The sequence below is a fragment of the Ziziphus jujuba genome, chromosome 7 (assembly GCF_031755915.1).
Source record: "Ziziphus jujuba cultivar Dongzao chromosome 7, ASM3175591v1".
In the NCBI taxonomy this organism is placed as follows: domain Eukaryota; kingdom Viridiplantae; phylum Streptophyta; class Magnoliopsida; order Rosales; family Rhamnaceae; genus Ziziphus; species Ziziphus jujuba.
Window position 1 is genome coordinate 14,335,664 of NC_083385.1, and position 136,797 is coordinate 14,472,460.

The 136,797-nt window shown below is 32.7% G+C and overlaps 16 protein-coding genes and 3 long non-coding RNA genes across 33 annotated transcripts in view; 5 read left to right on the forward strand and 14 right to left on the reverse strand.

The window, feature by feature from the left end:
• Positions 1 to 584, reverse strand: part of LOC107425039 (uncharacterized) — a 4,855-nt gene extending 4,271 nt beyond the window's left edge. The window contains exon 1 of the mRNA XM_016034968.4: positions 83 to 584. Within this exon, the coding sequence (XP_015890454.1) occupies positions 83 to 487 (405 nt within the window). The 5' untranslated portion in view covers positions 488 to 584. The remainder of the gene's footprint in view (positions 1 to 82) is intronic.
• A 12,883-nt stretch (positions 585 to 13,467) lies between these two features.
• LOC107424992 (homeobox-leucine zipper protein HAT22) lies at positions 13,468 to 15,345 on the forward strand. The gene is made up of 3 exons (XM_016034908.4): positions 13,468 to 14,199; positions 14,385 to 14,464; positions 14,774 to 15,345. The coding sequence occupies exons 1-3, from the start codon at positions 13,681 to 13,683 to the stop codon at positions 15,066 to 15,068; spliced, it is 894 nt and encodes a 297-aa protein (XP_015890394.1). The 5' UTR covers positions 13,468 to 13,680; the 3' UTR covers positions 15,069 to 15,345.
• A 5,631-nt stretch (positions 15,346 to 20,976) lies between these two features.
• LOC112492643 (putative F-box/LRR-repeat protein At5g54820) lies at positions 20,977 to 23,240 on the reverse strand. The gene is made up of 3 exons (XM_025076876.3): positions 22,044 to 23,240; positions 21,726 to 21,902; positions 20,977 to 21,497 (listed from the first exon to the last, which is right to left on the reverse strand). Exons 1-3 carry the CDS (start codon positions 22,968 to 22,970, stop codon positions 21,192 to 21,194), a joined length of 1,410 nt encoding a protein of 469 aa, XP_024932644.3. The 5' UTR covers positions 22,971 to 23,240; the 3' UTR covers positions 20,977 to 21,191.
• Positions 23,241 to 28,862: 5,622 nt separating this feature from the next.
• On the forward strand, positions 28,863 to 34,684 carry LOC107424969 (uncharacterized). 9 transcript variants are annotated; one of them, XM_048479159.2, is made up of 11 exons: positions 28,869 to 29,332; positions 30,099 to 30,170; positions 31,108 to 31,144; positions 31,983 to 32,061; positions 32,137 to 32,211; positions 32,356 to 32,467; positions 32,739 to 32,796; positions 32,879 to 32,950; positions 33,245 to 33,375; positions 33,446 to 33,569; positions 34,227 to 34,684. In XM_048479159.2, exons 2-11 carry the CDS (start codon positions 30,119 to 30,121, stop codon positions 34,303 to 34,305), a joined length of 819 nt encoding a protein of 272 aa, XP_048335116.1. In that variant the 5' UTR covers positions 28,869 to 29,332; positions 30,099 to 30,118; the 3' UTR covers positions 34,306 to 34,684. The 9 variants fall into 9 exon arrangements, with proteins under 9 accessions (XP_024931867.1, XP_015890372.1, XP_048335116.1 ...); XM_016034883.4 differs by having other exon boundaries at positions 28,871 to 29,677; XM_016034881.4 differs by having other exon boundaries at positions 28,876 to 29,677; positions 31,108 to 31,178.
• Positions 34,685 to 36,141: 1,457 nt separating this feature from the next.
• Positions 36,142 to 37,909, reverse strand: LOC107425034 (probable xyloglucan endotransglucosylase/hydrolase protein 6). The gene is made up of 4 exons (XM_016034961.4): positions 37,668 to 37,909; positions 37,388 to 37,488; positions 37,036 to 37,232; positions 36,142 to 36,935 (listed from the first exon to the last, which is right to left on the reverse strand). The coding sequence occupies exons 1-4, from the start codon at positions 37,858 to 37,860 to the stop codon at positions 36,545 to 36,547; spliced, it is 882 nt and encodes a 293-aa protein (XP_015890447.3). The 5' UTR covers positions 37,861 to 37,909; the 3' UTR covers positions 36,142 to 36,544.
• An 8,697-nt stretch (positions 37,910 to 46,606) lies between these two features.
• LOC107425003 (ubiquitin-conjugating enzyme E2 1) lies at positions 46,607 to 49,719 on the reverse strand. Of its 2 annotated transcripts, XM_016034924.4 has the most exons (7): positions 49,560 to 49,717; positions 49,286 to 49,376; positions 49,094 to 49,178; positions 48,913 to 49,005; positions 47,460 to 47,548; positions 47,259 to 47,344; positions 46,607 to 47,175 (listed from the first exon to the last, which is right to left on the reverse strand). In XM_016034924.4, exons 1-7 carry the CDS (start codon positions 49,655 to 49,657, stop codon positions 47,133 to 47,135), a joined length of 585 nt encoding a protein of 194 aa, XP_015890410.1. In that variant the 5' UTR covers positions 49,658 to 49,717; the 3' UTR covers positions 46,607 to 47,132. The 2 variants fall into 2 exon arrangements, with proteins under 2 accessions (XP_015890410.1, XP_015890411.1); XM_016034925.4 differs by lacking the exon at positions 46,607 to 47,175 and having other exon boundaries at positions 47,243 to 47,357; positions 49,560 to 49,719.
• Positions 49,720 to 52,809: 3,090 nt separating this feature from the next.
• LOC132804439 (uncharacterized) lies at positions 52,810 to 58,704 on the reverse strand. Its single transcript, XR_009639578.1, has 3 exons — positions 57,946 to 58,704; positions 54,375 to 55,978; positions 52,810 to 53,411 (listed from the first exon to the last, which is right to left on the reverse strand). It is a non-coding gene; the product is annotated as an uncharacterized LOC132804439 (long non-coding RNA).
• A 475-nt stretch (positions 58,705 to 59,179) lies between these two features.
• On the forward strand, positions 59,180 to 60,940 carry LOC107425022 (EPIDERMAL PATTERNING FACTOR-like protein 2). The gene is made up of 3 exons (XM_016034950.4): positions 59,180 to 60,104; positions 60,234 to 60,271; positions 60,374 to 60,940. Exons 1-3 carry the CDS (start codon positions 59,981 to 59,983, stop codon positions 60,620 to 60,622), a joined length of 411 nt encoding a protein of 136 aa, XP_015890436.3. The 5' UTR covers positions 59,180 to 59,980; the 3' UTR covers positions 60,623 to 60,940.
• A 5,133-nt stretch (positions 60,941 to 66,073) lies between these two features.
• LOC107425027 (cysteine desulfurase, mitochondrial) lies at positions 66,074 to 68,005 on the reverse strand. Its single transcript, XM_016034954.4, has one exon. The coding sequence runs from the start codon at positions 67,840 to 67,842 to the stop codon at positions 66,460 to 66,462; it is 1,383 nt and encodes a 460-aa protein (XP_015890440.1). The 5' UTR covers positions 67,843 to 68,005; the 3' UTR covers positions 66,074 to 66,459.
• A 202-nt stretch (positions 68,006 to 68,207) lies between these two features.
• On the forward strand, positions 68,208 to 71,985 carry LOC125423920 (uncharacterized). The gene is made up of 2 exons (XM_048479803.2): positions 68,208 to 68,528; positions 69,240 to 71,985. The coding sequence occupies exon 2, from the start codon at positions 69,284 to 69,286 to the stop codon at positions 71,693 to 71,695; it is 2,412 nt and encodes an 803-aa protein (XP_048335760.2). The 5' UTR covers positions 68,208 to 68,528; positions 69,240 to 69,283; the 3' UTR covers positions 71,696 to 71,985.
• A 987-nt stretch (positions 71,986 to 72,972) lies between these two features.
• On the reverse strand, positions 72,973 to 76,035 carry LOC107424999 (cytochrome c oxidase subunit 6a, mitochondrial). The gene is made up of 4 exons (XM_016034918.4): positions 75,854 to 76,035; positions 75,016 to 75,122; positions 74,770 to 74,812; positions 72,973 to 73,227 (listed from the first exon to the last, which is right to left on the reverse strand). Exons 1-4 carry the CDS (start codon positions 75,969 to 75,971, stop codon positions 73,187 to 73,189), a joined length of 309 nt encoding a protein of 102 aa, XP_015890404.1. The 5' UTR covers positions 75,972 to 76,035; the 3' UTR covers positions 72,973 to 73,186.
• Positions 76,036 to 77,507: 1,472 nt separating this feature from the next.
• Positions 77,508 to 81,389, reverse strand: LOC107425004 (agamous-like MADS-box protein AGL29). Of its 5 annotated transcripts, none has more exons than XM_016034926.4 (4): positions 81,234 to 81,389; positions 81,044 to 81,098; positions 80,710 to 80,807; positions 77,508 to 78,260 (listed from the first exon to the last, which is right to left on the reverse strand). In XM_016034926.4, exons 2-4 carry the CDS (start codon positions 81,059 to 81,061, stop codon positions 77,666 to 77,668), a joined length of 711 nt encoding a protein of 236 aa, XP_015890412.1. In that variant the 5' UTR covers positions 81,062 to 81,098; positions 81,234 to 81,389; the 3' UTR covers positions 77,508 to 77,665. The 5 variants fall into 5 exon arrangements, with proteins under 5 accessions (XP_015890412.1, XP_015890413.1, XP_015890414.1 ...); XM_016034927.4 differs by having other exon boundaries at positions 81,238 to 81,375; XM_016034928.4 differs by lacking the exon at positions 80,710 to 80,807 and having other exon boundaries at positions 81,234 to 81,387.
• Positions 81,390 to 85,183: 3,794 nt separating this feature from the next.
• LOC107425010 (uncharacterized) lies at positions 85,184 to 87,067 on the reverse strand. The gene has a single exon (XM_016034937.4). It carries the CDS (start codon positions 86,619 to 86,621, stop codon positions 85,491 to 85,493), a length of 1,131 nt encoding a protein of 376 aa, XP_015890423.3. The 5' UTR covers positions 86,622 to 87,067; the 3' UTR covers positions 85,184 to 85,490.
• Positions 87,068 to 89,001: 1,934 nt separating this feature from the next.
• LOC107424980 (uncharacterized) lies at positions 89,002 to 92,770 on the reverse strand. Its single transcript, XM_025076276.3, has 4 exons — positions 92,017 to 92,770; positions 90,944 to 91,442; positions 90,260 to 90,468; positions 89,002 to 90,155 (listed from the first exon to the last, which is right to left on the reverse strand). Exons 1-4 carry the CDS (start codon positions 92,089 to 92,091, stop codon positions 89,208 to 89,210), a joined length of 1,731 nt encoding a protein of 576 aa, XP_024932044.1. The 5' UTR covers positions 92,092 to 92,770; the 3' UTR covers positions 89,002 to 89,207.
• A 5,163-nt stretch (positions 92,771 to 97,933) lies between these two features.
• Positions 97,934 to 100,978, reverse strand: LOC107410151 (tubulin alpha-3 chain). The gene is made up of 4 exons (XM_060819229.1): positions 100,468 to 100,978; positions 99,309 to 99,543; positions 98,850 to 99,220; positions 97,934 to 98,761 (listed from the first exon to the last, which is right to left on the reverse strand). The coding sequence occupies exons 1-4, from the start codon at positions 100,558 to 100,560 to the stop codon at positions 98,105 to 98,107; spliced, it is 1,356 nt and encodes a 451-aa protein (XP_060675212.1). The 5' UTR covers positions 100,561 to 100,978; the 3' UTR covers positions 97,934 to 98,104.
• A 1,379-nt stretch (positions 100,979 to 102,357) lies between these two features.
• LOC107425028 (LRR receptor-like serine/threonine-protein kinase HSL2) lies at positions 102,358 to 106,131 on the reverse strand. The gene is made up of 2 exons (XM_016034955.4): positions 103,099 to 106,131; positions 102,358 to 103,004 (listed from the first exon to the last, which is right to left on the reverse strand). The coding sequence occupies exons 1-2, from the start codon at positions 105,683 to 105,685 to the stop codon at positions 102,637 to 102,639; spliced, it is 2,955 nt and encodes a 984-aa protein (XP_015890441.1). The 5' UTR covers positions 105,686 to 106,131; the 3' UTR covers positions 102,358 to 102,636.
• An 8,004-nt stretch (positions 106,132 to 114,135) lies between these two features.
• On the reverse strand, positions 114,136 to 115,432 carry LOC107425024 (uncharacterized). Its single transcript, XR_001582080.4, has 2 exons — positions 114,609 to 115,432; positions 114,136 to 114,485 (listed from the first exon to the last, which is right to left on the reverse strand). It is a non-coding gene; the product is annotated as an uncharacterized LOC107425024 (long non-coding RNA).
• Positions 115,433 to 122,975: 7,543 nt separating this feature from the next.
• Positions 122,976 to 124,474, reverse strand: LOC132804548 (uncharacterized). Of its 2 annotated transcripts, none has more exons than XR_009639750.1 (3): positions 124,174 to 124,474; positions 123,818 to 124,088; positions 122,976 to 123,391 (listed from the first exon to the last, which is right to left on the reverse strand). It is a non-coding gene; the product is annotated as an uncharacterized LOC132804548 (long non-coding RNA). The 2 variants fall into 2 exon arrangements; XR_009639749.1 differs by having other exon boundaries at positions 123,486 to 124,088.
• A 718-nt stretch (positions 124,475 to 125,192) lies between these two features.
• On the forward strand, positions 125,193 to 128,673 carry LOC107424991 (malate dehydrogenase, glyoxysomal). The gene is made up of 9 exons (XM_016034907.4): positions 125,193 to 125,379; positions 125,543 to 125,758; positions 125,885 to 126,199; positions 126,820 to 126,909; positions 127,026 to 127,109; positions 127,700 to 127,735; positions 127,831 to 127,920; positions 128,094 to 128,188; positions 128,280 to 128,673. Exons 1-9 carry the CDS (start codon positions 125,203 to 125,205, stop codon positions 128,350 to 128,352), a joined length of 1,176 nt encoding a protein of 391 aa, XP_015890393.3. The 5' UTR covers positions 125,193 to 125,202; the 3' UTR covers positions 128,353 to 128,673.
• The last annotated feature ends 8,124 nt before the right edge of the window (positions 128,674 to 136,797 follow it).

The following is a 136,797-nucleotide window of genomic DNA, read 5'->3' on the forward strand; positions in this document are numbered from 1 at the left end:
TTTTTTTTCCCTTTTATGCAATTTTCTAGGTAAACAAACAGAGTAAAGAAAAAGCAAGGAAAAAAAAAAAAAAACACTTTACTTCCGGGAAAAGAACCATAGCGCCGAACCGAGGTGCGATTTCCCAAACGAAGCCGGTGTTCTCGGCGAACCACGCGATGTCACCCTCATTCCCGCAATAGAGGAATATGGGACCCATTCGCTGGGGACCCACCCAATACTCGGTGCTGATAAGGTAACGCTGTCGAAACCTCGGGAGCTCCGAGAAGCTGAAGTGATCAAGACTCTGATCGTAATATCGGGTCTCGTATCGGATTTGAGGTTGTCGGAAGTTGGGTTTGGTTAAGTGAGAGTACTTGCCAAGGAAACGCGGGGCCCATTTGGAAGATGAGGGTAAATTGGACCTTTCTGATGCGTTTGACGTTAGAGCCGAAGTGAATATTATGAGAAGAGACAGGATAACATGGATGGATTTTGGTTTCGCCATTTTTTGTGGCTGTTCTCCGGTGAAGCTTTAGACGAAGTGAAACTGATTATTTTGGACTTTGGGGTAATTGGGATAAATGTGTTCTCGTGCGTTTGAGTGCACCGAAATATCAGTGGTCCCGATAGATCCAAATCTGATCAACGAATAGAAACAAAGGATATCTGGATATGTCCATCTTTACGATGTTTTCTTGCTTACTTTCGTTTGTCTTTGGTGGTCCGCGGACCACATGAGTACGAACTGGCGGAACTAAAAACAAACAAGAACCGGGGACAATTTGGCACGTGATTTAATTCCATGTGGTTTTGGGCCGAAGCTACTATGGACTAGCATGGAGACCAAGGCCCATATAATACAAACACAGAAGCCCAATCAGATCTGGACGTCCTTAAACAGATGAAATTTTCTTGATCCAAATCGGTTTTTTTTTTTTTTTTTTTTTAAAAAAAAAAAGAAAAGAAAACACGAGTAGCCTTCATTAATGGCAAGAATTTTCCACTTCTAGAATCATTTGTTTTGGATAAGTTGCATCAAGTATCTCTTCCATTAAAATAAAATAAAAAGAAGAAGAGGTACATCAATATTTTTATTTGTTCTGTACTTTTTTGACAATTCATTTTTCTTAATTTCATAAAATTTTAACTCTGTTGTACTATTTTTATTTTTTAATTTTTTTAATAATTGATTGCATAAGGAATAAAATACAAGAAAAAACATCAGTCGCACAAAATAAATAAATAAATAAATAAAGGTGGCTTCAAGGATCAAAATTATAGATCAGGGAAAAAAGTGAGAGAGAGAGGAAAAAAAAAATTAATAAAGAATGGTATGGGACCATTGTAATTGTAATGATTGACGCAGGGTGTGCCCCAAATAAGAAGCAGATTGAATAAGGATATTCATGAAACATGCTTTGTAAAGAATATTATTAATAAAAATTTACAAACAAATACATCCCAACAGTTAAGAAAGTGAACAAATAAAAATCCTCTATCTTTTTGGAATGTACTTCCGCATTTGAAAATTATAAGCATCTATTCCCTTGCCCTTCAAAATCTCAAGCGGAAAAGCCAGCGCATGATTGCGGTTTGACTATGTACATATAATGCCTTATCTTTAACCCATTAACATCAATGTCCATTTCATAAACAATAAACCTCCATATTCCTGAAATGTTTTTTTTAGAATTGATAATATTATTGTATCTCAATTATATATACAAAAACAACAATATTATATACAACATGTGTGTACATGACCTACATTATCTTATCTATATTTTTATATATTCTCAATCATAAGGTTGATTATTCAGTCTACTTGTTTCTAGGCCTTCGGATACATATGCTTTCGTGCCCAAAGTATTTGGTACCAATACCAAAGTTAGAGGTAAAGATGTTTATGATCACCTCTCTCTTTCTTGTCCGTTTCAATCATTTTTCTCCATTAAAGGAACCGAATAACTATGTACACACACATAATACTAGAAAACACGGTTTCGAAGATATAGAGAAATCAATTTCAAACACTTGCAGAGAAAAAAGGAAATTAAATAATAAAAAAAGACTGTTCATTTTGAAAGTTGAATAATATTTTATATGTATCTCAATTTTTATTCATCAAATTTTAAGATACAATAATCATGTGGTAGTGTACAAATTAGATGTTAAGGATAAGAGGATAATTGCACTTTGGTACTATCCTCTATAATCATTGAATTTTGTTTGGGAGTTCTAAAATTAATTCGATATCTTATTTTTAAAATATTTACAAATTGATCTAATTTGATTAAAATTGATATAAATAGTCAAATAGGGGTCATGCACAGCCTATGTGACCCCAAATGTGATTTTCTGAATTTATCTTTTATATTTTCCTAAAACTCTTTATTTGAAATTTAAAAAAAAATCCAAAAGCTTGAAAAAAATAATAAATGTTAATAAAAAAAATTTAACAGCTCAAAAAAAATACCAAATGGTAAAAAAATTCTAAAGACACAATAAAAAAAATATATAGTAAAAAAATTTTTAAGAGCCCAACAAAAATATCAAGTGGTTAAAAGAGTTTCAAGACCTTAAAAAAATACTAGATGTTTAAAAAATTTCGAAAGGTAAAAAAAAAAATAATAATAATACTAGATACTTACAAATTCAAAGAATTAGAAAATTATACCAAATATGAAGAAAAAAAAATAGAAAATGTTCAACAAATTTCTAAGAATTCAAAAAAATACTAGATAGTTTAAAAAATTATGAATGCTCAGAAAAATGATTAAATAATAAAAAACAATTTAAAGATCTTGAAAAAAATACCAGACATTCAAAAAAATTTTAGAAGCCTAAATAAAATAGCAAATGATCAAAAAAAAATTTATATTGCAAAAAAAAAAAAAAATCAGATGGCCAAAAAAAATAAAAAAAAAATCAAAGAGCTGAAAACAAAATACGAGATGTTTAAAAAAAATTACAATAGCCGAAAACTCTTGGAAATTTTTTTAACTATCTGTTATTTTTTTGGACGCGCGAAATTTTTTTTTCAGGCCTTTAGAAATTTTGTTAACGTATAGAATTTTAATCATGCTTTTGGATTTTTTTTTTATTTACCATTTAGTTTTTTTTTTTTTTTTTTGAAGCTCAATTTTTTTTGATATGTGGTTATTTTTTTGGGCTTTGGCAATTTTTTTGAAAATTTGATATTTTTTGGGGCACTCTAATTTTTTTTTAACAACCTCATATTTTTTTGGATTTTTGGAATTATTTGAATATCTAATACTTTTATTGGACTCTCAATATTTTTTAAACATTGATATTTTTATCATGCTCTTGAATTTTTATTACCACCTTGTATTTTTTGTGCTCTCAATTTTTTTTTTGAACATTTAATTTTTTTATGCTGTCAAAATTGTTTACCATCTGATATTTTATTGTACTTTCAGAATTTTTTTACCATACTTTTTTTTTTCTTAACTCTTAGAATTTTCTTTTAACATCTTGTATTTTTTGGGCTTTTAGGAATTTTTCAAATATCCGATTTTTTTTTTTCACGTACTCAGAATTTTTTTAACAACCTAGTATTTTTTTGAAACTTTGACATTTTTTTTTGAACATTTAGTATTTTTTATCATGCCCCTGAAATTTTTTTACCATCTATTTTTTTTTTGGATTTTCATATTTTTTTAAATATCTAATATTTATTTGGGCTTTAAAAATTTTATATAGAAAAATTAAAGAAAATTTTGAAAAATAAATTAAAAAATCAAATACAGGGCCGCATTGCCGTATATACATATGTTAATTGAGCACTATTATTTTTAGCAAAAAAACATGAGCATTATGATATCAAATTTGTATTTTCAAAAAAAAAATCTGTTATTTCAATATTAATGTAATGAATGAAAGAAAGAAAGAAAAGTTGCAAAAGCTATATTCAAGTGGAATTAAAAGTAATATGAAGTAATCCGCATGTAGTATGAAATTTGCATGTGCGGGTCCAATCTCACGTGGGCATAGATTGTCAGTATGGTGCTTTGCGTGCCGCCCATTGCCTTTCCAATTGCTATATATTTCATAGCTACAAATCAAAACCCTAGGTTACGGAGAATGATGGGACAAGAAAACGAAAGAAAAATTCTCAACTCAAAATCAGCCAGGTATTGAATTCAATCAATTCGTTGTTATCATCATAAGTACACCGATGCAATATCCTAATCATCAATTTGTCAATTATCTGGCCTTTCTTTCAAGAAATTATGCATATATATATATATATATATATATATATATATATATATATGTATATATGCAACACATATATATTTCAATTGCCACAATCATGAATTTGATTTGTGTATTCATTTTCATTTGGGGTTGAAATTTTAAATTTATCGGAATTGAGAGTTTCTAAAATTGGATAGATGCATGTGACAAAGACTAATCAGAAGTCGATGATGGTACAGTATTTTTAAATATATATGTTCCATTAATTATTCTGATAAAAGAACTTTATCTTTAAACTTTTATATTTTTTAAGCTAGGTATTTTTATCATTTCCATATACAATTATTTCCATATACAATTAAACTAGTTTAATTATGAGTCCGTTATTCGGAGACAATTTAAGAGTGAAACGACTATATTCTTAAACAATAATTTTAATTTAATTGTTTCAATTCTGGAAAAAAAAAAATATATATATATATATATATATATATCCATTTAGGAATTGATATTTATATTTTCAATATTAAAAACTATTATCCAGTGTTTTTGTTCAGTCTCAAATAACAGTTTAACTTCTTAAAATTTGCAGTAGCGAAGTTCAATATATAGAGTATGGATGTAACCAGTTAAAACCCATTCCCGCTATCCATTAAAATTACATTTTTACATCTTAATTTTTTTGTTTGGCCACGCGGATCAATATCCTTCAAGCAATAATAGAATTTTTTTTTTTTTTTGAAAATTGTAAATTATTCCAAAATCTATATTATCTCGCTTTCATTTATAGTATAGGTAGAGATACTTAACCATTAGAACTATCCTCTTTGTTAACCAATAATAGAATTATTATTGGGCAATAATTTTCAGATGTACGCAATCATTCATATACTCTATATATATATATATATTGATATTTTTATTCATTAATTGGATGATTTTTCTGAAAATATATATATATATATATATATGATGGCAAATAATTAATTGTTGGCTCAGCTACCTACTCATCTTTCGTTAATTTGTGGGCAAAACTATAAATTAGTTAGGTAGAAACAATGAGATGACTGTGAGATGATGCTAATTAATTCTTATATAGTTTTATAAATATATATATATATATATATATTTGCAATAATAAAATGAAACTTCTAACACACACTAGAAAATGTCAACTATATAAATGGTCCCAATTAAGTTGATAAGATCTTCTTCTGTCTATAGGGCAAATTAATTTATAGAAAATCTAGATATTGGTCCCTTTAGGTATACAAATTACTTGGAAGAGTAGAGTCAGTCCAGTGGCACAAGGACATTAATATTCGATCTGGTCCAAAAAAGCTTTCTAGGTATGCAGAGAGTCTCTCAAAGCTTTTTAATATATTTTGAGATTCTAAAGTATGTAGGAATATATCGGATGTGAAAAAAGTTGGAAGAGGCCAAAATGGCATCACATGGATGAAAGCAATTAATGAGAAAAAAAAAATCTAAAAGAAATGTATATATATATATATTTATATATTGACACACACGCACATCTATATATATATATATATATATATATGCATTTGTTTCTCCCCAAAGTCCAAATAGTAAAATCAATCAAACAGTTGAGATTCTAAAGGCCATTGAATGTGCAGTAATGTGGTTAATATAATATATTAGTGTATATTTGCACCGCTCGTGGATTTTCAGCTTGTGCATGCAGGCATCTAATAGTGAGCAAAGCACATATTCTCTCGATTACCTTTTCTTTTTTCTTTTTGTGTGTGTTTATCACTTCCATCCTTTTACTAAAAACTTCTTTTTGGAAAAATAAAATAAATAAATATATGTTATCGCACTGAGTTCTTACCAATTTGTTTAATAAAGCAGCAAAATGAGGTATCTTTTTTTTATTAGCTTATATTTAATTTCATTTATTTTTTAAAATTTAATTATGCATATTAATTTTTCAACTAATAAAAATATCACACATCTATCACCTCGGTCATATAACTTGGTAGATACTTGATTTCTCTACCATTAATAAATATAAAAATACAGTTAAGAAAATTGACCATAGATGTTGGGTCTAAAATTAATCCAAGAATTAATCCCAGAAAGATTAATTATATATAGAAAACTAAGTTATTAAATTTTATAAGCCAGTTAGTTAAGGTAAGCGTGTACCCATGACATGTAATATTTTTTTAGAGAGATTCAACTTTTCATTTTTTTATTTTTATTTTTTTTAAGAGAAAGATTCACAAGAAAAAAAGTTGGTTCCAATGCTTTTATTTTTGCTTTTATTCTGTATGTCAAACACCTGAAACTAACACCAAAAGAAATAAATTAAGAGCCCATTCTAAGAATGCACCGAAGATGGTAAACATATTAAATAACATTCAAAATTTAATACCCATATATGTATATATGGTGATTTTAGTTTAATACTTACAATATAAATTGAAAATATACATTTCTTCGGTCTTCTTCCCGGGCCCTAGAAAATAAAACGCAAAAAAAAAAAAAAAAAAAAAGGCAATGCAAGATATTAGGCAACGTATTATGGGGACCCCACAGTTTGCAGAATGCTAAAATTATTACAGGTTCCATTTAGATTACATATAGATATTCATGGAATGTTTTGCATGTTGTGGGATATTGGATATATAATAGATGTACATCATGTGCTGGAGCACGTATGTGGTCTAAATGGTTGGATCCAGAGCCAGAGGCAAAGCATGTTCCTCCACCAACAACAACCATGTATGCGCATATTATATTGTATAATCTACTATAAAATCTTTATATGATAAAGACTTAAAAGAACATATGAAGAAGAATTCCTATATGCATCGTATATTTTAATTCATATCATTAAAAAAACGATACATTATTTATATATAGATATACATATTTATTTTAAGTAAATCCTAAATAGAAATTAGAGCAATCCGTATATGAGATCCATTAGCAATTATTATTAATGGTGGATTTATTAATTTTTTTTTTAACCATTCACAATAATTTTCTCCTTCATTGAATCTGCGATGTTGCATATATAAGTGTAAGTGACATATTAAACAAGTTAATTTCACTTGACATAAAAGATTTAGATTTGATTAAAAAAAAATTATATGTAGAGTTAATGGCATGTCCTTAGCTTTTTATAAGCCTTTCATGAAATTCTTACTCTATTGAAATTGTGTACATATATATATACTGAAACTGGAAACAGAGCCCTCTTTATGTGCAATGTACCATTACGGGGGGTGGGGGGGCCCTAATGCCTTAACTTTGTGCCACAATTTAGCCGGCAATGCCTCCCAACCGTTTTTGCCTCTTAACCCCAACCACCTAGTCAATTTTGGCTAATGTTACAATCTCCACCCCCAAGTGTCTCTGTGTGGGATCCACCCTCACTTTTTTTTATATTATAATTGCTATGATACATAAAATTCAAAGGCTTGGGCAGCGAGCATATATAGTGGGGGGTGGGGGTGGGGGTGGGGGGTGACATGCACATATCATATATGGGGTCTGCTTTCACAACTTTTAAACGCAAGCATGATGGTTGTCCATGAAAGCTTCACTCCAACAAGTCATATTAATAGAGAGTTCAAGTGGGGCAAGCTAAGCTCTGTTTATACCATTTCCCTTTTCCTTTTCTCTCCAAGTCGGTGCGTTTGTTTCTTTGTAATTGCTATTATAATCCTTTCCCTTCCTCATCAATAATATTTACAATAAATATCATTAACATTGACAATACCTCATCTTACTGTCCAACTCCAATATATATCATCCTTCATTTCCTTTTAACGACTAATACAAAATCTCAATGAACTTTATGGTTTTCTCCTCTTCTTTTTTCCCCCTTTCTGATACACCCATATCTTTGTGCTTTTCTATTTTTTTTTCTTAACTTTTTCACTTATATATATATAAACTTAAATTACTTTTTCATCCTCGAGGTAAAAATTCTTATGTCACTTTTCTAGAGTATATAAAATTCTTATAGTATATGTCGCTTTTGCGTGTGCGGACACACATCTATCAGACACAAAAACATATGCCCCTTTTCTGATACCGTATTAAAGGTTATGTTTTCTTTCTTTCTTTCTTTTTTTTTTTTTTTTTTTCAGTATACTTTTTCCTAAAATAATAATAGACTAATTGACGGGTAAAGATTATTGCAAATCAAAAAATAATTAGATGGACTAACCTGGAAAGTTTTACATAACTATGAGAAGTCAGAATTACTTTTTGAATTCATAGACAATTCTCTTTTTTGGCTTTCAAAATCCACCAATTTTGATCATCAATGTTATAATTACTAACTATATATAAATATATATATATAAAAATATTTACTTTTAGATGCTTTTTTTTTTATCTTATATGTATATACTTAACTAGTTTTGATTGATATTTTTTGTCAAATTGATAACCAAATTGTCAAACTAAAATCTACCGAGTTTAAAAACTATATATATATATATAATTAAGAAGCAATTAATAAAAACAAAAGCCAAAATTTTAAATTAGCACGACTTTGGATTCTATTTACGGCATAAATGGAAGTATGAGAGTGTTGTTGACTAAAGCAAGTACGTAGATGCTTTGCTGACGTGTAGCTCAGAGCATGTTATAAGGTGGTTCTCTTTCCCTCCAATAAGTTTTGCACCATTTATGTTATGTTGTGTGTGTGTATGTGTAATGTGATGGGAAAGTACAAAAGCTGAGTGGGACTCTATGCCACCTTATTGTACTGCAGTACGATGTAGACAAACACACACACACACACACACAACCAAAAAAACAATAAAAGATTAGGATCATTTGGTAATTAGGTTTAGAGAATGATTAATCAGGATAGCAAAATTAAATGACACAAACAGCGAAAAGTGCAAAAACCCAAAAAGCAAGGGGGAAAAAAAAAAAAAAAAAAGGGGTAAAACACACGCGCACACAGTCAGAAAAGACGGGTGCACATAGAGATCCATGCAACTTTTTTACTTAAATCTCTTAAAGTCACAAATCTAAAAAATCTTAGTCATAGACACGCACACGAACAGTGAGAAATACATGGTCGGCTTAATAGATTAAAAGCAAAATAAAAATAAATAAATAATAAATAAATAAAAACCAGTACCTGAGAAAACCTTATCCCAAATTCTCTTCCCTCCATCATTGCCAACTTCTACGCTCCACAATCATCACCTCCCCACGGAATCAAATGCCCATCATACTAAATCATTGGTGGGGGCCACCTGAGTAATACCCCCTTTCTATTCCTTTAATCTCCCACGTGTCACTCTTTTTTTTTTTTTTTCCCCTTGATATGTCTTACATTTTTTACTCTTCGTTTCTCTCTCTCTCTCTCTCTCTCTCTCTCTCTCTCTCTCTCTCTATATATATATATATATATATAATTCATTTGGTGAGTATCTTATTTGGCTGTTAACATCTTCTCTTTACTTCTTTTCAAAAAAAAAAAAAAAATCTTCTCTTTACTTATTATTATTATTATTATTACAATAACCAATCAAATAAAGTTAATTTGATCTTTGAATTATTATTATTTTAATTAGGGTTGATTCTCAATTTATTTTGTATTTATGCTAATTTTTTTATTTATAACTTGATAATATTGATAATTTACATGAATAGTATTTGACAATTTTTTAATAATATGAAAAATGTCAATGTGTGTGTGTGTGTAAGTATTCTTGTCCACAATCCTCAACTAAAATAAAGCCTATAGCCTAGGAACATTTTACAAGTACTTATAGACACTATAGGCACCTTTATTAGTATTTGAAGACAACTCTTAGTGCTTATAGGTTGTTTTTGTTATTTAACTATAATCTAAAATTTTGAATATTTTGAAGATGAGGAAAGAACAAAGGATAACAAGTGTTTTCACACGTGACAGTATAATACCAATAATATGTATATTTTATTTATTGGTGAATTCCACACACAGAATTCAAAGGTATAAATTAGATTAATGTTATGCAATATCAATCATCATATAAAATGCATTATCATCAAACATGTCACAAATAGTGACAAATTATTTTGCTTTTATACCCCCCCAAAAAAAAAAAAGTTGAGATATATATTATATATCTAAGGGCGGTGAGTGACATGAGAACCACCAGTTTATTTGGTTTTATGTCACTTCGGTGTATGGATATGAGATTTACAAATTATTATAATCAATTGTTTTTTTCATTTTAAAGCTTGGAGATTACTTAGTTTAAAATTAAAGAATTTTAGATTATGCCAATCATGCTTTCTAAAGTGAAAAGTTTGGAGGGTATACAGTATTACATATATGTTGTTGAGTATGATGTATAATTTGATATTCTCCAATGTGTCAAAGTCAATGTCTATCAACTTGGGTCCAAAAATAATGCCTGTCAACTTGCTTTTTGGTATTTAGCCACTCCGTGACAAAAGCTTCGGATAATCATTTTAATAAAATCTTTTTGTACATTTCTCGTATATATATTCTAATAATAATAATGATAATGGCAAACAATTATTACAACTTTGTTATTTTTCACATTTTTTCATTCTTTGTAAAAAAAACAATATATAACATCAAATGTTGTTTTTTTATACTTATATAATTGATAGCAATCTGGAAACTTGAAGCGAAATCAAAGCTAGCTGAATTTTCTCATGATGTCTTTCACTCAATAATAATTCAATAGTCAAATTAGACTTTTTCCTGGTCATCAAATATCAAATAGAAAATTATTATATGTATTTAATTTCAAATTTTGATAGAGAGCCCAGGTAGAAAATCCAGAGTTTGTACGAGCTGCTTGACTACTGTTTCTATTCTTGTTTTTTCTTTTTTCTTTTTAATACCCGGTATGTTTTTCCTTTATCCAGAACTTTTTCTCCACATTTGATAATTAAAATAACCAAAATTTCAAATAAATAATATTAAAATTCTATTCATTCTTAAATCAATATAATTACTGGCCGTCTAATACCAGCTTACAATAAATGGACAGAAGTCCATATTATTTAAATTAATTAATTAATTAATCTAATTGCCATGATAGGGGAGACAGTGCCTTCATTAATTAATTAGAAGAAAATTTCTTTTTCCTTTCCAAACCTAATTAAACTGTATTGAATAATTAAGCGCAGTACGTACAAAATTTTGGATCCCCAGTTTTCAAATCCGAACAGCCAAAAAATAGTCCAACAAAAATCTGGCCATTAATAATTATAACCTTGTGGAAAAACCGGTGCACCACACCACTCTGATCAACGACTGGTCCAGGGGGACCAACCGAACAGTACTTTTTATCTCTTTCTGAAGTTAATAATTTTTTCTCAAGCAATTAAAGATTTAAAAGTTAAATAATTATTAGATAAAAAGAATTTTGCTATTTTTCATATGTGGTGATAATCATTAGTTAGTTGAGTCCATGATAAGATGATAAATACTAATTAAATATATTTAATTATATATTAATTTTTTATGCTAAAATTTAAATTAAAAAAATCCATGATAAGATGATAAATACTAATTAAATACATTTAATTATATATTAATTTTTTATGCTAAAATTTAAATTAAAAAAATCAACATTTTTTTAGTAGTCAATCAAATTGTTAAATGGCAATTGAATACCATCGTTTATCAATGGTGGTAAATATTTTTTTTTTGAAAAAAAAAAAATTTATGGGACAATCTAATAATGGACAATGATACTAGATTTGAATCATTTCATCCTATATAATAATAATAATAATAATAATAATAATAACAGGTCATGTAATCGCTTTTACATAAATATATAAGGTTTTGATTACAAATATAGTTTTAGGTTTATCATCATCATCATGTTTTATGGGTGACCTAACTTCTCAACAGCATCGCCGACATAGCATTATTGGAAGTTCTTATTGTACATATACAGAGTAAGTAGGACCCAGACACAAACAACATCAACTTTCTAGTTAAGCAAAGATCCGGATTCTTGTTGATGAATCATATTCTGGCACCATTATAACTCATTGAATTAAACTCCAATGGTGTCTTCTACCTACTTTCCTTTTGCCCTTTTTCTTTTTTCCTTTTCTCACACAACAAACAAAGAAACAAAGAAACCAGAGTAATCATACAATGTTAGATGTTAGATATAGTGCATATCTCTTTCTAATCTCTCTCTCTCTCTCTCTCTCTCTCTCTCTCTCTCTCTCCCACATTCATAAGCAAAAAGAAAATAATATACCTCCCACCCATCTATTTATATTTCTTCATTTAATTACACACATAAAAAAAAAAAAGGTATATTAATATTGGTAAGCAAGGTGACATGGTATCCATCTTTAAGCCCAGTTGAAGCAGGCATGAAGTGGGGGACAGTTCATGTGGTCTGTTAAAAAAGGAACTTATTATTAATATCCAATCATGGCTTTCTCATTTTTTTCTTTGCTTTTTTTTTTTTTTTTTGGGGACCTCTCTTGGTAATCATCTTAAAGCAATCTTTGAATGAGTACTACTACAAAAATCAAAATCATGGGCTACTTTTGTTTATATATAGTTGTTGAAGGATAAATATTATCAAATCAAAATTAATTAAAAGAGAAATAAGAAATTACATACTACAAAAAAGAAAAAACATAGAACTTTAGAAATTAAGCAAAAGTACTCAAATAATTAATTCACGCATGAATTGATGATTCCTTTATCATATTGACTTGATAAAATATTATAGTAATAACTTCTATCATAGCTATTCAATTATCTTGGATTTATTTAAATTTAAGGGTTTATTTAATAGATGACAAACTGTATATATCCTATAAAAGAATGAAGCATATGTAGGTAATACTGTAGGTATATACATATACGTATGGATATATGTATTTTGAGAGAGAGGGGAAAGAAAGTGGCAGTAATAGTTAAATTTGGTACGTTAATGGGTAGCGAGCGGAGAGCGAATCATCCTCTTGATGTGTCTCCCACTGCCATGTGAACTGTATAGGATTCTAGCAGGAGCAGGAGAGAGAGAGAGAGAGAGAGAGAGAGAGAGAGAGATAGTCGTTGTTTGTTTGTTTGTTATTATAATGGAGATAACAGTAGTGGGGTTCAAATGGTCAACCTATGTAGAGAGAAAGAGAGGGACTTTCATAATATATATATATATATATAATATTAATTTTATTAACATCTATATATATATATATATATACACAAATGCCCAGATTCTTTTCTCTACTCATTCTTTGCTTTGATTAATAAACCCACCCACTCACCCAACCCAACCCATCCCAACGCCCCCACAAAAAGTCTCCTTCATTCTCTCTTCCCCCATCTCCTTAAGACCATTTTGCTCCCCCAACCCCCCCATATTACTTTCAACCATATATATTTATCTCCCTCTCCATCTCCTTCATTTCACACAAACAATACATCTTCTCCTTCTTCTTCTTCTTCTTCTTCTTCATCTTTGGCAAATGGGTTTTGATGATGTTTGCAATACAGGTCTTGTTCTAAGGTTAGGTTTCACAGCAGCCCAAGAAAGTTGTCCTTCATCTAAGGTTGATAGTAATATTAATGAAAGACCAAAGAAGACTTTGGTCACAAATTTTTCCTTATCATCAACTAGCAATTTTGAGCCGTCTTTAACTTTGGGTCTCTCCGGCACTGAACCTGGTCATCATCATCAACAACAACAAGTTGTAGCTAGTAGCTGCAGATCTTCAAAGATTGATGTCAACAAAGGCTGTGAGGAATCCAATAATATCGATTTGTATCGTCAACCTTCGCCTCATAGCGCCGTTTCGTCTTTCTCGAGTGGGAGGGTTAAGAGGGAGAGAGATCTTAGCAGTGAAGAGATTGAGGTAGAGAGAGTGTCTTCCAGAGTTAGTGATGAAGATGAAGATGGTTCTAATGCAAGAAAGAAACTTAGGCTTACCAAGGAACAATCCGCTCTCTTAGAAGAAAGCTTCAAACAGCATAGCACTCTCAATCCTGTAATTTCTCTCTTTCTCCCTGTCTCAATATTATATATTAAAGTAATAACTTAATTTCAATCCTCCTTTCAAAAATTTGACCTTTTTTAGAAATAATAATACCGAATTGTGATTTAATATAGCATCAGAGCTGAAACCTTTGGAGCTAATTGTATTGATCATTTTTTTCTTTTTTCGATTAACAGAAGCAAAAACAAGCTTTAGCGAGACAGCTAAATCTGCGGCCTAGACAAGTTGAAGTATGGTTCCAGAATAGAAGAGCCAGGTATATATAAACATATTATCCTTACAATACATACACAGACACACACATACACACACACCTATATATATATATGTATATATCTCAAAACCAGAAAAGCACTCTTTTATGAAAACTGTACCAGAAATCAGAAAATGTTTCTAAAAAGTCCATTAAAGAAATTTTTTTTACACCTACCTATAACTTTTTTTTGTTTCCTTTTCAAAATTCAACCCCAGTACTAAACTTTTTTACAGCCAACAGAGAAAAAAAAAAAAAAAAAACATGTAACCTTTGGGTCTGATTAATTTTTATTATCATCTTTATTTTCAGGACAAAGCTTAAGCAAACAGAAGTAGATTGCGAGCTCTTGAAGAAGTGCTGCGAAACATTAACAGATGAAAACAGGAGGCTTCAGAAAGAGCTACAAGAACTCAAAGCACTGAAACTGGCCCAACCTTTGTACATGCATATGCCGGCGGCCACCCTCACCATGTGTCCGTCTTGCGAAAGACTAGGCGGCGGTGTCGGCGTTGGTGTCGTCGACGGTGCTACCAAGAGCCCATTTTCCATGGCTCCTAAACCTCACTTCTACAATCCCTTCAACAATCCTTCAGCAGCTTGCTAGGGTTTTATTAGGAAAAAAGAAGAAGAAAAAGTTAGAAGAAGATTAAAATGAGATCAATCACCACCACCTCATGACCCCTATATTTTTTTTGGTTAAGGGCTAGTTTTGTAGTGAGGGGAAAGAAAAAAAAGATTAGTGTAATTAATTGTAGAAAAATAGTAATTACTGATCAATTACCCTCTTCCTTTTGTTTTTTTTTTGGTTGTTTCTTTTAATTATATATGTTTGTAAATCGTTAAAACAATATATCTATGAATCATTACTATTAATTAATTTATTGTTGATTTTAATATATTTACCCTTTGTTCATATCAGTTAATTCCTTTATCTCTTTCTGGATCTCTTGCTCTTGCACTTTATTTTACCTTTTTTCTTATTGAATACTTTTGTCATTGATGAATATGATGTTTTGGTGGAGAAGATAATTAAGGTGTGCAACGTTATTGTTAGTGTAATTCGCATGCATGATTTGTCTCAAACAAGATAAATATTGGGTTTTGCGCCAAAAAGAAAAAACCGTTTTGTACTAATTATGAATAATAAATTGTCAGTCTCTAAATAACCAGAATATTAAAAATATATATACATGATTCACACAAAACAATGAGTCATAACCACATTTCATGCTTTTTTTTTTTTTTTTTCATCACTTTCTTAGTATAGAAGAAAGAATAATGGATAACAGGATAAGATAAACGATATCTGAGGCTATGATTAAATTTAATCAAAGAAATAATAACAAAACAAGACTAAAAATCCAAATCCAAAAAATTAAAAATATAATATAATAATACATGGGAGGTCTATACGATAATGTAGTAGGATGAAGAAAGAGAGTGGGGCTAAGAGGTGGGACGTTAGCTCACGTGTATATGTCTGTAATTCAGTTTGCTTAGAGAGAGACAGAGACAGAGAAAGAAATAAATAAAATTAAAAAAATAAGATAATAAAATAAAAATTGGGTGGTGAGAGGCGTGTGGAGAAAGAAAGGAATGGATGGTTCAGTTGGCGCAAAACACAAAAGAAGAATAGATTAGCAAAAGGTAGTTCATGGTTATGGTCACGTGACCAGCTACACCTTTAAGGGAACCAAGTGGGTCATACCCCACGTGATGTGCCACTGGTCCTCCTTTTTTCACTCACAAGATCTTCATCATGGGATTTTCCATGAAAGTCAGACCCTTTCTTCGATTTAATGGATATGGGACCCTCACAAAAAGACCCATTCTTTTTTTTTTTTTTTTTTCCTCAATTCTGATTTGATTAAAAATTCCCTTAAAAAACCCCATCATATATATATATTCTAACTTTCACAATAATGGAACACATCTTAGGTTGAGAGAGTTACTCAAATGGACGGCGTAGATTGAATTCTGAGGGTGGGGTCCATATATAATTTTGATAGTTACATTTACAATATATATACATATATACGTTATAAGCACGCTATGATGATTGGTTCAGACAAGTGCCTGAATGATGAGAAGGTTCTCCTAAAATACTCTATAGATCACTCATATTGGTGTGGACCTATAAATCATGAGCTAGACTTTCCCGGAAAAGAGGGCACTTTCCCGGAAACTACTTTGTCTTATGGTCTAATCATCACTTTCATCATCCAATTTTCTTTTTTCTTCTTTCAGCATCATCATTATATGAAATATGAATACCGTTCAAACCTACTTTGAATTCCAAACTTCAGAAAAAAAAATATAATAATAATAAAGCATTTACTAACTAACCTTTTTTGAATGCTTTGAAAGAGTGTGAAAGCCATATACATGTGCTAATTCTTTTTCCAAAACTTTGAACCAATTTTTACAACATAATTCTCTCTTTTTATCTGTCTACGTTTGATTATAAAAGCAACAACTTTTCTTCAGAAAAGAAAAAATAAATAGTCTATGGAATAGAAAATTCTCAAAAATAATTGAAAAGAAACATAGAAAATTAAAAAATTCAAGGGTCATGTGTGTAACAAAAGAAAGCACAAATCATGTTGCTTTAATTATAAAAGTTGCAATATTATACTTTTTTAATAATTGGAGATTTGATTTCCGTGTGCAAACACGTAATAATATTCAAATTAGAGATAAAAACACCTGTCCTCCATCGACAACTTTGTCGGCTTTATCGATTTTTTATAGAGATTTTTTTTGAAAAAGAAAATAAATATAAAATCAAAATTTCAAAAGATCCTATAACTATAATATATTATTTTTCTCTTTTTAATTAAATTTTGATTAATCATTTATGATTGAAAGCAACCGAGCTTGATTTTCATATGTCAGGAAAATACCAATTTATGGGTGGGCAAGCAAACATGTAAGACGTATTCAATGGTGTCAAGCATGACTCATGATCTCATGTGGGAAATAAAAATTAAAAATGAATGGTGCCAATCATGGATAGCTTGTGACTAATACACGCGTACTTGAACACAAAATGCCACAAAAACTTTTATCAAACTTCAAAATTTGCAAATCTCCATTTTGACTAGGTAATATAAAATACAATAAAATTCTTGGTCTAAGCCTCTAAAAATAAATGTTAGAATTTTTGCTTTAAAAAATGGACTGCTGTGGAGAATTCTTGTACGTGGACTTGGCTAAGCTCCTCATATATGATATGACCAATAATATGATTGCCTTAGGATTGTAGTTTAATCTAGTTAAGTTTTCATATATTATATATATTTGTCTCACTTTGGATTCATTAATGGGTGACCAGAATTTGGCGCTGTTCTTCTAAATAGGGAAGCAGACCTAAGATTATATATATAATATATTACGCAGAGCTGTAATAATTATTGCTGCTAAAAATTGCCCGCTAGAGAACATAGCATGCTTGCTATATGTGTACGATACCGCTAAAAAGTCAAAAATGATGACTTGGGGTCCATGTTGCTTAGAAATGATGTGTTTCATTAAAAGCGGAAGGAAAATAAAATTTTTTTGAAGAATCTTGGGACACTGTTGGATAATTCTCGCCAAGCTAATGATATGTGTGTTTGACAAGTCTGTTTTTGAATTTATATATTTTTTTATTGTTACTGAGAAGTTTTTCCTTTCTTATTTTTTATTTTTTTTTTATCAAAAAAATAGATGCTTCCAAATTCTTCAAAAATCACCAGAAGCAAAGAATTATAAATTTATTTCGTTTGGTATTTGGAAGGTGTTGTACCAAATACCAATAAACATTGTTTCTCGTTGGAATTCTATTTGTTTGTGGAACTCACTTGGAACCCACAATTTGATACGGACAACATATATATGGGTCTACGGCATATATAGTACTATATTTTGTTGTATTATTTTACTGGTAGAAAATTTCTCAATAATTGCAGGAATATTGAAAGAGGAGGCTTTGAAAGAATAATTCAAACCATGGTTTCGAATGTGAAAATAGTACTTTTTTTCACTAATTGGTCAGCAGTTTTGTTCCCTGAGACAATACAGTTGACTATTTCATTTAAGAAGACAAAAGAAAAAGCTAGTGATGGCTATTTGATAATAGTCTCCAGTTCTAGATTTGTCTTCCTCATCAACTTATCAAAAAAATAAATAAATACTTAGATATCGTTTAATGAATATGGTTTTGTTTTAGTTTTAGTTTTTTTTTTTTTTTTCCTACTTGATTGTGTGCGGTTTATTTATATCAAATATTAGTTAATGATGGTTATAATTTATTAAATACTTTTTAACTATTATAAATTTGAAATAAAAAATTAACACAATTTAAAATTAGATTGGCGTTTATGTTTGATTTTCTTTTATAATTTTATAGTTAATTTAGATAATTTTATATATAAAATAAAATACATAGAGAAACATAAAAAACAAAAACAAAAAACCTATTATACTACAAAATGGCATCTCAGCGGTTTTCTTTTTTCTTTTTTCTTTTTTTTTTTTCCTACCTGGGGCAGATTTTAACTCCAATATTAGATGTAAAATATGAAAATTATGACTATTAAATATTGTCATCTAAATTATCCTACATCAATTTTATTGAATAATAAAAAAAGTTATTAATAATATTCAAGTAGGTAATTGGACTACCTATACATTTTGGCATTGTCATAAGAGAAGAGTACACCTTCATTTACATAATTATATATAAAAAAAAGAAAAAAGTTTATATATTATTAAAATTTATTTATTTATTTTTTTAAATCTTGAGATGGGAATTTATGTACGAAGAAATGGTACACTTACCACTGAATTGTGTCTGAAGACAAAAAAATTAAAGCTATTGTTCCATTTACACATAAATTCACGACTTGTGATCGATAGCTGCACTAACTTTATAGGCTGTCTCTTCCTATTTATGTAGTATAATAAATAGACTCAATCATGATAATGTGATACTTTCCCTATTTTATTTTTTTTATTTTTTATAAATTATTTACCATAGTTTGTGACTTGACTTTGTTTAAAGCCGTCAATATTGACGCTAGGCATTGCATTTGCATCACATCCCACAATAAGACGTGTGTAAAAAGTCCAATTTTTTTATTTATTTTTTTTTAGCTTTGTAATTAATCTTCTAGTAAATAATAAAATTTATTTTGTAGTGGAGTAGGACATGGGGAAAGCTAATTTGCGTTTTATACCGACATGGGTTTTTTAGGCTGTTGTATCTCTTAGATGGGCCACCTACATAACTGCTCAAAAAATAAAATAATAAAATTTAAGAAAAAACAAAAAGAATAAAAATGTCTCTTTCTTTTGATATGATAAAGATCTTGCTAAGGGTTTTACGGAGATGAACAACGCACAAGAATTTTTCTTCATAAGTTTATCATGAAATTCTTATTATATTAAAATATTATATAACATATATAATAAAATAATAATATAGATACTATTTAATCTACTAGATTATCTACAGTTTGCCATCTATATAATATGTTAAAGGGAGGGATTTTTTAGCTGTAATCTGCGTTAAATTCCAGATCTAGAATTTTACTACTGATTATTATTGTTTGGATTGTTCCAAATGTTTTTTTCCCCTTATTTTATTATTTATTATTTATTATTAATTATATTTTTAGTTCGAGGAAAGAACCTTTCTACTAACATTCATGGGAAAAAAAAAAAAAAACCTTTATACTGTTGAACATGATATGTATGTACATATATTATCAAAAAATGATATATACATATATATATATATATATATTTCTTCCAATAAGAAAAAAAAAAAAAGAGCAGCTGAACATTATATGTATATATACATATATGTTACCAAAAAAAAATGATATATATATATACATGTATATGTATTTTTTCTTTTAGAAAAAAAGAAAAGAAAAAAATGCATTATGCATATGTTTATTCATCTGTGCTAGCTAAGGGACTATGACTTTCAGATCCGTGGGCCCAAAAGAAACAACCGATAAAACAGAAGGTATAAATTTTGTCCTTTTGCAGAAAGTTTTGGCCCAAGGAATTTGGAACCCTTCACGTGAAACATCAACGCAATAAAACAGAGGAAGGGTTGATGGAGCCCAACTTGTAACATAAAAATTGGATGTTGATGGCAAAGACTGTGAGAGATTGTATTCGTTTGAATGGTGAGAACAAAAGCCCAGAGGATAAAGGATAACATATAAGTGGCCCAATCTAGACTGACCCCTACATCATAAATCAACAATTTGCAAAACTATTACTTACTGAAGGACCACAAATTCAAACTGGTCCCCATAATGTGCGGTTTTTTCGTTTTTTGAGTATAAATGGGGCCCAAGGCTCAAATTAAAGAATTGGAAAAAAAAAATAATAATAATAAATAAATATTGTGAAAAAAGCAACTTTTTCTTTGTCACCAAATTAATGTGTTTCTTAAAATTAAAAGGCTGTAATTTGATGAACATAAGTTGGCTTTAATATACCCTTCAAATTAATTAAGCTTGTTTTCAATGTAATAAATGAACAGAAAATAAAAAACCACATAGCATTCTTATACAGGCCTAATGTGATGAATGAGAATGAATTGAATTGTAATTTAATTGGTCTAAACTTATAATAGTCTAATCTAATTCAATTTAATATAACAAACAAGTCCTATATATCTAAAATATCCCAATGTGTTTTCCCAGTGTTTTGTTCCCTTCTTTTCTTAATCAAAGATGGCTATTTGCAACCTTGGTGATGTCTTTTTAAACTCGGATATCTGCTGAGCTCTTCGTAGATATACTTGTTGGCTTCCTGGGCTTCCTGTTCCACTGGCATCCACTTCCTTTGAGATATAAATATTCAGCTTTTCCATCACAAGGCCGAAACAGATCACATATCTCAGCAGATAAGCTTCATTATAAGTACCCTTGAAACCCTTTATCTCAACCCACTTTAAACTTTTGCACATACATTTGTAAACAATTAGTGGTGATTTTTCCCAAGATTCTTTAAATGGAGCAACATAGTCCTACCAAAAAAAAAAAAAAAGAAGAACTAATTAAATACAGAGAAGAGAATTAATTCCCACCTTATGTTTGGATCGTGTTAATAGAACAAATTCTCAAAGTTACCACCAATTGAAGATTTCTAATTTTGAATCATTAGTTAAAAGATTGCATAATACCCTTTTAACATTTTTTACACGTCACTGTAAACTCTCTCAATTTAATACAAGATTCACATTGAGTTTACTCACAGGAAAGATTCTGTGACGGTTGTCAATTTCGATTGTGAGTGTCTCCAACGAGGGACAACTCTTGAGCATAAATTTGATGCCATAAAATTCATTGTCATGCAATGCAGTCCTCAATGTTAAGTGTTTAACATTCAGGGGAGGGCTAATACTCAAAGGTTCCACTCCACATGGGATGACCTACAAACAAGTAAATGTTAATAGAGATGACTTCAATATATGAAAAAAAATTAAATAAAATAAAAAATTAAATAACCAAGCCAAAATGAAACAGAATATTGTCAGGAAATGAAAACTATATATTTGCAAAAAGAAAATTACCTGAAGCATGTAGCTGCAAACAGTCAACACCTTAACAGGGTAAAGATCATCTAGAAGCTTATAAAGGATTTCACCAAGTTCACCAAATTCATATTCATACCCAAAATCAAGATATGCCTCTTCCATGCAATTCTTCACCAGAATCTCAAAAATTCCAATCCACCCCACAAATTTCAAACACCTTAACTTTGGCGCTTCAATTAACAACCACTTACTAGTAATTTCACAACTGTCTATGACCAAACTTTTAAGTTGCAAACTTTGCCCTTCAATTTGAAGATAATCCAATCCATGACAACTTACAAGGCTCAAACTCTCCAACAACTTACAATTGACCAGCAAATCCTTAACATTAGATGCATTTAGCCCAATCCATCCCAATGAAAGATGTCTTAACGAATGTAAATTACACAGCCCAGATAAATTAAAATTGCACGAAAACAGCTTCAGAGATTCAAGAACCCTGTGCTCATAAACATTGCCGATCAGAGGCAAATCATAAGACCTTCCAGTATAGCAATCTAAGTTATGTTTCTCCCATTGTGGATCAGAGAAATCAAGCCCAAGTTCTTTAACATTGTGTGCCAATGCAAATCTGACGCAACTATCGAGAACCATGGGCTCATCCAAGGGCCTAGCAAATGTTAAGGAGAAATTTTTGACCACCGGTTCTTGATAGCTTTCCATCCATTGTTTTGCGAAATCGATGAAAACCCTTCTCTGAATCTCTCTGTTGCTCCCAAAATCATCGGGTTTGACAAAGAAGCGCTCGTTGAACTCCATGTTTGAAGTTGCACGCCAAATGTGACGCCAACGCTTGGATAATATGGAAGTTCTTGCGGCTTCTTTGAAGGGCAAGAAGGTGAGGATGATGAAGAGGAGAGAGTCAGACAATTTATCGAACATGTTGGGATTGATGGTTGCCATGGCTATGGAGCTTAATGATTGGGCAAAAAATCTAAGTGATCGGATTGTACATTTTTAAAAGTACATAAAAAGAACGGTTGCCAAGGACTCGAATGGTCGCAATGGTTTTGAAAGAAATTTATTAATGAAAAATCCAAATAGGTTTCTTTTGTGTCAATTAGCAAAAAGAACGGTGTTGGAACTTGAAATTGGAAGAAAGGATTTTGTGACGGTTGATTTCTTTGTTAAGAGAGAGGGTTTTGTGACTGTTTGCCGTGGAGTGTTGTGTCACTCCGATCTATTTGGGCAACAAATAAAAATAAATGGAGCTTTATTAATAATGGCGGAAAAAAACAATAGCGGCAAATGTCCAATATTTTTATTTTGATAAAATGACCCCAAAAAAAAAAATGATTCAATCTTTTTAAATCTATAAATAAATAAATTATTGACTTAAAAAAAAAACTTAAAGCATGTTTACCTGCCGAAATCGGAACTTTTTACTTTTAATTTTTCTAACCACAATTTTTACACTTATATTTATAATTAGTATAAGTCATATATATATATATATATATTTTGCAATCACATTTAAGGTTATTTAGATATTTGAATTGCGCTGTTATATGTTTTAATATAAGCAATTAATGAACTTGCAATTGGTATATTGTATATGTATATAGTTTTTTTTTTTTTTTTGGTTCTCGTATATTTATATATTATAATAAAAAAGAAAAGGTCACTAATTAATAAATAGAGTTAAAAAACTAAAACAGATCGATTAAACAAAAACTATTTTCTTTTAAGAAGAACAAAAACCAATTAAAATTAAAGTTTGCTAGATATTTATATGTATGTGTATATATTTCTATTTAATAAGGTTTAAAGTTGACTATTTTCTCAGACCTAATCTTGAATTCGAATTGTTGCGAAGACAATATATAGTTTTAATTCAGATTATTCATCCCTCAAAATTATTTGAAGGACACGAGAATACAATTACCTTACCTTTTCTTTTTTTAATAAATTGGGGAAAATATCACCAAAAAACATATATCAATTCCCCCAAAAAAAAAAAAAAAAAAAAAAAAAAAAACAGAAGAAGAAAAAGATCATATATATTTCATCACCTGCTCAGAGACTCCCTGGATCCACTGCCCCGACTTTTATTTACAGAGACGACGAATTGATTTGATTTCCCGCAGCTTTTGAATTTTGATTGAAACGTAGCTGTAGCTTCATCCAATGCACGCTGTTTTGATTTTCAAAAACAAATTGTAAACAAAAAAATACTTTTTATCCTTCTTTTACCTTTTTATGCTATTAAGATTTATAAAAGTACGATTAAAGTTGGGTGTTATTCCTTTCGTGTCTATATGTATATATATATATATATTGGAAATTAGGTAACATGTATAATCTGAGTTTAGTAGTACTGTTTATAAATTCAGATGACTTAATGGAAGGTTTGGTGTGATTTTGAGCTGGTCATTTAATTAGAACAACCATTAAATTGTTGTTCTCTAAAATTGAAACTTTTGCAAGTTGGGTTGTACAAACGAATTTATATTTATTTATTTGTTTATTTTATAAATAGTAAAAAAATAAGATCCGTTATGAATACTAATTTATAAATGATAATTAAACTCGTTCACTAAATTTTATTATATTTTATAAACTTATTTAAGGATCGAACTTATCATCAAGATACTGTTCTGATATGTTATCACCAATTAATCATTTTTCCAAATGTTATAAGCCAAATTTAAATCTTGTTTATGATAGTTTTCACTTTCTTTTCATAAGAACTCTATGAGAAGTTGTTTTTTTAAATAACTTCAATCTTTTCAAATAAATAAATAAATAAATTATTGATTGGAAAAAAAATTAAAGCATATTTTCCTGCCGAAATCGAAAATTTTTACTTTTAATTTTTTAACCATAATTTTTACACTGTTATATTTATAATTAATATAAGTCATATATATATATATATATATATATATATTGCAATCACATTTAAGGTTATTTAGATATTTGAATTACGCTGTTACATGTTTTAATATAAGCAATTGATGAACTTGCCAATGGTATATTGTATATGTATCTATATATATATATATATATATATATATATATATATATATATATATATTTTTTTTTTTTGGTTCTCATATATTTTATATATTATAATAAAAAATAAAAGATCACTAATTAATAAATAGAGTTAAAAAAACATAAACAGATCGATTAAACAAAAACTATTTTTTTTAGAAGAACAAAAAACAATTAAAATTAAAGTTTGCTAGATATATATATATATATATATATGTGTGTGTGTGTGTGTATATTTCTATTTAATAAGGTTTAAAGTAGACTATTTTCGCAGACCTAATCTTGAATTCAGATTGTGGTGAAGATAATATACAGTTTTAATTGAGATTATTCATCCCTCAAAATTGTTTGAAGGACATGAGGATGCAATTACCTTACTTTTTTTTTTTTTTTTAATAAATTGGGGAAAATATCACAAAAAAACATATATAAATTAAAAAAAGAAAAAAAAATATATATTACATCACCTGGTCAGAGACTCCCTGGATCCACTGCCCCGACTTTAATTTACAGAGACGACGAATTGATTTGATTTCCCATAGCTTTTGAATTTTGATTGAAAGGTAGCTGTAGCTTCATCCGATGCATGCTGTTTTGATTTTCAAAAACAAATCGTAAACAAAAAATGCTTTTTATCCTCCTTTTACATTTTTATGCTATTAAGTTGGGTGTTATTCCTTTCGTGCCTATATATATATATATATATATATATATCTGTATATATTGAAAATTACGTAATATGTATAATCTGAGTTAAGTAGTAATGTTTATAAATTCAGATGACTTAATGGAAAGTTTAGTGTCGTTTTGAACTGGTCATTTAATTAGAACAACCATTAAATTGTGGATTTCTAAAATTGGAAAATTTGCAAGTTAGGTTGTACAAACGAGCTTTTATTTATTTATTTTACGAATAGTAGAGAAATAAGGTTTTATACGAATACCGAGTTATAAATTATAATTAAACTTGATCACTAAGTAATTTTATCATATTTTATAAATTTATTAAGGATCGAACTTACACGTTATCACCAATTAACCATTTTTCCAAATGGTATAAGTCAAATTTAAACTTTGTTTATGATAGTTTTTGCTTTCTTTTTATAAGAACTTAATGAGAAGTTATTTTTTATTATTTTAGTTAAAAGGTTTTTGGCATGTCTAAAACACTATTAAAAAAAAAGTGTTCAAATATTTTGACAAGAAACTTTTCAAATTTATGCTAAAAAGTGCTAAATTGGGATAAAATATTTGTTTTTTGAATTTTTTTTTTAGGGATATATGTAAAATTTTATGATTGAACCCAATAACTGATATTAGACAATAGGGACTAGAATTATAAATAGGTTGAAGTAACCTATGATCAATTTAAGCTCGGCTTGATTATAACTCTCTTAAACTCGACTCATAAAGGAAACAAATCAATTTTAAATATCAAATAAACTTGGGAGCTCTTAAGTATCTTAAATTTGTTACTTATATATATATATGTGTGTGTGTGTGTATGTTCTAAAAAAAATTATGTTATGAACACATTGAATATTTATCATGGCATAGACAATATTTTTAATATTTTAAATTTATAATCTTTTTAAAATAAATAAATTTTTATAATAGTATTAATAGAATAAATGAAATTCATTAGTTATTAACATTAAAATTTTTACTTTAACAAAGTAAATATTCTAAGTTTTCAAGTATTTATTTTATAACAAATAGAGCTAAGTTAAGCTTAACCCTTTTATAAATGAGTTAAATCCTATTTGATCAAGTTATTTGAAATTTTTATAAGTTTGAATTGAGCTTAAGTACATTTAAAATTATGTACGCCGAACTTGATAATGTTAATATTTGATTTAACTCGTCTCATTTACACTTCCTGCTAAATACATATGTTTTTTTTGGATTTTGATGATAATTAATTCTCATACAATTAGATGCCAAATCTTGTTAGTAAGAGGCTTAATTAAGAAAAACATCCAATGATCAAAACAATTGTATTGTTCATGTGGAACCAAGTGCTTGAATATTAATTTCGCTTATATTTTAAGATTAATAATATGAAATAAGTATACATATTAAATCTTATTTCTTCTTGTGCTTCTATTTTGATTTTTTTTTCCCCCTTGTTGTTGCTCTAGTCTTAGCTTCCCACATAGCACCTACTAACTATATGGTAAAGAATTAAGAATTATATATTTTAGGTAGTAATCATGGTCCGTCGAATTTTTTTATTTTTAAAGAAAATCTATGTACATATGATAATAAGTTGCATGTATATAATCAAATTCTTAAACTTAGAAAGAATAAGATTAATATCATACAATAATAATTGCATATATAACATTAAACAGTATGGAATTAAACAAAATGACCAAATGTCAAACAAATTGCTAATATTAAATAAAAATGATTTCTCTCTTTAAATTAAAGTAGGCTTTTTCGCAGGAGTGTGCTGCATTGAGACAATTTTTTATTTTATTTTTTTATTTTTTTTTAATTTCATAAACAAGGAATAACTTGAAACTTTCTAAGGGTCCCCACTTGGGAAAAAAAACTACTGCACTCCATGAGCTAGCACCAGAAATTTACTCCCCCAGTTGGTCGTCTAGATATTGGTGATACCGTTGGTTGCTCAAGCACGCAAAATACCACCTGGCACTACTCAGACTGAGATATATAATATATATATATATACACACATATTCTTAATATATATATATATATATATATACGTACCTGATACCCATTGGATGCCACTAATTCACAGACTGTTGGTAGATAGCTTTATTTGGATTTTGCAGAATATCTCTGTCGTCTACAAACCAATAATCAGGTGCCCCAGAAACCAATCAAATGATTGAAGTAACAGCAGGTTCCATGCAGGTTTTTTCTTCTGCTTATAACTCTATATAAGTTTTACATATTATTAATTACCTTCCTTTCAAATTTTCACGAACAATTAGTCGTTTATCTTTTTGTTTTCAGTTAATTATTTTGCCCCCCAAATTAATGATACTTAACGGTTGCTTCTTAACTAGCTAATTACTACCTTGTTGATTGGCAACAGCGCTAGTAGAAACCAAGTCTGCTGTTTGGTTTATGAAAATATGAAGAGCTGGAATACTGTTATCGTGGTTATGGCTGCAATGGCTGTTGTACTGGTAGTTGTACTGTGTTTGGCAAATTCCGGGATTCCTAATTTGACCAATTTTGATTCTTCTTCTAACATGTCATGCAATTTCACCGAGGAAGACAAGAGAAGAGTGCCTTCAGGAGATAATCCTCTGCACAACAGGTAGAGAGAGAGAGAGAGACAGAGAGAGAGAGAGAGAGATAGAGATGAACAAGCGCGCCTCAAACCCATTTTATTTTTGATTTTTTTTAATTAAAAGTAGTTATTTATTCCTATGTTGTTTCTTTTTCAGTTGGAAGTTGGTTTTTGTAATGTTGCGTATATATATATATATATATATATGAACATCTAACATGTAATTATTAAGAAATTAATTTTGAAAAAAAAAATATTACTTTTTTGATGCACAGACATGCTTGTGCATGAGTTGTCTCTTGGTTCGGTGTGCTTGCATGTATAATTATATGATGAAATGCTATGTTTTTGTTATATTCTAAACAGTACTGACAGCTCCATATATAATGATAAAGTCATCATCATTTACCCAAAAAAATAAAAATAAAGTCATCATCATGTCCAAAACATGACTAGCTTGCTTTCTGTAGAATTGTATATTGGTGAAGCGTATATTATATATTATATAAAGAAACTAAAATATTAATGTGGATAGATCGAACACATCATGATGTATATATCCTTTGAACAAATAGCATTAATTTCCAATCGTTTCTTAATTTTAAATTTAGGCATAAATAATAATAATAATTAACTAAGTAATAAAATCATATAGAGGATCAAGAAACAACTAATGATCTTAACATAAATTAAGGGAAGGAGAGGATGAGTTTTATTAATCAAATGACAGGGCACCCAACATTTGTTTTTGTATTTGGTGAATTTGGAGTGCTCATGATTTCACCTACTCATCGCTATTTTATAAAGTTTAATAATCATGACTTTCAAAGTTAATTTTGATGATAACATACAAAAAATTTATATATTATGTACATTATATGTAGGCGTGCTATTGCATGCATGTGTATGTGTGCTGCCACGGATAAGGTTGTTTAGTTGGGCGGGAAGGAGGATAAGATTGTTAATTGTTGCGGTGTTGAGGGATTAATTTTGTTGGGTACTTATGGATACTTCTATGCTTGTCGCTTCGGTGTTGCCGTTGTGTGTGTGATATCTATGTTTTTTGTTGTATTCTTTTGCTTGTGGTTTAAATGTTAATTTAACAATTCTTTTCCATCTTATTTACCAAAAAAAAAAAAAAAAAGGACAATTCTTTTCTATCTAATCGAAGCAAAGCATCTCATAGAATAATAATAATAAATTTAATTTTATACTATAATTTAGTGATTTTTAATTATACACGGAAATTTATTTTTGTCTTTGCTTCTTGACGACTGCGATGGCGGCAACAGAGACCAAAACTCTTACTGGTCTTTTGAAGTTTTCTTTCTGAATACAAATGGTAATTCTGATTCTCTTGGCTTCGGCGTGAATTTTACTTGCTGTTTTTACTTTTTCAATTTTGTTTTGTTTGATGAATGTTTCATGGTTGTGTGCACTGATTTTAATAGAATTATGATAACCCTCTAACCGTTTGATAAAATGCCGATATGGGAAATGAGTGTTTGACTGAAACTGTTCTACTGCTAAGAAGTTCCTTTCCCATTTGAGGAAAAAAAAAAAAAAAAAAAAAAAAAGAAGAAGAAGAAGCTCGGGATACCATCAGGTGCCTGGAATGGAACTTTTTCACTTTCAGGGCAAATGGGACGCAATGGGTTTCTGTTTGCCTCCACTTTACCCAAGCTGATTCTACTGAGTGTCATTAAAGTTCAGTTATTTCGTAGGAAAAGAGGAAATTTATTAGAATTTTGCTTTAACTGCAGGAATTCACTGAGCAGACTAGATGCAGAGAGATGGCCAAATCATCTACTTTCTACCGCTCTGTCTACTCAGAGGTGAAAATAGTAATCCTAAATCCCTTATTTTGCCGTTCCTGCAGTGTCTTTTTATGAAACAACTGAATAATATTTGTTCTTCATTTTGAGATTTTTAGTGAATTTTGGCTTCTTGTTTTTTTGGATGTTATAATTATCCTGGAATGTTATTGAACTAAGTGTCTATTCAAGGCATAATTTGTAACCTTGTTGAAGAAAAAAGATATTAAGGATAAATCTTCATCATTACCTGCCTAACTCCATTATCATATATGAATGGTTAAGCCTTGTTCCCTTTCGTTTTAATTCAATTTTTCTTACATCTCCAATGAAACATTCAGGGAATATGTGCTCTTTTCATGACCTGAGAAATTTAGTTTTAATGTTGGAGATATGTGAGAGAAATTAGATCTTTAAATGCAGAATACCTCCCACTTCTCACATTTGGATATAAAATTGTTAATCTATGGACTTAGGATCCATTGACATGGAAGGAAATCATATGTTTTTCTTCTGAAGTAAAGATGAAATTGTGGAGGCTAGTCTCGCCTGTCTTGTATTCATTTGCTAAACTATTATATTTCCTACGCAACCTCATTATTCCATTTCCCATTGAAACAAGTAAAATTCATGAATACAGGGTAGAACCTTGATTTTCTTTGTAATACAATAATTAAACTGTTCCGGTAAAACAGTGGACCTTCACATTCTTAGATAGTTTAGAGACAATTCTTAAAAAGTTTGTCATATGAATCTTTACCTTGATGCTTTGATATTCCATGGTATTCCACTGGTGTACAATAGCAAATTATTATATAAATGCAAATTATGAATCTTATACTGATCTGATATCAATAACCTTGATTGATTCATTAAGAGTCGTTAGTTTGTTGAGTGTGTCAGTGCTGGTACTAGTTTTCCTATTAGGATCATTGACTTGCTGATCATGTATATGCAGATAGAAGAAGTTGGATGGGAGCATCTGGTGAAATTGGGTGAAGATCTAACTTTTCTTAGCTTTCGCATCTTGTAAGATTTATAATCTACTACTATTTCTTATATTGAAGGATGAGCCACCTCTCTCTTCTTTAAGAAAACTAGTAGTCTTTTTATTTAGATAAATTAGCGATTTCATTGGTGGTTCAAATTTGATCTGTTCCTTTATATATTAATAAATTATCTGTAATAAAAGAACATTTGGTTTTAGAAGGGCCTAAAATTATTGGCAAAAATATTGCTGCATAATTATGATGCTGTTAAACATGATTGCCTGGCATCCATCAAGATATTGATACTGCAAAAGCTATACCATTGTTGACTTATTGAAAGATGCAAAACTAAAACATGTATGCCATGAACCAATAGCAGTGATAGTATGAAGTAAATTAAGCAACTTTCTGTTGGAAACTGCTGGATGCTAGGCGCCATTAACATTGTTAAGTATTCTTCAGATTTCACAAGTGATGCACATTAGTCTTGTAGAATTTGTCTGAATGTTTGAATGAACACATGCTATTTGTGAAGTGGTAAAACTGGAAGTATGTGGGTAAAACCTTTTTTCTTCTCTTTGAAACTCAACCTTTTGTTTTAATCTTGAACTCAATCAGCAGACTTAAAATTTCATTACTTTTCAAGCAATAGATTTTTACAATTAGGCCATCTATGTTTTATGGATTTCAGGTGGTTGTTGCATTGTTTTATTTTAACTTTGATTACATGATAATGATGAAACTCTCCTTAGACATTTTATGATATTTTATTTTATTTTATTTTTGATGAATTTTTGGTCTTATTTCTTCTTATTGATGTTGTACGTTTGGGATTGATTGTCAGGGATAAGAAAGGCAGAGAGCATATTTTGGAAATTCAACTAAAAAGAACCTATCCCAAATGTCCACCTTCGATTTCAGCAGTATGTCTTTTTCAATCTTTGTGCAACTAAAATTTTCTTTCTGTATCCCAATTTCAAATGTAATTTCTTCCTCAGGATGTACCCTACATTTTTAACTTAGAATGGTCAATGCAATCAAGGTTGAAAAATGTGATCCGGCAGTTTCAAGAGGTATTTATGTGCAGGCTTTCTTAAAAAACTCTCATGATTTTTCCCATCCGATACTTCTTTTTACTGCTTGGTCAAATGGTGCATTGTGTGGTCCATGGTTCTTAGATTTACTAAAGGCTGTCAACAATTTAATTTTGTACTCAGCATCTGGAGAAGCTTCAGGAATTTTGGTCTATTTTGGAGGATATTGACAAATCTCTTTGGGTTGATGACATGAAGGCATCTTTCGCAACCTCCTATCGCCAAATCAATATAGGTGAGCTATTTCAATCATTATTGGTTCATTATATGGTAAGACGAATGATTAAATAATATTTAATTATAATTACTATAATTGAATATATTTTTAATGTAATTTAATTGTAAAATTACTTTTTGCCCGTTAGAGCTTTTCAAAATTTTATATTTTTGTGCAAACTCTTATCCCCAAATCAATATAGGCGAGTCATTTTGTTCATCATCAAGTGTTAATAGTTCATTTATCTATTTTGTTTGATTGTTGAGGCTTTTGAAATTTTATTTTACAGGAAACGATAGCTTCATCATGTTATCAATAAATGCCAGCGATCCTAGATCATTACCTGAGTGAGATTTCAGCTTAAATTAGCTACTAGCTCTGTACATCGCACTTTTTCTTTTTATATTGTCTGAATATTAAGTTGTCTAGGATTCGTTTTTTGGGTTCAGGTCCAAGTGTGAATGTGATGAGAAAGACGTGGCAAAAAAATAGCAAACGGTGGTATGCATATATACATCTCCTCCTTAATTTAGGCCTGTATTTTGATTTATTCATCATGTTCTGGAAACTCAGCCTCTAGTTGTTACAAACTTTTCATATTGATATATGTTGCCCCAAAAAAAATAAAAAAAATGAAGAAGAAAAATTTTATTATCAGTATGTGGATAAAACTAATTGTCCTGTTCCAAACATTGAATGTTATTTTAATTTAACAATCTCCTATCCTAATTATGTGTTTATAACACTTGATTTATGTACTCATATTTTCATAATTTATTGTATCATTAATTTTAGGAAAAAGGAGAAGCCATTTCTGGAAAATCTTGCAAGTCTTCTGGAGACTCATCTGCCAGGTCCCCCAGATGTTCTGAAGAGAGATCAACAAGTTGAATGTGGAATTTGTTATGCACAAAATCTTCCAATTGGTAATGCTATACAGATGTACTTATACGTTATCAAACATTACATTTTGTTGACATTATGATGTTCATGTAGATGATGAGCTTGGAAATAAGAGTGGGTGTGGCACCGACTACACATGTGATAATACCAACTGTTCCAGAGCATTCCATAGTATTTGTCTTGGAGACTGGTTACGCTCCATCACCACAACAAGGCAGTATGTGGTTTTCTGGATGTTGCTTTCTACATGAAGTTTTAGTTGTTATTTGTTATTTGTTTGATAGAAAGAAATGGGACTATTTATCCCCTTGGTCTCATTGTCTCCTCGTGACTTATTGTACATACAAATGAATAGGACTTGTCTATTAAATTAAATGACCCTGCAATTTCACTACTTTACCAATTTCGAAGAAATTGACTTGCTTTATGATGTTTTCACTTGCATTAAAAGGCACATGTTATGGCTTGAATTTCATAATTTTAGAAAAAATAGAAAATGGTTACAATCAACATTATGAATTATTGAGTAGATATCACAGAACTGATAAGGTGATCTGCTGCTTCTTTTTTTGCACCATATGTGATGGTGGATGCCATTTTCAATGGCTGTGCTTGTAGTTATGGATTTTTCCTTTCTTGCCCAGTAGATCACTATTGTAGGTGAACGTTTCTGTTGCATGTCCCGACCTGTCCCTACTCCACCATCAAGCCAAAACTCATTTACATCTCCCATACTAATTCATTCAATTAATATCCCCATAACATTTTGAGAAATGGAATGATCTGTGCTACATTAGTTATTAATGAAGTCTCAAACCTACAAACTTAGGCTTCCTTATCTATTTTATAATTTGGTTTTTTACTTGCATTACAGGTCATTTAATGTCCTATTTGGAAATTGTCCATATTGTTCAGAGCCAATTGCCGTGAAAATCAACAGTTCCAAGCAGTAAACCATGGATAGTTTCACCTTTTCATTAGACAACTTCACAGGATCTCAATTCTTGGATACATCCTTCAGAAAAAAAGGGCGGTAAATTCCTTTCTCACCTGGCACATATTCTTCTTGGTGTCATGTTTGGTCAATTCCTTAGCACTTTGTGATATGAGGACAACAGACATATAAAGTACAATGCCTGAAAGTTTTTAGTTTTTTGGCCGTGAATAGAAATGGAGCTTTCCCATTATGGTTTTCTCTTCGTTTTGTTTTCAAGTTTTTCTTTGGCAATGTGACCTGTACTCATAACCAAAGAATTAAACCTCAAATTACACTGGTATCCCATATAACTCAATACTCAAATCAATCATACTTCTTAATACTGTTTACTTTGCTCTATTATCCAAAATTGATATGTAGCTTTCCTCCCATTATGCTCTGCTCAGACCCTATCCATCATATTTTATGGTTGATGGGGACCTCCAAACCGATATCTTCTTGATTGATTGACATATCATGCATTTGTATCATCATTGACCCAAATCTTTGGCCGCATATACTTAGCTTCCGCGTAGCTTTATATCGATACCGATAGGTAAGGTAAGGCCGATTAGGATGAACCATTGCGAAGGTGGAGCCAAACATTTCATTTGTTCCCTCGAGCATATTTGGTAATCTGATAGTCTATTGCTATCCTAGCTAGTAAAGCCTATTCTCATAAGCAAAAAAAGTTGATTTCTTGGTTAAGTAAATTTAGATGTTGGTGTTGCTTTCTAACTTTCAAAGGATGGTCCCCTCTTTTTCATTGCTCAAGTCGAACAAGTTGAGAATTCTGGGTCCATGGTTTTTAATGCCTTCAAAATCCAACCAATTCGGTTAGGGTTGCATCTGGGGTCCATATTAAATCATCATCATCATCATCGTCCTTGCATATATCTTTTAGACTGGTTTTATCGGATTTGCTCAGAGTGAAAGACCGATCAAGAAGCCAACAAAATCCAGAGCATGCAATGCTCGGTAACTGCAATGATGTGTGTTTCAGAGAGCCCTGCATTCTCTTTAATGTGTCTAATTTTTTTCTTCTCTCCGCTTATATTGGCTTTTGATCTGTACCTGGTCGAGACCAGATTGACTGTGCATCAAAAAGGGATTGACCAGTATCAATTTCTGATTTATCTAGTTAATAATAAATATAGCAATGACAACTCTCATATATTTTTATGTTGTATAGTTTTTTAAAATACATGTGAAACTTTCTTTTTATTATTATTATTATTATTATTTATTTATTTATTTATAAATGATGGATATGTTTTCCATGTCACTCGTGCGCACATATAATATTATTATATAATAGCCGACAATGACCATCCTTAAGCTGGGACCAATTTTTTGTGAGCTACAAGTAATGCTTGGTAAAGAGCCCGCTTGAAGCTATTTATATACCGGATGAATTATGCATCAAGGGCATAGATTCTTGAACGATTAAGGAAAGACCAAAGTGAAACCAGCAGAAGAAGGAAAGGACAAAATAAAAACTTCCTTTAAAAAAAAATAAAAATAAATAAATAAAAAGTCAGAGGAGCTGCTTCATGGAAGAGTCTTAATAAAGCGGTTGGAAGCTATCTTTAAAAAACAGTTCGGACGATTAAATGTCATATCTTTTTAGGATCATTATCTTAGATTCGATATCGAACACAAGTTACGAAATAAAAGGTTAATAATTGAAAACCAGTGCTAAATTTAGCGTCGGTAGGCCTTTTTTTTATTTTTATTTTTAATTTTCCTTGGTTCGTGTTGTGTAGTGATATGATTGAAGAGGAAAGACATTTTGGGGTCACCTTACTATATATAGAAGGGGTAAAAAGTATCATTGTGACAATGATGTAGAAATTTTATTGAAACAAACAATGAAAGATAGGAGGATACAAACAGGTATACGAACACGATTACAAGTTGACAAATAGAACTTTGCTTTTTCTTTTGCTTACTTGCAAAATCAAACTTAAAATGCTTCATCCACATCTACACACAAAGGACAAGCATTCCTCACCATACCCATTAGCAATATATATACACACACACACACACGCATACATATTGCATGGTGTACGTACGAGGGCAAGCATGTCCGTACGTAGAATTGTTTTTTTTTTTTTGGTTTTTTTTTTTAAAGTTATGAAATTATATGACATGAATGGTGTATGTACCACTTGGGGGGGTGACTGGTTTGGTTGGTTGTGTGTATTTAGAATTTAGAAGCCGGCAACACACTCCGGTGGGGTCACAGGGTACCGTGATTTATCGGTACAGTAATCATAGATCATGTGGTTGATACGAACCCACTTGTATCTCCTATATTCAATTGCATTCAGTGCTTGGTAGGTCGTTCCTTCCCACCAGTTACCGGTACTAGATGCACAGCTTGCCGGTCCTGGTACCGGACAACCTTCAATGTCAAAGTCCTTGTAATAAGCCAAGAACGGTGCTTTGCTCCAATTAATCTTCTCTAAACCTCCTCTTGTTGCCCAGTCATCTGCTTCCCACAGAGTTGAGTAAACTCCCATTGGTTGCCTTGTTGGATATGGAATTCCTTTTGCTTCATTGTTCTTGTACACCCTTATTGGCACTTCATCCACATAGAACCTGCAATGTTTAATTAATTAATTAATTAATTAAATTACTCTAAGTCCTTATTATTTATTATATTATATGGTTTATTATTATTATTATTATTTTTACTTACACAATTTGGCGGTGGTTCCAGAGAATTGTGTAAGTGTGGAAATCTGCAGCAGGGTCAAACCAGAGGTTGACCCTTTGTTCTCTGTTTCCTTTACCATGAGCGTAGATGTTAGTTTGGACAGTGTACGGTTGGCCTGTTCTGTTTCCCAGAAACTCAAAATCCAGCTCGTCTCGTACTGTGTCTGTGTCCGAGTTCATCTACCAAAACGAAATTAATTTAATTAATGCAGAACAAAATTAGAAACAAGAAAATGATTTCAGATATATATATACATGTATATTTTGGTAAGACTGATTTGAGATATTGAAAAAAAAAAGCATTATGGATTTTCTCAAAATTTATTAATTATTACATAGAAAGCAGTAACAGTTCCTGCTGAGTCTCCAGGGACAAGCTTGATCTTCATGCTTACACGACCAAATAAGTACTGCCTCTTTGAAGCAAACCCACATCCTGGGAGAAAAAAATAAAAAATAAAATAAAGAACCAAATAAAAAATTTTATCCTACGCGATCCTATATTATTATTATTATATAATAAACTTCTAAAAAAGAACTAATTTAGAATGATGATCAATGACCCCACATACTATATTATATATATATACATATATATTATATATATTAAGTTACCAGAACTTTGGTCAAGCACAAGTTGGATAGCCCTCCCTCCATCGAGTTGCCTGATATGGGAATCAGCCCATGTGATCCTAAAATCCTCAAGAAAAGTGGCAGGTCGAGCCCCGACCGACACAGAATATAAAAGGATACAAAAGCAAAGAGATGCCACTGAATTTCTCAATGAGGGACAAATAATAGTGGCCATTTGGGGACTCGTAGAAAGACTTAGCTAGTGGGTTGATATGCAAGAAAAAGGCTGTGAGGTTGTATTTATATAGAGAGAGTAGGCGAGAGAGAAAGAGAGGTTGGAGAGAGAGAGAGAGAGAGGGTTAAAACAGATTAGTGATTAAGACTGGTACATTTGTAATGGAAAGTGGCCATTAGAGAGCTTAGCTTTCTATCCAGCTAATGGCAAGCCGTCTTTAGGCCCTACCCAACAGTTTGAATTTTTCTTTGGAACTCTCCATCTTCTTTATTCTTAATCACCCTTCTCAATTTTTGTTTACTTTTGTGTTTTTGTTAGGATTATTATACTTTTCTTTATCTCATTTTCTTGAAATAATGTATATTATGCTCTATGAATTTACCATTATTTATCTAGGAAAGCAAAGTAAATCAAGTTTTCAAAAGTTTAGAAAAATTCGATATAGCTTACTATTGTAACACTCTTTTTTTTTGTTTTGTTTTGTTTTTTTTTTTTTTCATAAGGTTGATTGATTTATTTAAATCTTTGTTTATTTATTAAATCTTTGGTCAACCGGCCCTGAAGTTAAAAAGCCATCCATCTCGATCATAATTTCTTCTGTGGACAGCCCAGAGAAGTTGATTGACATCTAATGCCAAAATTCAGTGGCTGCTCACTCTTATGCTTATGGGCCCCACTCATTGTGTGACTCATTTTCCAGTCTGTCTATATATTTATTATTATTTCTTTTCGGCTTAGATATTTTATTTTATTTTATTTTTTGTACTCCAACTCAGCATCATGCATATGTTTAACCACTCCAAAATAAATATTTTGAGAAACAGTGTAAGAAAGTTTAAGTTTAGCCATCAATATACAATCATAAACTATTTTAATTTGGTACAAAATTTATGTGGTTTGGAAGAAAAACTAGTCATATAAATCTTATACAGTGTATTATTTCCTTAGTCATATTTTTTTTTTCCTCTAAAATATAAAACGCATGTTTTGTGATTTTGTTTTTCCTCTCTTCAATTATAAATCTGTTGGCTGTATAATGGAGGAATGATAGAGACTAGAACGGACACCTGGCAGATTCAAGACCAATCAAAAGCAAAAATAGATTCGTGATTTTTGAAAATTCGAATTATTTTTATGTTTATTTTTTTTAAAAAAAATTAATATTAATTGAGATATTTGTGTGTGACTGTGTGAGAATAATATGTAACATATGATGGGAATGTGGAAGGTGGGACCGACCAAACAGAGGCCTCAATCCCAAGGACTGATGTGGAAAGACCGGAGAATTTTATGTCACTAGAAGACAAACAAATCACTTTTGCTCTAGCATAATTGCGATGGAAGAATCGGCCGTGTAACCACTAATATCACGCCACGTGGTTGAAAACTTCAAGGACTCGTCAGCGTTTTCATTGAAATTTATAGCCTTTGCCGCCAATAAGAAAACCAGGGTCTTGGCCCTGACATGTGGCGGGAATTTATTCGCTGAGGGAGTTATAAATGGGTTTCTTCACGAGTATGATGACTGGGCTTAGTAATTTACTTGGGGCCCAATTCGAAGTACATGTCAGATACTGGTGAAGCCAATTTGAGAGTGTGATTGAAAGCGGTAAAAAGCTATTGCAGCCAGACGATCTGTCCCATCTTTACCGTCCATTTTGGTGGGTCCTACCTTTGCAACTAGGGTCCTAGACATTTGACGATGACGATGGACATCATCTCTATCCACTCCAGCTCATCGAAGCTTCAAACCAACAAGCCACGAATTACCAAAACCGATTTTAATGCGTTGAGTGATATAAGAAAATTAAACTAAAACCAGTCTCTTGAATTATTATTTTCCAAGTTTACTTCTTTTTTATTTTTCTTCTTTTTTTAATAATTTTTTTTTGTAATTCATTACCTCTTTTTTTGGTTTATGAGTCTACTATTTAATTGTTAGATGCAAATTTTTTGAACATTTTAATATTTTTTAAATACCCCAAAAATTACAAAAATAAAGTTATTTTTGGCAGATTATTCTAACAAATCTTTAAAATTCAATACAATTATATTCACTCATTTCCAAAATATATGTTTTTTAAAAAACTGAAAATAATTTTAATCACCCTAAACTCTAAATTATATTTTTGCTGTATGATTACATATCAAATTTCCTTAAGAAGCAAAATTAAAAGCACTATTGTATTTTTTTTAACTGTTACAAGTACTAAATTCAATTAGTGAAGGTCTATATATACTTTGCAAACATTACTTCTTGTTCTTGGCCCTTAGTTAAGATGTTTTTTCATTCATAAAGGGTAAAAAGGTTTTTTTGAATGTTAATTTTTTTTTTTTTTGGGGGTAAAAGAATGTTAATAGTACTTAGTAGTAATTGAGGTCAGAATAATTATTTTCAGTCGGAAAAAAGATCCATATACTATGTCTACAAACTCTAAATAATTGAGGAAACTGTATGTGTTCCTTTTTGTTTTTGTATTAATATTATTCTTTCTATTAACTGATTGTGGGAATTATATGCTTGATTTGCTAGCTTCAGTTTTTTTTGTTAATCAAGTTATTACAATAATTTTATTCTAAAAGGGAGGGGTGCAAATCGAATGCATAATTTCATAATGTGATATAAGTGATTTACTATAAGATCAATTTCACTTGACGATTTACTAGCTGTGAGTTGATTAATGTTCTTCTCCCCACATATAAAGAATATTGCAAAATAGGATTAAAAATAAATAAATAAATAAACAAACAAAATATTTCGTGCTGTAAATTATATTGGAATTTAATGTTCATGAAAAATCAAACTCATCGAGTACAAGAGATGAATGCCAGAGAGAAATTAAATTCCAACACCTGCCAAATCAATGGAAGTAGACACCTTATAACGAGACATGAAAATTGGCAGAAAGAGAGGAAAATTTCTTCTCCATACTTTTATTGGAAATCATAATCGAAACCACGTACGTTTAAAAATTATTCATGTAGGGAAAAAAATTAATTACTTTATATTATAGTTAGTATGGAGTATTATGGAGTTGTAGAAAGTCAGAATTTGGGTCTTAAAATTGTTGAAAATGGTGTCCTTTCCTTCAGAGATTTTGCAGTTTTCATATCATTTTTTCAACTATTAATTATACACTTTCAAAGCATTTTTTTGGTCCACACTTTCATCGCTTTGAAAATGATACAAAAGGACAATAAAGATAATTCATAATATAGCATGCAAAAAGTAAAACATTTTTTAAAAAAAAAGAAGAAAAAAATTATTATTATTTTTTTGCTTTAAAGTTAAAACTGATTAAGTAGGGGCATTAGGTTTGCTCTCTGATTCATTTATTCAAGCTGACATCATCTAAATATTGCGGTATGAAAAATAAAGGAAAAATTTGATTGGAGGACAAATTATTTGGAAAGTCACTGTATAAGAAAGAAAAAGCCAATTCAAGCTGACATTATCTTAAATATTGAGGTAAGAAAAAGAAAGGAAAAAATTGAGAAATTTGATTGGAGGACAAATTATTTGGAAAACCACTGTTTAAGAAAGAAAAAGCCAAGCCAGTTATGGCTTGGCTGTGAAATGTAACATAGTCCTTTCATTTACATGACCGACGAAAAAGCTTGCTGGGTCTCACACTCTCTTGGGCTGTCAACTATCGTAATCAATTTTCAATTATTTTCGTAAGTCAATTTTAGATTTCACCTCATGACCTGCTCTTGGAACATTTAAACTTTAGTGTATTAGGGTTGCATTTAATTGGTTCCAATACCATGGTTCTAATGTAAGAAACAATTATATATATAGACAAAGTAAGTACATGTAAATTTTAAAATAATTAATCAAAGATCGACGTTTCAAAAATTCTTTTCCAGAAAAAAAGAAAAAGAAAAAGAAAAAATGTTTCAAAGAAAGATCACTGCGGATGGTACTAATGAGGGTCAATGCGGAGTAAAGCACAAAGAATTTTACGTTTCATTGTTCAGTTATAAAATAGTGCAATAAAAGATAAAAACAAAAAGAAAAAAAAAATCATATAAATTAGATATAAATATTTCTTCAATTTTATATTTTCATAAATATTATATTACATGAAATGACATATGAGTGTATATATATATATATATAAATTCTATGATACGGACAATCAGTATACGGATTTGAATATTGATAATGATCTTTATGGGATAGTATTGAAGAAAAATCATCGTTAATATTGGAAGTATGAATGTGAACCGTCCGCATCATAAACGGACTATATATATATATATATTATTATTATTGAACATCATCTCAAGTATTGTAATTCTTGTCCTCTTTTAAAACCATTGTGCTAGAAATCCATCTAACTCAATACAAAAAATAAAACATTTTTACATATAGGTATCAACATTATATAAGTCCTTCATTTAAAAAACAGAGACTTTTTTCCTTTTTACATATATTTCTTTCTTAAGATATCATTATATATATATACATAGAAATGCTACCATGAACAAAGGTCATCTACTGAAAAAATGGACGATAAATATTAATTATCACCATTCTATATATGCGGTTATATATAATTAAACTGTAATTACAATTGCATGTGATTTAATCTCTGGTGATCATCCTCCCCCAAAAGATAAGCAAAGATATCTATGTTAGCAAAATCATATAGATACTATTTTGCTAGCTAGTGTGGGTGACATCACCCCGTTTTTGGTAGGGAATGACTTCCCAATCATGCATAATTATGTATAATTATTGTCTGATTACACCCAAATCATGTTTATTGGTCGATATATATATATATATATATATATATATATATATATATATTTATTCGTTTCCGTAGAAAGACGTATACTTATAGATCTTACTGGCTAAAAGAAGAATATAAAGATTAGAATATTGAAGTTGAATAATTCTCTTTATAAAAATAAAAAAATAAAAAAATCCCAATATAAAGATGAAGCTTCTACGAACTCGTATATATGTATGTATTATATTTATATATCGAGAACATGATCATATCTTTACTAATTACTACCCAAGTCGTCAATAATAATATGAATGGATTTTTGTGCCTAATTCGTATGTGTTTTAGATACTATATAATTAATACTTTAATCAAAATGACGCATGAAAATAGCGCTCATTATATCACGCATGCTCACGGAATATAATATATATATATATATATGTACACTGTGAATGCTGACATGATTAGTCAGCTAATAATTCAAGTTGAACACCAAAAGCATTGATAAATATAAGGTCAATTCTGGGCACCAGCGTATGACAAGTATAAAAGTCAATTTATTTAAAAAACCAACAAAATTTACATCTTTTCAAGGCTTATCTCTAAATGATAAATTATGCAACGGATTATATTGAAAGGACTCCTAACAGCAAATTTTTTTGATAAACTCAATTTAGAACATGGCTTTGTTTATTTTTTTGTCATTTTGGCTTTTGGTTTTGGATAGCTAGTTGGGTGGACAAGTTTTCAATACATGTGTGGTTTGCCGGTAATTGGGGTGGCCGGGTATGACTAACCAACAACATTAAGACCCATCTCATAGGGCTTTCTATGACTACAAAAATGGTTTTTAGCTTCTGTTTTCAATTTCAGTATTCGCTCTATTTTAAGCCTTTTTCTGATAATGATCACACGGCCATATACCCAATCCTACAATTATATAAGTGAAAGTTGCCATTTGGCAAAATTTTCTTCTCTTTTTTTTATTTTTTTATTTTTTTAATTTATTTTTTCTTTTAACAGCATCTTACCGGGAATATACAACATTAAAGGGCATAGTGTGTAGACAACGCGAGACTCTACATGACGATCACTAATAATTTTAACCATATAAAGAACTTTAATTACTCATAAATTCCTCGTAACAATTAAATATTCCTTCTTTCCATATATTCCTATTCTGGTTCTCAAGAATAATAACAAGTATTAATGTAAGAAAAATAGCACCAAAGTTAATTTCTTTGTGCATATGAGCATATATTTGCTATATACCCAAATACTACCAAGTTTGATAGAATCACCATAACTAGCTTGGAAAGTGTCCAGCTAATTTATGGATGGATGCAATTTGATGTGGTACAATATCAACATCATCCCGATTGAATGAGTTTGTAGTAATGTATAGATATAGACACAAAATTTTGGATTAAAATTGTCATCTTTCACAACCAAAAATTTTGTCATCTCATTATTGATGAAATTGGAAAAGGGTTGAATTTCCCTACTTCTTTCTTGTACCAAACTAAGAGAGAGAGAGAGAGAGAGAGAGAGAGAGAGAGAGAGAGAGAGAGAGACCCACAAGTATTCAACAATCCAAGTGGGCCTTAAAGGAAAAAAAAAAAAAATATATATATATATATATATATAGGCAATTTAGCAATGAAAACAATTGAAGGACCACCTAAATTTTGAAGTGCTTTATTACATTCCTTCATAGCAAATGTACTAATACCGTTTAAATGTTCAGGTTTAAGCATTGGACATTCCACGTGGTGTTTCTTTGGATTCATGGATATGAAAGACACCAGCCAATAGCTATTTCTTAATTTTTTAAGCTTATAATTAATGTGTTTTTAATTATATTTGTTATTATCATGATCTTGTATAATGGATAAGAAAGCTCATCCACCATTTCTTCTTTAAATGGCTGAAGTATTTTGGTTGATTTAATATTTTTTTTAATTTTTTAATTTTTTTATTATTGTGATGTACAACCAATAACAACCTGTTATTAATTTGGATGATCTAAAAAAGTACTAAAATTTATTCTGGATACCGATGATATCCTCTATGTTATTAATCACTGAAAATTATATTTATATATAATTTTAACATATCTGCTCTTAGTGTACTAAATGTTGATTTATTGCCTGTTTGAGTTAATGCAATTTGATCCAACGTTTTCCAATAATCAAAGCCACCTTACTTGTAATACACGGGTCGGTGTGGACAAGTAAAGTTAAGAAGATATCGCCTTGAAATATCATTGCATTGGTGGTGGAATCAGTAATCTTAATTATCAGCGTTATCTTTCGTTTTTTATTGGTTTTCTTTTACCTGAAAAATTTAAAAAATAATTTCTTAATGAATAATAAATGATTGTTATATATTTTTTAAGTTCGTTTATAATAGGACAAATAAAAGTTTATCAAAAAGTTTTTTTAAAATTCCCTCCCCAAATTGTAATAAAAAAGAAAAAGTGATTTTTTAAAACAACAATTTGAGATGGTTTTCGATTTTGCATTTATATTCTATTAATATCCTCTAAATAGGTAAGAAATTCAATAAGAAGCTCAAACTCTTGGTAAAAATTGTAAGGGAAAACACCAAAGTGACAAAGAAAAATGTTACAATTTACAAACAAACTCTTAAATTCGAAGAAGGAGTAGAATAGGGCCGTGTACGACATTTAAATGTCTTTTTCACCATTATATATGTATATTATCATACACAAGTGAAGTAAATGTAAGGAAGTTATCATTCAATCATTTTGTTAGTTCAAGCATGATAAGCTTTATATGTGTCTTATAATGCACACCATAATGCTTATAATATTGTAGTGGAAGGGGTTACAAAGACTCTATTATCTCTGTATCTAAATTTTCACGGAGTTAATCCTATGGAAGTCTTTTTTTTTAGCAGGGAAAAAAAGTATGTTACTATAACTACATTTGTCACATTTATTTGGAATATTTATTATAATTGCCATGTCACAAACTACATTGACTATTCGTGTACGATTGATTACATCTAAGATTCCTGGCGTGGATTTAGCTCATGGTATATCACATCATGAATAGTCAAAATGACCTTCTTCTTTTGCAAATAGAATAAAAGTGGCAATCAGAATCACAAAAGCAGGGATTATCGGTTCACTTGAATTTGCTAATTCCACCGCCTAAATCAAGTTTAGTAAAAGCTTTTCACTAAAGAATATATTGAAACCCAAAAAGGGCCAAAACCCAAACTTTAAAACGCTGTCTCACTATTATAAGTATATAAACCACATAAATGGCCAGAAATAGGTAAGTCACATGCCCGATAGTGTATTTAAACGAATGAGGAATAGTCCACAAGTTTAGGGGAGCTCAGTATCCATATATATTATAGCTTTTTGTTGTACAGACAAATTTTTTCATCCTTTTTTGGCTTTTTTGTTTATTTATTTGTTTGTTTTCATGGAGGAGAGGATGGAAACGGGGATTTCAAATAGATGCAATATAAAATGTCTCCTTGAAGAGTGTATTTGTTTAACGGGTAAACAAATTTGAAGGTTTTGAGCCTTTCTTAATTATTAGTTACAAACAGTTGCAGGAGACATTGGCTTTCTAGTTGCATAAAGGAACCAAGTAAATTGCACGAAAATTTCAAGTTTATAATAAATATTGAAAAATAGATATGTCTGCTCAACAATTCCAACTATTAAAAAGAGATTACGTGGAGACATATTTCTTTCTGGGTGTTCTTAACGGAAAATTATGGGGCATATTGGTGAATCACCCAAGTCCAACCAGCTCAATCGGATGTTTCACCAAAAACATAAATAAATGAAACCTCTCAATCTTGTTTTTTCCCTTCATTTTCGAGACAGCAGAGTTGGTCAGAATCTTGCTATCATTTTGGCATCCATAAAGATATTATGCTTTTTTAGAATCATTGAAATCAAACATGGACATCTACATCCCTGACCTTAGAAGAGGGAAAAAAAAAGAAAAAAAAAAAAAGGAAGAATGGACGGACATCTATTTATGGAAATGAGAACTTTCCCCATCCTCAAGAAGCAAAAACAAAGTACCTGTTCATGACTATGAGATCTTCAAATCAAATTACAACGTCCATTGGATAACCATTCACAGTGAGATGGCGACAGGAAAGAAAAAATCATTTGCTACAATTTAAATACAGAAGAAGAAGCTTCTAGAAAAGAGTGTATTTTTCAAGCAAAAAGCAAAAACAAAGTATTTGTTCATGACTTGAGACGACTTTGTGGTGTTCAAATCAAATTACAATGTGCCTTGGACAATTATTCACATTTAGATGGCGATAGGAAAGGGCCGAAAAAAAAAAAAAAATTGCTACAATTTAAATACAGAAGCAGAGTGATTTATCAAGAAGAAAAAAGAAGAAGAAGAGGAGGAGGAGGAGGACAAAGAAGAAGAAGAAGAATGACTTGTCAAAAAAAAAAATACAGTAACAGAATCAGAATCAGATTAGCACCAAGTGGGTGGGCATGAAGAAAATTTACTTATACTATGAAGACTCAATGGAACGGCGGGCACAGCGCCGCACCCTCCTGCAAATTTCAATGGAAAATAGTTATTTTGAAGAAGATATAATTATGGGGAAAAAGAAAAAGGCTATAGCATGTTTACAAACTTGTTATATGCCTGAACGTCATGTTGATACTGATGAGCAGCCTCAGGATTTGCAGGACTTGCAGGGTTAGGATCAGTTAGTAGAGACTGCAACAAATTGCTTATCAGCAAGATCACATCGTCATGGTGGGCTAAACACGAGGATGAAAAGAATTGGCAGAAAGAAGTACAAGTGTATTTAATTCTCTACTCGGAATATTACCTGAACGGAAGTTAAAATTGTAGACACATTGTGGCAGGGTGACCATGCATCCTGAATAATATCCATGCACAGTGTACCATCGTGATAAACTGCATAAAAAGTGTATTAGAAAAAACCTAGTTAAATGGAAGTAATATTAAGTGACCGTCACATAAACTTACCGTCCCATAAACTTATGGTCTAAAACAACCAACATTATTAGGCATCCAGATCACATACTAGGACATACAAATTTGAAGCTTTGTATGCGATATTCAGGTTGAGGATTACATGCAGAAACTATTATTAGTCATCATTTCTGTGATTGCTCATTTGGCATGACAGACTAGTTTCAGAATGAATGAAATTTGACATTACAGTAGAGTGGCCCATTTTCAACAAATTCCTTCCCCTTCTCCCCTTCAAATGCACTTGCTTGAAACTGAAAGGAGGGAATTCAAACTGACCAGATTTCAGGCCTATAGTCTATACCTTATTACGGTACCAATTACTCAATAACTTGGGAAATAACTTGCCAAAGAATGATTAACAACAATGCCAATGAAAATTCATAGTCAAAATACTAGTTGGAATAAATGGGAACAATAAAGAAAGCTCCTGCTGTGAGACCGGGATAAGTCAATGTAAAGGCCCTGAATCCGAAATTAAAGCCAGCTTAAGGCCTGGTGTAAACCTTGCTTTCTCTTCCAGTTATGCAGTTTAAAGTCAAGCAACCAAATAGTAGCCTCTTAATTTCTCTAGGCTTAGTGAAGATTTCTAGTGGCACAGGGTAGTAATCTATTTTTTACAGTTGTGTCCAACCCAGATTCAAATCACAACATAAATAGTCTTAAGTAGTATATCATTGCAAAACCAGACCAACCTCAAAAGTCTTATGGGTCATTCAACAAATCTCATTTAGTTGCCTCATATGTAACCCGCAACCAGAAAAAGAATTGCAACATATTGCACAGTCCTCGTTAAGTTGTCATATAGCTTATACCTAAAATGATTATATCGAAGATACAAAAATAACGCAAATTTTCAAGGCTCATATCAACCTCTATTGACTCTAATCTCCTAACAATTGTGACCATGTAAGTAAATTGAATTATAAAATTTAACTGTAACAAATTGCATTCTTCGAAAAATGTAATCTTGAAGCTCGAACTTTGAGGAACCAAATGGTAACCATCTCTTAAGACTCTTAGTTACCTACAATTCACTCATTTCATTATTCATTGATTATACTCAATTTCAAATCAACAGATTAACTACACAACTTTGAAGATATTCATTATTAGAAAAAAAAAGGGAAAAAAAAAAAAGAATTCAATTCAATTCCCGATTTTAAAATGTCCATCTAAAAAGAAAACTACGCAATAAAAATGGAATGGCAGGAAATCCAAATTAAATAAATAAATAAATAATAGAAAAGGAAAGAATAACCAAATACAGAATTTACGACACTAACCATTAGGATGAAATATTTCGGAGGTGAATCGTACTCGTGGAGGCTTTTCGGGATAATTATCTCCGAATGTCAATCTCAAACTGAAAACACCCCCTGAATTTTCCATTTTCGGACCCAACCAATTAATCAAATCAATCAAAAAAAAAAAAAAAAAGAGTACATAAAATTCAGATGGATCTACCTTCCCATGGGGTCTCATCGGGGCCAAATATGGTAGCGCTCCAAACAAACAGATTATCTTCGGACAAAGGACTGGCGCTGCAACCCTGAATCCCAAAATTGTTACGAAATTGAGGTCGAATTCTAAACACAACCACAAATTTAAAAAATAAAATAAAATAAAAAAGAAACAAATCTTTAGAAATGAGAATACCTCCGGTGGTTCGTTTATTATGGATTTGAGATCTGACATAAGACGAAGCTGAGCCGACGACGACGATGCCATGAAAGATTGTAAATTAGCTCTGAAAATGAACCAAAAAAGAAAGAAAGGCAGATTTGAATGATTTTTTTTCGTTTACAGCTTTGGGAATCTCAAACACAAAACAAAGAAACAAAGGAAGGGATCGAAATCGAAATATATCTATATCTATATCTATATATATATATATATAGAGGGAGAGAGAGAGAGAGAGAGAGAGTTATACATGCAAAGAAAGAAATTTTTGGTAATTTGATTTTGATTGCTGGAAGTGTAAGCAATTGGATACCAGCTGGTTTGTTGTGGTCGTTTTATAACGGCCATTTTCACCCTTCTATTTCTTTTGTTTTCTTTCGTATTTGTTTTTGTTTTTTGTTTTATTTTATTTTTTTATTCCCACCTTCGCCCCATGTTTGTAATGTTAACGGTGGCTCTACCCGTCATAAAACAATTTCTTTTTTCAGCGAAAATAGTTTTTATATTTTTCCATTAAATATAAGAAATATGTTTACCAATATACATACACACACATATATATATATATATATAAAAGAAATATGAATAGATCATGGAAATTTTTTTTTTTTAAGAATAAATCATGGAATTCGTGTCAGACCATCGTGCATTATGAAATTTAACTTCTTTTTTTTTTTTTTAAATTGAAATAAAATTTCAAATAGAGATTTTTTTGGGGTTAATTTTCTAAAAATATAAAAGACAAATATACAATGCTGGCAGAAAAGATAAGATATTAATGAAAAGTTTTATTTTGAGGAATAAGAAAATTTTCTTCTGTTTTAAACTTATCTGGAAATTGTTCTATTTTTCAATCTAAGAGGATATATTCAATTTAGAATTTAAAATATTTTAAAAGTATTCAAAAATTTAAAGTATTCAATTTGAATTTTAAAGGAGTTTATATAAATCCAATGATATTTAATTCAGATTTTAATAGATTTTATAAAAATTTATTAAAATATATATATATATATTTAATTAGGATTTTGTAGAATTTTTTTAAAATTTACAAGTATTCAAAAAGTCATTAATTTTAAAAATTTTTTAAAAAATGATAAATTTTAATAGATTTTAAAAAATGATGAATTTTAATAGATTTTAAAAATAAAATTGTTAAAAAAATTGTAAATATGAAATCCAACTTTAACATTAAATTTTGTTGAATTCTTATGAATTCTTTATAAAATTTATGAAATTTTATAATAACCTATTAAAATTTTCATAATATATAACTCATTTTAAATTTATTAAACTATTGAATATATCCCTTTAATTTTGAAAATTTTATTTTAAAATAGGAGGTAAAAGATCACAATTCATCGATTCACCATCTCCAAGTATAAGGGGAAAGGAGGCCCATTTCTAATTGGGCCGTTGGAGACTTTATTTAATATTTGAGCCGAGAACATAGCTTTTAGGGGAATTTGGCCCAATGTCCTCTTTAGAAGGGCCACGATGATATATATCCTTGCATTGGTAAATTTTTTTGTTTTGCCCTTTAATATCCATTACACCCTTAAAAAAATTTTAAAAGACCTGAATGTCCTTTATTTTAGATCTAATACAAGAAAATCTTTTGTGGCTCCTTCGATTCAGCTTCTGGGTTTTCATCCAAAACCAATGCTGAGATTAGAAAGAGGACCAAATCCAAGGACAACAAGTTTGAGTTCGGTGAAAGCCATGCTCAGATCTTCAGGCTAATGCTCGATGATGCCCATCTTCAATCTCACCTTTATTTCTACGAGTATCGAAATGCTTTTACCTTCTCGCTTATGGTTATTTCTTCTTTGTTGCTTCAGAAATACTTGAATGGTGGATTGGAAGAATCTGGGTCTTTAGCAAATGGCGATTTTGTTCCGATTCTACTAGGATTTATGGGTGTTTTTAAGTTTTTGACGTTGTTCGCCAAGGTTTCTTTTGAAAAATCTGCATCAAGGAGTCGGAGAAGCAATTGAATGTTCTCTTTGGGGCTTTGGGAGCCATAGCTGGGAATATGGTTTGCTTCCTAATTAGTCCTTTGGTTCTGGATTTCAATTTTGGTCCACTTCATGGTTTTGGTAGATCTTCAATTGCTGTTTTAATGGCGAGCAACGTCTTTTGGTTCTGGATTACCATAGGACCTTCGGTAATTATTGATGAAACCGACTGTGATCAATTTGTAGTTGCTGGAAAAATTATCGTAGATTTCATCAATAATTACCGAAACCTGTATGATTATCACATTTTACCAATTTTTTGGCCCCCACAAGTCCCCTAATGTGTTAAATGCAAAAACATTCAAAATATACATTCTTCAATGATCCTAAGGAGAAAAAACCCCAAAAGTTCTGAAAAAATTCTCAAATTGGCACAAAAATTTGATTATCATATGACCTTCGGTAATTACCGATGAAACCTACGGTAATCAATTTATACTTGCTGGAAAAATCACCGAAGGTTTCATTGGTAATTACCGAAGGCTCTACTGCAATCAAATTTTTTTGCCAATTTCAAAATTTTTTCAGAACTTTTGTGGTTTTTTCTCCTTAGGATCATTGAAGAATATGTATTTTGTATGTTTTTGCATTTAACACACATTAGGGGACTTGTGGGGGCAAAAAAATTGGTAAAATATGATTACCACATGGGTTTCGATAATTACCGATGAAACCTTCGGTAATTTTCCAACAAGTATAAATTGATTACCATAGATTTCATCGGTAATTACTGAATGCCCTACAGTAATCAAATTTTTGTGCCCATTTGAAAACTTTTTCACAACTTTTGGGGTTTTTTCTCCTTAGGATCATTGAAGAATGTATATTTTGCATGTTATTGTATTTAGCACACACTAGGGGACTTGTGGGGGTAAAAAAAGTTGTCGAATATGATTACCATAGGGGTTTCGGTAATTACCGATGATTTATATGGTAATTTTTCCAGCAAGTATAAATTGATTACCATAAGTTTCATCGGTAATTACCGAAGGCCCTATGGTAATCAAATTTTTGTGCCAATTTGATAACTTTTTCAGAACTTTTGGAGTTTTTTTTCCTTAGGATTATTGAATAATGTACATTTTGCATGTTGTTGTATTTAACACACATTAGGAGACTTGTGGGGGCCAAAAAAGTTGTCAAATGTGATTACCATAGGGGTTTCGGTAATTACCGATAATTTATATGTTAATTTTTCCAGCACGTATAAATTGATTACCGTAGGATCGGTAATTATCGAAGGCCCTACGGTAATCAAATTTTTGTGCCAATTTGAGAACTTTTTCAGAACTTTTGGGGTTTTTTCTCTTTAGGATCATTGAAGAATGTATATTTTACAAGTTTTTGCATTTAACACACATTAGGGAACTTGTGGGGGCCAAAAAATTGGAAAAATGTGATTACCACAAGGGTGTCGGTAATTACCGATGAAACCTACGACAACCAAATATTTTTGCCAATTTGAGAACTTTTTCTGAACTTTTGGAGTTTTTTCTATTTAGGATCATTGATATTTTATCAATACAATACGATAGATAACTTTTTCAACAAAACAACACATAAAACCAATGTCTATTATGCCAAAACACACGTTACGCGGTTGAGCTACTAATTGCATTCCTTATTACATTGCATAACACATGCATATCACATAACATGCCCCCATTGTCTTAATATAGTGTAGAGCGATTTATGGTCCTTCAGTTGAATGGTGCTATTGGTTGGCGGTGCTATCAAGAGGTATGGCGGCTGAGCATGATCGGCTGCTATGACCATTTTGTTTGCACCTCCTGCATCTATATTGATGACGCTCCTCTCCTTGAGATTGAATCCTCTTCTTTCTTGGTCTTCTTGACTGTTTGCCAATCTTATGTGGAAGTACAAGCTGGTTTATGACATCATCTAGAGAATGCCACTAACATTTATCTCCAAGTGGATATATGGTTTCCGAATATGCGTCACGAAGTGAGTCAACTGAGTAATGTGCTAAGCAAAGGATATATGGAGAAATATATTGATGCTTACATGCTGCAATTGCATGGACACAAGGAAAGCCAGGTTTCTCTATACGGCATGTGCATTATCTGTCAAATTTAAATGAATAATATGCTTCAGTGACTACCAAATAAGGGTGCTTATGAAATGAATGATGCAATCTAGAGAAAATCAACTCTAATAAATTGAAAAGTGTGCAAAGACTTTCAGACAGAAATTTTACCAGCCTAATCAAGTACACTCCTCATTCCCAACACTATGATAAAGAAATGTTGTAAATATGTCCCCAAAGAAAAAAAGGTTGTATCCATGTTCCCAAAGAAAAGTTTATAGTATATAGTTAGACAACATAAAAGAAAAGCTCTTTAGGTAAACAAATCAAACACTGATAACATACAAAACTATATAGTAATAATTTAGAGAATGTCATATAAAAAAATAAAGCAAAAGGTCATCAAGTTATTTTCTCTCATGGACATAATAAAATCCATTAAAGAGCTGCATTAGGAGGATAAAATGCTTTAAAATTTTTTTTTTTGGGAAAAAAAAAAAGTAAACAACCAAGATATAGTAGTGTATTTAGACTTTAAATATATGAAACAACATACATAATATATTAAACAATATGTGAACAAAACTATGATGCACATTATATGTGAGTCTACATAAATATGAGTTTTGGGGACAAAGATATTGCACATGTGATATACATTATGAGCTAATTCACTTAGAATTTTGCTTTAGCTAGTTGATGGAGAATATGTCAATGTCGCCATTCATATGACCTTGTAATGCAAATAAACAAAATAAAACTTCAAGTTAAATAGAATATACAATTAAAAAACCAACCAAAACATAGAATTATACCAAAACTTCAATTTCTATTCTCCACAATTCAGTCTTCAATCTGCATACTTCTAGCATACAAAAAAACACAACATATAATTCTTCCAGCATACAAAATTCACATTCCTCAGCATAAAAAATTCACATTCTTCCATACTTCATCAAAAATAAAGACAAAATTAGGGAGAAAAATTTAGGCTATGTACCTTTGAAAATTTATGCCACTGCCCAAATTTAGTCAATCCTTCAATTAACTGGTTCTTCCTTTCTTCATGTATGAGCTTCTTTAAGTTGAACCTGTCAAATAAAGAAAGAGAGCAACTATCGCTAGATTCTTTGTTTATAAAAGGAAAAACAAACAAAGAAAGTCATCCATGTAACCAAGTAACTATCGTAAGGAATGGCTAATGCAGCTATGTATCGGAATTATTATTATCATATAGCAAATACACCTTCCTTTTCCAAATTTGTTTTAGGTATATTATCACCAAGAAATATAACTGCTATCAGAATTCTTTGGTGAATTACCTACTCTATGCAGAATTTAAATATCCACTCACAAGAGTTTACTGCAGTCGATAAAAGACCTTCAAAATTCTTCAACTGAGGTGCAGGCATTTTGCAGAATTTGTTAGGAGTCAAATTTCAAATATACAAAACTAGTATCTCAACCTAACCACAAAAATATTAAATGTTTTTCAATGTACAAAACATATGAATATTAATTTGAGCAACAAATGGAATATAATGTCTGACTCTTATCCAATATCAAGGCAAAGAATATTAACTCCAAAATATATAATCTTCTTGATGATTATTGGAGAAATTTCCAATTGGATCATCAAAATTTGCAAGTGGGATAGTTTGAGTGGGCTTAATGTAGAAAAATGACATAGACCTTAAAATTTTTTAATATGTGATCATCATATTCTGCCATCGATGTGTATTTGCAGCAACCCAAAAACTAAAATTATGATTTAAGATATACCTTTTTTCTTGAAAGAATCATGACTAAAAAGTATGTAAATGTGAATGAAATAGAAATATATTTAAAATATTTACGTCTTTAATTGATAATAAAGTTGTGTAAAGTTCATTGAAATATACTTTTGGTTTAATATTATACCTCCTTTTTTGAGCCACCAATCTCCACAGTAACTTATTATGTCATGGCAAGATGAAAAATGCAATCCTAAGATAAACCAAGCCCATGAGTTATCCTTTGAAAAAATATTATAACCCATTGTTACCGATGCATGTAATATATATATATATATATATAGTCTGTGCATGAAAGAAATAAAAAACAAGGGCATAAATTTACTTTTTTACCAATTAAAATACAAGATGAAAGAATAGGTTTATATATCACCTTTAGGCAATCCTATCCATAATTGTTATTGCAATTATTTCATAATATATATGAGACCATTGTATTGTACTAATACATTTCTTCAATGCATCTATGTTAATATTTTTTCCAACGGACTACTAAGATAGCATAAGCAAAATATAACATGTATAGAACATTGTATAGTTGTTATATAGCATGATTAAGTGGATAAACTAAATACACATCCAGCTTGAGATTTAAGCTATAACATACCCCCAACTAGTAAGATTTAGTACATGTAAACTATTTTTAGTACTAAGATCCTTAGCATATCATGAAATTTCTTTCTATATGCATATGCTAAAAGTCATGCTGGTGATCCAAGAAGATCTTCTACAACATTTTTCCTTGAAGTCACTCACTCCATAGTTCAGTTTACTACTTCCAGCAGGTACACTAGTTATCATTGTGATCCTTCTGGTAGGTAAGAACATCAAATGGAAGAAAAGTACATCAAAATTAGAATAGATATATCTTGAATTTCAACTAGAAATGTAAAATGATAAATGTTTCTTGCACTTTACTTCATTTAATATGATATATATAAGTTGTTCTAACTTCTAATAACAAAAGGAAAATTGTTATTAAAAAAACAAAAAAGCTAGAAAAGGAAAAAACCAAATACAAAAAACAAAGGTAAGAATTATTGCTCAAGCCTTATAATATAATGTTTTCAGCAATCCCAAGATCCTTGAAAGGGTACTCAAGAGAGACGTTGACAACCCTACAGCAAATAAACAAGAACACTATGGTAAACCTCATGCACTGAATAAGTTTATATTAACAGGCTTGGAAGGTTGCGTCTGAAGAAAAATGTAACAAGGACTTGAGATTTGTAATTATATCATGTATCCTGTAATAAATATTATGCAGTACTACCTCTTACTTTAATATTGAAATTAAATTAAAAAAGCTCAAAGCAAAACAGAGCATGCTATCTTATTGCTAGAGTAAGTCGTATTCGAGATGGTAACCAAACAAAATTGCCCCAAGTCAAGCAACGCCAACATAAATTGTCTGTTTAGTTTTCAGTAATTATCAGAGGCAGTTCATGACTTCAAACACATGCAAGTTTTTCTTGTTAAAATCTTCTCAAATAGATAGGGAGCAAGAAAATTTATGGTCATTTACATTCATTATCATTTTTTTTTTGGGTACTCCATTGGTTGTAAATTTAATTTCCATGTATAGAAGAAACAACCAAAGATTGTTTTAATGCTTTTATTACAATAATAGAGAATTTGTATTTAACTTTAAATTATTGTTTGAGAGGATATTTTAGGTTCATTAAGTTTGCATAATATTTGAAGCTGGGCATCTTTCTGCAAGGTAACATCCAGCAACATATTAGGACCCATTGATGGTAATGTTTTCATACTTTTTTTTGTTGTATGAACTATAAGATCAACATGCCAAACATTTATGGCAAATAAACAAAACCTCAAGCCCTAGTTTTTATCATTATAAATTCTGAAAACAAACTAGCTGTCTAGAAAGCTGTGTAAAACTTAATATAAATCATTATCAGTATTATAAATTTTTATTTATTATTAATTTAAGGTATATAATCACAACATGGTCCACATTAACATTTAGCTGTCTGCCATGATCTAGTCAAGAAACTTTTAGAGCCATAGAAATTATGGGTCAAGGAAAAAGAAATGTCCTTTTAACTTTCCATTTCCAATTTGGAAACCTTCAAATAGTTGAAGCCAGTCTATTCAAATAATCCATAAGAAATTCAAATAAAAGATATATTGCCCAGAGATAAACATCCAAACTCTAAGCACTTTAATTTACAACACAAGAATGATAAATAATTCACTCCGTTAGAATTTTTTTTTTTTTTAGTAGTCCAATAAGAGATCTTAAGGAAAATGTTTTACTTGTATGAATAACACACTAAAACGTTTATTACATTAGTTCAATGAGGAATCATTTTCCAGAAATTGATTTTGAAAATTCTTTAGTATTTGGTGAATGGAAAATATAAGAAGGAACAAAAATTTTAAAAATATAGGATAACGAAACTTGGGATTTTTTTTTTTTTTTGGGGACAAGTTTGAATTAAAAAATACTTCTCTCAACATGTCCCAAATAGCTTCAAAAAAAAAAAAAAAAAAGACATTACAATTTACAAAGTCATATTCCTTTATAAAGTATTTTTCTTGGGAATTATCGGCCTACCAAATAAGGAAGTGAATAATTCAAGCAAAAACCAGATACTATCATTTTTTTTTTTTGTCTAATTGTGACAAACTATAAATGAAGGAGTAATTTAGAAGTTCCAAAATGTTGAATCTTGATGTGAAATTAATTATTTTTAGAAAAATAAAATAAAATTAAGAATATAAGTTATATAAACATATTTCACAGCAACTTACCTCTGGAGTTTGATGGTTTGGTTCTACTAATCCTTTAGCATCCATGCACTTAGCCTGATATTTTGAAACAGCCAAATTTGACTTGTCCAGCGACAAAGCATACATCACCTGCAAATTCCTAGATAGGCTTTCAGTTCCACGCTTTAATTCCTGCACTTTCATCTTTGATTCGACAAGGAAGAAACCATCTAAACCATGATTATTGACTTCCATCCCTCCTCCTAAAGAACTCTTTGGTCATCCCAAGCTGTTTTGCCATTCTTTCTCACTTTCTCTTCCTCTTCTTCTTCGTCATGCTCTGTTTAGGGCTTGATTTTTCCTTTTTGATATTTGAAAAGGGTAATTTGGGAATATATGAAAATGAAAGGGTAAAACAAAAAAAATTCAATCAAGTGAGTAGATTTCATTAACACGTTTCAAATAAGGGTATTGGGCTAAATTCTCTTAGCTTTTAAGTTCAGCATCCAAAATTACGATGCAAATCTGTTGCCCAAAAAATTAAATTAAAAAAATTCAAATCAAATCCTTTTTTTTTTTTTTTTTTTTTTTTAACTCTTATCATTTGGGTGGGGGCCGAAACTCTTAAACCTTTACCAAAGAAACCGTCTCTTTGTTGGCATAGCTTGCCCTGCTATATATACTAAATAAATTTTCTAATAGTTTAGTTTTTTGGAAACTTCAGTATAATATTAGAGCTTAGCTTTTCGGAAATGAGTTTTTACTTGTGGTTTTTTATTTTTATTTTTTTATTCTCCCCTGTCTTTCTGATCCTCAAGCTGCCAAGCTAATTATCTCTAAAGATCAACATGTTGAGTTTGAGGAAATGATTGGAATTTGTAAAATGAAATCAATATTCCATAAAAAAGAAAGCAACAAAACCAAAATTGCACAAAAATGAGAACTCAGGAGTACTGGTACAGCAACACGACATACGTGCACACGTAGAGAATCTCATTCAATAATTAAGATGAGGAAAAAATACAAGGGAATCTGAAAAATGAGCCACAAATAATGAAAAGGAAAATACATTTCTTATTTCATATACATTTTTATTCAATCTGCAGAAAAAAAGGAACAATGGAAAATGTGTGAATGTCGATATGATTACAGTATTATATTTGAAAGGGACACATTTTTTTTTTCGTGGAAATATGAAAGTGATACAATTAGAGAGAGAGAGAGAGAGAGAGAGAGAGAGAGAGAGAGAGAGAGAGTACAATATTGTTGTTTCTTTTTCTTCAGAGTAAGAGATATTAGATATGGCGTGAATAAGTGGGACTGTTCAGAACACCCCCCACACAGAAATACAAAGAAATGTCGAAATGAAAAAAAATATGAGTTTTCACAGAAGAAATCTAAACAAAGAGTGGGAAAGAAATGAAAAGAAAACGAAAGCCCAAAAAATCCACAGCTGTAGATTCATGTCTTTTAGCGTTGAACAACTTTGATCGACATCATATGTGTGTGTATATTTATATAACTTGTGGGGTTATTGCGGCCTTTTTTTATGTTATGGTTTTGAGAGTCGTCTTTGTCTTTCATCCTATCTTCTTGCCTGTTTTCTCTCTGTCTTCCATTATTATAATAATCTTTGTCTTTGCAGCGAGTATGTGTGTGTGTGTGGGGGGTGGGGCTCAATGAACGAGGTTGAGGATTGTTATTCCCATTTTGGGTTCCTTTCCTACCTTCTTTTCCTACTCTCTATTTCTCATTTGTCCTTCCACGTTCCATCACTTCAATATCTCTCTGAAGCACACAGATTATATTTTTATTATATTATATATTTTGTCATTCTGTTACTGACCCTGTTTTTTACTTGCAGGTAATAACAAACAAACACACTTTTGCTCATTCATTTTTCCGCTTAAATTGGCAAAATATGAATCACTTTTCAATTTAGTCTCTCTCGCTCTCTCTCTCTCTCTCTCTCTCTCTCTCTCTCTCTCTCTCTCCCAACTTTCCCAAACTCTTTCTCTTTTCTCTGTTTTGTTCATATCCTTCTCAGCTCTGCTATCTTTATTTTCCAAAAAGGAAGATGAAAATGAGTTATAGTAGTCATGGTTATTTCCTTTGCAACCATCGTTTTGGCTCTTTCTTTTCCATTTCTCTTCTCGTTCTCATGGTTCTGAGCTCTGCCCAGTTGAGATTTGTGGCTGAAGGTAAATGGGTAACCCATTAATATTACAAAAATTGTATACATAATGGGTAACCCATTAATATTACAAAAATTGTATACATACTTGTCTATAGACTAAATAATTTTCCTATACATGCATGTGTTTTTGCAGGCAGAGCAATTTCCAAACGCATTGTTTTCACTCAGCAGGTGAGAATTGAAAAGCTTTCCTTTTCACTCACTTCACATTATTTTTCCTTCTTGTAGAACTTTAATTTAACATTTGGTGTGCTTTTTTGTAAATTTGGATAGACAGCAAGTGAAAACAAGGCAATTGTAAGAGCACAGATAGGTTCAAGGCCTCCAAGGTGTGAGAGAAGGTGCAGCTCATGTGGTCACTGTGAAGCTATTCAGGTACCAGCAAACCCACAAGTCAAAGCAGGGAACAAATCCAACTCTTCAATGATGGTCAACATAGCTTATGCCAGAGGAGATGATAACTCCAATTACAAGCCCATGAGTTGGAAATGCAAATGTGGCGACTTCATCTTCAACCCCTGATCAAAACAACTTTCTTAGGATATATATATATATTTTTGTTTCTTTTTCCAGTGAAGAATTAATACTAAATTTTGAACGCTGGAAAAGAATGATACCTTTTCAAAATAAAATAATTCTCTTAGATCTTTCTTCTTGGGATCCATGAATTCCTACTAGCTCTTCTAGGCTTTGAAGTATGATAACCTCATGTGGTTTATGCAATGTTGGATAATGTTGCAAAAATATCATTTTCATTCTTTTGCAGAGATCACTTTGTAGTTTTGAATGCTGATGTGAGTATGTACATATATATATATATATATTTCTTGTTTATAATTTGTTTGCTGCTTCAACATCTCAATTAGTGATCCTGATAGTTTAAAGCTATTTGATTATTCATGTTTATAATTTAAAATAAATGACTCATTTAATCATTTTTTAAGCGTCTGTTATATATGTTAAAGTGATAATTTATTATACATTTTTTAATATTTATTTATTTATTTATTTATTAATTTATATAATATTATTTTGTCGTTATTATACTGGAATAATCGACTTAATTTGATCGATTATAATATATTATTTCTCACGCCTCTAAAAAGAGTTTTTATAGTATAAAAATGGAATTATTCATTTATTTTAATTTTTTTTGGGGAGTATTTTTTCTTGGGAAAAAAGTACATTTGAATCCCAAAGGGCAACAGAGACATAATCAGACAAGGCTTAACTTTCATCCTGTTAAATTTGCAAAACCTCAAGAAATGGTGTACATAATTCTAAAATTCTGGTGTATCTAATTCTACTTCCTAATATCGTTGAAGATTTTCCCTAAAAAAGAAACTAAAAAAATAAAACACCTCAAGAAATGAAACCCAGAGTGCGAATTTTCTGAAGTTTATTAATAATTGCAATCATTTTCAAATTCCAAAACTATTAATCCCCTGTTTCTGAAAGCAAAAACCAATCTCTCAGGAAAATATTATAATCATTAACCTAACTGAGCTAAGATCATATGTCAGCATTCAATGAGATGGGTATAAATCAAATGTCAATCAGAAAGAGAGAAAGAAAAACGCTTCCGTTTTTTGATCCCAAAGAAATCTCAGAAAACAGAAATGAAAGAAAATAAAGGAAAAGACAGGAGAGAGAAAAAAAAAAAAAAAAAAAAAAAAAAAGAGAATCAGTATGATTAGAGTGACATCCAGTATCTGAATAAAAAACCAAAAAAACAAAAAAACAAAAAATCGTGTGGTAAAATCGGAATGGCGATGGGATTTTACATGGGTATAAATTATAACACCGCTATATACACTCAAAAATCTTTCCTAGTTATTACTACAAACTTATCATCTTCTTCGTTATAGATGTGACTCTACAAGTATCCCAGTACCCAAAAAAAAAAAAAAAAAAAAAAAAAAACATTTTCACACATCATATTCAAACCACCAGTATACCAGAATATATGGAAAACAGTAGCTCCTGAATCTGAATGACAACACAAAAACTCAAAAAAGAGAGTGTGAAACAGCGTACAAACAGGGAGGTTACTTGTGAAATGAGGCAAACAATTTGGAATTTTTTTTTTTTTTATCTCTGAGAAAATTTGTATCAACCATGTTAGTGTTTTGAGGAGTTACTTTATGGTTGGTGCAGAGTGCACTGCTATTTTGGCTTAACGATGTGAATTATTTTGGCAGTATTTTCTCAGTTGGGTCTGTATTTGATTTTATTTTTCTCAACATTTAGGAAGTGTGTATTCTGGATTTGATGTGAAGGAAAAAAAGCAGAGAGATGATTAATCACTGATCAAATAGTTAATCACCGGAATGCCATCCAACAACCACAGCCATTTCAAAAGCCAATGTTTTCCTTTGTCAATTTTATATCATCTGTTGGACAAAACGGAAAACGATCAAGCTTTTTTTTTTTTATTTTATTTTTTGGGAGTAAATAAAACGATTAAGTACTTTGTAAAAGAGTATTCTACACTCACTCACACATGTTTTAAACTTTTTTTTTTAATTTTGATTTTATATATCTTGCCTTACTCCTTTAGCTGCTACATCATTTTTTTTCACTATAAATTCCTCCCCTCTTTTTCTTTATAGCAAATAAAATAAATATGTAGTAACCTTTGTTCTCCTCCTTATCCTCCATATTTTTTATTGCTTTTTTTTTTTTGTTTTTTTTGTTTTTTTTTGTTTGGTTTTGTTTTGTTTTGTTTTGTTCCTTAGTCTTCTCGTCATTTAAATTTTATGAAATGTAGCATTTCTGAGAGAAAGAGAAGAAACAAACAAGAAGTATCTTTAAACGGATAAAAACACCGAAAATGTGCACAATTAAGCTATTGGCTAAATCGTGATGTGTAACAAATATTTTGATGTAAAGGGTAAAAAACAAACCAATAAAGAGCAAAACAAACTCAATTATCAAAATACAAAATTTGTTTGAGAGTATTTTTCTTAAATTCATTTAAAAATATTTAAAAGGGGATTAAAAAAAATTGTCACAGTGATTGACACAAAATTTGAGATTGATGGTCTTTAGATGAGCATCGAGGGCATTTAAAAAGAAAAGAAAAAAAAAATGAATTGGTAGTCTGTGAGGCTGGAAGCTACAGCGGGAGAGCAGTGGGAGGTGGGGCCAAGGGGCTGAAGCCTGAAGAGTTTAACATGCTAAATAGAAGAGAATGTTGGTGCAAATCTCAAGACAAAAAACCCAAATCTGATAAAAGCTGAAAGAAGAACAGAGAAAAGGAAGTGGATTCTGATTCCAAAAAGCTCTGTTTTTTTCCTCTCCAAGTTCTTTTTAGAAAACAAAGCATTGAAACCTCTCTATCCCCGAAAGCCAAGCCACGGGACAAAATGTACCATAATATATATATATATATATATATATATATTCACAAGAATCACCTTCTCTTCTGATTCACATTCAGATTCAGATGGGTCGTATTCATTTTCACCCTTCTCTTCCAAAGATTACGACTACTTATAAACCGCAAGTTCAGGCCTTTCTTGATATCGACCCTTTTGTGTATTCCACACTGCCAATTGCCAATAAAGTCTCTCTCTCTCTCTATCTCTCTCTAACCAAAATTATAATCCCAAATCCATAATATCATAAAAATTTATTTATTTATATTCTCTGTGCATTTCTCTATGCAGAAAGTAGCGGTTAGGATTGGACTCTTCTTGGTGTTTATGTTATGCTGCTAATATGAGGAAAAGTATCAAACTTTGACTTGGGAGAGTGCAGATTTGCAATGATTTATATGTAATACAGAACACCTTTAACTCAGGCAAACACATAGCCACATGATATGATTGGTTAACGAGCAAATTCAAACGGCAACATAGCTCAATTACAAGCAGAATAATTCAAATAGTAGCATGAAACCTACAAAAAAAGCTACCCAAATTTTTACTTTGGCAGGCTTGACAAAATATCGGTCTAGCCAACAGAATTTCATGATTGGGTTTCCAGGTTTGCACTAGCATGGAAATGGAATACGAAGTATAACCATATCATTCACAAGGTAAAACCTGAAGAAAGAAAGTCAAGTGAAAAGGCAACACGCAAGCTCATCGATCATCATTCTTAAAAGTAAGCCTTTTCTCTCTTCTTCACCCAATAGCTATGGGCTAAAAAGGAGAATCTTGGATATTCCTATGGGTGCAGCCTAGTACCCAAGGCCGCTTTCTCCTCCATTACGTCCAAGTTCCAGTTTTGGGCATACAACCAAACAATAAATAGATGAATGAACACCAAAACCAATTCACTGGATTAGAAGTTTACCGGTTTGAATTTGTTCAAGAGCTAAAAACACCTCTACGTAAGAGCCTCACGCAGTGGCACGTTATAGAGGCAGTAAAAAGGTCATGCAACTGTGAATCTTGGAGATGCATAAATACCAAGTTTAGAACATTTTGCTAGCTCTCCAATAATACATATCCTTTAAATGCAACTTCTACGGTACAAACCGAAAGAAAAGACAAAAAACCACAAAGTGCCAAAGTGCTAAATCTTCAAGTATCTTCTGGTACGAGCTACAAACAAAATGGCTAACATAAAACTTGTTGGTAAACCATCAGCAGATTTGTCTCCCTAGTTGTACTTAAGGTCCACTTTAGGTGCGAGATATTTCATGGTATTCACCATGATTATGAGCTTTTCTATTAACATGTTATCGACCATATGATTGATAGTCAAAACCAAATTTTATTATAGAAGTGCTTCCCTTATCTTTTTCTTCTGGAAGAGAGAAAATAGTCTTTTTTGAAAGCTTGTGAGAAAAATCAGAAAATCAGAAAATCAGTATATTTTAATTTTTAGGTGGTTGTTTGTATCATATTCTCCCAATCCAAGCAAATTCAAAAGAAAGTTCACTTTACTTCCACGCAATTAGTCCATCATCACACACACTTTGATTATGATAATAAACACAACTTTGGGGATGAGAACCAGAGGAGGTTACTTCCGAGACAATTACAACACAACTACAAATACAGACAACACTTCAACTAATCCAACATGTACATCAGCGGGAAGAGAAATCGAAAAACCATGCCACTTCAGAGGATATAATGATGTAGCTTAACGTGTATGAAAACGATGAAGTGGATATAACCCCTTTTAGCACCACACCCATCCACAATGTGCAATAGCTAGCAACTTCAATTGACGTTTTAAAATGAACACACTTAAAAAGGCTTCCCCGCGTGATATCTTTATGTATCAGATCCATACATGAGACTTTTAGGCCCAAGTATTGAACCTTTTACCCTATCTTTTGAGTCCAGCTAACTGTCATCCAGTAACAGTATCTTGTTGTTTTTATTTTTGTTTTTATATTTTTTATGACAATCACACCCCCAATGAGTAATCAACGAGGTGCCTCGGTACTTTTTAGTGTAAATTCAGGTGTCATCAATATTTTAAACATCATATAACACTAATAAAAATAACAATAAATCAAATTACAAAAATAAATTATTTTTTATATTATTTTCATTTAAATACAAAAATTACCTAGATATATCTGCCTATACTCGGTCACACACACAGACACACACTCTCTCTCTCTCAGTTGATTCTGATACTTTTATGCGCATCCTTATATCTAGCAATTTCATAGAAGTTTAACACACTTAAAATGGGGCCTCAACTTCTGAACTAAGAGCAATGGAACATTTCTTACGACTTCTTGCATTTGAGTTTCTTGACAACCAAACTTGTCCCAACCCTCAACTCGTTTTCAATTTTACTCCATTATGCAGTAGAAATTATATTAATAAATGCAATATGTGATTTGCCATCGTTTAGTAGTAAATTACAATAAACTCTCCATTCATCTAACGCACTCCACTCTTCCTACCTTCTCTGCCTACCTTCCTATGAAATAGATCCAACACAAGCCTCTAATCTCACCACATATAAGCCAATAATTGAATCTAGTTTAAGAAAGTCTAGAATAATTTCCACGCATAATAATTTAAGCCACAAGGTAAAAAACCAGAAAAGTATAATACATTTTGAAACTACAGCATAGATAAGTGCCTATACTCCTTTTCTTCTTCATCATCAAACCAGCTCATTCGTATGAGTATCGCAAAAGGACTACGTATTTGCAAAATTAAAGGTCACATAGATAACCATGAAGAGTTATCCAAGTCAACTAACCAGAAGGATAACAAAACAAAAACCTTTATGAGACAACATAGATTCTGCATCTGGTTTAGCAGCAACTGCTTAGAGTTTTATCTTCAGCTAACACATAATCCCATCCTATTCCAGAATGCCTCTTCCACTTTGTGAATTAAGAAGATCCCACCACAATTCCACTATTCAATTTCTCAGTGCTGTGACCATTGTATCTCTTTCAGATTGATCCCTTCCTTCACCATTTCATAAAGAGGGCTCATTTCCCTCAGCTTCTCCACCTGATGAACAGTAAGCTCAACTGCCCGATCAATCTCTGCCTCCGTCGTGAACCTCCCAATTCCGAACCTAATCGAAGTATGAGCCATGTCTTCATCCACACCCAATGCCCTCAACACATAAGAGGGCTCCAAACTCGCACTGGTACAAGCACTCCCACTAGAAACCGCCACTTCCTTCAACCCCATGAGCAAACTCTCTCCTTCAACATAAGCAAATGACAAATTCACGTTTCCCACATAACGCCTCTCCAGACTTCCATTCAAAACAACCCCATCAAGTTTTGCTCTAATCCCATTAAGCAAACGCTCCTGCAATGCAGTAATTCTCTTCTCATCGTACTCCATCTCCTTCTTGGCAAGCTCACAGGCGGCACCCATCCCAACCACCAAAGGGGTCGGAACAGTTCCACTCCTTATCCCTCTCTCCTGGCCACCACCATTCATTTGGGGCTCCACACGGATCCTTGGACGCCGTCTCATATACAAAGCTCCAACACCCTTTGGCCCGTAAATCTTATGCCCACTGAGAGACATCAAGCTCACATTCCACTTGTCTACATCGATGGGAATCTTCCCCAAAGCTTGTGCAGCATCCGTATGGAATGGAATATTAAACTCCTTGCAAATCTTTCCAATCTCCTCCATGGGCTGAATCACACCAATCTCATTGTTCACCGTCATGATCGAAACCAGACCCGTATCAGGCCGAATAGCTGACCTGAGCTTATCCAAGTCCACAAGACCATCGGAGCCCACGGGAAGGTAAGTAACCTCGAAACCCTCTTGCTGGAGATGGCGACAGGAATCGAGGACGCACTTGTGCTCGGTCTGGGTGGTGATAACATGCCGTTTCTTATCCCTGTAGAAGTGCAAAACCCCTTTGACGGATATGTTATTGGATTCCGTAGCTCCAGAAGTGAAGACAATCTCTTTCGGCGACGCGCCGATGAGAGACGCCACCTGGGCTCGAGCGGTCTCGACGGCCTCGTCCGATTCCCATCCGTACAGGTGAGTTCGAGAATGGGGGTTACCGAATCGGGAAAGATAGAAAGGAAGCATGGCATCGAGAACCCTTGGGTCCACCGGCGAAGTGGCTTGCATATCCAGGTATAGAGGTCTACCGGAAATTCTCACTCCTTTGATGGAAATCTCATTTGGGTCCTCGAAAGTTTCGGGGACGGAAGTCGCCAGAGCTGGGGCGGTGGCGGCGGCGGTGGATAAGGAACGGAGGGGAGAGAAAGTGGAGATCCGTGCGAGGGTTTGGCGGAGATTGGAAGCTAAAAGCTTGGAAGCCATTTGGAGGGTTTTTTTTTTTTTTTTTTTTTTGGGGTTTTGATACTTTCAATCGTAGAGTCTCTGTTGCTTGGTGGTGTGGCAAAGTCGATCACAGTGAACAATCGAAGGAAACCCTTCACCTCGGTTCAGATATGGAAGACGAATGAAAGCGATAGAGAAAGAAGAAAGGTCACCGACTTTGGAATGGGCTTCTTCAAGGATGAAGCGACACGTGGCAGGTTTGTGACCATTAATGATTATTAACCTTTTGATTAAGTTGTTTGACCAAAAAACGACAGCGTTTTCTTTACATCGGTGAACCGCTTTGACAACGAGAAAAAGCAAGGCTTTCTTTATAGTCCACTAGTCTTTATATAAATGGATCACACATAAAAACAAGAGTTTGAGCGAATAGCTGACACCTCTCTATTCTTTCACGTACCTTTTTGCTGTTCTTCTTCTTTGGATTTCTCAGATTTCAGATCCAGAATGTCTAAGTAAACGCACTGAGAAAATAAAAAAACCCACAAATCCACTTCTCAGATCAGCCATTTTATTCATTCAAAGAAACCGTTTTGTATTTGGGCTGGCTATTTTGCAGCCATTCTGTTTCTTGCATTTGGTAGTTTCAACCACCGACACCCGAAAAGAAGTAAACTTTTTTTATCATTGCGGAAACTAAAACGCTCATTAAAACTTAAGAACAGGTATGACTTGTTACATGCATTTTAGATTTCTAGGATACCAGTTTAAGTATCTCAAATCCAAGTATATTCATACTTTTGGTGCTTTTGCTGTGCCTGCTTTTTTAGATCCGTGAGGATTTTGAGTATTTCTCTGCTTGTTCGTTTTCTTTTCTTTTCTTTTTTTCTCTTTTTTTTTTTTTTCCATATTTTCGTACACTGCTTGAATTTTTGAGTGGCTTTGGCTTGAAAACTTGTTGAAAGATCGTAAGCTTGATTTCTTATCATTGAAGAGGTTGAGCCAAGCGGGTAAACCTTAGAATTTGCATTTGAAGCATCCCATTTTGGCTTCTGAGAATGGGAGATGCTCAGTATGTGATTTGGATTATGGCTTTCTCTAAGAAAATAGGTGGTAGCATATAGGATTGCTCATAGTGTTCCAATTCTGCTTCTGAGTTCCCGGCCCTTCTTCCTTCAATCGTATCTGGATTGAGTGGTTATTTTAATTTTAGTTTTTCTCCAACTTTTAAGAGTGTGTGTGTGTGTGTGTGTGTGTGTTTTTATTTTTTTTTTGTTTTTTTTCCCTTAACTTATATTTTGCTTGTTGTAATTGGAGAGATTTACATAATTCAATAGTTCTAAGTGGCAATTTCTAAATTAGAACAACCTTTCTTTTGATTCCTAATATCCATTTTTATCTCTCTGACTCAAGCCATTGACACAATTTTTGTGCAGGTTTTTGTGAAACACATATAGGTAGAGCCTGAAAGAAATTCATCATGTTCAGGCTATCTCCTCGACGAAACCAGAGATCGAAAGGCTTAAAGGTGAAGCATGCTTTACAGCTATTTATTTTGCTGGGTGTGTGCGTCTGGCTGGTTTACCAGATCAAGCAGTCTCAAGGTAAGAACACACAATTTGGTGAAACCGCAAAGGTTGGAAATGAAGTTGTTAAGTTGGGAAGAAAGGACCTTAATACTCCAGTGGATGAAACTTCTGTAAGAGATGTAAGGCACAAGGAAGATGAGGAAGAAGAAGAAAACAAGCCTGAAGAGATTGAAAATGTAAACAGGAATGAAGAAGAAGAAAACAAGCCTGAAGAGATTGAAAATATGGGTAAAAATGGTGGAGAAGATGAGGTGCATGAAAATATTCTGGAGAGAACTGAAGAGGGTACTGAGCATCAGGGTGATTCAGTAGATGTTGAGAATGTGAGACCAGAGATTAAGGAGACAGCTAATGAAGAGAATGAGAATGGAGAGAGCAAACAGAAGGATAATGAAGGTAAGGATCATGAAGAGAGCAAACAGAGCGCAAATGAACAAAAAGAGGGTGAAGACAACAATGAGAAGCAGAGTGAAGGCAGCGAGGATGGGGAAAGCAAAGAGAAGGAGGTTGATGGAAACAGAGGAGAGAGTCAAGAAAAGGAGAATGAAGAGAGAAAAGATGACAGAATTGAAGAGAAGGAAAATGTAGAGGGTCAAGGAGAGGCTGAAGAGAAGGAAGCTAAAATTGAAGAGAAGGTTTTGTCTGATGATCAGGTTCAAGATGGAGGTGACAGAAATAGTGAGGAGGCTAGAGAAGAACATTACAAGGGGGATGATGCCTCCAGTGCTGTAGTTCATGAAATTCAAAATACAAGAGGTGAAAATGAGCAAGGTGGCTCGGAAAATTCCAATGAGGAGAAGCAGATTGAAAACAAAGAAAATCTTGAGTTTGAGCAGCAGAGTAATACAAATAGCTCTGAAGCAGTTGATGTCAACCAAAATGAGTCAGTTTCAAATGAAGGAGAAACTGGAACCATTGAAAGCAATAATTCTAATAATGCAACAGCCACTAGGAAGGATGGTAATGAGAGTAATCACCCTGATCAGGACAGTGGTTCCCATCCTGGTTCAACAGTAGCTACAGATTCAAATGAGCAGAAGCAAGTGGACACAAATTCTGAGAATATCAGAGAAGAAACTCTTGGAAACTCTCACCAGAAGGAGATGGATACAACACAGAATCAAAGTGAGAGAGCTGATGACACATCTTCTAAGGGAGATGACTCCACCCCGGAAAATGTTACACTGCAGCAAACCGAAAATTCTGAATCATCTTCTAACAGCGAGAAACAAGAGTTTGAGAGAACAGCAACCCCTGCTACAGAGAATGGAGGTCAGTCTAATGGAGCATACACAGATACTTCTGGTACCACGAGTGAAAATAATGGTGCTGCCCAGGAGCAACATTCAAGCAACAACTCTGGAGATGGAGGAACACAAGAAAGAGTACTATCAGTAAACACTGATGAGAATAATGCTGACCAAAAGGAACAAGTTGATTCTTCTGATTCTTCATCCCAGCAAGGTAATGATGGATCCTCAAACCAAGATAACAATGCTGATGCACACCAGAACGAGAACCAAAATACCATCCAGAGTAACGTGAATGAGCATGCAGATTCAGGTCAAAAAGAAGCAGTTGGTACATCTGATGCTACAGTCTTCCAAAATAAAGAGGAATCAAACACGAACACTAACACTGATGCTGGCCAGAATGTGAATGAAAGTGTTCAGCAGAATAATGCAAATGACGAAAAAGGTTCAAGTGAAGCCGTTATCACATCTGATTCTGCAGTCTCCCAAGATAAGGGGGATTCCTCAAACACGAATACTAACACTGATGCTGGCCAAAATGTGAATGGGAGTGAACAGAATAATGCCAATGACAACAAAGGTACAAGTGTTACATCTGATTCTACAGTCTCCCAAGACAAAGAGGAATCCTCAAACAAAAACACTAACACCGATGCTGGCCAGAGTGACAATGAAAAGGTTGAACAGAACAACACAAATGACAACAAAGGTGCTAGTGAAACAGCTGTTACGTTGGATTCTACAGTCTCCCAAGATAAAGAGGATTCCTCAAACGCAAATACCAACACTGATGCTGGCCAGAATGAGAATAAAAATGTTGATCAAAGCAACACAAATGACAACAAAGTTGTAAACCAAGAAGAAAAGGTTGGTGCCCAGAAAGACAACGAAGCATCCTCAAATGAAAATGGCAACGGCAACACTGCCCGAAATGATCCAATCGATTCTTCGGAATCTTCAACCCCTCAAGAAGAGCAACAGGCTAGTAACAACTTGGGAACCTTGCCAGAAAGCAAAACTGAAGGCAACAATAACGAAGCTACAGCGTAGAGACTATTGCCAATAAGTTCGATGTAGCATTCCTTATACGACCATGTCATTTTGCTTTTTTTTCTTTTTACCCAGAGTGATCATTCAAATCAGTCACGTTCCATTGTTATGTGTTTTGAGTGGATGATGATGTCAAAAACCCAAAAAAAAAAAAAAAAAAAAAGTATCAAGCTGTAAGGTTTAAGTTTTATAATATGTAGACTTCTTTTGAGATACCAACTTTTCATGTAGTTTTGATTGTTTACCACAGTAGACTATAGTAGATTATTAATATTAAATTTTTTACCCTATCTTTTGTCCCGGTTCTTTTACGGTGTCTAAAAAGCTAAGTGTTTTTCCTTCTCTTTTCTAAGCAAACGAAAAGAGCACCAAAAAAAAAAAAAAAGTGTCGGTTTGCATGATGAAGCTTCACTCAAATTGTATATGCCAGTGACATGGACAATCACCGACTTCTTTTGGCTCGAGGACAAAGATTATTACTTTAAAAAGCTATCTTTAATTACACGATTATATCGATAGCCGGTAAAAGAGAGTAGGTAGAAAACAAACATGTTGATCCTGTTGCACCTGCATTGGCCTTGAATCTACCACGCATGCACAACTGGCATTGTCACATACCTAGAAATTGACAATAAAACCTGCAGCCAAAAAAAATTTGACACTGAAACCTGCGGCCAAACACGTTTTGCTTCGGCAAGAATATGACATTCCAACTTTAGACAAAGGAAAAGAGTAATTAATCTGGGATGGTTGACCCATTACTGTAGGAAATTAGATCTTACAACCCAAAAAGAAAAGGACAAAGTAGGACCTGCCTTAAAGAAGCAGATGTTGGTCTTGAGCATAGATAAATAAAAAGGCCAAATTTTATGTTTCATTCCATTGTAGACTTGGAAAATGACATTAGGTTGTTAAAATCGAGTCGTCAAAAGTCCATCTGTTGAAAGAAATCCTTGCAAACCTTCCAATGATGTTAAAACGCAAGGTCTTTGTCTCATTTTAACTTTCTTTTATTATTATTATTATTATTATGACATCATCATTATCATCCTCATCATCAAATTATTAGTGTATATTATTTATTTCTTTATTTCAGTAGAATCATGGTGCATTGCTTGACCGATTGACTTGTGGTGGTTTTAGGCGGGACAAAACCAACGGAATCGAGTGGCTGTTTTGATAACAAATGTAGATATCTAATTGAGTATTTATAAATTTATTTACTAAAATGGAAATTTGGTGCATATAGTTTTAGAGAACACAGATGGAAAATCATAAAACTGGAAAAGAAGAATTGTCAACTTATTAAAATGTAACAAAGTACGCTTGACAGAAAGAAAGCATAAAAGATAGTAACATGCCTGATACGGGCCTGAATCCAGAATCAAAATGATAAACACAAACATTAACATCTAAAAACAATTCAACAATTCCAAGTAAAATGTGAAGAAGAGGTTATTGGTATCTCCTTGACATGGATCAGAAAATATTCTAGTGGTGATCATGCTTTCTCTCGAAAAGCCCATCCGGACCTGAACAGTATAACAAATAAATTAGATGAGAAGGGGGGGGAAAAATTGCAGGCTTATAATTATTCCAAGAGGCAAATCAGGGAAGGAGAAAAAAAAAAAAAAAAAAAAAAAAAAAAAAAGGCAATACAAAACCCCATAAGCAAATGAGAGTAAAAATGAGAATGCGTCACATATTTACTTTATTTTGGGGTTATTAGAGCCCAAGATCTCTCACATAAGATTGGACTTTACCACCAAGGCCTAAAGGACAAATGCATTGTATCTTAGTATCCTAAAAACGCAGGAAGAGGGAACCGTTTTGCGGTCTTAGGACCTGTGCAGATTAGAAAAACAAAATGCACGAATTTTTACGTACCTCAGTATGCTAAATTATTCACGTACAGAAGTACTTTGTTGCAGTTTCCATTGGTATTATACATATTCTTTCTCACAGAATTAGCTATCTTACTAGTTTTTGTAACCATCATCTAATTAAATAAAGTTAGCAAGACACGACCGTTGAATTTCATAAGCAGTTGCTTTTATTCTGCCTGACCTTTTTTGATGGAACATTCTGATTGGAATATAAGCCTGAGCCATAAACTAAAATGCAGACATGTTAATATCCAATGTCACTGGTATTTAACATTTACTCCTACTTACGCTCCACTTGTCCCTGAGTAATAAACCAAATCTCCGTTCAATGTTCAAAAAGATTTTACATAGTCTATGCATCCAATATCTTACCTTATGACCAACCAAGCATATATAACATTGGATATAAATGCTTTCCAATGTCACACATTTAACTACCTTACTAATTTCTGTAACCATCATCTTGTTAAATAAAGTTAGCAAGACAGGACCTTTGGATTTCATAAGCAGTTGCAGTTGCTTTTATTCTGCCTGACCTTTTATCATGGCACATTCTGTTGGAATATAAATCTGAGCCATAACCTAAAACTCAGACACGTTTATATCCAATTTCACTGGCATTTAATCTTCCCTCCTACTTAGGGCCCACACAATTCTTGTACGATTCCTTTGACCTTTAATGTTTTTCAAACACAGTGCACTAATATCATGTAGTCCAGGTACCCATAATCAACTTAGACAACATCAGTCTCTATTACTTATTGGTCTCCATTCAGATGGACAAAATACATTTAAGGTCATCTACCCGTTCAAGATTTTTTACCACCACCTCATGATCTGGTATGCACCTCTTCAGTTCAGTTAGAGCAAAAGTTAAAAGCTATATCTAAGATCCAATTGCCATGTTATCCAATAATGTCATGTCAAACAAAGCAGTCAAGCAGACATAAGATTTAGACCTTTGTGTCATTCTAAGTAACTGAATGTTAAACTTGATGCCGACTCAAGAGTAACCAATAACATTTAGCAAATTGTGAAATGGTCCAGCATAAAATGGCACTGTGAACGACTTAAATAACATATTGATTTTTAATCATAAAAGACAACAATGTGCATTATCGGGCAATCCTTAAGGCATGGATAGAAATAATAAATACTAAAAAAACATAATGAATATAAAAACTTTACCCCATGGAAACTCCTTATTGCGTATGTGCAGATATGGGTATGGCTGCAAATAGAGAAAAAGATAAAGTAAAGCATGTCAGATGCCAAAAGCAAGGATATAAAGGTATATATCACAAATTAAGGGCAAAACTTTTGAAAAGCTATTGGATCAATCCCTTCTATTATTAGACTATGACACAAAGATATGCAACTCCGCATGAAGTAAAGGTTAAGACAAGATTCACTAAGCTACAGAAGAAATCTTACAGGAGGTGGATCGTCGTGGGGATGACCCTTTCGTAGGTTATAAATGGCTAAAATGGTGCATGTCACAATGCCTGCATAAGTAATTTTTTCCCACTTTGCCGTCTCATCTACAACGTATTTTGGGATAGAAGAATGAAAAGTCAATACAATAGCTTGGGAGCAGAAAAGAAACGATAGAACAGATACTAAGTTATCATCGTCCATTGAACATACTGAATGTATCATAGACTATAAGAAATTCCACGGCAGAAAGAGTGATTGTAATGTGATTTATAATACATAATACGATCGAAAATTCTAAGTCTAATGTTACAATCCAAATTGGTTTTTCCGATACGAGTACCTTATCATAAGAATACAGTACGAACTAATAGATACTGTGTTTAGAAGTACAAAACAGTGCCTTTGCACCAGAAATAGGACGGAATATGAAACCAAATTCCAAACATTGAGATAAAATTCTATCCAAATACATTTCTGAAAAACCAATCCATGCTATGAACCATATCGTCAATAAAATTCAAATCTTCAAATAATTTTCCTTTTCCCACATTTCCACAATTATTATAAACCAATCAAAATAAATTCATCCAAACATACAGAAAATTAAACCTCATTTCAGAGAACAAGAATTAACAACCCGGGCGGGGACAAAACTCAGAAAATGAATCGAATTCGCGGGTGAAGAAAATTCGGATTTAGTTTAAAATAACACAATCGGAATCACACCCAGAAACAAAAATCAAAATCATATAATTATCAAATCTGTGTGTATATGTATAAAAATATATTTATATATATATATATATAAAGAGAAACAGAAAAAAAGGGGATTTACAGGCATCGTCGTGATGAGAAGAGGAAGCAAAGTTGCGCTTAGGAGGTGCAGAAGGAACTCGAGAGCCACCACGCATGGAGTTGCGGAGCAAAGCAGATCGTACCATCGCCATCGCCATTTTTTTCCCACCTACGCCCTCTTTCTTTGACGCTGTATTTACTCGGTGTTTGCAGTGAAACCCTTTTTTTTTTTGTTCTTGATGAGGACAGGTGGAGAATGTGGCACGTGCGAGGGGGGGGGTGGGGAGAGAGAGAGAGAGTGAGACTTCGGACCAGGCCCTGGGCTTTGTGTTCCATATCCGTTTCGTTAATAAGTCCAGGCCTATATTTCAGTATCATTTGGGCTTTCCACTTGAATTGTGTCTTAGGCCCATATGTACGGATACTTTGGGCTTTTTCCCACTTACAATATTGCAGTATTTCTGACAAAAAGAAAAATATTAGTATTGGTCTATTGCACATATAAATGACATTTTAATTTATTAATTCACCAAATAAAAAATAAAAAAAGACATTTTATTTTATTTTATAAAGATTTATCATTTCATTAAACAACGAGAGCAAAGCAAACAAGAAAATTTGAAAACATTTTTTGCTTAGAAAATTATCTATTTAATGATTTAGGAAGAAACATTTAATATGAGATTCTTTAAAAATCAATTTCTAATGATCAATCCTGAATTAACCTTTAATAGATTTTTAACATTATTTTTGTTACTATTAACATAATTTGCTCTTAAGAATAAAAAGTGATATTAATACAATGAGTTAAGGAATGTATGCATTGGCATTTGTTAAATTTAAATTCCCTTTCTCAACCCCCGATCCTTTTGGACTTTGCAGCATTGATTTATGACAAAAAAATGAAATTTAGAAAATAAATCCCAGCACAGTACAATTTTCCTTTTCTTCCTTTTTTTTTGGAAAGTAAAAGGGGCCTTGATTCTTGTGGATGTATTCCACCAGAAGACATTTATTATTTAGTGTTATATATGCAGATATCCACCATAAATACCAAAGGCCATGCTTGAAAATTAATTCTATACCATATCACTTGGAAGGCACCCCAGCCTGTTTTGGTATATAAATTGAAATCTCAAGCAGATAAGGTAAATTTCCAACTCAAAATAATAAATAATGCATCTTTTAAACAAGATTCCAAATCAATGCTAGTCCTGTTCAAGCAGCCTGTATATGCTAAAGACTCCATTAAAAGCAGACAAAAAAGAAAATTAAAGAAATTATTCAACAGTAAATTTACACAGAGAGCTTCTCTGTTCAGTCTTTGTTGACTTTTATGCCCCTTAATGTGTATTACATTTTACAAAAATACCCTGAAAGAGTTCAATAAGAATAAATCTATTACTGCCATTACCAATGGGAGGACAATCCAGCGCACTCAGAAAAAAGCATGCCTTCCTACCTTGGGCATTATGCAAGGTAGAAAAAACATGGAGCACAAAGAAGAGCAATTCTGCAAAAATTGCAATTATTTCCTATTGTATGGGCTAATAGCTTGATCAGCCAGTCTAGTGCTTGAAGCATTCTGTTATTCTTTCCATTAGACAGCATTTGATCTCCACTCAAAAAATGGTACCATAGAATAAAGGACAACATCAGATCACAGAATACCAGCATTGAAACATAAAAGAGAATTGAGAAAATTATTCATGGATTATTATTCCTTATTCAATTCAACATTCAGTTCCACCAGTCTAACACATTGATTTGGGAGAGCGAGTAGATCATAACATGTGTTATAGGAAACACAACAAAGTCACACCCTCCGACTAGTGGATTATGAAGAACCATGTTAATTGCCGAGATGGCCTCGAGGACCAGCTGAAGAATTACCACCTACTGGATCAGTGCCAGGGCAATCAGCAGCTGAGGAAGGAGTTGAAGCCTGGGCTACAAGCTCATTCCTTCGCTTGACTACCTTCTCCTTTACTTCTTCCACCATTGCCTTTAGTGTGTAAAGCTCCTGCCTATTGAGACTTTCTATTGGTGCATCCAACAGATACGGTACCGGATTCTCCACTTGCATCTGCTTGAGTTTCTCCCCGCGTTTCTTCTCAGCTTCTATCTGGTAATGTAGATGAGCGCACTCCTTGCTAAGCTTATGCAGAACAGCCTCCTGACGGACCTCAAAATCTCGAATAATTTCAGCGTCTATCTTCACATGCCGGTAAAGCCTGTTCGTTCCAGAATCAGCACAAGGATGGCCAGAAGGAAAAGCCTGACCACCTGGGGAGAGGACAACAAGAGTAGTCTCAACTGCACACAACGTGCAAACTTCGCAGGCGTTCTTTGAGAGGCCAGATTGGGGTCTTGAGACAGCTACTCGCCGAGCATCTGTTCCCCGAGTTGTCTTCTTTTGAGTTTTTTTGCTTCCCATGCCCGCCATTCTTACAATATCACAGCAATAAAAAATAATAAATAAATAAAAAACAACCAAAACCTATTTCTCTTCAGATAGGAATGAAAATATTGAGGAAATACTCGGTAATTTATAGGGCCTCGGTGCCTTAACCAACCTCAAATTTATTCCAACTCCAAATGGCATGTTGGCTATCCCCATTTATTTCCATATATTAACTTAGGGATATGAGAATTATGAGAAAATCTTGTCATACTTGCGTGCCGTTATGAAAATAGTAAAATAAAATAATAAAATACCATATATTCTTAATTGGCATACTAAAAAATACATTTAACTTGGTAAGTTGGACAAAAATGGGAGTAAAGTTCCAGAAAAAGCCTACCACAGAAATCTAAGGGAGCAAAAAGTGAGAGCAATTTGATGATTATGAACCATATAAGACTTCCAAACCATATAAGATCAGTCATTCATATGAGCAGCACACATTGCTTCTGCAAACTACACATTCATAAAAGAATATTATAGTTCATACTGTGCTAACAATCTGTCTGGAGACTCCCAGTAGTCAATCTCACCCTGGAATTTGAAACACTACATGACAACTTCTCAAACATGGTGTTCCATGCTCCATGCTTCTGGTATGAGCTACCAGACTAAATAAATTCCACAATGAAAACAGACATCTTATTATGAGCTTAAAATTAGGCAAGAAATCAAAAACCAGAAGAGAGAGAGAGAGGGAGAGAGAGAGAGAGAGAGAGAGAGAACTTTTTGAACCTCCATTTGTTACAATAAGTTCTTTATCATTTAAAAAGTCAGCCACTTGATGAGAAAACCTAAGCATCGAGACACATCTGGGCCGTTAGATTGTCATATACAGTGCCACAACAGATTATGTTCTCAATCAAGCATTGCTCAGACAATAATTTGGGCCTGCAGCCACATGAAACTATTATTTCCAATGACGACAACCTACCTGCTTTAACTGGAAAACTTTTGCTTCTATGGAGAGAAAGGTGGAAGTCATGAAGGGGGGGACCACTAGAAGGATGAGGGGGAATCCTACACTAACAAAAATGTTATGCTAACCAAATTGTTGAGCATATATTTAATTTCCTCTCATACAAGGAAAATTTTCTTTACTTGCCTGCTAGTGTTGTTTATACTTTATCTTGGACAAACACCTTTCGTTTTAGCTCCACTTTAACAAGTATAATCTCATCGCAGTTCATGTCTAATAAAATAAAACCGAAAAATACCAACTTTGTAAGGCTTATTTGGTGAGTTTTCCCCCTTTCCGTGTATACTTTTTAAGCCATCTCAGCCACTAAAGAAATGCAAATGAGAAACAAAACTAAAATCAAAATAGCAGTCACATGGAAAGATGACAAGACATATGGCAGGATGCCTAAAAGACAACAACGGCTTCATTGAGAGATGTATTGCTGGTAGAAATAGCACCATCACCAGAGATTCACTGTATCATTCCTCTTGCTAATTGACTACATAAAGAACAGAGAACAAAATAAAGCTATGAAGAGAGATTAAGTTTGGCTAAACCATACATTTATTATTGTTATTTTTTCCCCTCCTTTTTGGTTTCACCATTGTCAATGAAATATATCAAATTTGACTATTTAACAAGAACACCTATAACTCAATATTCTACATGTATTTAGTAGCTAGCAAACTATTTAAGACATGTAAAAGGAAGCAATCCTTTCTAGATGAATTTCGAAAACAAAACCCCAAAGGAGCCTTATAAATACTAAGTCATTAAGAAAAGAAAAAACACCTCTATTGCTCCTATGTATGCTAAGCACCAACTCCGTCTACTATCCTCTTGAATGAATATCATTAATGTGATGTATGGAGACACCTAAGAAAGCATTTACTAGCCTACAGTTCCACCTTTTCCAAAAGAAGGAATGAATTGCTGTCTCTAGGCAAAACTTTTCGCCCACTGCCGAATTTGGTACACAGTAGAAGATAGACACAGAAAATATGAGTAGGCTGGAAAGAGTCTCATTTACACTATTAAGAAAACCCAGTTATAGTAGGAGTTGAGTCTTATTTACACCATTGAAAAAAGCAAGTTACCAGTATGAGTCAGCAGCATCAATACTAACATATCTAGAATATCAGTAACCATGGCCATCTTTTATCATATGAGCACCACAAGCAACAGATCCTTGTCTAGAATCAAAACTTCCAGTAAGCATTATACGTTTATTACCCCTAAAAATCAAATCTTTTACCATTCAAGGAGATATATCACGTTTCAAAAGCATCAGAAATTTAATGAAAAGCTACAGGAAACCTTAAGATATAAAAGTAGTCAAAATTTTATATGAGCTAATTTACAACAACAATTATCATTTCTTAACTTCTTTTAATTCTGCATTGTACTAGATTTTCCCTTTTTCAAGATTTTGTTAAATAAGGTCTTTGACCAGAATGCTTGAGAAACTAACATCAATGGCAACCATGTAATTACTGTCTGAATCACAATGGAGGTTAGAGATATGTAAAACCAACTTTTTTCATTTCTTCCACAAATCCATTTCCTTCCCTAGAAAACATAGCATATATGAGGATCAGAAACATGTTAAACCCAGATACTATATTATACAGAACTCTAGTTTATTTGACAAATTATGCTCCATATAAGCTTAATTTTCTTCCTCCATAATTTTAGCAAAAAGAAAATACAAAAATACAATTTGGAATTTTGGATTATCCTATAAATTTCAAAAAAATTTGAAGAAATAAATAAGAAAATCATGGATGGTAAATACTAAATATTACCGAAACTGCGGAAGCCATCGCAGCGAACCAACGGTGTCATGCTGCCTAGTCCATTCTGCGAAACCATAAAATTAAAATAATATTAAACAAATTCAAAACAAAAATTAGATGGTAAAGGTGGGATATCATAGGTATAGAAAACCCAAAAAAAAAAAAAAAAAAAAAAAGAAGAAGTGGGGTGGGGGGCTACCTACTATAAACTGTGGGATACGAGGAAGTCCGTAGTCATAGATTGTCCGTACAATGCGGTTCGAGAATCAGAAAATCGTTCCTGTCTTTTTTTTTTTTTTTTTTTTCTTTCTTTATTATTATTATCTGCTAATATTTTAAGATGTTTATTTTTGTCGCAGAAATAACTCAAACCAAGCTATTAGATAATTTGCCTATTTTTTAGGTTTTTTTTTTTCCTCTTTTATTTTTTGGACATGTGTTAAATTGGTGAAAGGAAACTTTTTTTGTTTTTAGCTCCAAATTTAATCCCAAATATGAGGGTTAATATCAGTTGTTGATTGAATAAAAAAACGTACGGGTTAAGTTAATTGACTCCAAAATTCAAAGGTTAGCACAAATTATCGTCTAGCTATTTTTTCTATTTTTTCAAGAAATCCAATATATTCCAAAATACTATAAAATAAAAAAAATAAAAAATAAAAAAAAAAGGATTTTGTTGATTTTATCATTGAATGAAGCCTATGAACACATACCACTGCTAATTTGCACATTGAAGATTAGCTAGGTGTTTCACAGATTAAAAATGTCTACTTTGGGGTTTTTAATTTTTTGTTTTTCTCTTTTCCTTGGGATCTTTGGCTCATCCACATAAAATGCAAAAATAAAGAGACCCAATTAGGAACCAAGATACATCATTCATGAAGCAAAGTTGCAAACAGTAGCTGGAGGGAATTGAGGAGAAAAATTATTAAGGTTCAAAACATCACTCTCAATACTACAATTTAAATTTGAGTCCACTAAAACACAAAAGCTGAACTACGTAGCTTATTTATATTCCTTAAGCAACAAGAAAATTGGAAATAGAGTTGTCGAATTAAGGCAATATCTATCTCCATTGATCAATAATGTTAACACTTGGAAAGGGTGATACCATCAACAACCAGTTTTTGGACAGTAAATTTAGCCCACAAAACACAAAAAACAAAAAACAAAATAATAATAATAAAATTAAGGTTTTGGAGTTTGTGAATGTGGACAATTACAAGATCGCTGTCCCAGCAGGAAAGTAGGGAGCATGTGAACAAGTAGTGGAAGGTTCTTATGACTTTGGCCAAAATACAATTCCCAAATACAAACAAGAAAATAGAATACATCATTACCAACAAAAAACAAAAACAAAAGGAAGAAAAAATGAAAATAGAATTCACATGGGTCCAAAGCGAGCAATTAGGAGGTCATGGACTAAGAAATTGAACATAATTTCTTTAGCTGGTTTTGCATGACTTTTTTGCCCATTGAAAACGTTTTCAAAGTGTCTTGGCCGACATTTACTCCTAAAAATCAACATGACCATTCACCTCACCTTTCTACTGTTATCCTCTAGAATTTTTGCTCCTTTATATGATATGATTTTGAATTGTGATCTCGTCTTTTTACTAATAAAAATTGATTGTTGACCAAAAATAGAGTCAGGTTCAACAAGAGGGGTCCCTACCTAGAATTAAAACTCCTTTGACTCCTTGATTCTCTTTGGGGTTGGTTGTCCCATTTGGCCAATTTGGAGCCAGAAACACACAAGTTTACGTGGGATTTTATGGCTTCCATATAATTTATAAGTGTTTTTAAGGAAATAAAATCACTCTCTATAATCTTTATTTCTTATGTTGGTATTGGTTTCTCCGAATTAGGGACAAAGCTAACTGTTGGTCACCAAATGTCATTTTCTAACCGGCGATTTCTAATTACTTTTGTCTTGAAATTAGTACATTAGGAAAGGAATTGCCTATTTACCATACCTTTTTGTTGTTGCGGTTTCTATTCTATCTTTTTTAGTATGATATTGTTGTTGAATATTCTCACAATTTTATATGTACAAGTAAATAAGTTATTATTCACCAAAAAAAGTAAATAAGTTAATTTTTTATTTTTATTTTTTTAGGTTTACTAAATAAATAATTAAGCACTGGCCGGTAATCCATCCATATATGCCTTCGCCGCAAAGCAAAAACGTTGTGCACTCGAATCAAAATGACGTGACAATTACATTTTTTGATAATTTATGAAATTTTAAAAGAGTATTTTTAAGATATTTCTTCACTTATAAGATATATATTGATCAACAGCATTAGTATATCAATTTTCATTTCTTTTTGCTGGTGGAAAATGAAAAAGAAAAATCGTATAATAACATAACACACAAATTCTATTCATAATATTTAGAATTTATAATACAAGACTCTAAAAGTTTATATACAAAATTATTTATATTATTTTATAATGTCAAATAAATATGGACAAGTAAAACCTTAAATCCATACAAATTAAAAAAATAACATCAATAATATTATTTTTTATTTAAATAAATAGTTACTGGTCAATCAAACAAATATAACTTAATAAATTTTTTTTTGACCAAAACATGTAATTTTTAAACTCTTTTTCAAGTTTTTTTTTTTTTTTTTCATTTGTAAATTTTCAAATTCATCCTGTTGAATTTATAAATATATTCCTGACTCCTTTGTTTGTCAAACAATTAATGAATGACAAGATCCATCATAAATATTACACATGCAAATATATAAATGGTAAGGCTTTTATTTCTCATTTTGGATGGAATTAATGGCAAGTTTGTCACTCTGTCCGTAAAACCGATGGAGGACTTGGATCTCCTGTAGGCTTTTTTCAATCCTTGTTTATATTTGCCATATTATCACAGCTATTCATTTAAAAAAATTTCAATTCAATCATCAAAATGTATGACATATCAATTAATATGACATATGATTTGCATATGTTTACTAAATTCATGTGCAATGCATATGTTTATCTTTCTCTTTTTCTTTATCTTAAGTTCTTTGAGTTTTTTTTTTTTTTTTTTTTTTAATGGAAAACAACATTTTGAAAAAACAAGATTGAGAGAAACAATAAGCAGCAATGGGGGAAAAGAAAGAAGACATAAAAATTTGAAGTTTTTCCATAGGAGCTTCCAAACATTGAAAAAAAGAGATAAATATTTGAAGCTTTTCCATAGGAGCTTCCAAACATTGAAAAATGGAAAAAACAAAAAAAATTCCAAAATCAAACTCAAACTTCTCAAATTCATATCTCAGGGGTCATGAATAAGTGGAATAGTTTATAGTAATGGGCATTACAGTTTCTAATCCTCATACCTCACGACCTCATGCCTTATGACCAACGAATGGTAAAAGAAACCTGATTTGAACCTTGATTTTGGAAAAGAAATTAGGAAAAACAAAAAAATCAAAACTTCTTGTTGAAATTAAAAATGGGTTTTACTCACTTGAAGATGACCAAGGGTTCATCTAAAAGCTTCAAATTTTGATTTTTTTTTTATTTTTTTATTTTTCTTTTCCTCCATTGTTGCTAGCTGCTTCTTTCAATTTTATTTTTCTAAAACGTCGTATTCCATGGAATACTGAAAGAAGTTACACAAAAGAAATAGAAAAAGAAGAGTATATATATTGCACATGAATTTAGTAAATATGTGCAAGTTGTTTGTCATATAATTAATGTATTATACCTTTTAATCATTGAATTGAATGAATTGGATGAATTTTAAATGAATGATTGTGATAAAAAAAAAAAAATAATAACAATAAAAAAAAAGCATAAACAAGGATTGAAAAAAGCTAGCAAAGGATCCTAACACATTAAGGGAAGCTTGTAGTGTTGAATTTATTTTTTTTTTTTTTAAATAAATAAAAGGAATATCATTAGATATGAGAAAGAAAACCTGATACATTGGTACGCATCTCATTGGAAATATTCACTGTTCACCCAAAAAACAAAAAGCCAAAAAATAGCACCTTATTGGAAGTTGAAAGTATGTGATAAATATAAAAGTAATAATGCATTCAAAATATTGCATAATTTTAAGGTACATATCTGAAAAAGAAAAGTTAGATAATAGTTAAAATTAAAGTATATCTGAAGAATTACAGATCGCACAAAAGAAATTTATAATTTCCTCAAGTTTTCATTAACGTTGCATAAATTAAATAGAATCAGAACGTTTATACAATACAATTCATAAGATACATAACCATGCATTATTTTTGTATCAAAATTATTTACATTTTAATTAAATGTGAATTTTATCTTCTATCCTAAAAGGTTAAAAAAAAAAAAATAGAAAAGAAAAGTCAACATATAAGAATTCTAAATACCGTGATCACCAACTGGCAGTGTATCAATTCTACGGTCAACCAAGTCTAGAAATATTCAAGATCAAAACAACGTGGGGCCCATACGGGAATCAGACTGCAAGAGACTTCGGGTGCTTCAATTGCTTCATAATGGTCTTTTTATGATCGTTGATCTTGAAATATCTATCGGGCCGTGGCAATTCCAAACAAGATTTCCCATCAAGAACGTCGATCTCATCACCATCATCGTGCAGATCAAGCGAGTACACCACATCTTCTCTGGTCCAACCCGCACGCAACAAGACCAGAGACATCAACCTCACGTGCCAAACCATACTCTCCTTGTCACCGATCACTGCTGCGGTGGTGGTCCTACTCTCCCCTCTACCTTCCGGTTCATCACAGTCGTCCATCATCATCATCTCCCTCACCTCCTCTTCCGTCCACCCTCCTTCCCTCAGCACCCAAAACACCTCCTCCAAACACCCGTCCAATTCCCCGCTACTCCACCATCGGCCGCGCGTGTTCCCACGCTCCGGCACCTCACGGCTCGACCTCTCCGCAGCCTCCGTCCAGAATTCAATCGTCCTCGCCACCTTAGCCGCCCATGCCGGAAGATTAACGGTCAGCCTCTTCGACGAACCCGAACAAACACCACCGCCATGCAAGAATTCAAATTCTTGGAAAAATCCAGCGATATCGCAGCTCAAAACACTGACATTTTTGGCATCGACGAAGAGAATCGGATTTCCCGCCATGTTCGGAGAAGAAGGAATGTAACAGTTCCTGTATATGGGAACGAGAATAGGGGCTCTATTCAAGAACCGCTTCGCGACGTCCAAGGCCAGGTTGTCATCATCGGGTCGGATCCCCCATGAGCGGCACCAGAAGGTTCTTTCGGTGACTTGCTTGAGGAGGCCAAGAATCGGGAGGTTAGTGAGAATGTGGAGCTGTTGGAGGGAAGAGGATCGCCAATTGGGGAATCCAGGACCGACGGGAAGACCTTCCCGGAGAATTGATCGGAGGTCGGGAGGGAAAGAGAAGTTGAAGGTGGACTCGATGGAGGAGAATTCGACGTCGGCGAGACCGTCAAGGACGTGGATGCCGGAGGACTTGAGGTGGTCGATGAGGGTTTTGGCATAAGCGGCGAAGGAGAAGCAAGCCAACTTGGTGGTGGTGATAGGCTTCGGAGGCTTGTTGATAATATTATTGGATGCAGTGATGGTGGTGGTAGTAGCCATGAGAAATAAGAAATGATGAGGAAGAGAAATGGATAAGATTTATATATTGTAATATGGAGATGGGATTTTTATGGGTTTGTTGATGATGATGATTTGGATTGGTTATGATCATAAGGGCGACTTTGGAGGAGGAAGAGAAGGAAGAGAAGGAAAAGAAGTTATTTATTTATTTTTTATTTTTTTAACCAAAGATTTTGGAGGAGTTTTCAGATCCATGTGTATGTATGATATTAGAGAGAGAGAGAGATTGACTAATTTGGATACGTCTCTAAGGTGTATGACAAAATTGTGAACTGAAGCATATAAGGAACGAACTTCATTTTCTTTTCCTTACCTGAAGAGGAAAACTGGAGCGTGTGTGATGGAACATTGTAACTCACGTGCTACTCCCACCGTTGACATTGTACACTTGCATTCATTTACTTTGCTGCTACTTTCTATTCTATGTTTTTTGCGTGTGTATCATTTATTTAGACTTACATAATAATCATTTTGATATTATAGCGTCTAACATATCACCCTCCAGCAATTTAGCTTTCTCTGGATTTGTAAATTATGCATATTGAAGTGTTTTTCTTTTTCTTTTTTTAACCCACTTTTATGGCAGAAATTTTGCTTTTGGACTTGCTAGATTAGTTGCTTTAAAATTTGATATAAATACGTTTTTAGCCATTCGATATTTGTTTGTAAACAAATATACATCAATCAATAATTTGTGGTCTATAGCTATAAATAGTCTAGGAAACTTGACGGTGGAGGGGTAAAAAATCACGATGCTTAAGTCTCAGAGACACGGCCATTAACATCGATTTATCTATTTAGAGTAGTTTCCAAGTAAGAAAAATTTACTAAAAGCATGGATCCCCATAATTATTATTATTATTTTTTTGTTCTACGTGATACATAACAAAGATTAATTAACCATCAATAAAAGATAAAAATTTAATATAATTTTATTTTAAGTATATAGTTTCATCTAATAAGCTACCTATTCCATTTGATGATACTGAATATTGATGTGGTACAAAATTAAATAAAATTAAAAAAAATGCATTAATTTTTCAATTTTTTCTTAACAAAAATTTAATGTTATTTAAAAATTATATGAAAATTTAATTACTTTTCTTTTCCCTTATTAAGCTTTTATATACTATTAAAAAATAAAAATAAAAAATATTATAAATTAATATTATTATATATAATTTATCAATTAGCCAATAATAAAAATGAACTAAGTAATCCACTAAATTATTATTTATATATTAATCAAGAAAACAAAGGGATTCTTAAAGGAACACAATAACTTTGCCATTAACAATCCCAAATTTATTTTATCCGATCAAATATCCAGATGATCAATCTTAGGATTACCATTTTTGAATTCTGCAACGGATGTTCTCACAAGATAACAACCCATACCATAGGAGCAAATGGAGTCATTAATATTCTATCATCAAGGCCAGACCACAAACAGCCTCACAAGAACAGGACATTATTCCTTTAGTTTTAATGTGTCTGAGAGCGACATAAATATGTGTTCTGTACAATTTTAAATGTCTACTCATTTTCTTATTTAGGCCGGAACATTTTAGTATTATATAGTAGGACCTCATTTAGCATACGTTGCAAATATTATAGCATGAATATTCATCCAAAAAAAAACAAAAAGCTATTATAGCATGGATGGAATTGGAAACCAATTTTTCCCTACCATTTCCGACAACCAGCATTAAATCAAGCCCTAAAAACATTCAATTTTTATTAGTATGTTGGATTTAAAAGGACTAAATACATTAAATCAACCCCTAAAAACATATCAAAACCACAAGACACGACCCGTGAGACATCTATTAACATTATTTTAATTCTCTATATTTTGTCAAACGAATCTTTATTAATTTATTGGAATTTTCGCATTCAAAGTTTTTCGAAACATTGGACAGACAAACTTGGACAAGTTGGTGGGGTTTTCAAGTACTGGGTATTAAATGCAGAGATGGTCCAAGCCAAGTGGGCCTTGTTGTGGAAAAAGGGCGTTTGAGTTTCTAGTTGGGTCATTCCATGGCCTTGGTTAGTCTAACTAGGACTAGAAGGAAAACCAGAACTTGATTTTTGGAAGTTAAACACGATAACAGTATTAACTAATGTGTTTTTTCTGTTTAAACTATATACCACTGTAGTATAGAATATTGATCAAGGCAAAAATAAAGCATGTGGGACACTGGTTATCTCTATGGTAATTTCATATTTCCTTTCAGCTTCCAAGTTCATGATGATTTACCAATATCCAAGCATGTTTCTACATCTACTAACAAAAAGTCACCAAGATAAATAGGGATGTTCAAATTATAAGAGGAACAGGGTTTGGACAAAATTCGGATGCATGTCAATGCCTCATATGATATATGTTTTTTTATGCCTAGAAATTTTGCTATGGCTGAAAAAAAATCTGGCTCCCTACAAAATTTTGGGCAAAGACCTTTCTCTGTACAGAAAGTGAGCCCAATTGAGCAGAATTGTTCATCAGCCAAATCATAATTGAACGAAAAAGAAATTTAAGTGCAGACTAGTGGAAGTAGAATTTAATCACCAGTTATCATGTGGAGGAAGAAGACCTTTGGGGCTTGTTCTCAATGCAACATCAATGTTATAGGCACCTTCATCTTTTGTCCCAGCAATCTCTTCAGCTCCGGAGCTGGCATTATCTCCCATGTCCTCATCTTCATCCTTGGTTGATCCTAACACCGCATCTTCAAGTTCTTCTGAGGCATCTTCCTCATTGACAAAACTCCATCCAGGGATAATTTTTCCTCCTTGTTTGATAATGCTACCATTATTGTAGAAGCACTGGGATCCTATACTTAACATGTTTCTCCTAGATTCTTCAGAGGTCATGTTGGCTGGCCATCCAAGGTTGTCATTACCATTGGAACCCATATAAGCAGCAGAATTGCCCTTGCACATTTCTTTAGTTTGTGGAGAAATGATAGAGTGGGCATTTCTTGAGTTACCAGTCTTGTCATCAGTACTTTTCATTTCCGAAGATGAACTAAGCCCAATTCCATATATTTGATTGTGGTATGCAGGCATCATCAGATTGTTTCCATTAATCTCCATGTTTCCACCAGCATGTGCAGCAATACTTGATGCTTTTTGACCGTTTCCTTGCTCCATGGTTGCAGTGGCGTTACTTGTTTTCCCTTTCTCTTCAACCTTGTTAAGAATTACCTTCTCAAACACAAGTGCTTTAGTCTCAGACTGGACCTTAGATGGAACAGGCTTTCTACCTCGAGCTCGAGGATGAGATTCATCAGGAGAAGGCAATTCATCAACTGAAGGGACTGATCTCTTTGGTCTTCCTCTTTTTGATGGCTGTTTAGCTAAAGTAGTCCTAATAACAAGAGCATTGGGCTCTTCCCCTGTTGGTTTGAGAGAAGAAACTTCTGCTTCAAGTCTTGATAAGCGATTCTTGTAATCAGTTATCTCCGACTGCAAGTCATTAATTACATTCCACAGCTGCACATTCTCTGCTGACTACATCCTCAGAACCAGAAATCTCACTTGTTTATATCTAAGTTTGCTAGATTACGAAGTCAGAGAAAAACATAAAAACATGTATTAAAGGGAAGAGTTCATACTTGAGCATCCCAAAGTAGCTGATGCTTCTGAGAAAGTTTTGCTGGTGGCTTTATAATTCCTCTTTGAGAAGAATGTCCAAGTGATGCAGAGCAACTAGGCACCATTATTGGTGGTGTTGGAAAGTAGTTATATGCTCCAGGAAAAGCATATGTGCATATAGGCTGTGATTGTTGTGCTTGACTCCACCAACATAAGGGATCACAAGGACCTGCAAACAAGAAAACCTCCACCTTCATATGACTCAAAACATAAACTGTTTTATGTTAATAGTTTTGCCTATTACATACATTAAAAATCATATATTTTCCAGATAACCCGTCAGAGATGGTCAAAACATAGAAAGAAATGCATTACAATGTTTACTGAAAAAATGATTGTGTGGGTATATTTTATCACTTCCTAAATATCTGTATGAAAAAAGAAAGTATATCTAAACTGTCTAAAACAATTAGTATTTTGTGGTCCAATCCATTTGGATTGTCCAAATATGAATAGATTGGCAATCCTAATTAAAATGTTTCCTTAAATAATATATTTTAATTTATTTTATTTCCTACCAAACACTAATTAAAAGCTTATACAAAGGCCCTATAAGGCTCACAGGGTTCATCAATGGTGAAGGAGAATGCGCAATTTTTTATTGTTGATTTTTGTATCAACAAGGACAATGGTTGCAAGTTTACCTGGAAAGCCTGGATATGTGTATCCAGTAGGGTAACAGAAATTGGGACCTTGAGGTTGATTGGTCGATGCAGTTCCTCCTGCTACAGCAGGAGCTTGCCAACTAATCTCGGTCATTCCTAGGGGTGTGAATGGTGGAAAAGTTGAAGGTGCATTCACTCCAGGCATGGGGTGACTGGGTCGATGGGGTAGCCAAAGGGGAGGTGTTGCTTGGGCGTAATTGGTCGGGAGCTGGCCCTGCTGGACCGGATGATTAGTTTGATTCTGTTGCTGTTGAGAAAAATGCCATCGGTTTACAATGATAGGTGAGGATGACTGAGTGGGAATAGAAGGTCTAGATGTCAGTTGTGACTGTTCCACGGCATTTTGTGGTGTGAATGGCCATTGAACAATTGATGGGAATTGCTGATTTTCAGATAATGCATTGTCATTTGAAGGGCTACCATTTTTTGTATTCTTTGCAGCCGCCGTTGCATTTTGTTGGTTTTGGTTTTCCTTGCTCTGTTTATAAACAGATTCACCTTGTTAAACAGTCAAAAGGGGCTTTGAACTAGCATAAATGTACAACTCTAGTGTTCTAAAGCTCTCAACAAAATTCTAGATTAAAGTAAAAAAGAATATTAAAAAAAAAAAAAAAAAAAAAAAAACATAAAACACTGAACACATTATGATTGTCCAACATATAAGGAAAATATTCCATTTAAACATTGAAAAAAGAAAGTTTCCAAAATTACTCTTTAGATTGATAATATCTTTGTTTGCATGATTCAGAAGCATCAAAAAACTAAAAAGATGACATGTCTCAGAAGACATTTTTCTTACCTATTCGTACCTACTTTTTTAGGGCAAAAATATGTACACGTTGTGGAAGATTTGAACCAAAAGAGGGAAAAAATAATAATAATAATAATAATAAATAAATAAAATTGTGAAGCCCCAGTAGTGTCAACTAGACATGGTGTTTTAGCAATAGAAAGGACAAAGCATGACAAAACCAAAAGAGAAAAGTGCACGTTTTTAGCAAATACAAATCAAACCCATTTCAGAAACAAGGAAACAAAAAGAGGGTTCATACCAAGAGTTCATTTGTCTCTGGTTCTTGAGTAGTAGTAACACAAGCTAATTTATGATCCTTCCTCTTCTTTTCCATGGCACCCAGTAGTATTCCTCTTTGAGATATTCAAGAACTTACCCTATAATGGTTGGGAAGGGAAAAACAATAGTAGTAGCCAATGTTCAGTGCTACCATAGGAGAAAAAGATGAAGAGGGTTCAAAACCAAAAAAGCGCCAGAATGTCTTCTTCAAAGGCAGAGAATGTGAAGGAATTTTTTTCAGTTTTTCTGCTTCTTGTTCTTGTCGCAGGGTTGTTGTCTTTCTGTTTGTTGCAATCAACCATTTTTCTTCTCCTGCAAAAAAGTTAAAAGAAGAGGAGGACAAAACTCTGGTACCAGGTGGTGCATAAATTTTGTTTGTTCCTCATGTCCAGCAGTGACACCTGCACACTCTTCAAGATGCATCAAATGGTGGGTTTCATAGGCAATGACGGTGTGCACATAATTTCATACTCTGCAAAAATCAAAAACCCCATTTTTGCTTTGGTTTGGATTTTGGTGCTAAAAAGAAGTGATAAAAAAATAGAAATCACTCAGCTTTCATTTACCGTGGAAAAACTCAAAACTTTACCATCTTTGGAAACCAGCAAGATTACAGCAGCCATTGCATGTTAAATTCACTATCACTTTCTTTTGGATAAATTATTGGGTTTAATTCAAAGAGGAAATGATAAATTATTAAGTAAAAGTCTTTTTGTTTTCGGATAAATAAATTAAATTATTTTTACCAATTACCAAAAGCAGAGAAGAAGAGTTTTATAAGAGCTTGGCAAATGAATCTGTCTCCTTTAGGTCAAGAGGAACCACTTATATAGTCAACAAAATTGCATGAGACGACCGCAGAGGAAAATGGGAAAAAAATTTTAAAAAATTGTGAAAATGTAATTTTGTGGTGGAAATTTGACCTAAATTTTAAATTAAGTCTAAAATTAATGTTAAAAAAAAAAAAAAAAAGGTACAAATCAGAAGATAAAAGGGAGCAAGAGTATGGAAAAGAACAATTGGTGCATGGAAGACCACCCTCTGTAATTTGCCACTTCGGTCAAACCCCATTTTCTTATATAATTTTTTTTAAAAAAAAAAAGTAAAACAAATAATTCCTTTCTCCAATGCCTCCTCTAATTATGTACCTGCACGTGTACATCACCAATACTGATATACTATCAGTACTGTAAGCGACTTTACTGTTCAAAGGTTGAAAAGGATTTGGGGTCTTTTTATATATATTTATAAATAAAGAAGTAGAAGATTTTGGGTTTTTTTGGGGATTTAACAAAAGTTGGGTGTTTGTAGCTCAGAAAAAAAAAAAAGTATATCTAAAACCTTTTTATCAAAAGAAAAAAAAAATGTTATTTTTAACACCTTCCTTCAATACTAAATTGAAGTTCCTCTAAAAAATAATAATAAATAAAGACTAGAAATGTTGTAGCAAAAGAAATAAGTACTAGAATTGATGGTTATGCAAACGATAGAGAAATCGTCCAAGTGAAGAGAAATCTGGGAGCAGCAGAGTAATGCCTATTCCAACTAATTATTCAGTATTTCTTATATTGACAAAAAATTGATTTAAATTGTATATACATTATCTTTTTCAAAATCCTTTAGTCTATACTGTAAGCGAGAAGAGCTCCCAAATTTTGATCATGTGTTACTGTTCAAAATGGTTCCAAAACGACTACTTTTCGTGCGTTTTGGCTTTTCTTTTCCTTCCACATTTTATGCTTCTTTTTTTATTTTGCCATACAGGTGTCAGGGGTTGTGGTATGGTATGCATTATGGTTATGATGACTTACAGTATGGTAAGGATAGAGTTGGTGTATTTTATACAAAATTCTGGACTTCATTATTATACTTCAGAAAAGACTTTGCCTTACATGTAAGTAAAGATTTTGATTTATAATATTTTAAAGCCTATTTCCTTGGTTTTCAGTATTTAAATGCCATTGGTTTTTTTTCTTTTCTATTTTTTTTTTCAGCTTTTCTCTCCCCTTACTCTCTTTATCAGTGACGACAAAGAACCTGAGGATTGTGGTATTCACTACAAAATTGGTAACTTTAATTTTTTCCATTCCTTTGTCTTATTACTTAATTTCCTCGTGCATTTCAATTCTTTTGTGAGTTCATGAACTTCATTGTGCATGGATCTTTGCATTTTTCATTGCTTTTGTGTGCACATGCATATGATTTATATTTCAGTTCTTCACCCAATATCACATATTGATATATGAAAAACCAACATGTATTTATGTTAACAAAACGACTAGCTTGTCTGCGTAGATTATCTCAAACATCCATTTTTTGAGAGCTCTAACAACTGCCAGAGCATCCGTGTTCCTCATTCTATAGTCATATCCCTTATTTAAAATTAATTTATTCTTAGTTGGTGTACTTTATACAAAATTTTGGACTTTATTATTGTACTTCAGAAAAGACTTTGCCTTACCATGTAAGTAAAGATTTTGATTTATAATATTTTAAAGCCTATTTCATTGGTTTTCAGTATTTAAATGCCATTGGCTTTTTTTCTTTTCTATTTTTTTTTTCAGCTTTTTTCTCCCCCTACTCTCTTTATCAGTGACGACAAAGAACCTGAGGATTGTGTTATTCACTACAAAATTGGTAACTTTAATTTTTTCCATTCTTTTGTCTTATTACTTAATTTCCTCGTGCATTTCAATTCTTTTGTGAGTTCATGAACTTCATTGTGCATGGATCTTTGCATTTTTCATTGCTTTTGTGTGCACATGCATATGATTTATATTTCAGTTCTTCACCCAATATCACATATTGATATATGAAAAACCAACATGTATTTATGTTAACAAAACGACTAGCTTGTCTGCATAGATTATCTCAAACATCCATTTTTTGAGAGCTCTAACAACTGCCAGAGCATCCGTGTTCCTCATTCTATAGTCATATCCCTTATTTAAAATTAATTTATTCTTAGTTGGTGTACTTTATACAAAATTCTGTACTTCATTATTGTACTTCAGAAAAGACTTTGCCTTACCATGTAAGTAAAGATTTTGATTTATAATATTTTAAAGCCAATTTCCTTAGTTTTCAGTATTTAAATGCCATTGGCTTTTTTTCTTTTCTATTTTTTTTTTGTTTTTGTTTTCAGCTTTTCTCTCCCCCTACTCTCTTTATCAGTGACGACAAAGAACCTGAGGATTGTGTTATTCACTACAAAATTGGTAACTTTAATTTTTTCCATTCCTTTGTCTTATTACTTAATTTCCTCGTGCATTTCAATTCTTTTGTGAGTTCATGAACTTCATTGTGCATGGATCTTTGCATTTTTCATTGCTTTTGTGTGCACATGCATATGATTTATATTTCAGTTCTTCACCCAATATCACATATTGATATATGAAAAACCAACATGTATTTATGTTAACAAAACGACTAGCTTGTCTGCATAGATTATCTCAAACATCCATTTTTTGAGAGCTCTAACAACTGCCAGAGCATCCGTGTTCCTCATTCTATAGTCATATCCCTTATTTAAAATTAATTTATTCTCACTAAATATCTAAAACATCTCAATATTGATTGGTGTATAAAAAACAAATAAAATTGAAAGGATGAAGCTAGACACAACTTAGCTCGGCCAGACACAACTTAGCTCGGACAGACATCAGTTAGCTCGGCCAGACACAACTTAGATCGGCCAGACATGAGTTAGCTCGGCCAGACACAACTTAGCTTGGCCAGACATGAGTTAACTCGGCCAGACACAACTTAGCTCGGCCAGACATCAGTTAGCTCGGCCAGACATCAGTTAGCTCGGCCAGACACAACTTAGCTCGGACAGACATCAGTTAGCTCGGCCAGACACAACTTAGCTCGGCCAGACATGAGTTAGCTCGGCCAGACACAACTTAGCTCAGACGGACATGAGTTAGCTCGGCCAGACACAACTTAGCTCGGACAGACATCAGTTAGCTCGGCCAGACACAACTTAGCTCGGACAGACATCAGTTAGCTCGCCAGACATGAGTTAGCTCGGCCAGACATAACTTAGCTCGGACAGATATCAGTTAGTTCGGCCAGACACAACTTAGCTCGGCCAGACATGAGTTAGCTCGGCCAGACACAACTTAGCTCGGCCAGACATCAGTTAGCTCGGCCAGACACAACTTAGCTCGGATAGAGATCAGTTAGCTCGGCTAGCTCGGCCAGACATCAGTTAGCTCGGCCAGACACAACTTAGCTCGGACAGACACAACTTAGCTCGGACAGACATCAGTTAGCTCGGCCACACACAACTTAGCTCCGCCAGACACAACTTAGCTCGGCCAGACATCAGTTAGCTCGGCCAGACACAACTTAGCTCGGATAGACATCAGTTAGCTCGGCCAGACATGAGTTAGCTCGGCCAGACACAACTTAGCTTGGACAGACATCAGTTAACTCGGCCAGACACAACTTAGCTCGACTAGACACAACTTAGCTCGGCCAGACATCAGTTAGCTCGGCCAAACACAACTTAGCTCGGCCAGACATCAGTTAGCTCGGCCAGACACAACTTAGCTCGGCCAGACACAACTAAGCTCGGACAGACATCAGTTAGTTCGGACAGACAAAACTTGGATTTTATGATAAATAGAGCTATTTTAACACCTAAAAATGATTATGTGGATCAAATTAATAATGTCTTAATAAATAGATTTGTAGGTGATACAATAACATATTATAGTTATGATGAATGTTTAGATAAAAGTCAACAAGATCTTCATGAAGATTTCTTGAATATGTTAGTGCCCGGATTTCCTCCACATGAATTAAGATTAAAAGTAAATTGTCCAGTTATACTATTAAGGAATATTAATCCTTCTGAAGGGCTATGCAATGGAACAAGATTAATTTGTCGTAGATTTGATCAAAATGTGATAGATGCTGAAATTAGTGTTGGAGAATATAGAGGAAAAAGAGTTTTCTTACCTAGAATTCCATTTATGCCAATAGAGAATGTAAAAGATGTCTTACATTTTAAACTTAAACAATTTCCAATACGATTATGTTTTGCAATGACAATTAATAAAGCTCAAGGACAAACATTAGACTATGTTGGTGTATATTTACCGGAACCAGTTTTTTCTCATGGTCAGTTATATGTGACTTTGTCTAGAGCAAAGATGGGACAATGTATAAAAATTTTGAATATTATGCCTTCAATAGATGAATTAGATTATACATTGACCAAAAATGTTGTATTTCATGAATTGTTGAGTTTAGTAAATTCTTCAAATATGTAAGCTCAATGTATGTTACTTATATTATTGATGTTATTTTTATTTATTTATTTATTTATTTTAAATTTTCTGGTCATTTTTTATATATTTGAAATCATGCTTTTGAACATATATGATTGTTTTGTTTTTTTAGGGTTGAGGTCAATTCCATTAGAACATATATGATGGGATATTAAATTTATAAAAAACTTGGGATAAAATGATTAATTTATTTATGTTTGTTAATAATTTAAGATTAAATCCTTCTAAACAAATTGAAAAATGTTAATTAAAAAAACTAATTTAACAATTTTTTAATTCAAACTTTTCCATATTACTTAAAAGCTATTAAACATTCAAATTTTAATCCAAACCACGTGCGGCACGTGGCCATACCTAGTTATTCTATAAAAATACCAACTGCTTATATTTATTTCTAAAATAAAAATCAAAATGCTAGCCATCCTTCCGGTACTAACTATTTTACAGACAGCATATTAACTTGTGTCGTGTAAAGCAAAATTAAAGACAAATAACTATAAGAAAGGTTTAGCATGGGATTTTTAGTTTTAGCCTTTTTTTTATCGGAATTTTTTGCACTTTGGCTGGCACCGCATGAAAATAGTGCAGAAAACAAAATTATAAGAAAGCCACCATTCATACCATTGAGAAGTCTAGTACAGGATTATAGAATACTAATGTCTAAATCCATGCTGGATCCACACAAAAGCCAAATAGTATACAACTAAGGAAGAAAAAGACAGAAATATCACAGGACACAAATAAAATCAACAGGAAGATATCGTCCTCTTAGTATTCATCTCCTTCATCACCATCTTCACCCTCGGTCGCCTCAGCACCGACCTCCTCATAATCTTTCTCCAGAGCAGCCAGATCTTCACGAGCCTCAGAGAATTCACCTTCCTCCATGCCCTCACCAACGTACCAGTGAACAAAAGCTCTCTTAGCATACATGAGATCGAATTTGTGGTCAATCCTTGAAAACACTTCAGCAACACTGGTGGAGTTGGAGATCATGCAGACTGCCCTTTGAACCTTGGCAAGATCACCACCTGGGACAACAGTTGGTGGCTGGTAGTTGATTCCACACTTGAATCCGGTGGGACACCAGTCAACAAACTGGATAGTGCGCTTGGTCTTGATGGTTGCCACAGCTGCATTGACATCCTTAGGCACCACATCACCTCGGTACATCAGACAGCAAGCCATGTATTTTCCATGGCGGGGATCACACTTGGCCATCATGGAAGAAGGCTCGAATGCACTGTTAGTAATCTCTGCAACAGAGAGCTGCTCATGGTAGGCCTTCTCAGCTGAGATAACAGGAGCATAAGATGAAAGCATGAAGTGGATCCTGGGGTATGGGACCAGGTTGGTTTGGAACTCAGTCACATCCACATTCAAGGCACCATCAAACCTCAGAGAAGCAGTCAGAGATGATATCACCTGAAAAATTATACAATACAAAATTAGGACATAATTCTTTCCATGAGATCAAACAAGCATCACATTGAAAAAGAAATTAAACATATACCTGAGAAACCAAGCGGTTAAGGTTGGTGTAGGTGGGGCGCTCAATGTCAAGAGAGCGCCTGCATATGTCATAGATAGCCTCATTATCAAGAAGAACAGCAACATCGGTGTGTTCCAGAAGGGAGTGGGTAGAGAGCACACTGTTGTATGGCTCAACAACAGAGGTTGAGACCTGCGGAGAGGGATAGACAGTGAACCCAAGCTTTGACTTCTTGCCATAGTCTACAGACAGACGCTCAAGCAAAAGGGATCCAAGACCTGAACCAGTGCCTCCACCAACAGCATTGAAAACAAGGAACCCTTGGAGTCCAGTGCAATTGTCAGCAAGTTTTCTGATGCGATCCAAGCAAAGATCAACAATCTCTTTCCCAACTGGAAAAGACAAAAAGAAAAATTTACGTAAGCAAACAATCATGAACAACAAATCATCATGCCAGTAATAAAAGAGAAAAATTATTACTGGTATAGTGGCCACGAGCAAAATTGTTAGCCGCATCTTCCTTGCCACTGATGAGCTGTTCAGGGTGGAAGAGTTGGCGGTATGTCCCAGTCCTAACTTCATCAATGACAGTGGGCTCCAAATCTACAAAAACTGCACGGGGAACATGCTTCCCGGCACCAGTCTCGCTAAAGAAGGTGTTGAAAGCATCATCACCTCCACCAACAGTCTTATCACTAGGCATCTGGCCATCAGGCTGTTAGAATCACATTAAAGAAAATCATTAGTTAACACCGTGCCTCAAACAGGAACAAATGCATGAACACATCAGGTTTGCAATTCGCAAACCAAATATCATCATCTCTCCAGATCCATTCGTGTAATACTAAAAGTGACATACTAGCAGGCATCTTAAACTCTGTGTGTGTCTATACATACACATGCATACATATATAGAAAAACAGATCTAGATAGCATAATTCTAAAACAAATCTCTGAATTACTAACATGGTGCTCCGATGTTGAAATTGAGATGAGAATTGAACCGAACAATGTCCATAATGCAATAATTTTCACAAGTTTTTGCTATGTGGATTTGGTAACATAACACTTATAACAATCCTTACCGCATTGATAAATTCCGGTTTCTATAGCACATTACACAGACATATAAAAATGTTATAGAATCTATAAGAAAAGTTAAAACAAAAGAAAATTTGTCATCTCATAAGAACTTGACGACACTCAACATTGACAATGAGTAAATTGCAGCTCTAGACTGACTTGAAGGATAAACAACGGCAAATCATAGACCAATATTTCGCAGAAAAAAAAAATAATGTTAATGAAAATACAAAGCCACAGAGAACAACAACAATGTCCTGCATAAGAAATCAACCAGATTTGATGGAAACGTGACAGATCTGAACAATGCTAATCATCCACTACAATATAAACATAATGAAATCCACAAATTTGGTTCACATTATCAGCACGATCAAATTGACGAGCAATTATTCAGTATATACACATCAAACAACGCCAAGAATCCCTAGATCCGCAAGCATTGCAATAAAGATAACAAACAGGAACCTAATTTGGTAAATGCTCGACAATGTGCCTAAGCAGAAAACGAAATCAGAGAATTAAAAAAAACACAAGGAAATGGAGAAAACGGTACCTGAATGCCATGCTCAAGGCAATAAAGCTCCCAGCACGCATTTCCGACCTGAATACCGGCCTGACCAATGTGGATTGAGATGCACTCTCTCATTTTCGATCAAAGAAAGAAAAAAGAAATTCAAAAAAAAAGGAGCTAAACAAAGAAAACAGATTGAAGAAAGAAGAAAAAAGAAATGCACGGCGTTTATTAAGACGCCTGCGAAGCCTTAAAGTTCAAAACACAAGGTGAGCCTGTTATGTTTGTCCCTTGGCCAATTTATAGTCCTGAAGAGATGGGAGTTTAACCGCGGTTAGTTTAACCGTGGTTAGATTGGGGGAGCCAGCGGTGAATCTTATCTGTCTTGGTGATTTTGAAAGTTTTCTAACCGCTTTTTATGTGACCGCGCTTTTGCCATTTCTTTCACGGGAATCGTTTTTTTTTTTTTTTTTGGGACGGTGGGAAGGATCTGCTTGGGTCTACCAAAACGACACTGTTTCGATAAAGCTGCTTAATTTATTAAAGATAGATATTGGCCATGTCTTCCTTGCAAAAGCTTGCCTCTTGCCTCTACTTTCATAAATTAAAATATAATAATAATAAAAAGCTTGCCCCTATGATTTTAGCTTCAGTATATTGCCATGTGCCTCCATGTGCATCCTTTGCCTCGCAAAGAAAATGACTGCATCTTCTAAAACTCAAAAAAAAATTAGGAGATATGTATCTTTCTAGTCGAATTATTAGGTTTTTTTTTTTTTTTTAGGATTTAAACACATATATATATATATATATATATATATATATATCTATTTAAATGATTAACTGATTGGGGCAATTTTTACACTAAATTCATAATTTGTTGGCTTTAATGTGGGTTGAACTTTTTTTCAGACGCAAAATGATAAATTTCAAAACGCAATGTTCAAATTAAAACTTTAAAGCATGTATTATATATCATATTTCAATTTTTTTTTTTAAGATAATATTCATATTTAGTTAGTCTGTTATATTATATACGACAATCATAACTTAATTTTTGTTATTGCACTTGGTTGTTATAGTTTTATTTTATTTAGTCTCCACCGTCAGTCTCCTTATATTTTAAATGGATAGTTTATAACAAAATATGACATTCCGCCATACAAGAAAATAATAAAATTCGAAATAATAATGAAAATCAGTAGTTGCAAATCTCTAGATCAACGAACAACACCATTTTTCTTATCAAAAAGGGGATAAATTTAAAAGTTCAATAATGACAAATAAAAACCGTGTTTTCCTCACTAATTATTATCATTTCAGTGTTACATTTTTCCATAATCCCAAATTAATTGGCTTTTATGTAAGGAATGATTGGCGTAGAAGAAACATCATCTGTTGGGGTGCAAAAAAAGAACAAACAGATTTCATCTGTTATGTGACATTCCGGTCCAATATTAAATATTATGTTTTTACAAGGATTATGTAATATCTATAAACGGTCCACATCTATATTGAATGGACGATCTTTCTTTTCTTCACAGGCCAACGAATCCTCATGGTTTGCTTCATGTACCAGCTTCCTGCCGAAAGGTGAGAAGTACGTATCTCTTTGCAGCCGCACAAGAAGGTGAGCCATAAATATTCCTTGAGAGTGAAGCACGCATAACTCAGTTAAAAAAGGTGAGATATGTAATTGTGAAATCACAAAACTACCCATTTTAAAGTGATCTGTCTCTCAAATTGAGTTCTTTTATTTGAAGTTTTAATAGTAAAAAAATGGGAATTTGGAATTAGTTAAAAATAATTTTTATTTTCTTTCTCATTTTGAAACGGGGATTCGAAATTTCCAACTCTTTGCAACCAGGTAAAAGTAGGCCATTTTTGCCATTGGTTGATTCCCATGAGAGATTTGTTAATTTCAACCATGTATATCTTAAAGATTTATATAATTGAGCCTCTATACAAATTAGAACAAAATATTGGATGGTGTTACAAACTGGTAATTTCTTAATAACATAGTTGTTTCGCTAATTCTTAGCTAAAAACAAGTTTTTCTTTATGGAACAAACATATATATATATATATATATTAACAACCTTCAGCTTGATTTCTAGTATTTCCATATCCGTTAAAAATAAAATAAAGAAAATAAAATAGTTGTGCCCAAAAGTCAAATGGAGCTACCCACTCCTCGGCCAGCGAGAGCAATCATTTCGAGCAGGATAGTTTGGCGTCCTTCAACAATAACTCAACAACTCTTCTCATGGAGGGTCTGTTAATGGGAAATGCCGACGTACACAGAAGAGCCACATGCATAACCTTTTCAATCTCTCTGTAATCCCATTCAGACGGATTCATCATCGGGTCAACAATCCGATCCAGATCTTTAAATCCACATACACCATCTTTTTCTACCTGGGACGACGACAAGGCAGCCTCTGTAACCCACTTTACTATATCCATGTTGTCGCCGAAGGAGGAGTCGGTTGGCCACTTGCCGGTTATCAATTCCAAAAGCACCACTCCGAAGCTGTACACGTCACTCTTCTCAGTGACTTTTAATGTATATGCGTATTCTAGAAATTTTCAAAAAAAAAAAAAAAAAACCATTAATTAATTAACAAACAGAAATAAGAACGACATCGTATAAATACTTTAACTAAGACTCACCCGGCGCAATGTAGCCGTAGGACCCAGCGACGCGTGACATGACGCAATGACCTTCAGCCACCTCAGCATCCAGTTGCAAAGTCTTTGCCAGTCCGAAGTCAGCAACACGTGCTCTGAATTCCTCGTCCAACAGTATGTTGTTACTCTTCACATCCCGGTGCACGATAGCCGGAACACAGTCGTGGTGAAGGTACGCCAGCCCCTGAGCCGCGCCGACTGCTATCGTGAACCGCTTCGGCCAGTCGAGCAAACTCACGCTCCTCTCATCGTGCAGCGCGTCGCCCAAGCTCCCGTTCTCCATGAACTCGAACCCCAGTATTCTACATTCCTCTCCGCTGCAACTGAATAGCAATTTTACGATATTGCCATGGCGGATCCGACCCAGCGTATCCACCTCGGATCGGAAAATGGATTCCGTATCCGGTTTTCGGCACCCTTCCCAGAGTTTCTTAACCGCTACGGTTTGGCCCGTTTTGAGATTCACTCTGTACACGCGACCCGACCCGCCCGACCCAATGATGTTCTCGTCCGTTAGGGATGAGATAACGTCTTCTTCATTGAACCCGATCCGTTGGAATGTGGTAACCTTGTGGAGCTTCTTGGATTTGCCGCCAAACGCGTTTGATTTGGTTCTGAAATAGCATAACGAAGACGCGAGAAGTAGCACAACGCAGATGGATAAAACAATGAGGGCATAAAAGGATTCGCGTTTGGATTTCTGGCATGGAGGGATGGGTTTCAAATCCGGACTGCATAGATTTGGGTTGCCCAACAGGCTTGAAACGAACAGATCCTGATCGAAACCCGAGGGTACTTTCCCGTACAGTTTGTTATCTGAGAGATTGAACTGGTTGAGCTTCAGCTTGGTCAGCTCCACAGGAATCTCACCGGTAATGGAGTTCCCGGAGATGTCTAGGTAATTGAGCACCGGCAAGTCGCCCAGTCCCGGCGGAATTTCGCCGGATAATTGGTTTCTAGATAGATTCAACTCAGTCAAGTCCGTCCACGAACTCACGGAACTCGGAATCTTCCCAGAGAACAAGTTTTCTTCCATTCTAAGCTTCTGTAACTTCTTCAGTTCCGTAATACAGAAAGGAATATCACCGGAAAACTGGTTTCTGCTCACCTGGAGGGTTACGAGTTCATGTAATCTGCAAATCGAATTCGGAAATTCGCCGGAGAAGTTGTTGCCGGAGATCAGCAACGTCGAGAGGTTACGCGCACTAGAAATGGAGGGCGAAACTGATCCCCTGAATCTGTTACCATCCATTTGAAGGAAATACAGCAAGGGCAAACCCCAAAAATTGACCGGTACTTCACCAGAAAGTTCATTGTTCTGAATTCGAACATAAGCAAGAGAAGAGCACTCGCTTAGCGTGCTTGGCAAATTTCCAGAGAAACGGTTGTCGAATGCGATGATGTTCTGAAGCTTCTTTCTGAAACAGAGATACTTAGGCAGCTCACCGGTGAACTTGTTCGTAGAGACATCGAAATTTTCCAAATCTGAATTTTGGCCGAGATTTTCCGGCAAAGTCCCTGAAAAGCTGTTGTTGAAGAGCTTCAATTCCCAAAGGTTAGGATTCGATGCTAAACTCTCAGGAATTTCTCCTTCAAAAAAATTGTCGTTGAGATTCAGAGAACCTATACTCATTGCGGCAATCTTGTTCGGTAATTTGCCCGTGAGACGGTTCAGAGAAAGATCTAAATTAGTAAGAGCGCTCAGATTGGCAAAACTTTCAGGCAATTCACCGGATAATTGATTCCCGAACAGTTCAATCTGTTCTACGCTTCTCAAACCTCCAATACTCTCAGGGATTCGACCAGATAGATCATTGTCTGACAAATCAAGGTTTTTCAGCAATACAAGATTTCCTATAGACTCAGGTATGCTGCCAACGAGATTCGCGGTCGGAACAAATAGATTCTCAAGCTTGGTTAAGTTTCCAATTTCTGGAGGCAGAGGACCTGGCTTGAAAGGATTTATAGCGAGTTCAAACCGAGTTAACTCACTAAGATTGCCTAAGAACGCAGGAATTTGACCGCTTAGCAAGTTTGAAGACAGAGTGAGCACTTTCAGGGCCGGGAACCGACCAAAACTATCCGGGATATCGCCGGAAAAGTTGTTCAGCGAGAGGTCGAGAACTTGCAGCTGGCTAAACTCAGGTGGGAACTCCGGCAATCTTCCGACGAGAAGGTTGTTGGAGAGGCTCAGTAATTGGAGGTGAGAGCAGAGCGAGAGAGACTCCGATGAGAGAGTGCCGTTGATGTTGTTGCTCGCGAGAGACAAGTTTTGGAGCGTATGAATCCGACAAAACCCAGATGGGAATCCACCGAAAATTCCAAACCCAGATAGGTTTATCGAAATCACAGCGAGCTGCTTTGGGTCACAAGTAATTCCAGTCCAGTTGCAAGGATTATGATCCTTGTTCGGAACCCAATCATGTAGATTTCCATGCGGGTCATCAATCTGGGCATTCTTGACCCGCAACAGAATCTCGTAGTCTCCGGCAATAGAGATAACCAGAGTAAAACACCATAATAGCAAAACACACGGCACGAAAACAGCTTTCGGATCCAAATGCGTCATCTGGAAAGAAAAAAAGAAAAAACAGCTAGCAAAAAAAATAAATAAATAAAGCTTATATCAATGAGGTTGAGAAAGGCACATGTTTTCCAGAATTCATTTGAGAGCTACAGAGAAAGTAAAGGATGAGTATTGGAGTTGTTCTTGCATGGAGAGATAGATGGTGACAAGAACGAGGTGGACATGATTTCAACAGTGCAATTGTGGTTTCTTTTTTGAAATTTTCAAAAGCTTCACATGGAATGTGTTTTTATTGTTAGCTTCCGCCTATCGGATATTGTGAAAACAGAGCGAAGAAAAACCAGGCGGCTCTTATTAATTGGTTAAGTTATAGAAAGGTGGGACATTATGGAGAAAAGGTATGTAACTAAACGTGATTTGTTTTCTCCTTCTTTGTTTTTTTTTTGTTTTTTTTTTGGTATATTTTGTTTTTGCGGTAGTGAGTTTTTGTAGTGTTTTTAATTTTTAAACTGGAAATTATCAGTTTATCACTCTCACTGCTAAAAGTAGAGTAGAGTTTCAATATGTGAAAAGGAATATTTCCAGAAACAAGGAAAACGTGAGATTATTTCTATATGTGGATAATATGATTTTAATTTCTACGATTTTTATTTTTAATTTTCGAAGAGGTATAGATTCTCATACACAACAGAGGCCAAAATGGGAATAAAGGAACTGTGATGTACGTTTTAGGTTGGGTTGGTATTTTATTGGTTTGAAGATGATTCATGTATTTGCTTTACCATTATTATTATTATTTATTATTGGCTGAAAATGTATTTGCTTTCAATTTTTTATGCTGAAAAGTATTTGCCTTAAGTTGAGGCAAGATCAAGTGCACTTCGTGATGGTATGGGGAATTCTAGACATAAGAACTGTGCGAGTCAGCTGGAGGAGTAAGGGAGTCAAAAAGAGTTTGGTTTGAGTCAATTCTATATGAAAGAATCAAATACCATTTGCGTTGTATCCTCCATTTAAAAACGGTGTTCTAATTTAATAATATGATTCTAAAAGGAATTAAATTTACTCCTTAACTATATCTAGATTACATTAAAATTTAAACTTTAAAAAATTTGGGGTATTGTGTAATTTAATAAAAGATTATCCTAAGCCATATACATGTCACATCATATCATGTGTCAATATTTATTTTTTCTTATCACCTGGACCCATTTGATGCTTGTCAATTTGTTTCCTCCTTCACGTCTTTTTCTCTCCACAGTTTTTATGCCTACAAATTTCTAAAATCTATTAAAAGTCCAACCAGACTACTTGAAATATTTTGTGAAAATTTATGTGCATAGTAAGGTTTAAAATTGCGGTAATGACAACAATTATAATTGGTTATAGCAATAGGAATAATATGTTGTAGTGTTTGGGAATGTGACAATGACTATAGGGAATAGATGTGTTACGAATAATTTTGGAATTGATGTGATGCTCTTATTGTAAAATTAAAAATAAAAAAAGGCAATAATCTCCATTTCAAATAAAAAATAAAAAAATGGTGCAATAATAACTTGTTATACTCCTTCGGCCTTTCCAAATCCATAGTGAAATATATATGAGAGTTTTTTTATCTACTTTTTATGAATTCTTTGTCAACTCCCAATTAATATATATTATAAAAGTTACCCTTTCCAAGTCGAAATAAAATCTCGTGCAAAAAAAAAAAAAAAAAAAAAAAAAAGGTACTAATAAAATCATGCAAAGTTATTAATTCACCTATGGTAATTATACGGGAAAAAATAGCTTAATTTTTGTGACATAAAAATTAACAACTCACTTTAAGACATAAAATTATACATTCTTGTGATATGAAGTTTGTTACATTAAAGTAATAATTTAGAAAGTTTGTTGCAAATTTTACAAAGTTAGTTACAAATTTAAAATAAATAAATAAATAAAAAAAACGTAAAAAAAATAAATATTTGATGCAGTTTTAATGTTGGAAGTTTAAGTGGGATTGGGAATCCAACTATAAGCCATAGATAGTGGGAGATTGCTACATATTACATATGTATTTTTTAAAAATAAAAAATAAAAAATATTACATATAGATTAATTATAAATTAGACCAAATAAGGTTTTATTTTTTCGATAAAATTAGATATATAGTTACAATGTCATTTGCCTTATAATTTAAATTTGTTTCACACACTTCATAAACATTATTTAATTTATAATATTAATTTATATCATAAGAAAAAATTATATAAGTATATGTATATATATTTTTTGATACACTGTCATTTTATCATTAAAATGTTTAGATGACTTACCGTGCATGCAAGATTCAAGCCTATCCATTCAAAAAATAGGCGTGTATTTTAAATAGTTACATATCTTTTAAAAAAAAATGTTTGAATTTGTATAATAATTACACAAGAATATCATGAAAATAGAATTATTATTGTGATATATATATATATATATATATTGGATCAAACAGTGGTCTTTTTAACATTATATTATGAATAATATTATTATAAAGAGTTAAAATTCCAACATAAATTTAAAATTTCATGCAGTTGCGCATGGGATTTTGGTAGGTGAGCTTTGAGGTTGAAGTTTGAAATATAAATTTTACTGTCATCTAAATATTATTAATGCAGCTAAGCTGATTAAAGAAAAGTTGGCGCTTGGAAAGTAGCAATCAGCAACAGACTCTGCGTCACCGTCAAGAATCCGTCGTCGTTTAGGCAGGAAACTGTCGAGCTTTCTGCTCACCGATCGATGCCGGCCCTCGTCTCTAGTAATTATTTTGTGAGAACTAAGGCGCTATTAGCCCCACTTCCACTACCCTCCATTTATATGTGTCTGGAATTGTGCTTTGCGAACTATGTCTCCTTTCTTTCTTTTTTTTTAATAAATGTATAAACAATGTCTATACACACATACATATAATGACATCATGCTTGTTGTACTTGTACTCCCCCTTTTGGCATACATTGGGATACCCTCAAAGGCAAGCAATAACTTATAAGTATCATGTCAAACGGTCTAGTGGTTAAGCAGCTTTTCTGTTTTTCTTTGAACAATAATTTGGAATTCAAATTTTCAATTTTAATAAAATAATGTTAATAACAATGATATCAATTATAGAATATTTATTGTCCATGTAGCGCATCTCAACATAACATATGTATATACCAAAGGAGTCTCATGCAGGATCTTGGATTAAAAATAAAGTTTAAGATTTTAATTTTGATAATAGGATCTCTACAGCAGTTAGATTTGTTCTACCACCATGTATCCATACATTTTAGAGAAAAAAAAAGTTTTCAAAATATAGTTGTTTGTTTGTTTCCTAAACTCGAAAGTAGAGGAAAAATAAAATAAAAAATACTATGAATGAAATTGTAAACTCGGATAGATATACAAAGCAGTAGTAATGATCGATTTTATGTGGACTTTTTATTTCTTTATTTTTGCCTTTAAAGGAAGGATTCTAAATAGTCTAAACCCAAACCTGATCTTAAGCTCCTAATAACTTTTTGTGCTTTCTGTTAACCACTATGGGAGGGGTAACAGGTGTTATTTTTGTATACATCGAATTTGAAATTTGGGAAGCATGCAGAAGAAGGTTATATGACTTTTATTTATTTATTTACTCAAGTCTAATATTGACCATTGTAGAGATTCAAGGATCAAAATAAGAATTCTTAAATCCTTAATACAAGATCTACTTAAGAAACTCCTTGTACACAAGCATAAAGAATTACCAAATATATTATTTTATTACATTATAAATTGTTATATTATTGATAATTATCATGAATAATATTAATTATATATAACTTGAAATTTGATAATATTAGATAGGTTAAATTTTTTTTTTTTTTTGGGTGAAAAGAGTTAATTGTTTATTATATTTAAGTTGGACATATTGCATACTAAAGCTTTAACTTGTTTCATTGTTTGCTATGTATATGCTCGCCTAAGCATGACAAGAGACTGCCGTGTTTGAATTGTTGGCTTTTAATTCTCTATCCACATATTTATTTATTCAATAAACCAGGAACCGAGTGCTTCATCACTCCAAACACATCAATAAAAGACAGGAACACAGAATTAGGTTCTTTTTTCGATGCTTGAGAGATAGTTGAATTTTGGTGAAGTATTTAGTTAATTAATCGATCATATATCAATCAACAAAAATATACAGTGATATATATGGATTATTTATCCCATTATATTATTAATTTTAATGCAATTATTTCCTCGTAGCATAAAACTCCAAATGACAAAAGCTGAGTTAGTTGAGCTAACACACCTCAAATTGGTCGCTTATCTATTTCATTTTGTGTCATCAAGCTGGCATCAGACAGGAATAAGAAAGTAGAAAACAAGATAAGCGAAAGACATGTCCAACTTTTAATTAATCATCTTCTGTGCCTTACTTTGTTTTTTTTTTATTATATATATATATTTTTTCACCCTAAATTAATTGCTTCAATTATGCGAGAATTTTAGAGTCTCAATTAGGTAAGGTAGAAAGAGGTGGACTCTTTAGTCAAGCAGGTCAAAATGCAATTAATTTGAAAGGTGGGGTTTAGATCTTTTAACCTATGCTGCCAAAATCATGCCTGGAGGCTACTTTCCGCACATCCTATTCATCAATGACACTTAACCAGTATTATTGACTCGTGAAGAATGATGATGAAATTTGGGCAGCCGTGGGGGATAATTCTGTATAGTATATATTTGTCTTTTTATGTTTATGTATATATATATATTCATTCACATACGAATTAAAAAAATACCAACCAACGCTGTTTAAAAAACCTCGGTTTTTCTCTCATATATACAGGAAAAGCATATGCTTTTCAGTATTTTTTTTTAAAATAGTATCGGTTTTGTTTCTGATCCGCATACAGACGGTTCTGGTCATAAAATCGTTCTATATATTATACATATATATACACACACTATATATATACACACACTAAATGCTTGTCTTTCTATGCATCTCTAGTGTCAAAATATTATAGGTTACAGATACCTTTAAACTATAATTGGGTCAATTATATATGCTAATTATACTCCATCCACATAACATAAGAATCATCAGATCTCAAACAATTTATATACTAGAAAGAGTTTCCCAAACAAAAATCAATTTAATTATACTAAACAAATAATTAATTATGTTTGAGTGGTTCCCCCTGATTTTATTCTTTTGGCTTGATAATTTGTAGGCTGTAGCAAAGAATGTTATAAGTCATGATCTCCATATAAAAAGTCTACAATGTAGGTAATAAATACATGGATATTATCTTTTAAGGTACAACTTAGAGGCGTTAATGGTTTCCTCTTTATTAGCTTATCTATATATAAGTTATATATCTTGATATAGGTTTTAGGATTTGTATATTGTTTTTGGAGCAAACTGATAATATGTTACTTATATATTTGATCAAGAAGAGTTTTTATTTTTTATTTATTTTTATTTGATTTTGGCGCTCAAAATGCTAATCGATGTACAAAGTTTTATGTCCTCCAAAGCCAAGTAATTAATCTCGTGTTTATTAGGGTGACATTACATACGTATGTGCTAGAAAACAAAATATAATATAAATATTGCTTCATGGAAATTAACATTAATTTAAGGGGAGTACTTTAACCAACTTGATACATGTAAATTGAAGTTTAAAAAGTAAATTATAATTTACCTTTTGGGCATAAAATTTGTGAAAATTTATTTAAGGCTTGAACAGCTTATTAATTAAACACTAATTAAATTACACTAATCTCACCTAAAGTAATGAGAGAAATTCCAATGAAACAATTAATAATCTAGCTAAGTTACGTTCTGATGAAATGATATGTGTGCAGAACCAAATTCGATCCAAAACAGATTTGAAAGTAATAACGTACAAATGTCAAACGCGTATGATAGTGTTCACGCGGGCTTTGTTGGGAGGGGGGCCGGAGAACAATAAAATACAAATGCATACGAACATGAAAAAAGATTATGACAATATAAAAACAACAAATATGATATTATATTATAAAATTTATCAAAAAATAAAAAGCAAATAAATGTTATAAACTCATCTTTACAAGTTTCAATTCCTCGGTATAGCCATTACTTGTCAATTTAAATGCAATAGTCAATTTTTTTGTTTTTTTCTGAGAAAATGCAATAGTAAACGTTATAAATTCCTATATATTGAATATCATTTTTCTAGTCAAATAATACATAATGCTTATCAATGCTTATCGTTTAAATTCAAATAACAATTATCAATACATCTAACAATTAAGTTTCAATTATTACAAGAAAAAAAAAAAAACTAATAAGATTTAATTGGATCTTGATAAGATATTTTGGCTATGTATATATACTGTATATGTGTAAATGAGGATTCGATTCATTATTTCCCACACAGCCAAACCAACCAACCTCATCAAAATATTACTTCTTAAAGAGGGGAAAAAACAAGCCCTTAAAATATTTCTTCCAATTCATGTATTACGTGTATGTTACTGGCCATGGGTTGAGAAATACACAACCTTCCAGTTCCAGTTGAACATGCCAAAGCGATGACTTTCATTTGCAATGGAGCAAACAGTACGGCCTGCTTCATTTTTTTCTTTCTTTCTTTTTTCATTTTTTTTTTAATTTTCTTTTTGTTAGATAGTGTAGAAATAATTTAATTTGAAAAAAAAAAAAAAAAACAACAACAACAAAATAAAAAAATTATCCTTCTAAAATAATCTAGTTAACAATGATCGTTTATAATGGATTCAACATCTAATGCTAACATTCCTACTCACATTTAAAAAAATAAATAAATAAATAGCAAAAGGCCCCTCCCTTTCTCTTTAGCCGGGCAACCAAAAGAGAACGGTAAAAGATATCATTTACTAATCGATCAAGCCTACTAGGAAAGTATTAATTGTCTCAGACTGAATTGCAATTGTTCATACCTATTTAATGTACACCATGCATTTCTAAATTAATATTACTTTTACCATTAAAAAAATTTTCAGTTTTATGCACATGCGGCAAAATATAATTTGCGGCAAAGTACTTCAGCAATGTTTTTATTTTTTTCGGCTGATTAGCTTCAGCAATTAAATATAACTCATTGCCGCATTTCTTGACTCTGAAATCTCTGATAAATTGATCAGAAACACATTGAACTTTGTATTCGTTATCCCGGACATGGAAAACTATATATATATATATATGTATGTATGTGACACTCTGCCACATATCAAAATTAAAAAAATTAATAGCAATATGTTCACACCAATAAGTTCGTACTACTATTTTTTTGTCGTCGTTATTTACACGCCAGAACAAAGCTCGAAGTAAAATTCAATAAGCGAGGATGCACTTTGAAAGATGTTAATACTATGCATTGGAATTTTAATTAACAGAATATATAGCTGAAAATGTTTGAACAGATAGCTCGGAAGCAGCACGGAAACAACTTTAATTTTATATATATATATATATATATATATAGATATATATATATATATATATATATATATATGTATATATCCCTGACTCACAAAGAATTAATACAATTTAAACACAAAAAACAAAAAAACGAATACAACAATTTATTGTTCCTTCATGAAAAAAGAATAATTCCATTGATCAATTTGATATATTTTAAGTTATTTTCTTTTTCATGGTATAATAACATATATATGTATAATAACGCCATCAATAATTATTGAAAAACAAATGAAGACTGAACAATCAAAATTAGGTTTTCTCCATCTCAAAAATTAATATACGAAAAATATTTAGCTTTCACGTTATTCAGTCATATCATAAATAATCAACATCGATCTCATTCACAATTATTATCTTTTCAAAAAAGCAGGTATTTGCATCAAACTTTAAACTATTTTAAAATTATTATTGCTCATCATATTCATGCTTCTACAGATTTTTCAAGTTCTAGTGAATCAAAAGGAACAATAGTAAGGCCGAAGCAAATACTTTATTACACAATCTGTCATCAGCTGCGAGCTTGCTAGTTTTCATCGCCGTTAAAATTGACCATAGAGACTACTAATCTGGTTTTTACTATAATTAATTAAACCTGATCGATCTAGCAATTTCGTAAGTTCTTTCATAGACATAACTAATGGAGAATAAAGATTTTACTCAATTTCAATATTAATTGGCAACTATATAGCTAGTTTCATACATGAAACTTCATATAATGCCTATAAACAAAGGAAGCTTTCACGTGGCAGCGGCTGCCGGTGAATGCATAGTTTCTGGCAAAATTATACAGAAACACAAGCAAATGCAGAAATATACTTGCAATATGTGATCTGATCAACAAGCCAACATATATATACATATATAATAACAAAATAGCTGAACAAATCGTCTGATTCAATAATATAGATAGCTAACTGAGGAGCTAAAAGTTATATAATTTGAACTGTTATTAATTAGATATTTCATATTTGGATTGATAAAAAAAAGAAAACCGGCCAAAGCATATTTTTATAAGACATGGTAGAGACTAAATGAAATACAGAAGCCAGACCAGACACAAATTAAGGATCTTTACAACCTAAACGAATCGTAAGTGACGGAAAATACGTGAAGAATAACAAGCCAAAAATCATCAAAAACAGAAGCATACAAAAAGAAAATTATTATTTCAATCCAATACAGAAATGCTTTCAGATCCTTGATGCAATACAAATAATCTTCTTTTATGTATGTGAACATTAATTTCACCTATATATATGTATGAAGAAGAAGATCCAGCCGTAAGACACTTCTCTCTTCTCCTTCTTCTCCTTTACTTCTCCTCTCGATTCATAATAAAAAGATTTAAAAAAAAATAATAAATAACCAAAAAAAAAAGAGTATAATATATGATCAAAAAAATAAAATCTTTGGTACAGAAATTATATGTATATATAGAACATTTACCAAATACAAAGTTATGAAAACCACAAAAACAACATATGCCTGGCTTCATCCTGTCTGCCCTTTTTACTTTCTATTAAGGAATGGTAGTGTTTATTCTACAGATCGAGAAAGAAAGGGAGAGAAAAAGAAAAGAGTTACATTGAAGTAGATAGTAGTTGAAGTAGTAGTAGCACAGGTCTTCATTAATGCGATTGCTCGACAATGACCTATGATTTTACAAGAGAAAAAGAATGTCTTCAACGTCTACTACTGGTTGATCTTCATTGGCAAAATGAAGGATAGTTTGGTCTTTGCCCTTAATAATACATGGAATTGAGTGGTTGAGAAACAAGTGCTTGTCTTCTTGACCCATTACTGATTTTGCTTTTGCCCCAATAATCCTACAATGACCCACCAAGTTATTCCTCTCTCTCTTCCTCTCATTTCATATACAGATTAGAGAGAAAGAGAGAGGATGCGCAGAGAGGAAGATGAACTGGGCCCCAGATAGGGAGAAAAAGAGAAAAAAAACATATGCGGCTTAATTTGGCAAAAGCATTGTATTTATGGAATTGAGTGGCCGGTGTGAAGCTATTTTCAACTTGCCTTTGGGTCCGTTTCTGTTTGCTAAGACACAAAATGTGCCTTCCTTGTCCCATTCTAAACCCCTTTTTAATATATAATTTTATTTTTTTTTTCAATTCCTTGCTGCACTAAACTCACTCCAAGATTCATGGATTGCCCATACAACAAACATATAATTAAGAAAATTTAAATATAAAATTTTGTTTGAAAAACACGTTAGATTCCCACCATAATAAATGTATCTGGCATTAGCAAAATATTACTTGACCTTTTTGTCCCAATATATATTGTAAGATACAGACATTGTAATGGCAGTGAGGCGTATTTTGCAGTAAATATTTACAAATATATCTATATATATATAATTATTGTCAATTTAGATAAGATTTATCTTACTTTATTAAAGTAAAGTTTATTTTTGATAATCAATAAATTTTATGAATGAATTGAACAATCATATAGTTATTCATGATGAATCTTATTTCAATAAAATAATGTTATCTTATTTAAGTCTTATTGTATACAATTAGTCGGTTTTTTATTTCAAATTTCTTTATTAAAATAGTTAATCAACATGAGATATGATAATTCTTTTTTAGTTGTCATAAGTATCCTCATTATATGAAATTAGGATTCTTTAGAGAATCTTAATAAATATATATACATATAGGATTTTAATATGTTGAAAGATTTATTTAACTTATTGACATTGTAAGTACCAAGGTTGTAACTTGCTTAACTAAATTTCTTGTTTACAATCATTAATTAAATTGGCAGCCTTAATAGTTGTTACTTGCCTAACTTTTTTTTTTTTTGGCCCCCTAAAAGAATCATTAATTATGGATTTATTCTCAATACTTAACATCATTGCAACCGATCATAAACTTATAATATATATGTATAGATTTACCCAAAAAAAAAAAAAGCTTATGTATATAAATATTATAAGTGAGATATGATTATGTATTAGAACTAACAAATGGGTAAGAGAGTGAAATAAATAGTAATTTAATTATTATTGCATAAATTCGGGTTTTGGATGTGGGGGAAAAAAACAATATAAAATGTGGTTTGAAAACGAAGGAAAGGTGCTGTGCCTTGAACGTCAAATTAATGATTCTTTTTCTGCCAAAACATTCAAAGAAAGCCATCAAAACTTATCTCGACGATAAACGACAACAAAAGCGACGTGCGGATATCTAGAAGCTCTGTATTTTAGTGCTGGTTTTGCTGGAAACATAACATGCCGACAAATTTGTTTGCACCCTCTTTACCCATTTCCGTTTTTAACTTCAATCTTCACTCGATCTAATTAAGCACTCTCTGGCTTCTCCGTGTAAACACCATTATCTTTAACAATATCAAATATTATTTTTTTATCTCAACAAGATAATATATATATATATATATATATATTTACAACGCTTATCAACCAGGTCAATGACAATGTGTGGCTTTTCTATTCTTATTCTATTTTATTATTAAATTTTAGTCTTCAAGTCTTAGTTAAATTACATTATCTTTAACTTTCATTTTGTTTGTAAGCTCTAAATATGTCGTTTTATATGTATTTCCAACACATTGTAGAAACCTTCTCTCAAATCTTCAGAAGTGCATTATATATATATATACATATTGAATATCATTTTAATTTGTTGCATGTCCTTTTATACCCATATATATCTAGCTTAAAATCATAGATATTAAAATTGGCACTCAATAGTTTATTGATCTTCCTTAAGTTATCTTTTCCCATTTTCCCAAAAAAAGAAAAGAAAAAAGGTTACATTTTCCCACCCCATGTTAAAAGATAAATAAATAAAAGAACTAAGCAACAAAATAATAAAATAATATAAAAACAAAATAACGAAGTAGGCGTTATTTAAAATTCCAAGGGTGCACCTTTTTTAATTACCAGATTTCTTCCTGCACTAATATTTTAAAGTTAAATTACTTAATATATTATATTACATATTTTTTAGATTTTTTTTTTATTATAATTGGATGTTTTTATATTTATATTGAAGATATCGGATTATAGTTAAAAAAAACATCGAACATATACAGTATAATATATCTAATTACTTAAAAATTCTTTTTTATTTTTATTATTATTATTAGTTTTTTTCCCATTTTCTTCAATTATTTTTTTCAAGAGGGTTTCTTCCCATCATCTGTTCCTTTTCCAATTTTTTTTTTTTTTAATTGTCTTTCCTAGGTGTATTATCTTTCTACCGATTGGAAGTTTTGTTGCTGGGTATTTGGAAAGATGAAACCTGGAAAAAACCAAAAAGAAAAAAAAAAAAATTTTGTTTTAAAGGGCGGAGAAACTAAAGAAACAGAAAGAAACAAAAAGAAATTGAGTAGAATAAGAGAAAGAAGAAAAGAAGCATATAGCAGACTTGTGAGCCATACACTTTGATGACTAGCCTGCATCTTCCTCCGCGTCTCTCCCATTTTCCCCACCACACCAAACTAGCTTTTCCTTTTCTTTTGCTTGCTTTCCCAACATTCACCAAACTAGAAACAAAAAAAAAAGAAAAAAATTAATAATAATAATAATAATAATAAATAAATAAATAAATAAATAAAGAGTCTGAATCTTTTTGTTGAATTCTAAACAAAAAACGATAAAAGAATGCAGGGTGTTATCGATGATAATGGAGGTCTCCAAAAATAAAAGAAAAAATTTAAAGGCTAGTTTGGTAATTTTATATAAAAAAATGAAGTGTGGGTTGGAATAATTACCCAAATTCCAACCCACAATTGTAAGTCCATTATTCCAATAAAATGATCCAAGTCCAATATCCAGTAAGCTTGAATGATAGAAGTCCATTATCTTCCCCAATGGGCTTTGGGGGTTCGTTTTTGACATTACCACCAAGTGTATGATCTTAAAAGGCAAAACCCAGTTTACTGAAGAAATTAGTCAACTTTTTTTTTTTTTTTTTTTTCGGCTGCTCTGTTTATGAAGCTTTCATGGAGGTCAGAAAATAATAATTATTAAAACAAAAAAAAAGTGAAAAAAGTTTTTTCGTTCTGTATTTGCTATAATTATTTTGTTATAATTCTTAAAATCTAAATATGAAATTGGGATAAGTTCAGTTTCCACGCTTCCCAATTTTCACACCGAAGCTTTCACGTCATCCTCTATTATTCCTCCATCTCACTCTATCTCCGTATTCATATATTTCATCATCATATATATATATATATACTAGGTATGGCCACGTACGATGCACGTGGTTTGGATTAAAATTTGAATGTTTAATAGCTTTTAAGTAATATGGAAAAGTTTGAATTAAAAATTTGTTAAATTAGTTTTTTTAATTAACATTTTTCAATTTGTTTAGAAGGATTTAATTTTAAATTATTAACAAACATAAAGAAATTAATCATTTTATCCCAAGTTTTTCATAAATTTAATATCCAAATCGCATCATATAATTTTAAAGTAAGAACACTTCCAACTGATACGAACCTAGGACGACCTGCTCCTAAACCTGTATTATATTAGCCCGGATCTTAATTAAGTTCAAGTTCTAATGAAATTGACCTCAACCCCTAACCAACCTGTGGTTAGAAACCTTGGTATAATGTAGACGCCACAATAGGGGATGGAAAACCTATTGATAAGTCAAACTAAAACAACCAATTCTCTAATGGTGTTTTAGGTGTTCTCAAAGAACAAAGATATAATTAATCTCATAAGTATTTTCTCAATCAAATCAAAGTTAGTTCTTATTGATAACTAAGCCTTTAAATAGCCTTTGAAAGAAACAAAATAAACCCTAAAAACCCTAGGTAAAACCGGCCACACACATAAAGAATCCTAGTTGGCTGCAACTATACTTCCTTTCCTAATCTAAGTTTGATTAATTAATTCCTTTATATTAAATTAGGAATTAATTAATTTACAATAAAATAAAAACCTTCTTAAAGTTATTTGTCCAGAAAATAAATAAATAAAAACCCAAAAAGAAAGAAAATCAATCGCAAATTAGGTAACGAGTTGACTTTGACATTTAGGCGGAATTATTTCTTCAACCGAGCTAACTTATGTCTGCCTGATGTCCGAGCTAACTTATGGCCTATCCGAGCTAACTGATGTCTGTCTAAGCTAACTTGTGTTTGGCCGAGCTAACTGATGTCTGTCCGAACTAAGTTGTGTCTGGCCGAGCTAACTGATGTCTGTCCGAACTAAGTTGTGTCTGGCCGAGCTAACTGATGTCTGACCGAGCTAAGTTGTGTCTGGCCGAGCTAAGTTGTGTCTGGCCGAGTTAACTGATGTCTAGCCGAGCTAAGTTGTGTCTGGCCGAGCTAAATTGCGATTAGCCGAGCTAACTGATGTCTGGCCGAGCTAACTGATGTCTGGCCGAGCTAATTGATGTTTGGCCGAGCTAAGTTGTGTCTGGCCGAGCTAAGTTGTGTTTGTCTGAGCTAAGTTGTGTCTGGCCGAGCTAACTGATGTCTGACCGAGCTAAGTTGTGTCTGGCCGAGCTAACTGATGTCTGGCCGAGCTAAGTTGTGTCTGGCCGAGCTAACTGATGTCTGTCCGAGCTAAGTTGTGTCTAGCCGAGCTAAGTTGTGATTGGCCGAGCTAACTGATGTTTGGCCGAGCTAAGTTGTGTCTGGCCGAGCTAACTGATGTTTGACAGAGCTAACTGATGTCTGGTCGAGCTAAGTTGTGTCTGGCCGAGCTAACTGATGTCTGGCCGAGCTAAGTTGTGTCTGGCCAAGCTAACTGATGTCTCGCCGAACTAAGTTGTGTCTGGCCGAGCTAACTGATGCTTGGCCGAGCTAAGTTGTGTCTGGCCGAGCTAAGTTGTGTCTGTCCGAGCTAAGTTGTGTCTAGCCGAGCTAACAGATGTCTGGCCGAGCTAACTGATGTCTGGCCGAGCTAACTGATGTCTGGCCGAGCTAAGTTGTGTTTGGCCGAGCTAAGTTGTGTCTGGCCGAGCTAACTGATGTCTCGCCGAGCTAACTGATGTCTGGCCGAGCTAAGTTGTGTCTGGCCTAGCTAAGTTGTGTCTGGCCGAGCTAACTGATGTCTGTCCGAGCTAAGTTGTATCTGGCCGAGCTAAGTTGTGATTGGCCGAGCTAACTGATGTCTGGCCGAGCTAACTGATGTCTGACCGAGCTAAGTTGTGTCTGGCCGAGCTAAGTTGTGTCTGGCCGAGCTAAATGATGTCTAGCCGAGCTAACTGATGTCTGGCCGAGCTAAGTTGTGTCTGGCCTAGCTAAGTTGTGTCTAGCCGAGCTAAATTGTGTATGGCCGAGCTAAGTGATGTCTGGCCGAGCTAACTGATGCTTGGCCGAGCTAAGTTGTGTCTGGCCGAGTTAACTGATGCTTGGCCGAGCTAAGTTGTGTCTGGCCGAGCTAAGTTGTGTCTGTCCGAGCTAAGTTGTGTCTGGCCGAGCTAACTGATGTCTGTCCGAGCTAAGTTGTGTTTGGCCGAGCTAACTGATGTTTGGCCGAGCTAATTGATGTCTGGCCGAGCTAAGTTGTGTCTGGCCGAGCTAACTGATGCTTGGCCGAGCTAAGTTGTGTCTGTCTGAGCTAAGTTGTGTCTGGCCGAGCTAACTGATGTCTGACCGGGCTAAGTTGTGTCTGGCCGAGCTAACTGATGTCTGGCCGAGCTAAGTTGTGTCTGGCCGAGCTAAGTTGTGTCTGGCCGAGCTAACTGATGTCTGTCCGAGCTAAGTTGTGTCTGGCCGAACTAAGTTGTGTCTGGCCGAGCTAAGTTGTGTCTGGCCGAGCTAAGTTGTGTCTGGCCGAGCTAACTGATGTCTCACCGAGCTAACTGATGTCTGGCCGAGCTAAGTTGTGTCTGGCCTAGCTAAGTTGTGTCTGGCCGAGCTAACTGATGTCTGTCCGAGCTAAGTTGTATCTGGCCGAGCTAAGTTGTGATTGGCCGAGCTAACTGATGTCTGGCCGAGCTAAGTTGTGTCTGGCCGAGCTAACTGATGTCTGGCCGAGCTAACTGATGTCTGACTGAGCTAAGTTGTGTCTGGCCGAGCTAAGTTGTGTCTGGCCTAGCTAAATGATGTCTCGCCGAGCTAACTGATGTCTGGCCGAGCTAAGTTGTGTCTGGCCTAGCTAAGTTGTGTCTGGCCGAGCTAAGTGATGTATGGCCGAGCTAACTGATGTCTGGCCAAGCTAAGTTGTGTCTGGCCGAGCTAACTGATGCTTGGCCGAGCTAAGTTGTGTCTGGCCAAGCTAACTGATGTCTGTCCGAGCTAAGTTGTGTTTGTCCGAGCTAACTGATGTCTGGCCGAGCTAAGTTGTGTCTGGCCGAGCTAACTGATGTCTGGCCGAGCTAACTGATGTCTGACCGAGCTAAGTTGTGTCTGGCCGAGCTAAGTTGTGTCTGGCCGAGCTAAATGATGTCTAGCCGAGCTAACTGATGTCTGGCTGAGCTAAGTTGTGTCTGGCCTAGCTAAGTTGTGTCTAGCCGAGCTAAGTTGTGTCTGGCCTAGCTAAGTGATGTCTGGCCGAGCTAACTGATGTTTGGCCGAGCTAAGTTGTGTCTGGCCGAGCTAACTGATGCTTGGCCGAGCTAAGTTGTGTCTGTCCGAGCTAAGTTGTGTCTGGCCGAGCTAACTGATGTCTGCCCGAGCTAAGTTGTGTTTGTCTGAGCTAATTGATGTCTGGCAGAGCTAAGTTGTGTCTGGCCGAGCTAACTGATGTCTGGCCGAGCTAAGTTGTGTCTGGCCGAGCTAACTGATGTCTGGCCGAGCTAACTGATGTCTGACCGAGCTAAGTTGTGTCTGGACAAGCTAAATGATGTCTAGCCGAGCTAACTGATATCTGGCCGAGCTAAGTTGTGTCTGGCCGAGCTAGGTGATGTCTGGCCGAGCTAAGTTGTGTCTGGCCGAGCTAACTGATACTTGGCCGAGCTAAGTTGTGTCTGGCCGAGCTAAGTTGTGTCTGTCCGAGCTAAGTTGTGTCTGGCCGAGCTAACTGATATCTGTCCGAGCTAAGTTCTGTCTGTCCGAGCTAAGTTATGTCTGGCCGAGCTAAGTTGTGTCTGGCCGAGCTAACTGATGTCTGGCCGAGCTAAGTTGTGTCTAACCGAGCTAACTGATATCTGTCCGAGCTAAGTTGTGTCTGTCCGAGCTAACCGATGTCTGTCCGAGCTAACTGATGTTTATCCGAGCTAAGTTGTGTTTGTCCGAGCTAACTGATGTCTGTCCGAGCTAAGTTGTGTCTGGCCGAGCTAACTGATGTCTGTCCGAGCTAAGTTGTGTCCGAGACATGGGTGTCCGATGTATCAGCCTACACCACTTGAATACTTAAAACAGGTCTTTTATCTTCAGGTATGGACACGCCTTTTTGAGAATGAATTACTTTCTAGATAAAGGTAGCAAGGTTGCATCACCAACTCTTAGATGAACAGAAAATCTGAAAAAGCAAAAACCATTATTGTTCGTAATTAGATTCTAGCTTCATCCTTTCAATTTTATTTGTTTTTTATACACCAATCAATATTGAGATGTTTTAGATATTTAGTGAGAATAAATTAATTTTAAAACTAATGAAAACATAAACAATTTATTTTGATTCTAGTCCATTATCATGAAATTTAATTTTTTCATGGATTTATATATTAACTAAAAGAAACACAAAAAATAAAAAATGATCATAGGAAATATAAGTACAATCATAAAAACTCATAATTAATATTTTACTTTCGTTAAACAAAAAGTTGTCATAAAATACTTGTGTCATAGATGAATCTATCTTAGCATCATTGCTATCTTCCTAAGATAAATTGCAAGATTTAATAGAAATGTATTAGGTTATACCTAAATCAATTTCTATTACATCTTGCAATGTACAAAATAATAATATTAGTGTAACTGTCATAGTATAGTCTAAATATGCTATAAATTTACAAAAGACTGATAATAATCTACTTATGAACTGATAGTAATCTATCATGTCCACATTAACAAAAAAATGGTTCCCATGATAACAAATTAAGCATTGTCTTTAAGCTCGGCAAACTGCTTCCTACTCCCTTCACCAAATTGTAAATGAGAACTTTCAAGATTCAGCGCTATTGGATCTGCCTCATCTGCACTTTTGGAAATCATCAGCTTTAGTTTCTTTGTTGCATTGTTTCTTGCAGTAGGCTTTGAAACCAAATCAGCTAGGACTTTATCTTCATTGCTCATTTGCTCTATCTTAGCATTGTCAGCACTTCCAGATATATCTGATTTTGAAAGTTGTAATATATATGCATTAGAACATTAAATAAAAGCTCATGTAATTTCACTTAGGATATAATGTATCAAACATGTTCATACCTCTCAATTCAGTTATGTCTAATGATTTTCCACTTTGCTCTTCAACAATTTCTAAAACTTGACTAACTTCAGCATCATTTGAAGTATCTGTTTGTGTTAATGTGTTGATTTCTTTTGAAATAGTATCACAAACAGAAAGGATTGTGTATTTCCATCTTGTAATATCACGATATTCATGTTTAGATGCTTTAACTTGAATTAGAAGCTTATGACTACTGGATAATGTGGCAATTTTTTCAATATCTTTAACAGAATCCTAAAAAAAAGAAAGATTCACAAATGAAAAGTTATAAAAATATAGCTGAACAAATTGACTATATAGACAAACATACCGACGTGGGATAGAGAGTCAATATAAGTGTGTAGTCGTGAGAAAGGGACAAAGCTGTAAACAGCAGGCACAATTATCTCTGAATCTCTAGTCACTTCTTCCACAATGGTTCGACCATTTATAGTCCATTGCAAATTATTTTGAACAATCTGATATTGTGCACCAATTTCTTTAACCCAAGCATTAGAAATATAATAATTTTTCCCAATTATGAGTGTGTCTCAGAAGATGTGGATGTCTCCACCATATATTGTGGCCTGGATCTTATTACCCTGTATAAAAAAAACAAGAGACTTAAAATTGAGTTATATATGAAACAAATTATACAAAATAAATATATTATCAAAACAAACTTACTTCTTCATCAGCTAAGATTAACCTTTGATATTTGTTTGGACTTGATTTAGAAACTCGTGGCATTGCTTTCTCAATAATCACCACTTTTACTGTCCAACCTCTTTGTTGAGCTTGAATATCCTTGATTAGCTTTACTTCTCTAACTATTTTGCTATATTATATTTTAGAAAAACATAAAATGAAATCACTATGAATCAAATAAACCAAATTATAGATGACATAGTCATTGACTATGAGGAACACGGATGCTCTGGCAGTTGTTAGAGCTCTCAAAAAATGGATGTTTGAGATAATCTACGCAGACAAGCTAGTACTTTTGTTAGCATAAATACATGTTGGTTTTTCATATATCAATATGTGATATTGGGTGAAGAACTGAAATATAAATCATATGCATGTGCACACAAAAGCAATGAAAAATGCAAAGATCCATGCACAATGAAATTCATGAACCCACAAAAGAATTGAAATGCACGAGGAAATTAAGTAATAAGACAAAGGAATGGAAAAAATTAAAGTTACCAAATTTGTAATGAATAACACAATCCTCATGTTCTTTATCGTCACTGATAAAGAGAGTAGGGGGAGAGAAAAGCTGAAAACAAAAAAAAAAAATAGAAAAGAAAAAAAAGCAATGGCATTTAAATACTGAAAACCAAGGAAATAGGTTTTAAAATATTATAAATCAAAATCTTTACTTACATGGTAAGGCAAAGTCTTTTCTGAAGTACAATAATAAAGTCCAGAATTTTGAATTTTGTATAAAGTACACAAATTCTATCCTTACCATACTGTAAATCATCATAACCATAATGCATGCTATACCACAACCCTTGACACCTGTATGGCAAAATAAAAAAAAAAAAGCATAAAATGTGGATCTCACCAGTATGGCAATTGTTGAATAGTAAAAAAACAAAGAAAAGAAAAGCTAAAACTTACAAAAAATAGTCGTTTTGGAATCATTTTGAACAGTAAAACATGATCAAAACTTGGTAGCCCTTCTCTATAGTATAGACTGAAGTATATATGTATATATATATATATATATATATATATATGTATGTAGTGTCACCGCTCGCCTCTGAATCGCCGAAACCGAATCCGAAATTCGATAACGAAATAGGGAAAGAGAAGACCATGGAACAGCTTGCCAATCACCGCATTTCCAGAATTTCTGCTCATCTTCAACCTCCCAATCTTCAGGTTCTACTTTTTTTCTTTTTTCCTTGGGGATTTCTATATCCTAATTTGACCTGCAATTTTTTTTTTTTTTTTTGTCGCTTTCGTTTTTCTTGTAGATGAAGTTGTTTTGATTTTGTGTATTGTTTTACAAATTTTGTGGTGGGTTTTTGGAATGTGTCTAAAGATGGAGGAGAGTGGGAGTTTAGGAAGGGTGAATTGCCGGGCGAAAGGCGCGGCGCCGGGGTTCAAGGTGGCGATTCTGGGAGCTGCAGGTGGAATTGGGCAGCCTCTCGCCCTGTTGATGAAGATGAATCCTCTGGTTTCGGTGCTTCACCTATACGACGTCGTGAACACCCCCGGCGTTACCTCTGATATCAGTCACATGGACACCGGTGCCGTGGTAATCAAATCAAAATAGCCCTCTTGTTTGTAATGTTTAATGGAATGGGTTCAGCTTGTTGAATTCTATAACTGTGCTATATAAGTTTCCGATTGTTTTGTGTGCTGGGAATATGCATTTGGGTAGGTGCGGGGATTCTTGGGTCAGGCTCAGCTGGAGGATGCCCTGATTGGCATGGACCTTGTAATCATTCCGGCCGGAGTTCCCCGGAAACCCGGAATGACGAGGGACGATCTGTTCAAGATCAATGCGGGGATTGTCAAGACTCTTTGCGAGGGCATTGCAAAGAGCTGCCCAAATGCCATCGTCAACTTGATAAGCAATCCTGTTAACTCCACGGTCCCCATTGCTGCTGAAGTTTTCAAGAAAGCTGGCACATTCGACCCGAAGCGCCTTTTCGGAGTTACTATGCTTGATGTTGTCAGGGCCAATACCTTTGTGGTATGCATTTCTTAGTTTCAGTGTCTTTTATCATAAACCAATCTAATAATAACATGGATATTCTTGCTAGATATGTTGGTAGACTAGATGGTGCTAAATGCAGAATTTTAAAAACTTATGTCTTATGTTGTTTGGGGGGTTTGAAGTTACTGTTTTTGAGGTCCCATAAACTTCCATATTCTGGATGGTAGTAGTGTGATACTGTGTTGAAGTGTAAAATGATTTTTGAATCTTTATCAATTGCATTTCTACTGTTCTAAACCATACGTATTCTGGTTTAGTTTACACTTTTCAGTAGTGGATCTAATAGAAACAAACTTTTATAGAATTGAGTTGAAATAATGGCATTATTTTAGCCAATTTATTTTCTTATGCTATTCACAGAAGATTATGAACTTTGAGTAATCATAAATGAAGTACAATGACTGCTAGACTGATAGTTATTATATGGCAGATGTATTTTGACTGTGGCATTGCATAATGAAGTTTTCTAAAACCTAGAGATGATAACTGATAAGACAGTTAATGTGTGGACCGACCTCTCATACTAAATCATTATATGATGCAATTCAAGCTTCTTCTGTTGTGAGTGTTTCTTGTATCTCTTTGGTCCTTTGCAGGCGGAAGTTTTAGGTCTTGATCCTAGGGATATTGATGTTCCAGTTGTTGGTGGCCACGCAGGGGTTACAATTTTACCTCTTTTATCTCAGGTTTGGAGGAATTTTCAAATCATGATTGTGGTTTTCTGCTGAATTATTTCCTCTTTTCTGTATTTATGGAAATACAAATTTAAATTTGATTCAGTTACTGTTCTGGTATTATGCAGGTTAAACCTCCATGCTCTTTCACTGCACAAGAAATTGACTATCTAACTGATCGCATTCAGAATGGGGGAACAGAGGTTGTTGAGGTAAATTTTATTCATACATTTCTTTGGGAGTCTGCTGTTCATTTGAAGATCAGATGAGACTGCTCTAAACTCCATAAATCCTAGATTTTTATGTTGATCATATCATCGTTCTTGCTGTATTATAAATCATAATTTCATGATCGAATTTATCTAACATTTGTCTTATCTCACATAAACCTTTTTTTCTTTTTTCTTTTTTGAATAAACACAAAAAAAAACTATTTGTTAATAAAGTCGTTAGTGGAATTGAAAACGATGACATGACTATACCACAAAATCTGAGCTCCAATTGCAAGAACACTAGTATTCCATTTTCGGGGAAGAAAAAAAGTTATCTCATATGATCCCAATGGTAGTATGGTGATCTTAAAATATAAGAAATGGTCTGAACACTTTATTAATTGCTGGCATGCATTTTGCCGCAAGACTTATGCTTAACTCATGCATATTACTATAGAATATCAGTCAAAATGGTATGCATTTTGATTAGTACAATGAAAGAACCCTTTTGCTGTTTTGTCCTATACCATTGCCTACATATTAGTTAATTTAGAAATACAATGTCACTTCAAGGGTTACATTGTCTGCAGGCAAAAGCTGGATCTGGTTCTGCAACACTATCCATGGTTAGTTGTCTCTCATTCTTGACGTTATTTATTTCCAATGAATATTTACCTTCATTTGGACTGCTAACAATATAATTTTATGTAAATAAACACAGGCATATGCTGCTGTCAAGTTTGCAGATGCATGCCTTCGTGGCTTGAGAGGAGATTCTGGGATTGTCCAATGCGCATTTGTGGCTTCTCAGGTATATCTTATTATACATTGGTTTGCATCATGCTGCTCAAAGGTTTTAAAACAAACTTCTAAATACAAATGCACATGAACTTCTATATAAAAATGCGCACACACTGCACTTGATTATATATTTGGTTGCTCATGATCTGAACCTTTATAGAAACTGTTACACGCTTGTTACAGGTGACTGAACTTCCTTTCTTTGCATCCAAAGTACGGCTGGGTCGTACTGGAGCCGAGGAAATATACCCTCTTGGTCCCCTGAATGAGTACGAGAGGTATGTAGTCAAACATGTAAATAGCTCTTGCAAATTGCAATTGACTTCATTTTATATTGAATTTAAGTTCCAATTTCCCTTTGTAAAACAGGGTTGGTTTGGAGAAGGCAAAAAAGGAATTAGCTGCGAGCATAGAAAAGGGGGTTTCCTTCATAAGAAAGTGAGTTTATGCCAATGAGAGTTTTTCTTGAAGACATGTTGTGGATTGACCTATACTTGTCCTAAACATTAGGTGATGATAGGAAATAAGTGATTAATGTAATTGTGGGGTCTGTTCTTTTGTAACAAAAACATAAACGAAACGTAGTAAGACACACAAAGGGTTCCGATGTATGTGAGCATAGCTTGTGGGGGGATCATAAGTTGATGATCTCGTAATAAATAGATGGGTCAGTTTCTGTACGCAAGAAATGAATTATTTGGTTTGTAAAGACCCTATTTTTCAGCCAAAAAAATAAAAAAAAAGAAAAAGTTTTCTGTATCAACCTCATATTGAATGCTAGCTGTTTGTATTATTTTGGCTTGGCTGTCCAATTCTACACTCTTCCCTGAGGCAAACATTTGTTGACTCGTTCACTTAATTCAGGAAGACTGTCACATGAGCGGACACCCTTTTTATATGGGAATTATGGTGCTGGCTGGTAGACTTAATGGAGCTAGCGGTAGTAAATATACGATTGGGTGGCGGTATCATGATTTGCTTTAGTAGGCTCAGGAATTACATGATCTACAGCTACAGAGTTTCCCTCATCTGATGGCATTTTAAACAATGGGCATTGCCTCATATTCAAGGAGTACCAGCGGGACCAGACATATAGAACATTGAAAGTAAACAGGTATTGTCAGGTAGTCTTTCTGAGCTTCCAATGCGAGCATCATATGCGACCCGTTACCATCATTCACCGTGGTAGGGGGCACTGGATCAAGTCAACAACATTTTCAATGACAGGCTTTGGCTTAAATGGTTAATGAATCTTTAGTGAAATGGTCAAAAGTCCTGGAACGAACCGGAGGGTTTTGGATTCTGCATGTGCTAGTACTGAAGAGGGTAAATGAAAATGTACTGCTGTGACTGTTGAACTTTGCAGGGTATCATTGTGTTAATTGTCAGAGATATTTTTGGACTTTGTAGCCCAATTCCATAATGAATCAACAAGGCCCTGAATATTGGGCTAGTAACCCAATTCCGTAACCTTAAGAATTAAGTGGTTTGAATTTAGGCCCAAAGGATCGACGATCTGAAGTTTTGTACACTAAATCCAAATACAATGTATAATCATGGTTAGAAGGTCCACAACTCCAAGACACTGTAGGGGCATATGCAAGCACATAACATAAGGCGGCTATTTACCCAAAAAACAAAAAAATAGAGGACATTAGGCAGCTGCCTCTGGTGGTATTGTTAGTTGGTACATAAACAAAAGGACAATATGATCAACTTCTACATGTACTTTTAAAAAATTTTGGAGCTTACCTGCAAATAGGCCCATTGAAAAAGCCCCTGAGTAAAAATTCATAATCAAGGGGGAGCTTCATAGCAAAGAATAAAATCATATTTACCCTTTACCAAAAAATAAAATAAAATCATTTACCCAAAAAAATAAAAAATCTAATAAAATCAAAATTATATAGGAGCTGAGCTCAGGTACCCTCTCTCTTTGTAATTCTTGTTCAAAGCCTTTCTTTTCTGACCCCACACACAAGGGGGCTGTGTATGTCTGTGTCCGTAGAAACATTCATCAAGCTGGCATATTTTGCGTGTGTGTGTGTGTGTGTCTCTCTCTCTCTCTCTACTTATTTCTACGAGCATGTTCTGACACAAGAATCCGAGTATAACATGTTTCATCTTTTACGAATATTCATTTTCCATTCAACAGTAAAAAAGGTTCTTTCTTTCTTCTTTTTTTTTTTTTTTTTTTTTTTTTTTGGCTAAAGGTTCTTTCTTTCTTATCTTGCTTTTTTGTGAATGAACAGTGAATTCCATAGTGTATAAAAATACATTATTTTGTTAGGTGCAAAAAGCCTCGTTGACATGGTATTAAAGGACTTTTAAACTTTTTTCTATACTCGTTTGGTTTTTTTCCTAAGTCATTTTCCTCCTAACAAACACCAATAAAAAGAGGATTGGGCCTTTTTTTCCTTATTGATTTCAAACCCACTTATATCTAAATCTTTGGTCCACAAATTATTTTCTTCCGAAGTTAGGACTTTAGGGTATAAATTATTGTTTTAAGAAGCTGTGAATGTTTTTAGTATTGGTTTTACTTTAATCGATAGTGTTTGTTTGGACCCATATTCAGGATATGTCACAGAGTTCGGACCCCACCTAGAAATATTTTATCCTCTTTTGCACGTTAGATGTAATGTATACTTTGTTCTAAAAATTTCCAAGCATATGTATGGTAGTGGAAAAGTTGAAGATAGGTTAAAAATAAAAACACGAATTTATATTTTGGGTTTCTCCTTTACAGCTTTGTGTTATGTGTGGTCCTACCACTCTCTTGTATTGAATTTTCAAAAAGGTGATATAAACATGAAAGACAGCGTCATGTCTCTCTCTCTCTTTTGCTTTTTTCCAACATCAACTCAGTTGTCTCCCTCCATATCTCTCTCCATTATGTGCACTAATGGCGTTTTCAATCTAATTACCAAAAAAAAAAGGTGATCAGATTGATTATCTTAGTTTGCTTGCATGCTTTGATATTATAACCCGAGATGCATGATTAAAACCCCGTGCAATACGATATAATTATTTGTTTTTATTAAGTGAGGTCACAACGTTGGAGACCAGCATTCATTAATTCGCCTTTAAATTCTTTTCTCGTTGAAAGTTAGGATTTGAAAAAAATTAGAATTTTGAAAATTAATTAATGATTTAATATGTATTTAATAGCCGATTAAAAATTAAATTTGAAAAAAAGTAATCTTTGTATAAACTTACAACTCATTAATAAATTTTTAAATTTAATTTTTAAAATAATCTAAAAACTAATAAAAAAACTAATGCTAATCATATCAAATCAACTTAATATAATCCTTGTATATATATATATATATATATATATGATTTTCATAAAGGTAACATACACCTACAATCTAGTTGTTTCACGAGTAGAATTCCAATTTTTTGAAAAGGGCTCATTTTTATAGGAAATAAAAACAGATAATGACTTACAACACACAAAAATCAATCCCTTAGTTGGTTTGAGATGTTTGATTGTATTGGATAATATTAGTTTATTTTAACTTTGATTGAATAAAAACTTTAAATAATATGGTCCAATTCAATACAGTTGAGTATCCCATGACCCTATAATTCAATGAATAAAACCCAACCATAAAAAGTTGATGTTCCCATGGGTGATAGAATCGACTTTGACTCCATAATTGCGGTCCTTGAATCTAAAGTATAAACCCTTTTTCTATGTAAATTTTGGACTATTATGTCTCTCTCTCTTCTTTGATCATCTCATATTTTTTAGCTTTTTTTCCGATTCTCTAGTCTTACAAACAATATATTTTGTCGAAAAAAAAATTCTTAGAAATAAGATAATATCATTAAACTTTGTTGAAAGACATAACCCCACACACATACACACACACACACACAGAGATATATATATATATATATATATATTCCTATTCACAATACATGAATGGTGAGAAAATTAAAATTAATAATGTACCTAATTAAATTTAATAAAAATTTCTTTTTGCTGAAATAATGAATATAAAAATGTTGAATTGAGAGATCAACAGCAAATCCATGAGATACTGATAGTACAAATATAGTGGGTAGATCTTGTTTTGTTTTTTATAATCCTACAAAATCAATCACAAGAAAGAGAGAGTGCATCCATTATTTATTTGCTGCTGAAAATGTGATAGATATGGATGGATGATAGGGACAATGGAATACTTCTTGTCTCTTAAAACATTGAACAAAGTCAAAGAAACAAGAAACATGCATTCATTAAATTAGGGATGACAGTATGGATATATATATATATATAGAGAGAGAGAGAGAGTGAGAGAGAGAGAGAGAGAGGAAATGAGGTTTATTTGAGGAGGATTTGATATATTTAATATTATAGTTTTTTATCTATTTTTTAATCATATTAAAAAATTAAATATAAATTTAATAATATATTAAAATTTTAATTAGTAAAAATTAATTGTGTTAAAATCTAAGTAATTAATTTTAAATTTTAGCTTTTAACAAGATATAAATTCTATAACTTTAGTTGTTTGAATCCATTTGAGTCTGATCCTGCATGTTTATACATACAAACAGCCCACAACCTATCCTTCGTTCCTGGACTCGTAAGATAATTGAACTTCTCCTCTTTTTTATTACTTCCTTTTATTGCACTCACCAAAATTTCCGCCAAAATTCTTTTACTCTTTCGTACGATTAAAGAAGGGACGCTGAGATATAATTTTGTTTTTTGTCGTTAGCAACTAGGGTTTTCTATGGGATCTCTTATTCGGCTCCCAAAATAAGCCTATCCTCAGATTTTAGCAAACCGAATGGCTATGTTATTATTGATCAATTTGCATACTTAATTAATGCATGCACTGATTTTCTGGCACTATGCACAGATTCCAATGAACTTGTAGATCTAAAAATTATATTGTCAAACATATAATTTAGTTAATTTACAACGATCAGTGGATCAAACACACAAAGAAAATAATAATAACAAAAAAAGAGATTCTGTATGTTTACAACGGAGGTGTTTTCTGAAATATAGAAATGGGGAGAGATAATTGGTAAGAAAAAGCATTGTGGACTCTTTGCCTAACATTTATAGCTGAAGACTAATAATTAAATTAACCTTTTGAAATTTTGCTAGTTAAATTGTGTTTTGTTGGATGAAATATATGCATGAAAATGCAGAATGGGACCACAAACCATGCTAGTAAAAAACACAAAGGAATTAAAAAGGAGAAGCAGATAAAGATTTGCTAATTCCATGTATTTTTAATTGCATTTGCTTTATATTCTTTTGTCCTTTTATAGCGAAAAAAGCTACCACAAGACAAAAAAATATTAATGAAAGCGTAAGATGTGAATATGAGAAGGAAAAAATAAATAGATAAATAAGGCCATATATTTTATACGGCATTATAGTTGTAGCAAAAAAATTGAAAAAGCAGGTGATTCATTTGCTTACACGACAAAAGCTAGCCTCCCATTGCAGTACACCTATGCTTGATAGATTCTTGTAAAGTTGTTTGTCATTTACCCCATTTCTATCTCACCTATCTTTGTAATCTTTTTACATTTTTTATTTGATTACTGTAGATGATGATCTGTTTTGAAAAAAAAGTACTCTGATCTCTTTGTTTCCGGATTTAAAGTACTAGTGATTCTGTGGTTAATACTTTTTTCTTTTTTTAAGTTAACAAGCCCTTTTTAACCATAAACCAAAAAAAAGAACTACCAAACTTTGTTAGGAACTATATAAATATTATATGAATATATAAATTTTAGATAAGGTTAATTTCATAAGTTTATCACGACCTTTAGATCACTTCAATAAATAAATTTAAGAATTGCATTAATATCCTATATTGATTTAGAAAGTTATTCAAACTTATTATAAAAAAAGTGAACTCTAATAATTAATGTAAAAAAAAAATTAAAATTTTTAGATTAATTTAAAGTTGGTAAAAAAGTTCAAATAGTAAAACTTTCAAATGGATCCGATGCCAATTTGATATTGTAGATATTCATGTATAGATTTGATATAGTAAATGGTTTGAAAAGAGTTATTGTGAAAAGTGACCATCTATAATTGTTATATCAAACAAATCATGCAAATTTAATATTATAGATATTATTTATAGTTTCTTTTCATATGTTTTTTATTGTACTAAAATTATATATTATTTTATCTATTATTATATTTTCCATATCTTTTGTGTGTTTTTGTTTTTTTTTTTTTTAAAAGAGTTATTTGTGTGTTTAAGTGTAATTTAATGGAAGGTAGAGTATGTGGAAATCTTGATCTCTTATATTAAAAAGTCAAATAACAACAAAATTGTTGGTTTATCGGAATGTACACCAAATAACAATATTTGTTTTTCATTATTAGCCTTAAAATTTTTGGTTGTTTAGTTCAATATTGGAAGTCCTCGTAATCATTCGTCAATGATCAATGATCCTGTTTTTTTCTCACGTAGGCATTTTCAACTTTCTAGCCGATTCTCACTTTGAAATATTATTTTTTTTATATTTTTATGGTCTTAGTTAGCTCAGTAACACTTATCCATATCCATTATCCTATTCGGTTGAATATCAACAATTAAGTCTGCATGAAAATATTTTTGACCTAATAATTAATTAGCTTAAAATTATATAACAATTTGCTTAAATAGTTTGCACTGTGAGAATTTATAAATAATGAGTGTGGGTAAGTGGGTTAGGTGTACGATTATCTTTTTCTTTTGACCTACTAATTTCTTTACATTTATAAATGAACTAACTTTAGAGCGGATCCTAAACCCTATAGTACGTAGCTCTCGATTGCATATTTTGTTATGGTTACCAAGTTTTTTATTTTTTGTGTGATCAAGTTTTATATTTTTGAGTCTAACTTTTTACTCATTTGTTTTTACTATTTCTCGTGGCATACTTGATATTTTGTGCAATCACATGAATCATTGAGTACAGTTTACTGTAAACTAGTGATTAATTTTTTTTTTTTTTTGGTGAATTGTAAATTAAGTGAGTTTTGCATGGTAGTAAAGGGAAAACATAATATGTTAAAAGATCTATGAGAAGAAATATTAGGGATAGTTATTTATAGTTATCATGAAATTAAATCTTTTTATAAATCTTTTACCAAATTATTTACGTATATACATATATAATCTTGATATAATAATTTTTTTTTTTAAACATTTATGAAAGATAATATGCACAATTATTAGATCTTTATAATTTATATAATCTCATAAATAATCCATCTCCATAACATATATAATTTAGATAATCTCATGAAATTAAATCTTTTTATAAATCTTTTACCAAATTATTTATGTATATACATATATAATTTTGATATAATCATTTAAAAAAAAACATTTATGAAAGATAATATGCACAATTATTAGATCTTAATAATTTATATAATCTCATAAATAATCCATCTCCATAAATTTTTTTACAATATTAAACTTTTTTACTATATTAAACTAATATATATATACACTCAACATGTTATCAAACCAAGTTTTTTCTTTGAGTAAATATCAAATCAAGTTAATTATTTTAATTATGTTCCCTTATTAAATTCAGAAGCCCTTTTTAAGTAGTTGAGCAATGGGCTCGAGCACAGAACAGAATTTTATTTTTAAGGGTTAGTTTGTAATCAATTCGATGGAGTATAATATCTTCAAAATTTTAAAAATGTTAAAAAATCTAGCCACAAAACAATATTCAATCAATTCACTGGTTAACTCATGAAAGTGAGATAAATAGTTTTGTTTTTTTTTTTTTTGTTTATTTCAAACGTCAAATCAAGGAACGATATATATCTCTTTAATAAAATCAATATATATATATATATAAAGGTGTACACGATTAGTCATTATCGTTGCTTTTAAAAGGAAATATATATATATATATATATATTAAAAATTTTCAATTTTGAAAGAGATTAGTAATTTACTACAGTTATATAATTATCAAGAAAAAACTATATAATTCATAAATTAAATTATAAAAAAAAAAAGAAGAAAGAGTTTCATGTAAAAATTTTATTATTTTATTAGAGTTGTTGAAGAAAGCGAGCAGAGTATGGGTATGGAAAGATTCTTTTCGATGAAAGAGTTAAAATTCACAAAGAAACAGTGAGGAGAGACTTAGAGAGAGAAAGTGTACAAATACAAAGTTAAAAGATTCCTCCAACCCAAGTGCAAAATAATCCATGAACTGTCTGTCCAAAGCAAATTTGAATATAACTTGCAAGTTTTATAAAACCCAAACACCCCCTCAAAATCACCAAATAGTTTTTCCAAAATCAGAACTCCCAGTCACTCCTCCAAAATCAGATGGGACATACCACCTCAGCAAAAAATTGTAAAAACGATGCCCCATCACTTTTCAAATCACTCTTTCTTTCTTTACTTGTCCCATCTCATCTTCAAAAAACAAAAAACACCCATTTTTAATTCACTTATAAATAAATAAATAAATAATTCATGTTGAAATTAATAATTATAAAATTCCTTTAGAAACCCAGAAGATACACCAAACTCCAACAAACAAGACGTGGGTTTTTTGTCACGGTCTTCTTCCTTAAAAGAAATTTATTAAAAAAAGATCGGTAGGCTTCTCTGCCTTGCACAAAATATTATTCCATATACGTCTTTTTCTGGTAGTTAATATTCAACAACTACGGATAATTATGGTCCACATTAACATTTTCTTTTTATCCCAAACTAGCCTTGAAATAACGCGGAGTTTTGAGTAGCTGGAGGGGTATTTTGGACAATTTGATCCAGTTGTAACATTGCCTAAAGTACATTTTTTACAAGGTGAACTACCGAAAAGACAATCTCGCCAATTTGTCCCAAAAAAAAAAAAAGGTAAGTAATAA

What these genes read in the sequence shown, in the direction of transcription:
- LOC107410151 (XM_060819229.1), bottom strand. Translation starts at nt 100,560, where the DNA reads ATGAGAGAGTGCATCTCAATCCACATTGGTCAGGCCGGTATTCAGGTC. An exon ending in TGCTCGTGGCCACTATACCA is followed by an intron (nt 99,221 to 99,308) that starts GTAATAATTTTT and finishes TGTCTTTTCCAG; the next exon opens with TTGGGAAAGAGATTGTTGAT. An exon ending in TTAACCGCTTGGTTTCTCAG is followed by an intron (nt 98,762 to 98,849) that starts GTATATGTTTAA and finishes ATAATTTTTCAG; the next exon opens with GTGATATCATCTCTGACTGC.
- LOC107424969 (XM_016034881.4), top strand. An exon ending in ACCGCTCTGTCTACTCAGAG is followed by an intron (nt 30,171 to 31,107) that starts GTGAAAATAGTA and finishes ATGTATATGCAG; the next exon opens with ATAGAAGAAGTTGGATGGGA. An exon ending in TGATCCGGCAGTTTCAAGAG is followed by an intron (nt 32,212 to 32,355) that starts GTATTTATGTGC and finishes TTTTGTACTCAG; the next exon opens with CATCTGGAGAAGCTTCAGGA.
- LOC125423920 (XM_048479803.2), top strand. Translation starts at nt 69,284, where the DNA reads ATGTTCAGGCTATCTCCTCGACGAAACCAGAGATCGAAAGGCTTAAAG.
- LOC112492643 (XM_025076876.3), bottom strand. Translation starts at nt 22,970, where the DNA reads ATGGCAACCATCAATCCCAACATGTTCGATAAATTGTCTGACTCTCTC. An exon ending in TTTGCAGCTACATGCTTCAG is followed by an intron (nt 21,903 to 22,043) that starts GTAATTTTCTTT and finishes ACTTGTTTGTAG; the next exon opens with GTCATCCCATGTGGAGTGGA. An exon ending in ACCGTCACAGAATCTTTCCT is followed by an intron (nt 21,498 to 21,725) that starts GTGAGTAAACTC and finishes TTTTTTTGGTAG; the next exon opens with GACTATGTTGCTCCATTTAA.
- LOC107425034 (XM_016034961.4), bottom strand. Translation starts at nt 37,860, where the DNA reads ATGGCCACTATTATTTGTCCCTCATTGAGAAATTCAGTGGCATCTCTT. An exon ending in GAACTGTTACTGCTTTCTAT is followed by an intron (nt 37,233 to 37,387) that starts GTAATAATTAAT and finishes TCGTTTTGGTAG; the next exon opens with ATGAACTCGGACACAGACAC. An exon ending in TGGAACCACCGCCAAATTGT is followed by an intron (nt 36,936 to 37,035) that starts GTAAGTAAAAAT and finishes TAAACATTGCAG; the next exon opens with GTTCTATGTGGATGAAGTGC.
- LOC107425004 (XM_025076898.3), bottom strand. Translation starts at nt 79,079, where the DNA reads ATGCTTAGGTTTTCTCATCAAGTGGCTGACTTTTTAAATGATAAAGAA. An exon ending in GTAGTGTTTCAAATTCCAGG is followed by an intron (nt 78,261 to 78,810) that starts GTGAGATTGACT and finishes TGATATTGTAAG; the next exon opens with AATGGCGGGCATGGGAAGCA.
- LOC107425003 (XM_016034924.4), bottom strand. Translation starts at nt 49,657, where the DNA reads ATGGCCGTTATAAAACGACCACAACAAACCAGCTGGTATCCAATTGCT. An exon ending in TAATAAACGAACCACCGGAG is followed by an intron (nt 49,179 to 49,285) that starts GTATTCTCATTT and finishes TTTGGGATTCAG; the next exon opens with GGTTGCAGCGCCAGTCCTTT. An exon ending in CGAAATATTTCATCCTAATG is followed by an intron (nt 47,549 to 48,912) that starts GTTAGTGTCGTA and finishes CTTTTTATGCAG; the next exon opens with TTTATCACGATGGTACACTG.
- LOC107425028 (XM_016034955.4), bottom strand. Translation starts at nt 105,685, where the DNA reads ATGACGCATTTGGATCCGAAAGCTGTTTTCGTGCCGTGTGTTTTGCTA. An exon ending in CTACGGCTACATTGCGCCGG is followed by an intron (nt 103,005 to 103,098) that starts GTGAGTCTTAGT and finishes GAAAATTTCTAG; the next exon opens with AATACGCATATACATTAAAA.
- LOC107424991 (XM_016034907.4), top strand. Translation starts at nt 125,203, where the DNA reads ATGTATATATATATATATATATATATATATATGTATGTAGTGTCACCG. An exon ending in GTTCTGCAACACTATCCATG is followed by an intron (nt 127,736 to 127,830) that starts GTTAGTTGTCTC and finishes AAATAAACACAG; the next exon opens with GCATATGCTGCTGTCAAGTT. An exon ending in GCGCATTTGTGGCTTCTCAG is followed by an intron (nt 127,921 to 128,093) that starts GTATATCTTATT and finishes CGCTTGTTACAG; the next exon opens with GTGACTGAACTTCCTTTCTT.
- LOC107424999 (XM_016034918.4), bottom strand. Translation starts at nt 75,971, where the DNA reads ATGGCGATGGCGATGGTACGATCTGCTTTGCTCCGCAACTCCATGCGT. An exon ending in TTCTCATCACGACGATGCCT is followed by an intron (nt 75,123 to 75,853) that starts GTAAATCCCCTT and finishes AATACGTTGTAG; the next exon opens with ATGAGACGGCAAAGTGGGAA. An exon ending in CAATAAGGAGTTTCCATGGG is followed by an intron (nt 73,228 to 74,769) that starts GTAAAGTTTTTA and finishes TATACTGTTCAG; the next exon opens with GTCCGGATGGGCTTTTCGAG.
- LOC107425022 (XM_016034950.4), top strand. Translation starts at nt 59,981, where the DNA reads ATGAAAATGAGTTATAGTAGTCATGGTTATTTCCTTTGCAACCATCGT. An exon ending in GTTGAGATTTGTGGCTGAAG is followed by an intron (nt 60,105 to 60,233) that starts GTAAATGGGTAA and finishes GTGTTTTTGCAG; the next exon opens with GCAGAGCAATTTCCAAACGC. An exon ending in GCATTGTTTTCACTCAGCAG is followed by an intron (nt 60,272 to 60,373) that starts GTGAGAATTGAA and finishes AAATTTGGATAG; the next exon opens with ACAGCAAGTGAAAACAAGGC.
- LOC107425027 (XM_016034954.4), bottom strand. Translation starts at nt 67,842, where the DNA reads ATGGCTTCCAAGCTTTTAGCTTCCAATCTCCGCCAAACCCTCGCACGG.
- LOC107425010 (XM_016034937.4), bottom strand. Translation starts at nt 86,621, where the DNA reads ATGGCTACTACCACCACCATCACTGCATCCAATAATATTATCAACAAG.
- LOC107424992 (XM_016034908.4), top strand. Translation starts at nt 13,681, where the DNA reads ATGGGTTTTGATGATGTTTGCAATACAGGTCTTGTTCTAAGGTTAGGT. An exon ending in AGCATAGCACTCTCAATCCT is followed by an intron (nt 14,200 to 14,384) that starts GTAATTTCTCTC and finishes TTCGATTAACAG; the next exon opens with AAGCAAAAACAAGCTTTAGC. An exon ending in TTCCAGAATAGAAGAGCCAG is followed by an intron (nt 14,465 to 14,773) that starts GTATATATAAAC and finishes CTTTATTTTCAG; the next exon opens with GACAAAGCTTAAGCAAACAG.
- LOC107424980 (XM_025076276.3), bottom strand. Translation starts at nt 92,091, where the DNA reads ATGGAAAAGAAGAGGAAGGATCATAAATTAGCTTGTGTTACTACTACT. An exon ending in CACATATCCAGGCTTTCCAG is followed by an intron (nt 90,469 to 90,943) that starts GTAAACTTGCAA and finishes TCTTGTTTGCAG; the next exon opens with GTCCTTGTGATCCCTTATGT. An exon ending in AGCTACTTTGGGATGCTCAA is followed by an intron (nt 90,156 to 90,259) that starts GTATGAACTCTT and finishes CTGAGGATGTAG; the next exon opens with TCAGCAGAGAATGTGCAGCT.